This window comes from Geotrypetes seraphini, chromosome 2, assembly GCF_902459505.1.
Source record: "Geotrypetes seraphini chromosome 2, aGeoSer1.1, whole genome shotgun sequence".
In the NCBI taxonomy this organism is placed as follows: domain Eukaryota; kingdom Metazoa; phylum Chordata; class Amphibia; order Gymnophiona; family Dermophiidae; genus Geotrypetes; species Geotrypetes seraphini.
In genome coordinates this window covers 477,361,782-477,505,960 of record NC_047085.1, presented here as the reverse complement: position 1 = coordinate 477,505,960, position 144,179 = coordinate 477,361,782, and the positions used below count along the sequence as shown (strand labels likewise).

Here is a 144,179-nt window from a genome sequence, read left to right as displayed (position 1 = left end):
CCTCCCATACCCATCCCCCATAACAAATATAAGTGAATGACAGCACACATAAAGACCAGGAAATCGAAAGAAATCCCCAACCAGCAAACTATCAATTCATACTATAATAAAATCTTAAAATAATGAATTAAATTAAAATCATTACTTAAAATTACCATAAAATGAAATCTTGAAAATAATAAATTATATTATTTAACTAATATCATTTTTCATTATAGACATTAAAACTTATTATATAAAATTTCCAACTTATCCAAACAAAACAAAAATCACAAAAATTAATAAATACCAAATATAAAAAACTAAATGAATAAATAAATTAATGTTTATGTTTAATAGATACCCAATAAAATATTAAAATAATAAATATTGAAATATGAAATGTTAAAATTAATATATTAAATTATATAATTTATATTATCTAAAATTAGAGACAGTAGAAATTATTATATAAAATTATCATCCTATTCAACCAAAACATGTAACAAATTTAGAAAAATTAATAAATATTAAAAATGAAGACTAAATGATTAAATAAAATAATTATTACTAGATATCCAGAATATAAATGAACATTAAAATAATAAAAATTCCAAATCTTCCCAACCTTTAAAATTCATATCCATTCATTCCCTCATTATAAATTTTATAATAAAATAAAAACCTAAAATCAGCAAACAAAGAACATATAAGAATAAATATATATAAATACTAAATACTTGTCACACTAGAAGAAAATCATATCTAAAGATAAAAGTAATCCATTTCTCAACTTATAAAAGATTCAAATCATCTTTACTAAACACTAATGTTACAGCTAGAGGATAAAAAAAATAAAATAAAAATAAAACTCATATTTCTATATTATTTATGTTATTATGGAAGTATCTGCCATAATATTAAAAAAGATATATAAATTATAATTAATAAATCAAATAAACATCTATCATCTGTTAATCCATAACATCAGAAAAAATAGAATTAGATTTCAAAAAATTGATGACCAGAACAAAATTTCCAGGACAAGCTTGTCAAATCAATATTAGGTTTCATAAGAAGTTGCAAAACCACAGAACCAGTCGACCTCAAAGACTTGTTATATCCCCAGGAAAGTCAGTCTTGTTAAAACCACAGGAAAGACAACAGAAAAAATGCTCAAAAAATTAATAGAACTTTGTAAAAAGTCTTTCTTCAGGACTCTTCCTTTGAATGTTAAAATGCCTTGTTATATCCCCAGGAAAGTCAGTCTTGTTAAAACCACAGGAAAGACAACAGAAAAAATGCTCAAAAAATTAATAGAACTTTGTAAAAAGTCTTTCTTCAGGACTCTTCCTTTGAATGTTAAAATGCCTTGTTATACCTCCACAGTGATACGAGATAGGGATGGAGTAGTAGCCTAAAGGTTAATGCAGTGGCCTGAGAACCAGGGGAACTTGAGTTCAACTCCCCACTGCAACTACATTTGACTCTGTACAAGTCACTTAACCCTATATCGCCCCAACTACAAAACAAGTATCTATATATAAATTGCTTTGATTGTAGCCGTATTTTTAAAAATGCAATTATTGATTTATATTTATTCACATGTCTTTATGGATAGTGTACTATACCCCTGGTGCAGGCAGCAGCCAAAACATAGCCATGCCACATCACACTGTGCTACATTTGTAATAAATTTAAACATTTTCTTTTGCTGTACTGAGCCTTTGTTATCCACACATCCATGATGACAAGATTTCATTGTATTTGCTGGAAAATAATGGCTAATCACTTCCCAGTATAGAGCCCAAACACATCCTCTTACTAAAGCTGCTTTTCACTGCTCCTTAACTGGAGACCCAAACTGCCAGTGGGTGACAATCCCTGCATTCTTATTTGGACAATGAAACCCCTTATGTCAGTTACTTGTGAACATAAAATCTTTTATAATCCTTGCATATTTTCTTCAGTTTGACTTGGTTTGTGAACGAAAAGAGCAGCAAGCCATCTCGCAGTCTGTTTTTATGGTGGGACTTCTCATCGGAGGACTGGTACTTGGCCCATTAAGCGACAGGTAAGAATTACGTGGAAATAACTTGAGAAAGGTATTGTAATTTGAATAGTTTGTTCTGCACAGTGCATTTCTGTACTCACAAATGAGAATATTGTTGATCTAAAAAAACCCAAAAAAACCCACAAGCCTGCCAATACATCCAGCCTAAATAGTTTTTACAGGGCCTAGCTTGGTTTTCAAATGTATACCATTCTCCTATGTGTTGAACTTGAGGCCTTGCTCTGTGGGAGACTTGCTGCTCTTTTATCTAAATCACAAGTGTCAAAATTGTTCCTCAAGGGCCGCAATCCAGTCGGGTTTTCAGGATTTCCCCAATGAATATGCATGAGATCTATTTGCATGCACTGCTTTCATTGTATGCTAATAGATGTCATGCATATTCATTGGGGAAATCCTGATAACCCGACTGGATTGCGGCCCTTGAGGAACAACTTTGACATCTATTAGCATACAATGAAAGCAGTGCATGCAAATAGATCTCATGTATATTCATTGGGGAAATCCTGATAACCCGACTGGATTGCAGCCCTTGAGGACCGACTTTGACACCCCTGATCTATATGGAAGATTCACTTCCAAAAGCAAGAATCCATCCTCACAGAACATAAGCAATGCCTCCACTGGGTCAGACCTGAGGTCCATCGTGCCCAGCAGTCCGCTCAAGCAGCGGCCCAACAGGTCCAGGACCTGTGCAGTAATCCTCTAGCTATACCCCTCTTTCCCCTTTTCCAACAGGAAATTGCCCAATCCTTTCATGAACCCCAGTACCGTACTCTGCCCTATTATGCCTTCTGGAAGCGCATTCCAGGTGTCCACCACATGTTGGGTAAAGAAAAACTTCCTAGCATTAGTTTTGAATCTGTCCCCTTTCAACTTTTCTGAATGCCCTCTTGTTCTTTTATTTTTTGAAAATTTGAAGAATCTGTCCCTCTCTACTCTCTCTATGCCCTTCATGATCTTGTAAGTCTCTATCATATCCCCTCTAAGTCTCCTCTTCTCCAGGGAAAAGAGTCCCAGTTTCTCCAATCTCTCAGTGTATGAAAAGTTTTCCATACCTTTTATCAGACATGTTGCTCTCCTCTGAACCCTCTCGAGTATTGCCATATCCTTCTTAAGGTACGGCGACCAATATTGGACGCAGTACTCCAGATGCAGACGCACCATCGCCCGATACAACAGCAGGATAACTTCTTTCAATCTGGTAGTAATACCCTTCTTGATTATACCTAGCATTCTATTTGCTCTCTTAGCGGCTACTGCGCACTGTGCCGTCTGCTTCATTGTCATGTCCACCATTACCCCCAAGTCCCTTTCTTGGGTACTCTCCTTCAATAACATCCCTCCCATCGTATACCTCGGGTTTCTGCTTCCCACATGTAGTACTTTACATTTCTCAACTTTGAACTTCATATGCCATCTCGTCGCCCATTCCCCTAGTTTGTTCAAGTCCCTTTGTAATTCTTCGCAGTCCTCTTTAGTCCAAGCTCCACTAAATAGTTTGGTGTCGTCCAAATTTAATATCTCGCACTTCGTCCCTGTTTCCAGATCATTTATAAATATATTAAATAGCAGCGATCCGAGCACCGAGCCCTGTGAAACACCACTCGTGACCCTTCTCCAGTCCGAGTAGTGGCCCTTCACTTCTACCCTCTGTTTCCTACCCGCCAACCAATTTCTGATCCAACTATGTATGTCTCCTTCCACCCCATGGTTCTTCAGTGTCCGAAGTAGGCGTTCATGGGGTACCTTGTCAAAGGCTTTTTGGAAGTCTAGGTATATAATGTCTATGGGGTCTCCTCTGTCCATCCTTTTGTTAATTCCTTCGAAGAAGTGCAATAAGTTCATTAGGTGTTTTTGTTTGATTTTTTTTGTTAAGAATCAGTGGCGTACCTAGCATATTTGACACCCGGTGCCCATGAGCAGTACAACATCAATACACCCATTGTAAAACTAAACAAGACGGACTAGTACAGATCAATCCTAACAAGAAAACGTGTCTTTCGAACACACAAAACACCTTCGCCTAGTTTGGCATATGTAATCACAAACTAACCCCTCCCTCTTTTGCAAAATTTCAACTACGCTACCCTTGTACATGTTTGATCTATTTAGATCGAAATTCTTATGTATTCTATAAGCCCTCCCAATTACAATTCTTCCTGGAAGGAAAGGGGATAGTAACTCAGGTTGCCAAGTGAATCCTATTATGCTAGTCCATATTATAAATGGGGATGTGCTACTACTTTATTTTTTTAGAATTGTTTCGTAAAAGTATCATTCCTTCTGATTATGGAATTGTCTCTCCATAGTGAGGACTATGTAAGTCTTGATAAATGTTGGAAAGTGTTGTTGTTTATCATTTCTTTTATTTTTTATGAATGTGATAAAGACTCTTGTTTTTGTTCAATATATACTTTGTTGAAATATGAATAAATGATAAAGAAAAGAAAAACAAACTCTACAAATTCATCAAAACATCAGCAACAAAAAAGTCATCTAATATTCAATTCACATGGGATTGCTCTGTCAACTACTAGTTTAAAACAATCAAGTAATGAAAGGTCTCACAAATAGGCAAGTCCTTTTATTTCTATATATTACTTTGTAGATAAACAAATTCTTATGGGAGCTTCGGACCTGGTGTGATGACTTGGTTTTGATAAAGCAGAGACTCAAACTGTGTTTTGCCTTTGCAACATGGGCTCCCCTCTATAAAAGAGAGCCCATCAGAAGTCCCTGAGAGCTACCTGGCCTCCAATGACAGAAATGATGAGCAGTGGCCTAGTGGTTAGAGCAGCTGCCTCAGCACCCTGAGGTTGTGTGTTTGATTCCCACCACAGCTCTGTGTGACTCTGGGCAAGTCACTTAACACTTCTTTGCCCCGGGTGCAAAATAAGTACCTGCCTAAAATATGTAAACCGCGATTCAAATTGGTTCACCGATTCACTTCAGGTGAATCGATTCGAATCGATTTAAAACAACAACAAAAAAAAATCGGCCTCCCAATTCGGTAACTAACCTTCCACCCTCCCCCCCTAAAGCAGGAGCGGCAGCACTGCCTCTTGCTGGACGGCTGCTGCCGCACCTGCTTTAGAGGGCGAGGGGGGAGGGTCAGTTGGGAAGTGCTTCCCCCTGGCCTCTCGCACACCATTTACCTAATATCAGTAGCCTGCAGAGAAGATTGCGGTGCTAGCGATCTTGCAAACTGCCATAAGTCTTTGGAGCTGTTTCCTTTGCCATGGTCTCGCCTCTCCTCTGATGTCAGAGGCAGGATCGCGGTAGAGGAAACAGCTCCAAAGACCTATGGCTGCTTGCAAGATCGCTAGCACTGTGATCTCTGCAAATCTGCAGGCTACTGATATTAGGTAAATGGTGCACGGGAGGCCAGGGGGCACACGCAGGCCTTGGGGGGAGGGTGGTGGTACAGGCCTTCAGGGTTGGAATGCAGGCCTTCAGGGGGGACAGGCTTTTGGGGTGTATGCAGGCCTTCATAGGGGGAGAGGACAGGCCTTCAGGGGTGGGATGCAGGCCTTCAAGGGGAAGAGCAGGCATTTGGGAGGGACAGACCTTCAGAGGAGGGGGGCCCTGGTGTAGAAGTACAGGGAGGGAGGGAAGGGGGGTTCATACAGACGTGCATATGCTGGACTGGGAGGGGAAGAAATAATGGGTCTAAAAACAGGAGAGGGAGAGAGCTGGTGGACAATGGGATTTAGGGAGGGAAGGAACAGAAAGGAAGAGAAGTTGGACACAAGGGATGGTGTGGAGGGGGGGATAGAGATACTGAATAGCAGGGCAGGATTAACCAATAGGCCAAGTAGACATGTGCCTAGGGCCCGAAATGGTCAGGGGGGCCCTATGAAGGAAGGCATCAACATTGTTTTTTCAAATGGCGATGGGCCCCTCCAGCATCGATCAGCAATGCGGACCCCACCCCGATTGGCAACCCCCCCATCGACGGAAAGTAAGACAAGCAAGCAACATGGGTAAGAAAAGCAACGGGAACTGTAATTGTGTAAGCAGTGCTGCTTGCCCAAAGCTTCCCTCTGACGCATCTTCCTGTTTCTACCTGGGCGCATGGTGGGGTGGGGTGGGGCAGGGGGCCCAGTGTACTTGTGTGCCTAGGGGCCCTCAACAAATTAATCCTGCCCTGCTGGATAGGAGGGTAGTTGGGAAAAGAAAGGGAGATATGCTGGACCCTGGGGTGGTGGGGAAGGAGGGAGAGATGCTGGATGAAAGGGTAGTTGAGAAAAGGTGGATCTGTGGATGGAGACAAAAAAAAGGAAAGATGCCAGACCTCCGGGAGAGGGAAGGGAAACGGAAGGGGAGGACAGAGATAGAAGATGGATGGTTAACACGAAGAAAGAAGGAGACCCTGGCAAACAAGTTATCAGAAGACAACCAGAGCCAGGGACCAACAAGATTTGAATAATGACCAGACAACAAAAAGTAGAAAAAATAATTGTATTTTTTGTTTTATGATTGCAGTGTCAGATTTGAAATGTGTATCCTGCCAGAGCTGGTGTTAGACCGCAAATGTGAGCTAAGATTTAACAGAGAGAGGAAAAGTCGTTTTTGTTTGTTTATTTTGTTTACACCATAGCGCCAGTGTGGTTAGGAGAAGGCAAAGGGGGTGAAGAGGCTATAAAATAAACCCACCAGTATGTTTTAAAAAAACAAAAAACACCCAATTGGGCAGGAAAATCAAATTGAATAAAACATTGATTCAATAGGCTGAATCGAATTGAAATTTTTTTTTTTTTCTGAATTGGGACAGTACTACCGCTTCAATTGCAACCACACAAAGTAAAAGCAGTATATCAAGTCCCATTCCCTTTACATCTAGGTTGAAATGACATAACTCTTATCTTCAGTATATAATGTCCTTGTTCCATAGGGTCGGGCGCCGTCCCATCATCCTGTTGTCCCTGTTGCTGCAGTTTGCCTTTGGTGTTGGTGCAGCGTTTGTTCAAGATTTCTACATCTATACAACCTTACGATGCATTATGGGCATTGGCATAGCAGGACTTTTAATGAATAATCTTGTTTTAGGTATGAATGATTATTTTTATATATTTATGTAAGCTAGTTTAAACGTCATCATACGCAAGTCCTTTGAACAATCTAGAAACAAAGGGGTCAACATTCATCCAGTGGCATTATTCCTTGATATTCAATGCAGGGCCGTGTCTGGGCTTCGACGTTCAATTTCCAGGTTTGCAGAGTCGGCTAACGCAGAGCCAGTTAAGTCACAACATAAATGGCTGTGAATTACCACATAAAGATAGGACTGTGTTTTATGCAGTCCCATCTATGTGGTTATCCTGACCAGTTAAAGAGGAATTTGAATCAAACAAAATAAACATTCTGCATAATATAGATAACAGCGTGGAATCCTTATGGATAGAAATTCCTTGTGAAGGGAAGGAGTATACAGGTGGGGCTATACTACTGTGCCTCAGGACATAATGAGCAGACAGACGATTAAATGTTTACAGAGAAGAGAAAAGCTGGCAAATTGCGGGTAGACTGGATGGACCATTCAGGTCTTTATCTGCTGTCATTTACTATGTTACTGTGCTAGTATAATAATGGGATAAACAAGTTACTACTCGTATATCAATCTCTACTTCTTATTTGGCCTTCAGATAATCATTGAAAACATACTTGTTTGGCAAATACCTTGATTAATCTATGATTGGCTAGTATTTCTTAGTTTGTTAACCGCACAGAACTGTGAGGTAGTTACGGTATTTAAGAATCTGTGATAGGTGACACCTGCAGGCATAAGGGCTATTGATATGGTGTAGTTGGGTCTAGTGGGTTTTGGAGGGCTCACCTCAAAATATAAGCTGGTTATAGTGAGATGTACACCTAGGATCTTTTATGTGAAATTTACTGCAGTGCCCCCTGAGGAGCCCTGCTGCTCTGCTGGGATGTCTCCTACAAATGCTGGCCCTGCCTACATCCCAATGGCTTGTTTTGTACATTTTTCTTTTGGACCTGGTTTGGTGGGTTTTTATTTTTTAAAAGGATCATAAAGATAGACGTGCATCTGCAAAATGGCCATTTAAAAAAAACAAACAAGCAAGATAAGGCATTTTGCAGTTTTGAAAACGGGCATGTTTGATACTGGATTTTTGTGCAAAACGTCTTAACTCTGTTCTAGATGTCATATCGAAAATGGCCATCCACGTCTACCAGCATAGGATCCAGGTACCATTACTTCCAGATGAATGCTAAGATTTTTTTTTTTTTTTTACACAGCAGTACTGCTACGGAAAGTTACATATGTGCTTGACTCTTTCATATTAAATATGCCTTCTGTTTTCTTGCTGTCACTTGTTTTCACGCTACCATTGGCTCGGCTGTTTGCTGGAGCACTGGTAAAAGTTTTAAAGAAAAGATGCTTTTTATTTTTCATTTGTGAGACCACTTCTTTTTTTGTAACAGCCATACAATATTTTGAATGGATTTCTTTCACACTCCGCCACTCCCCCCTTTTTTTTTTTTTTACAAAACCGTAGCAAAAGCCCTGAAGCCCTTTAAATTCCTATGGGCTTCAGAGTGGTTAGCGCAGCGACAGCCACTAGTGTGGCTTTGTAAAAAAAAAAAGGGTGGGGGTTTAGAGTTAACAGGAACTCTAAGCTCACTTAAAACTCTCTATCTCAAGCAAAGGTCAAGCATGCAGTAGGATGATGTGTAACGTAAATAAGTATCTTAACCATTAATATAGTCATTGCAATTTGGTGTTTTTATGTTTTAGTTACTGAATGGGTAGGAGTTGCCCAGCGGGCCCGTGCCTCAATAGTATCCCATCTCTTCTTTGCCTTTGGACTGATGGCGTTAGCTGGACTAGCTTATGTCATTCGCAACTGGAGATTCTTGCTGCTAGCGGGATCTCTCCCTTTGGCGCTTGTCTTCAGTTACATATGGTAAGTGCTATTCTATGACGCTACATCTAGTATACGAGGCTGTGCTGAAAAGTTCTCAGCCCAACTGAGAAGAGAATGGCCTGGATATGTTTCTGCACATTGGCACTTAACGAAGTAAGATAACTCTCTTCAGCTACAAGTGGCAAAATAACGCTCAGAATTTAGGAAGTTGAATGGTGGGCTGGGAACTTTTCAGCACCCCTTCATATGAAATAAGTGATCCAAGTATAGGATAATCAAGCCATTGTGACATCACTGATGAGGTTGGCTTTTATTGGTTGGATGAGGCATTATGACATCACAGTATCGGCTCTGGTTACCAAAGACTGAAAGTCTTCACACTGTGAGGGAGTGCTGAAAAGTTCTCAGTCCAACCAAGATGATCTTTGGTCTGTCCCAGTAAGGCAATTCTTATGTACTTATGGACTAAATTCAGTAAATAGTGCTCAAATTTGGGTGCCAGAAAATATGATCACTCTTCCATAAATGGTGCTTGGAGCCGGGCGCCATGTAGAAAATTGTGTGTTCTGCCAGTATTCATGTCCACCTTTTAGGTGTAGAATTTACACTAGCTGAATGCTGCCTAAATTAATTAATCAAAATAATTTCTTACCCACCTAGGCAGGTTGCAATAAAAATACACATAATTAACCCCTCCCCCCCCTTTTTTTTTTTCTAAGCTGCAGTTGGGGTATCTACCGTGGCCTGGAATGTTAAATGCTCTGACACTCATGGAAATTCCTCTACCGCGGCTTAGTAAAAGAGGGCCTAAGTCTCAAAAAAACAGACTTACAAACATATAATAAGAGGCAGTTTCATATTTAACTCCACATTCCATCCCTCTTTCTTATTGTCGATATTCAACCATAATACTATGTACAGTGGTGCCTCGCATAACGAACGCCTCGCACAGCGAACGCTGCACACAACGAACTTCATGTCTTGATTCATATAACGAACTTCGTTTCACACAACGAAGTCGCCCGAGCTGCGTTACTCACTGCGCTTAACTGCCCTCTCTCACAGCCCTTCGCCTGGCTCCCTGTGCAGTGGCGGACCGTCGGCTCGCCTCCTTTTATGGAGGGGCCCGGCGCCTACTGCTGATGCGTTGGGGGGGGGCGGAGCTACTCTCGCCGCTTCCCCGATGCTAGAAAAAAAAAAAAAAAGAAAAGTTAAGTCCCAGTTTTTGCCGCTGAGACTCTGCCCTCTCTCACTGTATACAGTCGTCCTTTTAAGATAAACTCAATATTTTTTATATATCATGGCTTCTAAAAAAAGCAGGAAAGTGATTTCTGTTGAAATGAAACGGGAAATAATTAGAAGGAGTGAATGTGGGGTAAAACAGTGTGACCTCGTCAAAGAGTTTGGCCTCAGCAAGACCACCATTTTCACCATTTTGACAAAGTTATCTTTTTTTATGTCATCTTAGCATATTTTATGCTGCAGAACGAATAATTTTTTTTTAACATGTATTGTTATGGGAAAACGCGTTTCACATAACGAACTTTTCGCATAACAAACTTGCTCCTGGAACGAATTAAGTTCGTTGTGTGAGGCACCACTGTAGTTGCCTAAAATGTACAGCATCTCTACATAATCTTAAACTGACTTACCCACCAAAATTCACATTTGTGACCAACAGACTGCCCTGTTCCCAATCGGGTCAGTGGACCCACTATTTACAAAGACAAACTGTAGACCTCACAACATACCCCACAGCAGGGGTAGGCAATTCCGGTCCTCGAGAGCCGGAGCCAGGTCAGGTTTTCAGGATATCCACAATGAATATGTATGAGATGGATTTGCATGCACTGCCTCCTTGAGATGCAAATCATCTCATGCATATTTATTGTGGATATCCTGAAAACCTGATCTGGCTCCGGCTCTTGAGGACCGGAATTGCCTAACCCTGCTTTAGTCGATTCTTATTCTTTTAGGAAGATACTAAAAACTAAATTATTTGATAAAAGCAAAATTTGATGAACTTTTTAACTATTTATATGCTTTGCTGAATGTGTGAAGGGGTATAATCGAAAGTAACATTTAAGTCAATTGTCGTCCAAAGTAAAAAAAAACAGCTTAGGACACATTTTCAAAAAATACGTCATATTTTTTTCGTTTTGAAAATCATCTAAGTATACGTCCTGTCGATCTGATCGTCCAAGTCGCTAAATCGTCCATCTTCATACCACATTTTCGTCCAATTTTTTGTCCAAGTCAAAAATGCCTAGATCAAGCCCTATTGGACGTGGGAGGGGTTTGCAAAGTGATGGACTGAACAACCAGACATGACACCTAAATAGTGGGGTACTTTACAGGGCACTGCTGTGAACTTCACAAAAAGGGAGCCATGTCATCATCTCACTACAGCTCCCTTATAGGTCACGGTGAGCCCCCCAAACCACCTCCAGAATCCCCTAGACCCACTTATCTACCACCCTAATAGCCCTTATGGCTGCAGGAGCCACTTATATGCCAGTACAAAAGGGTTTTGGGGGTGTATAGGGGAGTGCACATGTTTCAGTATCAATGCAGTGATTACAGGGGCTTATGGGTGTAAGGTTTAGAGGGGTTATATAGCATTAACCTGTCCATGTGATGCACATTTTGACTTTAAATACTTTAATTCTGCCTTAGCCTTATTTACAGCTAAAAAGGAATTTGTAGCTTGAACAATTTGGGTTCTTAGCAAGGATATATTAATTTGTGCCTCATCTAAGTCTTTGGACAACTGATGGCACTGAGTGTTCAAGTCAGTATTTTCTTGTCTGATACTAATAATACCCCTACATAGGCCTTGAATGAAAAGACACTTTCGTTTATTTGTTTTCTTTCTAAACTCCTGAGAATGATTAACCATTTGTTTCTGAATATCGTACCATGTGTGTTTTGGAAAATCATCATCATATGGGCCGCCCTTCTTGTCAAAATATTTCTGTACAATATTTGTGAGTTCTTGAAAATCAAAAGGGTCCATATTTGAGGCTGCAGAAGTCTGCCTTGGTTCGTGGGCCTTTCTCATATATTTATATGGCCTTCTAAATGTCCCTGTCTGTGTGTAGCCTTTGCAATTGAAATGCTTCCACTTATGAAGGAGAGAGACTTTAGTTAATAGGTAGAAAAATGAGGTAAAGCGTGTTAGGCAAGAGTCACCGGCATAAAGAATACACTTATGCCCGCACTTGCCCACACTTTACTGAAATTACAGGCAGAAGTTTAGCAGGAAAAAATATAAGAAGTTTGTTAGAAAAGCAGCTGCCAGTTCCAGTCCAGTGTGCACTGGGCCTTTCACCAGGGCAGAGACTGACAAGAAATAGAATTAAAAGCACAAAGGAAAAAAAAAAAAGTAAAAGTTATTAGTACAGATGTGGCGTGTCTTAATTGAGTGACTGTTTTAACTTCGGACCATGCTTTTCTTCAGAGCAGCTCAAATATTTTTACATGCAACACACTCTAGCAAGCCTATAATATAGCAAATCATAAAATGCAAACTGGCACAGGTAAAACTGCAAAGACTTTTGATAGTAAAATCTCACCAAATATAAAACCCAAAATATTACTGGAACTTTTCACAAATGTGTCATCCAGTCTCAAACAATTTAAGGGTTATAGAAGGTCTTTCGATTTCTATCTCACTCTGTCTATAAAACCAAAAATACAAAGTCTGTTGATAAAGTAAAATCTCACCAAGTATTAAACCCCACAATACTACTGGAACTTTTCGCCAGTGTGCCATCCAGTCTAAAGCACAATCTAAGGGTTTCCCAAGGTCATTCAATTTCTATCTCACTCTGTCTATACTGCACAAGGCCTTTTGAGTGGAAAATACCATCTCTCACCTTGTCTTATGCAGCCTATTGCACAGTGCATACAAGAAAAAAATCCTGCTTATTCCATACAAGAAAAAAAAATTTAATTCTACTTACCCAGATGAAATCGTCAGGAAGGACTGAGACAAACCCTCAAAATGTAAGGATGGAGGAGCCCCCAAAATATAAGGTTGGAGGGGATATGGTTGATGCGCCCTTACAAATGCCAGGTCCCGAGTTCAATGCCTTCACAGAGATTTCATTAGGAATTAGAATCAAATGACAAGCACAGCCAGAAGTGATTGCATAAAGAATATAATATAGAAATACAGAAAGGCAATCTTTAGAAAGATACATAAGTTTTACAAATACAGAGTGAATTCAGAGACTGCTTCTATGATCCTGTGAAGGAGAGAGGACAACAGCTTCCTGAATAGGTGTTGTGAGGACAAAGAAAGAGAGAGGTAGAGAGGGAAAGGGGGGTAGGGAGGGTGATGTTCTAAGCTTCGGGTTCCAGAAAGAGAGAAAGAAAGGTGTGGTGCAGAGAGGAGGCTTTTATAGCTTGGAATCTTATTCTGAATATAGAAATTATTGTATTTCCCAGTATTTGTAAACGGTTTGAAACAATGGTTAGTTTAATTGATAAGGAAGGTGTGACACTTGCAGGCATGGTAGATGGGATTAGTCTCTGTCTTCTTTGTCCCATTCAAGTAGCCTATCTTCTTGATAAACAATCCAATTTGGCTGGATGTATGTGAATTCTGTGCAGGAGCACTTAGGGTCTATGTGCATCAACATTCCAGAGTCAGATTGATATAATGTCCCATAGGCCTTTGCTGATGTTGGTTAAGCCAACTGAAAATGCTGGCTGCTAGCCATGCTAGGCTGACAATGGGCATGGGGCCTTCTCTCCATGGGTCTCTAACTCACCCCCAAGATGGCTTAAGACGCCTCTGTGCAGATCGACTAGGCTTTCCTATGCCGGGCTGCCAGGTGATGATGGTCTGGAGGCTGAATTTTAAAGGTATGATTATGATTTTTATGGGGTTGGGGGGGTCGGTGATCATTGGGGTAGTGTGTGGGGGTCTGTATTATGTGTTGTCCCTGCTTATCTGGTGACTTAAGGTGGGTTTTTGTGACTTAGACCATGTTTTAAATGGTCTAAGTCACAACGTCCAAGTTCCGTCGATCCTGTGCTGTTTAACTTTCGGTTATACATGCAGTATGACTAAGTCTAAGCCGGCCCACGTCCCGCCCAACTCCCACCCTCTACACTCCTCCTGAAAAGCTCCTTTTAGCTATGGTCGTTCAGCGACACTATGAAGGCCTAGGTCATTTAGAAATACGTCCAAAACCAGTTTTTATTATTGGCACTTGGACGTATTTTGACAATGTTCATCCAAGGGCCGACTTAGGCCGGTTTTTGGACGTTTTTCTCTTTCAATTATGAACCCCATAGTGTTCATTCTCATGTACTTTGATGGGTTTTTAAATTATTTGTATGTATCACTGAATGTCCAGTGTTCTTTTATGTTAACCGCTCAGAACTTATGGAAGGGCGGTATATAAAAATAAAGTTGTTTATTATTATTATTACTATACTGTCTGATGGGTATCAAAATATTTCATCATTTTGATTTCAAAGGTCTTAATTTAATAAATTGTTATCGTTGGACAACTTTTGACATGTTATCCAAAATCTAGTTATGTCTCATTTGAACTATTGCAATGCTCTTTACTGCGGATTACCACAATCACCACGAAGAGCGTTGAAACTGATTCTAAATACTGTTGCATATATTATTAATAGAATGTATAAAGAAGAAAATATTACTCCACAGTTGTTAATACTCCATTGGTTACAACTTATATGGTGAATACGCTTTGAAATATTATTTTTTAAGGCATTACATAATGATGCACCTTTTAGAATATTTCTACAAGTCTCGAAGTTTATTGTCCTCAGAGTACTTAGGTCCAAGGAGAAGTTAGTTAGATGTTCCATCATTCTGCCAGGTCTATCTAGAGAAGGATTATCCCCACATTTTATATTGCTGGTTCTATGGTGTGGAACGATCTCTTTCTAGAATTAAGAAAAAAATAGCATCTTTGATTTTAGGAATCAACTCAAGGCCCATATTTTCCTAGCATTTAATTTTGAGAGTGGCTGTGGTTAATATGTTTGTACACTGATTAAACTGGTTATTTGCTGTACTATGATGAAAGATTTTCATGATGAAGCTGATTTTATTTTGTGGGGTTTTTTTGTTTTTTTTTAGATGGGTTGTTTTTGAGTTATTTGATACCATTTTAATATTGTGGATTTATTATAACCTATTTAGATTTTTAGATAATGCAGGGTAAAAATGTGATTGATAAGATGAAACAATAACTTCTCCCTCCGTATTCGCTATGATAGGGGATTAACAGAACCGCAAATACTGAAAAACCGCAAATAACTTTTTTATATGTTTGCTGTTTTCTATTAAAAACCATCGTGAATATGGTGAAACCGCGAATAACATGGTGGGAGACCTGGCCTTTTCCTGAAGGAGAGGCAAAACACGGTGAAGAAAGTGCTGCGAATCGGCAATTTTCTCTGTAAACGCTTGGAATCAGCGATTTCTCTATGCAAGCTGATGTAATTTGGGGGAGGAGCCAGCAAGCTAAAAACCGTGAATACGGAGGGAAAAGTGTAGTTCAATATGTCCCCTGAGACCTGGAGTCATCTGGCAATGCAACTCAAAACCAGAAAAGAGGCCAAGTTAACTCACTCTTTAGTAATTTCTCACTTAGACTACTGCAACTCGCTCCTCAATGGTCTTCCACAAAAAGAATTACGACGCCTTCAACTCATACAAAATACCGCAATAAAACTTATCTACAAAAAAACCAAATATGATCATGTCACTCCTCTCTTAAAGGAAGCCCACTGGCTTCCAATTTCTTATCGTATCACTTACAAAATTATTCTACTCACTTTCAAAATCAAACTCTTACATCAACCTACATTCCTCGATAAACTTCTTATTCCTCAAAGTTCCACTCGTACATTAAGATCATCTGACCAAAAACTTCTTTATATTCCATCTCTTAAAGATTTTTATTATACACGCAAAACAAACTTCGCTATAACAGCCCCTACCTTATGGAACTCACTTCCACAATACCTCCGCGACGAACAACAACTAGTCAAATTCAAGATCAATCTAAAGACTTTCTTATTTCGAGATGCTTTTAATTAAACCTAAAAGCATCTTCTCTCTCTTCCTTCGGTCAGCGAACTTCCATTATCTTAAGGTTCCCCTTCCTTTTGTTCAATCCTCCCCCCCACTCTTTCCTTTTCATCTATACAATGTAACTTTTTCCCCTTCCGCTGTTACTACCCTCACACTCCAGTTCGTCAAGTCTTTGTCATTTATGTTTAACTTAAGACATCTTTTTGCACATACTGCTACTTTTAATACTTTTTTTTTTTTTATAATTTTATTGTAAACCGGCCAGACAATTGTTTGATGGTCGGGATATTAAAAACCAATAAACTTGGAAACTTGGAAACAGATTTCATGTAATTTATACAAACAGTTTTGATTGCCCATTTCCAGGATTATTCCTGAATCTGCTCGATGGCTTTTGACACAAGGGGAAAATGAGAAAGCAAAGAAAATCCTCCAGAAAGCTGCATCAATCAATAAACGAACCATAGCAGAAGAAATGCTTCTACAGGTAATGGAGCACTAAAAATCAGATTCAACTGCTAACGTTTAGTTTAGTTTGGTTTATGTATAATCCACTGTGACGGACTGGAGTTCCACCTCCCTGGTTTTGGGAGGTAAAGTTTGTGTGCACACATACACACCAGGGACACTTTTTTAACTGCCATAAAACCTTTATTTACAGCCCAGGGAGAAAATTATTCTCAGTTCATATAAACAGTCTCGGCCAGACTCAGGAATATATTTCACAGTTTTCAGAATAAGAAATTCAGCTTACCTTAGCTAAGCTATCAACAACTGTTTCACCTGGTACAATCCATCTTTCTCTCTTAAGTGCCGTCAGCTCCCTCAGGCCTGCTACCTCAGCCATGTCTAGGGGAAAGCTTGAGAGTCTCTTTCTCCTCCAAGGCCCTCTCCCAGTGATTCTCCTCTGTGGCATATAAACACCTCCCTGCTGAGTGTCACCTCCTGACTCAGCAGGGTTCCCTTGTGAAGGTGGCTCAGCAATGAGCTGTAAAGCCCAGTGCAGTCTGGGATATGTAGTCTGCTCAATCTTGGGTTAGCAGCCCTTGTTGTATGGAGGAGGAATGGTAACATTAGGGAAGATAACCCTTTACTCTTTCACATCCACCTATACCTAAAATGGAATAGCTTAAACATACATACAGTACATAATCTGAAAAACCAAGCAAGCATGCAAACATTGCAATACCAGTCCATAACTTCCTTCTGTCTGCTTCTTTCTCGCCACAGCCTTAAACCGACCCCACACCTGCCTGCCGCTTTAAATTTAGCCCCTGAATTCTATTTGCGCGTGCAAATTTTGGTGTGTGCCCAATTTGTGTGTGTAATTTAATTGAACAATGATCATGGGATCTTACCAAGCCATTATTGGTGCTAATTGGGTTTAATTGTAGTTTATGTGCAGGCCCAAAAAGGGGGTGCAGAAATGGGAGGATCATTGGCATATTGGGGTGTTCTTGCAAGTTATGCAGATATAGAATAGGGGTATCTATACCTAATTTAACCCCTCCCCCCCTTTAACTAAGCTGCGGTAGAGGTTTCTACTGTGGCCCAGGGCGCTAAATGCTTCAACGCTGCTCCAACGCTCATAGAATTCTTATGAGTATTGGAACAGCGTCGGAGCATTTAGCGACCCGGGCCACAGTCGAAACCTCTACCGCGGCTTAGTCAAAGAGGGCCTTAGGCACAAGAATTTGCTTATCTGGTCTGTTTTCAAAGGCAAATGAGCAGATATTTTTTCCCTTTTGAGAAATGGTGCAAAATCCATAGGTTAAAGTGCACACAGACTTTCCAGGTGCCTTTACAGTTTTGAAAATTGTCTTCAGGATAAGGAGCTGAGTAAAGTTTCGGTATGACAAGTTTTCTTTCAAGCAACATAAAACCTGCTTTGCACTGGTGATTAACAATATTTTTTTTGTGTTTTGGTAGCTAATGGAAGAAAAGAAATCCCCATCGGAAAACATGCTGGATCTCTTCAGGAGTAAACGCCTTAGAAAAATAACTTTAATTTCATGTTATCTATGGTAAGATTTTTAGAAAGGCAGTGGAAAATAAAAGCGATATTTTTCTCTCCACTGGAGAAATATTACACATTACTGATATCAGCTTCTTTACAAAATCACAAGAGGATTGTGAAAAATTGCAAGAGGTCCTTGTGAGGCTGGGGAAGACTGTGTGTCAAAATGGCGGATGATGTGTAATGTGAGCAAATGCAAAGTGATGCATGTGGGAAAGAGGAATCCGAACTATAGCTACGTGATGCTGGATTCTGTGTTAGGAGTCACTGCCCAGGAAAAGGATCTAGGTATCATTGTTGAGGATACGTTGAAACCCTCAGCTCAATGTGCGGCGGCTGCTAAGAAAGCAAATAGAATGTTAGGAATTATCAGGAAAGGAATGGAAAACAAAGATGAAAATGTTATAATCGCTCTATGGTATGGCCACAACTTAAATACTGTGTGCAGTTCTGGTCAATGTATCTCAAAAAAGATATAGCGGAATTAGAAAAGGTACAGAGAAGAGTGACAAAAATTATAAAAGGGATGGGATGACTTCCTTATGAGGAGAGGCTAAAGTAGCTAGGGCTCTTCATCTTAGAGAAGAGATGGCTCAGGCGTGATATGATAGAGGTCTATAAAATACCGAGTGGAGTGGAAATCACTTGCTTACTCTTTTCAAAAATACTAGGATTAGGGGGCATGCAATAAGCTACTACCTCTTCTTACCTCCTTGTGTTTGTGTGACCTGGATGTATGCTTCCATTCTCAATGTCTCACTCTTAAAGCTATGGGGCCATAGTCCTTTCCAGAAGTCTGGATATATCATATAATTATATCTTCAATTATATCTTCACTGAGTGATTCAAAAACAAGGCATAAAATTAATTTGTTAATGTCACAGACAGTATGCAAAACAAAAAGAAGTGAAATAAAACGCAAAAGATGTTCTTCGGTCACTCTCCACTTTTGTCTTATCCTTTTCTCCAGCCTCTCTTTTCCTCTATTAGGGCTTCGCTGAACCTAGAGGGCTTCTGGTCTGTGAGTCACAAATTCCAGGCTCTTTAATATACTATCACATTCCCGATCTTCCTTTCCTTCAAGGGTAGTTCAGTCCACCTCAACCAGATTAGGAGAACCCATGCACCATTCACACATCCTCCAACCAAAAACGTCAAAAGAAAAAAACTGTACGACAACCTCCTAGCCACAACTCTACAACCTACTGACCATGACCACAGACTACAAAACCTTCAAGAAAGAAATAAAAACCCTTCTATTCAAAAAACACATAAAACCGAACTAACACAATCAGAAATGTCCCGAGCATCGCCTGCACCTACTACATTTGAACTTCTGATATCATGACAACTCAGATGTAATCCTTAGCAACTCAAAAAAATGTACAAACTACTCCCTAAATACTGCTAATCTCCGGACAATCCATTTATAATCCGCCTTGAACCGCAAGGTAATGGCGGAATAGAAATCCCTAATGTAATGTACTTATTTAATACTCGGGCACATCTCTTGCCTGCAACTTCTAGCCTTGGCTATCTGATGTTTGCAGACTTCCACTCCACTTCATTTTTCAGGTTGTTAGACCTCTCATTGGACTAAGAATTGTCTACAGGTGGTACAAGAGCTTTAAAGACCACTTAGGTCACTGTTTGGCTTCTGAGAGTAGTCTACTACATTAAAATAAAACATATTGCATAGAGTTCTGCACAATACCGTAACATACATGTACTGGGTTCTTTGGCCATGCTAATTGTGCTTAGCTGCAAATTTCCTTTGGTTTCAGGTTTGCAAACAGTCTGGTGTACTACGGGCTGAGTCTCAACGTGGGGAGCTTTGGTCTCGATATCTATCTTACGCAACTTGTGTTTGGTGTGGTGGAAGTGCTGGCTCGTGTGGAGGCAATATTCATATTGGGGAGATACAGCCGAAAGAAGTGTCAAGCAGCTTGCCTTTTGCTGAGTGGAATAGCATGTTTGGCAATAACTGTGATTCCAAAAGGTACTTTCTTATTGACTTGCGTGTCATTGACTTGTTGTCCTTAAATGTCATTGATATCTCTGGCTGAAGGCTGGATAAATCTCCTCTCCAAACAGGAGCTCATGCCAATAACAAAATAGTGCTCCTTTATTTAAGATATTTGTAGGTATTTCCAAACTTTTCCAAGGCCCATACAGAGGATACTAATTAAATAACACAAGTATATTATAGTAACAGAATGTATGAAGCTGGAAATGGACAAATTGATCTACCCAGTCCCATAGAATTCATGGATACAATAGGAGCTGAAATTCTAGGAGCTGGATTGTCAAGAGCAGACCTGAGTAAGAGATTAAGGACTGTTCTAGGCGCATCAGTTCCAGGAATAGGAGGATAAATCAACTTGAAAGCAAGTATTTCCAAGCAGTGGTGTACCTAGTGTATTTGACCCCCAAGGCCGATCATTTTTTTAACACCCCCCCTTCCTCTAAAAAAATTATTTTTTTAGTAATAATCCACGAGCCACACAACAAGAGTGCACCTAGGAAAAGGCAGCATCTTAAACACCGCAGTGAACACTTAGAACATCAATATACCCATTGTAAAACTAAACAAGCCAGATTGATCCTGCACTGCAGAAAACCATTTCCTTTTCATACATACAACACAGATCCTTGTCCAGTATGGAATAAGTAGTCACAAACTAAAAATAGAAATATATAGACAAATGTTCATCTGAACCACCAAAAAGCCAGATCCTGCATACAATGCAACACCACAAAAACAGTGACATATGTCCACTAATACTGTGCAAAATATAAAGATAGCAGATGTAAATTTAAAAAATCTGACAAATAACAATCACCACTTTACAAATTAACAAATAGAAATCAAACAAAAAATGGAAAAAAAGAGAAAATACAATTTTATTGGACTAATCCATTTTTCAATTAGCTTTCAGAGGGCAAAACCTACTTTTTCAGGTCAGTACAATATACTGCTGTTACGGTGTCCTGACCTGAGGAAGGGAGTTTTGGTCTCCAAAAGTTAGTAAAATATATTAAAATTAGTCCAATAAAAAGATAACCTTATTTCCATTTTTTATTTATAGATGTTTGTCAATACAGCTACAATACTATTATATTCTAAAGTAGATAAAAATCTTTATTATCTTTTGTCGTTTCTGCTTTAATCATCTTTCCATCCAGCATGTGTTCTCTCTCTCCCTTTCATGCAGCATCTTCCCTCTCTCTGCCCCTTCCATCCAGTCTCTTTTTTTTCTCTGTCCCTTCATCCACTATTCACTCCCTCTCTCTCCCTTCCATCCATTGTCCGCTCCCTTTCTCTACCATCCACTCTCCCCCTTCCATATGTCATCTTTGCTCTTTCTATGTCCCTTCCATCATATGTGTCTGAAAGAGGGAGGGCACAGGGGCCATGGCCTCTTTAGAAATTGGCGGTCAGAAGAGTCAGTTATGGCTCTACTCCCCCACCCACCTCCTTTCGGCTGCTTTAATTTTAAATCTGTGGGCAGTCGCCATACAGTATTGCTGTAGAATGAAGACTTCCATGGCAGGCCTGCTTGTTGATGCTGTGTGGCGGCTGCCCGAAGATTTAAAATTACAGCGACCGGGGAATGTAGATGAAGTTGTCATGCCTCAGGATCCTGCTGGGACTAGGGTGGAGCTTTATGGCCCCTCAAACAAAAAAGTGTTCCGCTGCCTATGCCTTCCGTAAACTGTCTATCCTGTGTACTTTCTTTCCTTTGTACATGATTCATTTCAACTTCACCCCCTCTCCATTTTTCTCTGTCTCCACCCCGTTCCCTATGCTCTGGCATCTCTCTTCTCATTTCCTTCCTACCCCACTCCACGGTCTGGCATCTGTCTTCTTCCCTTCCCTCCCCCCGTGCCTTTGCCATCTCTCTCCTCTCCTTCCATCTCCCCTCCTCCTCCATACTCTGGTATTTCCTCCCCTTCCTTCTCTCCTGCCAGGTACTTGTGGCTTGGATTGACCTCCGTGAAGACTGGATAGATGGAACATTGGTCTGACCCAGTAAAGCTATTCTTATGAAACCTCCTTTCCCCCTGGTCTGGCATATATCTCCTTCACTCCTTCTCCCCAAGCCCTGGCATCTCTCTCCTCTCCTTTCCTTCCATGCTCTGACATCTTCTCTCCTTCCTTACCCTCCCTCCCTCCTTTTCCCATGGTCTGGCATCTGTCTCCTTCCCTTCCCCTATTCCCCCCATGGTCTACTATCTCCCTTCCTTCCTTTCCTTCCCTCTCTCCAGCAGGCAAAAGGGGTGGTAAACAATTGGGTACAGTAGGCTTTGGGTGAGCTTTGTGAGATGTGTTCCTGGGACCTTTTATGTGAAGTTCACTGCAGTGCCCTACTGCTCTATTGGGATGGCTGTGTGGCCAGGCTACTAATGCTAGCCTCTCCTATGCCCAAATGGCTGGCTTTTGTATGTTTTTCATCTGAACTTTTTTTTTTTTAATGGCTCAAAAAGATAGACACATTGAGGACATATCTAGGAAGTGGCCATTTTTCAAAACAAAATGACATTTTTCTGTTTTGAAATTGGTCATGCTCACTACTAAATTTTTGGACATTTCCCACAAAACGTCTGAACTTGAATTTAGATGTCATATTGAAAATGCCCCTTTAGATCAACTCACCCTTATCCCTCTGTTTAGTCTCACCTTCAAAAGTTTTAGCAGACAGATGAGGCAAGATTTCCCTTGACCAAATCTATATTGGGTTTGCTCCCATTATCTATACATTCATTAATTTTGTTCTCTAATAGTTCCTACCATTTTGCCCAACACTGTCATGCTCACTAATCTGTAATATCCCAGATCTCCCCTGGAGCCCTTTAAGAAAAGTTATGTTAGCCATGCTCCAGTCATGGGGAGGTAGAGTGATGGCAGTCAGGCCAGTGGAGATTTGTTTTCAAGATCAAGATACAGGATGGGTGTGAATTTGAAGATCAGAATGCCATATGGTATATGTAGTAATCACTAGGTTGGGAGGAGGGTTGACTTGGCACTGGACCAATAGAAGGTTGATTTGAATACCAGGGTGCTCCAGGAGGTAGGTAGACGATTTATGACGGATACAAGGGTGCTTAGGATTAGCTAGCTAAACTGAACTGATGGTCAGCAGAAGACTCAACCGACTGAGTGCACTATTAGTACTGATAGCGCACTCGTAGTCAGCTGAGTCTTCTTCTGACCATTGGAACACCTCTGAGACTTCCCACATTTTACTTGCTTAGAATACCAAGAGATGCAAGCACTTGGTATTTTTGCAACAATATTGAACACTTCTTGAATATATCAAAATAGACTGAAGTTTCCTGATGCAGAGTTGGATTATTTGGAACATGAAATTCATGTTAGGATGATGCTGAGAACTTCATTTGCAGCGACCAAGCAGATAAGTGTATTTTGAAAAAAAAAAAAAACCCACTTTGAATTCTATTTAAAGTAATGACTGACTTTTTTGATACATTGGGAAAATATTCTATTAAGCTCCTTTTGAGATGTTCTTTTTTGAAAGCACTGGCTGGTTATGATTTTGGGACTGATAATTCGACTTTGCAAGTGATTGATGCTGGTTTCTACTATTCTGTCATTCAAGGTCCTCATAAAATTATGTAAAAAATTGTGAAGTTGATGGCTGCTATTTCGATAATGCTTACTGAGCCTTTAAGATGATTGTAGAACATTACACTGGAGCTCTCTATATCTGTAGAGACATCTTCTTTAATAGCTATGTTGATGTGTACTCTGTAAAGTGAAATACAGTCGATTGGGTCACTGTTCATTTGCTTTTGTGCTGTTTCTGTTCCAGATTTGCCAGTGGTGACTACGGTGCTTGCTGTCATTGGGAAGCTTTCCATTGCCTGCTCGTTTTCCATTTCCTATGTGTATACAGCAGAATTATTTCCCACTGTTGTTAGGTACCAGTGTTTGCATTCGAACTATGTTTTATGTAGACATTGTGGAGTAAATTTCATGAACAGCTTAAGCTTGTAGAACTGCATTTTATGCACCCAGGTAGGCGCTTATGAAATAGCTCACTGTATGTCTGTGAAAAAGCAGGTACAGAAAAATCATAAGAACATAAGTATAGCCTCACTGGGTCAGACCAATGGTCTGTCAAGCCCAGTAGCCCATTCTCACAGTGGCCAATCCAGGTCACTAGTACCTGGCCAAAACCCAAGGAGTAGCAACATTCCATGCTACCGCTGTTGTATGGCGAGTGCCAATTATTTTCAATGAGAGTATAGAAAAAGATGTTGGTTTGAGGATCTTACCCCCTCTTTTACAAAGCTGCGCAGCAACAGCCCCGAAGCCCTTTAAATTTCTATGGGCTTCAGGGCTGTTACCACGCGGCTTTGTTAAAGAGGGGGTTAGTGTTCTAGATCAGTGGTTCCCAACCCTGTCCTGGAGGACCGCCAGGCCAGTCAGATTTTCAGGATAGCCCTAATGAATATGCATGGAGCAGATTTGCATGCCTGGCACCTCAATTATATGCAGATCTCTCTCATGCATATTCATTAGGGCTAGCCTGAAAACCCGATTGGCCTGGGGTCCTCCAGGATAGGGTTGGGAACCACTGTTCTAGATCAGTCATTCTCAACCCTGACCTGGAGGACCACCAGCCAGTCAGGTTTTCAGGATAGCCCTAATGAATATACATGGAGCAGATTTGCATGTCTCTCACTTCCATTCTATGTAAAACTTTCTCATGCATATTCATTAGGGCTAGTCTGAAAACCTGATTGGCTTGGTGGTCCTCCAGGACAGGGTTGGGAACCACTGTTCTAGATGGTTCATGTGGGATAATTAATTTATCTATAAATGCTGGTTCATTGGTTTTTATGTGTTTTAAATGTTATCAAAGTGAATTTATATGTTAATCTATGGGGGATAGGGAGCCAATGTGCTTTTATCAACAACGGAGTGATGTGGTCGTAGTTCTTAGATCCTGTGATAACCTTAATAGCGGTATTTTGAATGAGTTGACGCCACCAAATCTCTTTCTGTAATATACCCATATATAAAGAATTGCAGTAGTCAATTATCGCCATTACAAGTGAATGAATCAGTATATTTAACGACAGTGGTTCCAGGATACTTGATAGTGATCTAATCATTTGTAAAAGCAGTTTCTAACAGAACCTAACTAACCAGCAGCAGTCTACCTGCTTCCCAGCTGACAGCTTTAAAACTTGCCCCTGGCCATTTTTACTGTCCGAAAGACTAAAAGAAAAATGTAGCCACAACTCCAATTGAACTGTGACTGCATTCCAGCTCTGCTTCCTCGTACTCAGAACTGCAGGAGGCACGAGAGCTGCTTGACTTCTGTGGTCTGTCCTGCTATTTTTTGTCTGCTGGTTTGAACAATGTACGGTGAAGGGATTTTTGCCTATGATAGATGGTATGAAGCAGAGCTAGAGGATCTCAGCTCACTTCATTAGGCACATTAAAAATGACTGTGTGGCTTCTGAGGCTTTTTTCCTTCACCTAGGTCAGGGGTAGGCAATTCCAGTCCTCGAGGGTCGGAGCCAGGTCAGGTTTTCAGGATATCCACAATGAATATGTATGAGATGGATTTGCATGCACTGCCTCCTTGAGATGCAGATCTATCTCATGCATATTTATTGTGGATATCCTGAAAACCTGACCTGGCTCCGGCTCTTGACCTGACCTAGGTTGTGTCTGTGATTATTAGTACATATATACCAGTTTACTGGAATGTGGTTTATTGTGTCTTATATCTTTATAAAATTGCCCTTGACAAGGTGCAGAAATCACAACTAAAATGAACCTGTTGATATTTATATCTTCTCAGGAGATGTACCGGGTGAGACAACAAAAAAGTAACCCCTAGAGGGTTTGTTTGGGTTTTTCTTGCTGTTTTCTCAGCAACCGCTTGGAATTTCAATGTGAAATTTGACAGCCTTATCTGTTTTTACTATCTACATTTATGTGCTGAGTAGAATGAAATTACCTGTAAATATGGCAAATTTACAGACTTTTTAGTGTGATGACCCAGCAATTTTCATACATTCAAAAATGTTGTAAAACTACCTTTATTTGGAAAAATGGAGTACCAGCTTACTGTTATTGATATCACAGTGGCATAAGACTTTTGTCTGGGGAGCAATGTTGGAGGATATCGCAAGCTCCATTCCATACCGCAAACAATTCCCAAACTCAAGGAAATGCTGCAGATGGCCTGCCACAGGGACAAGACTTTTAAGAACTCCCCAAAGTGATTAAAGGCTTGTGTTAAAACCGGGGGTGGACACTTTGAGCATTCACAGTGATGGTGACGTTCTGACATTGCCGGAGAATATGGGAAAATCAGTTAGCATAGCAAGGTTTAAAAAAGGTTTGGATAATTTCCTAACAGAGAAGTCCATAAGCCATTATAGAAATGGCTTGGGGGAAAATCCACTTATTCCTAGGATATGCAGCATAAAATCTGCTTACTACTCGGGGATCTAGCTAGGTACTTGGGACATGGGTTGGAAACAGAATACCGGGCTTGATGGACCTTTGGTCTGTCCCAGTAAGGCAATTCTTTTGTTTTTATGTTCAATATAGAAAAAACATATAAAAAAAGAAAATGTTAGGAAAAATGTGCAGCTTTGTTATACAGTACTACAGTAGTGTCCTCATATAATTTATACTAGCGTCTTTAATATAGAAAGCTAAAATCTGAGCTGTGGTTCTCTAAATATTTATACCCAATGTGTTGGTTTCTCCCCAGGCAGAATGGAGTGGGGCTGAGTTCAGTGTCTGCTCGATTCAGTGGCATCATTGCTCCTCTGGTCAGCCTCTTGCGAGTTTATCACTCTGCTATTCCTATGGCGATATATGGAAGTTCTCCGGTTGTTGCTGCCGCCCTTTGCTTTCTGCTCCCAGAAACATACAACAAGGAACTTCAAGACCGCACTGATGAGGCTGGCGTAATACAAAGGTGAACCAAATGATGACATGCCAATCAGTTTAATTCTGCTGTCAAGCTTCCTAATCTACGTTTAGTGTAAAGATGGCATGCTTATGTGACAGAAGAACCAGACTGGGCCATTTATAAAGCACTCGCCTGTGGGGATTCCCAAACTCAATGCTAAGGGAGTGCTATGCTTGAGTGTTGTATAGGTTGTATTTTACTCAAGTACAGCTTCATAAGATCGGGGGGTATTGAGTTCCCATTATGCCTTAAATGTGGCAGTGCCCCTAATACCTTTTTGCACTCCTTTTGGGACTGCTGGCACACTCAAGCTTTTTTGGCGGCGGTGGTCTGATACTTACAGAGGCTTCTGGGGTGCGCGCTAGAGGGTACAGTAGAACAATTGGTGCTTGATCTTCCTGACACTTATGGAGGACTGTCCAGAGGTGTTTTAAGATGTCTCATAGCTCATAAGTGCATATTACACGTGTGGACTTCCTCACACCCATCATCTTTCTGGAAATGGAGGTCCCAGCTTCAAACCCTGGCTATGTGGGAGGTAGAGGGCCATGCCAAGCGTAGATGCTAGTTTTTGCTCACTTGGGATTCTTACCTGGCTTCCTTGAACCCACGAGGCCATAATCGTCTTGTGAAGATGCTGGGTTAATGTTATGCTGTAAACCAGGGGTGTCCAGCCTGTGGCCCTGTGAAGTATTTTGTGCGGCCCCGGTCGAGGGCGATGCAGTGTTTTCCTTGGCTGCCCCCAGGTGTTTACTGTCTTGCCGGCTCCCTCCTCTGCCTTGCTGCAGCGTTTGCGCGGCCCCAGAAACATTTTTTTCGGCCAATGCGGCCCAGGGAAGTGAAAAGGCTGGACACCCCTGCTGTAAACCATTACTACATACTGTGGAAATTATTTTGGGAAACAATAACCTGGTGGGGAGGACGGGATTACTTGATAGTTCCCTTCCGGGGACTATAAGAACCAAGGTCCCTGGAGGGTTTCAGTTTTGAAGTTATGGGGTTGGTTTATATGGAGGGGAGGAATTTGTCTATTTACCATGTCTGTTTTTATAGTTTTTTTATTTTTTAAACTGTTTTTCCCTTTACCTTTGGCTTTATCATTGTAAACCGCTTTGGTTTAACATTTTCTGTTCATTGCGATATATCAAATAAAAATAACTGCAACTGTAACTGATATCATAATATTCAAAATACCGATGACTCGAGACTTCTTATTTCTGATTCTGTTTTTTGCTGTATTACAAGCTTTACTCCTTCAATATCATCAATAAAAATTGTTTGCAAATAAAGAACTCGCCCACGTTACATAGCAACATCAAAGCAGAAAAACAAAGAGCTGAGGCAAAAATTATAATTAATCACTTAACACTCGAACATAATGAACTTTTACAAATAAGGTCCTTTCCTCTTAAAATACAGTACAGTTCTTTGTAAGAGTAAACTGTATCTTAAGGGGAAAGGGCATATATGATTTTTAATGGATCAGATCATAGGATCTCTTATAACATGCAGCCATATTGTATTGCTGTGGTGTGTTTTGGCAACAATTGCATCAATCCCCTGAGACTGGTCATTTGGATCGAAACGCTCCACGAACAATTGGTTGAGCGTTGGGAGTGAGGAAAGTTTTTGCAACGCTGGAACAAAGATGTGCCTATAAGCTTACCCCCTCTTTTAGGAAACTGTGACAGCAGTTTCTAGCGTGGGGAGCCGCGTTGAATGGCCCGCGCTGCTCCCGGCGCTCATAGAAACTCAGTAAGCGGCGTCAGGAGCAGCGTGGGCCATTCAGCGCAGCTCCCCGCACTAGAAACTGCTATCGCAGTTTCATAAAAGGAGGCCTTAAGGGTTGGCATTGCAAAAAAAAATATTTTAAAAACGTTTTGGTACAGTCCACATATGTCAAGAAGTTGAAAATATTGATAACATTATAGATTTTTGTCTAAGTTGTTTAGCTTTGTTGCATGGAAGTGGGGTGGACAGATGATTGATTGATATGTCACAATATAAGATGGGGATCTGGAATAAACTGTGATACAAGAGATCCTACGATACAACATTAAAATTCATATGATGTTCTTCCCCCCTTAAGATACAGTTTACTAGTACAGATAATTTTGAGTGTTAATAATAATAATAATTATTATTATCATAAAATGTATTTATAACCCACAATACATTACAGTTCAGTGCGGTTTACATAAAGAGAAACTGCCAACACAGTAGAATACATACATAAGCATATATAATACATAACTGAAATTTCATTGGACAAATTTATCAAATTAAGTGATCAATTAAAATTTTTGCCTCAACCCTTCGTTTTCTGCTTTGATGATGCTTAAGTGGCAGAACACCACAATATACCTTCCCTTGCAGTGTCATGCACAACTAACAAAAGGAATGTAGCCCAATAGTGGTAGATCCTCAGGAACAGAAGGGAAGTATAAAAACATGAATCTAGGAATGAGCCTTCATCTTTCTCCGTTAAAGGGGGCCAGCAGAGAGTAAGGAAGGGGACTTTCTTTCATCCTCCCCAAGAGGAGTCAAGTGAGGAGGAGAAAGATAGTCCTGAGAGTTGGTTTCTCACCCTACAGCCCATCGGGACCCAAGAGGCTAAGGAGTGTAGGCAGAGCTGGGATTTATCTACTTGGTGACAATTTTCAGTCTGCTGGGTAAGCGTCAGGATTACTTCCAGTGACCAGGAAAAGTCAGGATATTCAATGCCAGTGCTTGTATTAAGTCCAGCATTGAATATCTGAGTTAGATTCAGTTTGCAGTGGTCAGTGCCTTTGGGCTGGTGTTGGGTTCTACCAAGGATCCTCAGCATACCTTTCTTCAATTGCATGATCTCTGCTCTTTTTTTCTTCTCCCATTGAACTATTCATTCAAAGCATTGGATGGCTAGCACTATTTGTTCTTTCCAATCTATGAGCATCCAGATATTGGTGTATCAGCTGGGCTAGCTGATCTCCTTTTTCTTCTCCCAAAATTGTTTGATCACTACCTAAGGCCTTAGTACCACCTAGCAAATTGAACAGGATTTTCTTCCCTTGAGCATGAAACTGAGTGAGATATTGACTCCCTCAGCAGGGAGAAATTCATCCCTCCAGCTATTAACACAAGAACTGCTGGCTAGTAAAAAGCAACAGCCACCAACCCAGAGGCAATCTGTGTTCTATGCAAAACCTAGAGTATGGTGGCTGACTTCTCCTCTCCAAGTTCTTCTCTGACTATAATTTTACCCGGAATCTTCATAGGTCACTGTAGTAAACACAGGATTGTACCACTGAGGCCATTCCTGTGGGGAAGCCACCTAGGAGCCAACTTTTCAAAATTATTGAGGATGCTATACCCAGTGGAAATGACCTCTCCCCAAACACAGTGAAGGAGTTTGTTCAATATTGGGGGTGCTATACCAAGAATACCAAAAAAATAAAATTAATTAAATGTTTAATTTATTAAGTTCTTTAATTCAATTCATATGCTAAAAACTAACAAAATTTATTTCATCTACATTTAAAATATATAATAACCAGTAATACAAAGTGCAAAGTGCTACTAATGGCAAAATCATAGGCTGGGAACTCTCAGCTGGAGATCTGTATCGAAAGTAATTTCAGTACTTATATCTTCAACCTCTCTGATGATGGACTCAGCTGAAACTCAGCTGGAGTTGGAGGCTGATGTTGATTGAGCAATATAACTAACTAAAACTAGAAAACAATAAGGATTAAGAAGAGAGAACCTCAGAACTGATTAGACATTTCTTATTGGATCATGAATATAAGGAACAACTGGCTTGGTCAAGTCTATGGATTACAACTCAAGGAGATATTGGGACTTTAATTGACTCATCATCAAGTTAAGTGAGCTTTATTGGATCTGAATGGCTTCAATACTTAACATCATTAAGAGCCTTGAAGATTGATTGATGAACTCTACTTAAAAGCTTTAGAAGATAGTACCTGTAGCTTTTCCCAGCCTATGATTTTGCTATTAATAGCACTTTGCACTTTCTATTACTTGTTATTGTAGATTTTAAATCTTTATCTTTATTTAAATATTTGATTAAATGCTTATCCAGCAGTACAAAGCGTTGAACAAAATTTAAAATTACAGAAAGACAGACGTCTGCAATATTAAGCATATATGTATTAAACTAGTCTTATAGCCCGTTACATTAACGGGTGCTAGAATATATGTGTGTGTGTCTGTCTTTATTTCTTTCTCTCTCTCTCCTTAGCCGCTTTCTGTATTTCTGTCTTTCTTTCTGTCTTTCTTTTTCCTTGGCTGTCCACAACCATCCCGCACCCCTCCTGACCCGACTCCCGCTGTCTTTCTTTCTGTCTGTCTCTGTCCCTGGCCCCCTTTGTCTGTTTGTCTTTCTGTATATGTCCCTGGCCCTGTGTCTTTCTTCTTTTCTTTCTGTCTCCCTTCCTCCCTCTGTCTGTCTGTCAAAAGCAGCATTCCCTCCCCCTCTATTTCCCTCCCCCCACAACAGTTCCCTGTGCACCTGCCCCTGTGTCTTTCTTCTTGTCTTTCTGTCTCCCTTCCTCCCTCTGTCTGTGCAAAGCAGCATTCCCTCCCCCTTCCATTTCCCTCCCCCCACACCAGTTCCCTGTACAGCAGCATTAGCGTTTCCTCTACCCTCTTTCCCTTCCCACAGTGGCGACTACAAACGCGGGTCCGAGTCATTTGCCGCCGCCCCCCCCCTTCCGTTCCCGCGGGCTCGACTGGCGATTTAAGCAGCGTGTGCATCAGTGTTCACACGCTGCTTCGGGTCCTTCTACTGCCCTGATTTACTCAGGCACGTCCGGAGCAAATCAGGGCAGTAGGAGGGCCCGAAGCAGCGTGTGAAGACTGATGCATACGCTGCTTAAATCGCCAGTCATGCCCGCGGGAATGAAAGGGGGGGGCGGCGGCAAATGAGTCGGGTCCCGGGCAGCGGAAAGTTGCTGGGCTCCGCAGGCCTCCCCACCCCACCATCCTAACGTCAAACTGATACCTGAGGCCGGCCACCACGGCCACCACCATCACCACTTCCGCAGCTCGCTTGCGCTTCGGCCGGTAGTTGGAGAGCAGGGAAGCTTTTGTGATGCAGCAGGACGGACCAGAAGCCGCGTATGCGCACTTCCTATGTGTCGCTACAGCTCACGGAAAAGCGGCACACACTTAGGAACTGCGCATGCGCGGCCTAGCATTTTATTATATTAGATTATTAGACAAGCCAGGACTAAACAAACAAACTCTTTTGTTAGTTTTTAGGATATGAATTGAATTAAAGAAATTAATAAATTAAACATTTAATTAATTTTATGTTTTGGTATTCTTGGTATAGCATTTTAATGAATTGAATATCAGTAATTGATTATATTTACCCTACTCTGTATAGTTCAATATTGGGGGTGCTCAATTACCCATTTGCTATGGCCATAGCAAATACTTAAATCCATACGTTATACTTTCCAACTGCATAAGAGGAGCTTAGTAATAAGGGATCCACAGGGCCTGTTAAATAAAATGATTTTTTTTTCCAGTTTAGTTTAAAACATTTTATTGAAGGAATCAAATAAATATACAATAATACAATATAATAAAATATTCATTACAATTAAATAAAATTATTTTAATGATAATTTCTACATGTATTTTCCCATTTGCATACATGTTGTTTGCCAAAAATAATTAACTTAGTTAAATGTAAAGCACTGTATATTTTAAAGACCAATTGGTTTCTATGTGGAAAACATGTTTCAATCAAGTGAAATCTTTCTGTTACTAGTTTCAGTTTCTTTTCTCTCATATGCTTTCCTGTTTTTCATTTTACTTTTTCTGTAGGTCTGATGGTTATCTAATGGGAAGAAATACAGAACGGAAAGAAGACCTAGCCGCAGAACACATAAAGAGCACTTTCTTTTAAGAACTGACGGAGATAGAACAAAATCTAACATGCAGCTAATAAAAAAAAACTATAATGCAAGTGATCATTTCAGACACAAATCAGGACTGTTAGGGTTCAATGTTTGAACATTCCCTTCTTCCCCAACTAGGATATCATCTATGGCAGGGGTGGGCGGAATCCAGTTGGGTTTTCAGGATTTCCCCACTGAATATGCATTGAAAGCAGTGCAAGCAAATAGATCTCATGCATATTCATTGGGGAAATCCTGAAAACCCGACTGGATTCCAGCCCTCAAGGACTGGAGTTGCCCACCCCCGATCTATGGTATATCCGAGCTCTGAATAGAATGGGCAGTTATGATCTCTCTCCTACTCGCCCCTTTCTGAAAGTTGACAAATTACTCATTGGTGACAACAAAAGGCTGCAGTTTAATTTAGAAATTAAAGTGAAACAACTCTTGGGCCGTAGCAAGGATTTGCCTGTATTGGGTTGTGGTGGGGGTGCTGTAACATCAGGATCAGGGCAGTTGGCATCAATGCCATCCTACTGTGTGTCTTTGGAGCTGTTCCATTTTTGGGTGCTGGGTATGACTAGGCTTTCCTTCAGATGGGGTGTACTCTGGCAGCATCTGGGCATATGACTGGGTCTACTGCCCCCTAATACATTGAGGGTCTAGAGGTCATCGTCAAGTCGTGTTTGCAGTAGAGAGTGGGGAAGATAGAACTAGAGCAGACAAGATAGAGAGACAGAGTGCGACTATAGGGGGATTTGGGGGGTTTTTTTTGCTTTTTTTTTGTGGTAGCTCAAAGTCAGTTAAAAGCATAGTGCATATTTTTTTGTCCCTGAAGGGCTTATAACACAATTTTGTACCTGGAACGCCTCAGTGAGATTTAAACCCGATTCTGATCGTTTAATTTTATTTGAGGTTTGGGAGGTTCGTACATTTCCTAGATGAACTCGTCTCTTTTTGAAAATTTGGGACCTCTATATTCAAAATCTTTCCTCTAGAGCACGAAGTATGATTCTTAATGTTTTACATTGAAGCTTTGGAAACATTCATTGCATTCCAACACCTGGTAATTTGTGTCACCTTCCATTCCGGGGGAGGGGAGGGAATAGGGGGGATTATAGTAATGTGTATGGAAATACTTGAATTGTATATTTGCTTAATTCCTTCATTACAATGTTATAATTGGAAATAAAAAGAATGGGGGAGGGGCAGGGGGGAAGGGAACAGGGGGTGTGTATAGAGGAATGAAATAGGTCATATGGAAATATGTTTTGGAGGAATGATAGAAATATGTATGGAAAAATTGTGATTGTGAATCTAATTGTAATGAATATCTTTTTGTATTATATTATTGTATATTTATTTGATTCCTTCAATAAAATGTTATAAATTAACCCTGATTCTCCCAGTTTTCAACACACTACTCTAGCCAATAGGCTATACCTCCATTCCATAAGAGCTGTCATACTGGGTTACACCAAAGGTTCATCAAGCCTAGAATCTTGTTTCCAACAATGGTCAATCCAGGTCACAAATACCTAGCAGGATTCCAAAAAGCAGATAGCTCCTAAGCTGCTTATCCCTAGTGATAGCTACACAGTCCCCAAATCTACTTTGTAGGCATTTTTTTTCTAGGAAGGAACTTATCCAAACCTTTTTGGAACCCAACTGTGTTAACTGCGTTTGTCACAACCTCTAGCAGCAAATTTCAGTTTCATTTTGCATTCAGTTAGATGTCTTTTTGATACCCTTTGTACCGTGTTTCCCTGAAAATAAGACCTACCCCGAAAATAAGCCCTAGCATAATTTTTGGGGTAGGTCTTAATATAAGCCCTACCCCAAGAATAAGCCCTAGTCCTGGGATTCGCCAGCAACTGTTCAATCTAGCCCTCCCCCCCGCGCAGCTGAACCCCTGATGACCCTCCATCTTTCCCTCCCTGCCGACCGCGAGCGAACCCTACCTTCAACCGAAGCAGCGTCGGGCCGGCAGCACTCTAAACAGGTTGCTTGGCCTTGTCCATTGGGGATTTCACTCTGCCGTAGCTGGCAGTGATTATCCCATAAAAGTACTATATAATTTGAAGTTTAAGTGTCCTGCAAAGTGACTTGATTGAAACTGCCCAGAACATGCATTCTGAGCCCACACATTAAGCATTCTTTTACCTTTCAATAGTAAGGATTCTGACTGGAGGAAGTTGAAAGGTTTGTTCACTACAGTTGAATAATGAATTACTGCTGATAAATTGAAGATAAATACAGAAAAAAACCAAATTCCTTTGGTTGGGTCTGGCAGGTTTGGCTAGATCAGATCTCGTCGTCTTTTTGTTAGAATGGTTATAAGTTCGAAATGCAATCTAGAGTATTGGGAGTTCAACTAGATAATATGTTAACTATGGAATATTAGGTTAATTTAGTGAGTATAAAAGTTTTTGGGCATCCTGGGAAGGGGCCTGAGGCTCTGATTGGCCCAGACACATAAGGTCCCAACCATAGGAGGGGCCTTAAACAACTGGGGCCAATCAGAGCCTCAGGAACCTCTCCAGATGCATCTGGGGAGGGACCTAAGGTACATAAATTTCCTTTCTAAAACTTAGGCCCCTCTCCAGATGCAACCAGGACTCTGGCCCAGATGCATAAGGCCTCACTCATAAGAGAGGCCTTAAACAACCTGGGCCAATCAGAAGCTCAGGTCCCTCCCTGGTGTAACCCAGGATGCACCAGGAATGGGAAGGCCCACCATTTTGAAGAGGCGGGCCTGCTGGCCGGAGGGAGTAGGCATCCCTCCGGCCAGCCATCTGAAAATAAGGTAAGGGGGAGAGGACAGGGGTCGTCAGAGGCACGGGGAGTGTTGTGTAGCTGCAGGAGAGCATTGGCAAATCTGCTGCTGAGCGGGAATGGGGGGGTGTTGGTTGGGCGGGAGAGACTGGGCATCTCTCCCACTGTCGATGGTGTGTGTTGGTTGGTGTCAGGAGAGCGGGGGCAACTCTCCCGCTGCTGAGGGGGTGTGGGTGTTGGTTGGTGGCGGAAGACACTGGGCATCTTTTCCGCTGTTGTGGGGGGGGGAGGTTGGTTTTTTTTCATTTATTTTGCGCATGTGCCCATCACTATAACTAGCGATGGGCACATGCTAATTTAGGTACACCGCCAAAAGCGCACTGACAATCCTGTGGCATATGTATGACGCCGCTTCCTCTGCTTTCAAGCCTTTCCGTTAGCGCTGTGAAGGGGGGGAACCCTCCACTACATTTACAAGTCCTTGCACTCCCGTTGGGGGGGGGGGTTGGGGGAAACACCCAAGTACACTGAAAATGCCCATTCTTCTTGCCGTTTTTGCTGTTCGGGGGAGTTTTTAGTGATTCCTCCCCCCACACCCCCAACAGGAGCACGAGGACTTATAAATGTAGTGGGGGGTTCCCCCTACATACCCTCACAGCGCTAATGGAAAGGCTTGAAAGCGGAGGAAGCGGCGGCATGCATATGTTCTGCACAAAAATGTCGCCACTGAATTGTCAGCGTGCCACGTCTGGCATGCTTTTGCCAGGTCACCACTAATTTAGTGAGTCTTCGCTACTCTCCGCCAACCTCATTTGCATGAGTGTTTTTTGGAGAATGACTCGCTCTTTTAAATTTGTTACTGTAACGTCTGCAAGAGCAGACCATCATTTTTTATGTCTTTTTGAAAATCTAGGCCTCTGTTTGTAGTAAACCACAGGGAGCTAATTCTCAAAAGGTCATCTAAAGTTAGGCACTTAGACTAGATTCCATACAGTGGTGAAGCGAGGGAGGTTGGCGCTCGGGGCGGTGTCACCCGGCATTGCCATGCCATGCTCCCCTACTCTTCCCCCACTGCTTGAGCGCCTCCTGCCCCTGCATACCTCTTAAAATGCTCACTGGTGTGAGCAGCATCTTTCACCTACTGCTTGTGCCAGCCTCGACCCCCTTCTGATGTCATGTCTTGGTCCCGTGACCAGGAAGTGATTTCAGAAGGGAACTATTGCTGGTGCGAGCAGCAAGTGGAAAATGCTTGTGCCAGTGAACATTTAAAGAGGTACACAGGAGGGGGAAAGGGGCTAGAACCCACCCACCCCCTACGAACACAGCACCTGGGGCAGTCTGCACCCCTTTTTGAACTTGTGTGTAAAACTTAGGTGTGAATCCTGCACCTAAATTTATTCATGTACATGTTAATTAAATCCAGTTAGTGGCAATAATTAAGATCCCAATTATTGGCCCACATTGGCTCATTAATCAATTACATTGTGAGCACAAATTGGGTTCATGCCCTAATTTGTATATACAATTTTTAGAGCTTTTTATAGAATTTGGGGTTAGTGCATGGAGTTGGATATGGGTTGAAGGTTTGAGGACTGTAGAAATTTTGCTTCTGAACCCAGTACTCCCCCGAGATTTGCGGGTGTTTCGTTCCAGGAACCCCCCGCGAATCTTGAAAAACCCAAATACGTTTTTTACAGGGGGAGACAGGAGAGGGCAGCTGGAGTGCCGGCGAGTGAAGGAAATCACTCGTGGTATACTCCGACCGCCTCTTCCTGCACTAAAGTCAGGCCTCACCAATCAGGAGCTGTTTGTCATTTCCAAAGTCCCCTTAGGCTGTTGGGCGCATCCCTGAACTCATTTTTCATTCCCTCTAACAATGCTGAATTTTGAGTGTCAATAGTTTGGTGCATTGGGCATTAAAACTGGAAGGTAAGTCATAGTACTGTGCTAGGTAGACCTCTAAAAGGAGTATTAGTACATAAACTGAAACAGATAGTCAGCAGTAGATTTATTTGCTAAACAGATAGTCATGCTCTAGACTGCTGCTCAGTATTTTAGCAGATATATACGGAAAATAGATTTTTATTGAGTTAATTGAGTGATTCAGTTAACAGGTACTTGATTAAATAGTTTGTATATATAAAATCCGTCGGTATCATTACATTTTTTTTGTTAAAATATATAGGTGTTCCTGTAGCGTTCGGGTATATAATATAAAATCACATTTGTATACCTAACAAGTCAATTCTCTAGGAATTTAGCAAATAAACTTGATTTTAACAATTTTCTAAAATGTATATAAGCTCAGGCATTGTACAATTCATTTCAAAAGCTGGCACAAAACAAAGGAATGCATTCAAAATAATTTTAGGTATAGTTAAATATAAAATTAGATATATTCAGCAAGATAGAAATGGATAAAATGGCAAGTCATGATTGCAATACCCATCTGCTGCAAACCACAGACCATACCTAATCTCTGATTTTTATCCCAATTTGCATAGTAAATGATGATAGAGAAAGACCAACTATAACCCACTGAGTTTTCCTGGAAGATTGCTAGGGGGGCCGCACCTTCTACAACAGGGGTGTCCAATGTCGGTCCTCGAGGGCCGCAATCCAGTCGGGTTTTCAGGATTTCCCCAATGAATATGCATGAGATCTATTTGCATGCACTGCTTTCAATGCATATTCATTGGGGAAATCCTGAAAACCCGACTGGATTGCGGCCCTCGAGGACCGACATTGGACACCCCTGTTCTACAAAGTTCAGGCTACTTTCCATGCTAGTATTGCTGGGCTTATACCTGCTGCAAGATGAATGTTAATCTCCCAATGATTTCTTAAAAGTTCTAAGAGTCATTGCTTTGCTGAAGTGCTCTCTACTTGGTTTACCATCTCTTGCCTCATCATTTGTCCATTTTCTATTATAACTCATTCATCAATTATATCAAAACTTTATTTGCCCATTTCTTCCAGTTACATCCGAGAAATAAACTTCTCTTGAAAAGCAGGAGACCAGCTGCCGACATGAGTCTTGTTAGAACAGAAAATGAGCCAATGGCGAGGAATATTCAAATCACTGTTCCCTCTCAGCTAAACTGCTGTCCTCCAACTGCATTGCTATCAGTAGGGGGTAGTGTGTTTTCAATCACTAGGGGACAGGTAGGCTCCCTGGAGTCCTGTAGAGCTTGTCTGTCCTTCATTACTAAAAATATGCTAGTAAAACAGTGCCCCCCACTGGTAGCACTGTAGGTGGAGGCAATGGTTCAAATAGTATCTTACATTCAGTACTTTGTGGTAAGGTCATCTCTAATGGTCCCCCCAAATTTGATATTAAAGATTATTAATTATTTTTCTCGCAGACAATTGTTTGTGGAATCTTATTGCACTGGGAGTTTTTCAGTATTTATATTTAAGAACAGGCACCAGAAAAGGAGTGTAACCTTTTCCCTCTCAGCTACAGCTTCTGTGCCGCATTCTGCATGCAGGCGAGGGAGAGCTGTTTCGCACCTTTTCCCAAAGACTCCTCTCCACTAGTGCTGTGCCACTGATTAAGGAGCTGACTCAGGAGCCCAAAGCTGACTGCCACAGCTGCTACACTTCTTTCCTGTTCCAGCCTGAGGCCCTGAGCCCTACCACTGCTCCTGACTTGGATCTTCCGGTGATGGCTATTTCTTGTGAGTAACTCAACAGGGTTATCACTCTCGGAATGTCCTTGCGTGCATTTTGGCTACTTCCATCATCTTGACTAGCCTCGGTTTTGAGTGATGTCACTTCTCTGAAACCGAACTTGGGCTTACCATTTCCCTGTCACAACTGTGATCCTTCACTGTTAATTTTCTTCTGTAAATATCTATTTCACAAAAATATGAAGTAACTATATACTCATGGTTTATGCGTGAATGCTGTTTTTATTGTATTTTAGGGGGTTTTTTTTCCTGTGGATTTATGGATGATATAGTGTAAGCCACTGTGAACCAGTGATTAGTTGGTGTTGGGCCGTTGGCACTATATAAAATTTAGCGGTTTAACGCACGCTAAACTGCTACTGTCTCCTCTTGAGCAGATAGTAGTTTTCCAGCTAGCGCGGGGGTTAGCGCGTGATAAAAAGTCACGCGCGTTAAGCCCGCTAACGCGCCTTCGTAAAAGGAGCCCAAACTCTCACTCCCCATAAGATTCCTATGCCCATCTTATCATTCTCCCTGTGAGAAACTCCCTAACCACTATAATGTACTATTTTTCTGTTTAAATTAGATTGTAAGCTTTTCTGAGCAGGGACTGTCTGTTACATGCTAAATGCACATGTACAACACTGCATATGCCTTTCAGCACTTTAGAAATGATAAATATTGCATGTGCAATGTCAATAAAACGTGTACTAAATTGTTATATCTGTTTGACATGAGATATCTGATTGTATTGTATTGCCTTGTTTACGTTAATTTCTTCATATACTCTGCTTGGCTTGTACAGCTGGAATGTATCATGTCCTAATCAATATTGTTCTTTCTCTATATGTTATTATAAATTTAATTTTTTATTTTTTTTTAAAGAAATGATAAATAGTAGTAGTAGTGATACAGTGTATATCTGCTTTATTATATACCATCTCAAATGCATTTCAGTCTTATTTCAGGTGACTAAAAATTTACTACAGGGAATTGTTGATGATGCAGTATAGATGGGTTTAAAATCATTAACTCAGTGAATTGTGCTAATCTTATTAGAGTAGGAAAGTGATGTCTGGGTCAATAAATTAATAAATTTAGACTTTGAGGGGCTGATTCTATAAATGGGCATCCTACTGCCATCTGGCAGCCAATCGGAATGCACGTTCTTTTTTTTTTTTTTTTTAACCCAAAGCATGCGTTTTGTCACGAGTCTAGGAGATGCATAGCAACACTTAAGCTCGCCCAAGGCTGGGCATGGGTGTGGTTTCACTTGGAAGTGGATTTCAAATGTTAAAAATAGACATGGCCAGCTGAGCTGATCGTGGCAAGGGAACCCCCGATCAGCTGAGCTGGCAGGCTTCCCCAAAGCTGTGGCTTCGGGGAGACCAGCAGGCTCAACTGATCGGGAATTCCCTTGCCACGATCAGCTGATGGCAAGGGATCTCTCAATCAGACATGGGTGCCGGTTAGAGAATTGGGGGTGGGGTGGGTAAGGCATCTGTGTTTTGTGTTTTTTTAAAGACATGCAATTCTCAGCCACTTCTTAGGCGGCTGCTGAGACCGGCATCCTATACAGAATCGGCTCCTTACTGTATTACTTCATCAACAAAATGAAGGTCTTCAAGCACTGTTGTCCTATTTTCTACGAGCATTAAAGGTGGCTGAAGGAGGGCTGTGTCAGGGACCTCAGCAACTGAACTCAGTGTATCAAAAATCACATCAATGGAGTTTTCAGGAGTGCATTGAACTAATGTGGGATCAGCTGCTGGTTGGGTATTTGTGTCTGGATAATACAGACAATCAATAGCTGGATGTAAAGCAACGTGGCCTAAACCAAAGGGATCATTATCATCTATTTGGATCTTGGGTAACATATCAAGCTGATTAATCGATTCATAGTTGTCATTGGTTGCTTTAATATTTATATTGCTTTCTACAAGTAGACGAGGGCTGGCTGGTTTCTTTAGTAACATATTATGGGATTCTTGTGGTAGCTGAAGGTCTGAACAAAAGTGATTGTTGGGCTGTGAATTTGAAATACCTGAGCTGGGTTGACATAGGATATCTAGGTTGCTTATGCTATGACTATTATTATCAGTAGTCTGTAGATCTGTATTTTCAGAGTAAAACATAAGCTTTTGATGGTTGTCTCTTAACTGACTAAGTTTGGGACAGTTGTTGCTTGTGGATTTTGAATCTTGGTGATCAGGATGACTTAGTTCAGGCAGCGGTGTTTCTTGGTTTTCTTTTCTGGTGGTCTGTATAGCGATGAGTGCGGGATGGGCCAGATTGGCGTCGGTCTGTGAGAGGCTTCTCTCGTCGGAATGCACAAGATATTGATGGTATTTTGACTGAATTAAATCCAAATGAAGTTGCTCAATTTGTTGTAATCTTTGAAATGTACCATCGGGCTGTTTTTGAACGTGAAAGTCAGCTGTTCCAAACGCCTTATCGGAACCGATTGAACGGTCATGCATGGAAACCCACGAAAGCACATTGGAGTCTAAAGCAGAAATGTTTTGCAACGGTGACAAACTCTCTGTCTGTGTGCTTCTTCCTTCATCTTTGTCCAACAGCAAAATGTCTAGTTCTGAATTTGGCTCAATCTTTTCATCCTCTTTTAGGCTCTGCAAACTGCTTGGGCCTGTAGGACTTGTATTATGTATCTGTTCCAGCTCTGTGCTGCTTTTGGTCTCTTGAGACTTTTGGGTAGATTTTGTAACCTCTTTATTTTCTTTTTTGGCTTGAGTAATACTGTCTGAGTAACCAAGTAGTCTTCCCCATGCAGACGGTTTTTTCAGTTTCAGTAAGGAAGACTTTTTATTTTCCTTTCTTGCATAGCTTCTCTCTTTATTCTCTGAAATAAAGAGCTCGGGAAGAGAGATTTTTCCTGAACTGGACATGTCTGAAACCTGTTTGTCCTCCAGAGAACATCTGTCATCGTCTTTGCTTTGGGAAAAAGTGCTGGTTGTGTTAGAGTCTCCTTCTTTGGTTTGCCTGTCAGTAGGAAACACATTCCTTGACTCGTTAAAGACTTCAGATTTGCCTGTTGCTTCAATAGCACAAGAGTTAGAAGGATGAAAGTTGTCATAATGTAAGATGTCATCTGAACCTTTCATCTTGAGATGAATATTTTCTAGACCATTGCCCTTCCCTAGTGGTACCTCTTGGATGCTAATTTCCATGCGTGTGTTAGCTGATGTTGGGATTTCATGTTCATCTAATAATTTGTTGCTATCTAATTTTACATTGTGTTCTGCCAAAATTCCACATTCCGATCTATCTTTATGGTTCCATGAGTTCAATGAATTCAGAACATCTGGCTTTTGGAACTGGGGCATGGGAGGGTTCGTTAGGCATGTCTGTGAAGGTACATTGTTTTTTACTTTTTCTGACTCGCCATCATGTGAAATTGGCTGAGAAATGTTCTTTTGAGGTTCTGCAGCATCTGGATTTGTGCCCGGCAGTATTTTTTCCCACATCTCATTATTTCCATCACCGTTTTCTGAACTGAGCAGAAGCATTTCTCTTCCTAACATGTTTGAGTTGGATTTCCTTAGCACCTTGTTACCTGTGAACATTTTAATGATCTTCCAGTTGGCGTTATCCATGACCGGTATCTCATTTTCTAGATCAGATATCTCTCTTGCATTCTGATCTTCAAGAATGTTTAGGTTAGTATTCATAATACATTGCCTTGCTTTATCTGTTGTGTGCATTGTCTCCTTTGCTGTCACAGTTCCCATCTGTGCTGCCCTGGGTGGATTTAAGTCCCTCCCTGTTAAACTGTTGCTGTCAGTTTCACAGTTGGGTGCAGCATCCTGATCCGCGCATGCTCTGGATTCTTTTTCGTCCAACAGCACACCCTTGGAGGTATCTGATTCCCTGGTCTGAGGCTTTATGGGTTCAGAGGTGAAAAGACAATCGGCCGCACTCTGAGTTGGTTTTGGAGTAGGATCACTTCTCTTTCTGATGATATTCTTGACCTCCTTATTCTGTGTGTCTTTGCTGCCCAGAACCTGACTTGTTTTGAGTCCATCCTTGGTGCATTTGCCAGTAAAAGAAACAATTAAACTGGGCTTGACAGATGTCATAAGCACCTGATTAGTATCCTGAGTGGCTTTAAATGTTCTGGAATGGGTGGGTAATACGCCTGAGGTTTTAGATGCAACATAATTTCCAGACATCTGTTTTAAAGGGAAGGTTGAGAAACCATTATTTTTAAGCTTTGCTTTATTTTGCTCTAACATTATAAGTTTTTCTGGCATTCTATTCTCTTGGGACAGTTTTCTTATACCTGGTATAGTTCGGTCAGCGAAGCGCCACCTTTGATTTACATCTTTCAGGATTCCTTTCCCCCCCTCAGTTTTATTCAAAGAGGGGAAGAGTCTTTCCCTTTTTGGAAAACTCACGCTTGATTTTGTTTCTTCACAGACGAGATCTTTTATTGCACCACCTTTCTCCACCTTATTGACGACCATCTCTACTTTGTTAAAAACTGCTGTATTTGAGCCTACGACTAGGCTGCAGTTTTGTGGAGGCCATTTAACTTTACAAGCTTTGCTGGCATTTTTTTGTGCATCTTCAATGGAATTTGCTGCGGGAGGCAGTTTGTTTCTCAGCTGCAATTTGCTGTTGCAATTACCAGGCAAATGCATTTCACCTCGTGGCTTGGTGTCATATTGCAGGTCTAAATCCACAGCATTTGCTTGCCATCTCATTGCGTGTTCCTTCACAGTTTTCTCAGCCCTCTTGTGTTGATTCCTGGACTCCATTCTCAGGCCTGAGGTTTCGGCCATTTTCATCTGCTGATCTTTGGAAGGTTTGAAAACTAGACTTTGATCTTCTTTACCCCTGCCTTTGAAGAGCTGAATGTGATGAACTTTGCAGAAAAGTTCACCAAGGTGCATAGTATAATCGTGTACACTATAAAAAAAACAAAAAAAAAAACCCCAACAAAAACAAATTAATTACTGGTACACTCCTCATAATGCTCGGAAGAAAAATATTAGTGAGGGATTAATTGAAACATGTACTTTACAGAACCTATCTTAGCATAATAAGATACTACTTCCAGTCAATAGTACAGAAGATGCTATTAAATTTATTATCCAATTTGTCATTCGGAACTGGATATCAAAAGCTCATATCGTTTATGAGTAAGCCTCAGCCCCACCACTCCACCGCTATGTTACCTCATACCTGCGGGAAGAATTACGTGGCACTTCATCATTGGCTGCTCATATACGTTCTACTATTTAGCAATAAATTATTAGCTAGAGTCGGATGACGTGCGCGACCTCGGGAGAACCTTGATACAGCACTCTTTGGTGCGAAACATGTCATGTCGCTAAGTATCCATATATATAAAAAAAAATTTTTACATGCATACAATGAAAAATAAATAATTTATTGCTAAATAATAGAACGTATATGAGCAGCCAATGATGAAGTGCCACGTAATTCTTCCCGCAGGTATGAGGTAACATAGCGGTGGAGTGGTGGGGGCTGAGGCTTACTCATAAACGATATGAGCTTTTGATATTCAATTCCGAATGACAAATTGGATCTATGAATGATAGGACTGGAAATAGATTGATACCAAGTACATTGCCATGGATTTGTAGGGATTAAATTTATTATAGCTTCAATAACTACTTCTATTAAAAGCATCCAAATTGAAATAACCATCAACAAAAGTTTGGCAAAATCAAATAAAAGGGTTAGATGTTGATCAACTGGTATTGATAGTATATACCCTGGATTCTATAAAGGTTGCCCAAATTTGGATGCGGATTCCAGATTGGTGCCCAAAATAATTAGTTAATGGGCTCCAGTGATTTAATTATTTGAGATAATAAGCATTTAATCGGCACTAATTATGATATGGGTGCCGGGCTACAGTGGGCACCTACATTGGAGTGTGCGTAACTCAAGAGAAAGCATGGCTATGGGAGGGGTGTGGACAAGTCCAGGGCATTCACAAAAGATTTTCACAGTGTTACCGAATAGGAGGGATCTGTGCCCAGTATGTGTGCCAGGATTTGCACCCGTTTTCAGTTGGCATTAATTCTTAAATCCAAAATTGAGTGCTTAATTTGGTGTGTGTGGCACTGTGGTTAGAGCTATAGCCTCAGCACCCTGAGATTGTGGGTTCAAACCCTGAACTTCTCCTTGTGACCCTGGCCAAGTCACTTAATCCTCCACTGCCCCAGGTACATTAGATCGATTGTGAGCCCACAGATAGGGAAAATGCTTGAAGTATTGTACCTGTATGTAAACCACTTTGAGTGTGGTTATATAACTACAAAAAGGCAGTGTAGAAATCGCTGTCCCCTTTATAGAACAGCGTTGAATGCCAAATTTTATTGGTGCTAAATTTTTGGCAATATATTAAAAAAAAGTGAGGCAAGTCACCAGATGATGAAGAACCAATTCACTAAAAATGTCTTTCATAAAATAAATCTACATCCATCAACAAGTATCTGTGGCATGGAGATGAATCGAATAGACTAGACACGGCCATGTTTTGGCAACAGTGCCTGCATCAAGAGTCACAATTTTCTAAATGCTATGTCACTGCTAGAGGTAAGAGTACCAAGATACTTCATATAGTCTTGGAGAAACCCTCCCCAAACAATGCAATCATTGCATCATCATAGCGCTTTTGTTTCATAGCATTATGATGATATGGCAATTGCAAGAAACCAAAGCAAAAAACAAGAAGGGAAGGACAATTAATGAGACCAAAAGTAGGGGTGGATCAATGACGTTCTAAACTAAACTAAAGCTTAACTTTATATACAGGGTCAACAAACCTAAGGAAGCTTGACTCGGTTTACAAGAAATTAGATAAAAGCTAAAGAAAGTAATAGCAAAGGTTTCAAAGAAATTCGTTTTTAAAATGTGTGGCAAAAAGAAAAGTTTTTAGAAATTTGCGGAAAGATTGGAAAAAACTGGGGCTCCTCAGAATTAAGGGGAGTTCATTCCATAGTTGAAAAAGTTTAAAAGCTTGAAGATTGAAGTTTAAAAGTTTAAAAGATTGAAGATCTTAACTCCTTTTTTAGAAGGAAGGGAGAGTTTGAATTGTTGGATGCTTCTTGCAAATGAAAATCTGTAAGCATTCCATAATAAAGGAAAGAGGGAAATAAACATCCATTTTTGAAAAAATAAGAGAGACATTTTACAGTTTTGAAAATGGGCATGTTTGGTACTGGATTTTTGTGTGTGTTCTGCAAAACATCTCAATTCGGATTCAGACATCTTATCCAAAATGGCCCTCCGCGTGCACTAAGCTGTGCTCAATAAGGCAGCACCCAAATGCCGTAGCACTTAACTGCAAAAGGGGTAGGCACATGGTGGAGCATGTGCAGGCCGTCTCCCAGGTACCTGCATAATTTTTTAAAATATTAGAAAGCTGGACACTACAGAAACGAGACAGAAAGAAGATCAACTCATTTGAACTTTGGTGCTGGAGAAGGACTTTAAGCATGCCGTGGACCGCCAGAAGAACTAACAGATCGATTCTGGAAGAGATCAAACTGGCTATGTCGCTCAAAGCCCCAGTGATGATGTTACGACTGCCTTATTTTGGCATCGGAAGAGAGAGATCATTAGAGAAGGACATCATGTTTGGGAAGACTGAAGGAACCGGGCGAAGAGGGAGACCTGCTATCAGATGGCTGGACACATTGAAAACAACCATGGAGATGACACTAGAGGACCCTACTGGACTAGCAGAAAACCGATTTATTTTTAGATCTGCAATTCATCAAGTCGCTAGGACTCGGAGCACGAGTCGATCACACCTAACAACAACATGTTTGTATGCCGCTTGGCACAGGCAGGCATGCAAACATACATCGACCAGGGTACACGTACACTTGGGCACACCAGTGCTGACCTTATTCTTGTATTCTAGAACAGAATCTTGGCACCAAAATTGCAATTATAAAATTGTTGCTAAGCACACGGCATTGGACTAAGGATATGTTGCTAAGCACATGGCATTAGACTGAGGTATTGGCCCTCATTGCACATCTACGCATCTCATTTTCATAATACTCACCTTAGTTTCTTTCTGCAGTGTTTACAGCAGAAGCATGAATGGTGGAGAATGACCTTATCGATGACGGCACGTTCCACAGGATACACTGGTTTGAAGCATGCAGAACACAGCTCCTTGTTCATAGGCTGAAAGGAAAGAATATTCTGTGATCGTTATCTACGTGTGGCAGAGTTAGGGCATGGTTAGGGTTACCATATGGCTCCGGAAAAAGGAGGACGGATTGAGACATCCAGGTTTTACTTTCATTGAAAGCAATAGAAATAAGGAGGACAGACTGAGACCTAGACCCATTATAGTCTCCCCAACCCTGAAATGTCCTGTCTAAATTAGATTGTAAGCTCTTCTGAGCAGGGACTGTCTATTGTGTGTCAGAATGTACAGTGCTGCGTACACCTTTCAGCGCTATAGAAATAATAAATAGTCGTAGTAGTACATCTGGGTTTTACTTCCATTGAAAGCATTGGAAGTAAAACCCGGATGTCTCAATCTGTTTTCCTTTTTCTGGAGCTATATGGTAACCCAAGCCATGGTGCTCAAGAGAGGGTTGCACAGACACGCAGACCACACTCTGGAATATTCTGGAAAATAACTTTTTTAATTAGACAGCGGTGTGGAGCCTGTTTCTTCACAGGCTCCTATACGGTTTGCTTCCTCAAAAGAAACATCTAGGCTTTTCCCCCAGTCTTTTCACTACACCCAGGTCATATTCTCAGTAGGGCTTGCCACGCCCAAATCACAATCTTGATCCCAGGTTCAGGAAACAGTTATGGGCAGCATTCGGTCACTTCTCTTAGCAGGCACTAGAATAAAGGCAGGGTTTTTCATGTAGTAGGGTCTTACCTCCAACAAACTCTATCGGCAAACAGGTCAGCCCTTCCATTCTGCTTCCCCAGCCACTGCTTGCCCTGGATCGGTAGCATAGAATGTTGCTACTGTGTGGGGTTAGCGTGCGCTAGCTGGAAATCTGCCGCCTGCTCAAAAAGGAGGCGGTAGCGGCTAGCGCGTGTGGCAGTTTAGCGCGCGCTATTCCACGCGTTAAAGCCCTAGCGCGGCTTTGTGAACGGAGCCCTTAGTGCGTACTAAATCAGTTAGTGCGCCTTAATAAAAGGGACCCCAAAGTGTACAAGGCATTGTTGTAAATCAGTGGTCTCAAACTCAAACCCTTTGCAGGGCCACATTTTGGATTTGTAGGTACTTGGAAGGCCGCAGAAAAAATAGTTAATGTCTTATTAAAGAAATGACAATTTTGCATGCGGTAGAACTCTTTATAGTTTATAAATCTTTCCTTTTGGCCAAGTCTTAATAATAATATTGTCATTTATAGCTAAAGAGACATATGATCAAGAAACTGTTTTATTTTACTTTTGAGATAATGATAAACATACCGAGGGCCTCAAAATAGTACCTGGCGGGCCACATGTGGCCCCCGGGCCGCAAGTTTGAGACCACTGTTGTAAGTGACAATGAGAAATTGAGAAAAGAGAGTTTTTTCTGCCAATGAGATATTTACCTTTAATTTCCCCTGCTGATTTGTAAGTAAGCTGGGGATAAGGTTCTGAGGCTTATTTTTCTTTCTCTTTGATTTCATTGGACCTCTTAATTTTTAAGCTTCAAATATGAAAATTGTTTGATTACTTGCTTTTGTAATACAGAAGAGTACATTTGGTTGAGATTTACGCCCTCTTTTATGAACGCATAGTGCGGGTTTTAGCGCCGGCAGCGGCGATAACTACTCCGATGCTCATAGAATTCCTATGAGTGTGGGAGCAGTTATCGCTGCCGACGGTGCTAAAATCCGTGCTATGTGTTGGTAAAAAAAAAAGGGGGGGGGGGTTAGTGATTTCTTTTCTTTCTCTTATTGAATTTTTGTGTAGTTTAAAGATCTATTCCTTTCCAGGTTAATATAGTTTTTCTGCTGAAGTTCTATTCCAAAAGGATTCAGAACAAATAATCCATAATTAACATGTGAGCGCAAGTTAAATCATTGAATAGTTTGATACAGCTGAAAGAAATATGACCAGTTTAACATGACAAACATCCAACATGATCTATCAGTTAATATTTGAATTTGGCACAATACTTAGAGGATTCTACTAAGACATACACTCAAAAAGTCACATTATGCTTGAATGTGACCGTATAATTGAGAACGATGGGTCTTATATCAGGCTGGCGGGTTGTAAAAAAAAATTTAATGTGATATGTTGGCTCATAATTGCTATCTTCACTACCATCCATCAAATGAACTATCTCAAATGAATGACTAGTATCTATCTTTAAAAGAAAGAAAGAAAAAAAAACCCTTATTATTTTCTACATTTTTTCTAGTGAATTTAATGCTGCTGGGTAAGACTATTCATTCAGCCCATATCAGCCAAATGTGCTGAGTCTGACCTCTGTAAAGGTTTTACCCATGATATTCCCTTTTATTTTCCTAACAAAATCAGAGTGAAAATGTATGCATACGGAGGTGGGGGAGGGGGACCAGGACCGAATCAGCCTGCTTTTGACCTGGGATGGTTGGTTTGATAGCGTTGGAAGATGAAACTAAACTAAACCTTAAGTTTATATACCGCATCCTCTCCATAATTATAGAGCTCAGCACGGTTTACAAGAGCTTACTATAGGAAGGAATAACACATTGGATTTGGAGGTTGAGTATAGGGTGGAGGAGAGCATTACATTTTTGTGAAAAACCTAGTTTTCAGGTGCTTACAGAATAGTTGGAAGGAGCCCTGATTCCGTAATGGGGAAGTAAGATTATTCCAAAGCCCTGTGATTCTGAAGAAGAGAGATTTTCCCAATTTTCCCGCATAGAGGATACCTTTTAGCGAGGGGAAGGATAGTTTGTTTTTGGGTGTGCCTGGTGGTGTCAGGACTCAAGGAGTTCCAAGACAGTGGGAAGTCTTTCATGTATCTATACAACAGATATAACACAAGCAGTGTTAGTGCAAATGTTCCCATGATGCTCTGCAAGTATGCCTCGGCCCTACTCCAGAAAGTCTGTTTTTTAAGGGCTGAAGGGTAATTCATAAAAGCATATGAATAGCCTTACTGGGTCAGACTAATGGTCCAATAAACCCAGAAGCCCATTCTCACGGTGGCCATTCCAGGTCACTAGTACCTGGCCAAAACCCAAGGAGTAGCAATTTTCTGTTACTAGGCTTTACAATCTTTGGGTGCTCAACTAAAACTGCCAAACAAAGGGGAGGTGGAGGGCAGTTAGGGATGGCCAACTGTGAGAGCGCTTTTACCAGTGAAGGGACATGTTAGTGTGCATATTATAAATTAGTACGATAAATGATCCAAACAGAAGGCTTTGGATTTTTTTTTTTTTTAGTGCTGTCAATGGAGTATATTTTATGATCAATAAATTCACTAAAATATTCCAATATATAAATTTAAAAATCCATGAAATATTCATGATGCCTTGCTGAAAGAATATAAATTGCAAACTCTTTTACTGCTATTATTAGTTTCATCATAGGGCAGAATTGTGCAAGATAAACACAAAAAAGTCCAATGTAGTTATACAGTGAATGTTTAATGGGGGAGAGTGTGGCACAGTGGTTAAAATACAGCCTCAGCACCCAGAGGTTGTGGGTTCAAACCCACGCTGCTTCTTGTGACCTTGGGCAAGTCACTTAATCCCCCTATTGGCCCAGGTACATTAGATAGATTGTGAGCCCACTGGGACAGACAGGGAAAATGCTTTGAGTACCTGAATAAATTCATGTAAAACCGTTCTGAGCTCCTTTGGGAGAACGATATAGAAAATTTGAATATACAGTATAAATAATGCAAGCCAGACAGATGAAACAAGGAAGAAAGTTTTATATCTCAAATATTTTTGTGTTAGAAGAAGGAGCAGAAAGACCAGGTAATAGATGTGGCATGGCACATGGCAATTTATCTCTGCATCTACCCAAATTAAGGGTCCCTTTTACAAAGCCATGGTAGCAATTGCCGAATAGCAATTGTGATGCAGCCTATTCATTTTCTATGGGCTACGTTACATTTGCCATGTTTGGACTGACTTACTGCATCTTACTTACTTACTGCAACTGTCCCTAAATGAGGCAGACCGAATGGACCATTTTGGTCCTTTTCTGCCATCATTTATTATATGTTCAATATCTAGAGAAATTTAAATGGCCTAGAAAGGCTCCTGTCCATTAAAATTGCTTGTCTGTGGCTTACCATGAATATTCAGTGGAATTCATTGCCAGAGAATGTGGTGAAATCAGTTGGCTTAGCAGGGTTTAAAAAAAGGTTTGGATAATTTTCTAATAGAAGTCCATGTACCTTTATTAAGATGGCTTGGGGAAAATCCACTGCTTATTCCTAAGATAAGCATCGATCTGGAATGCTTTGTCCAGAACGTTACATTTTTGTGGAAATCTTATGCAATTCAGGAAGTTGCCCTCAGTCAGAAGCCTCAGAACATCTTTTGTTTTGGGGAAGTTGTGTAAAACCCATCTGTTTGTCCAAGCTTTTTTAAGTGAATATATAACTTTTTTGAGTCATGCTTATATTGGAAAGCTGTGTGCTAAATTAAAGAATGATGTTACTTGAGAATTGCTCAGACATAGTCCTGCTGAATTTGTGATATACTATTGTGACTCTGTATCTTCCTCTACTTAGAAACATGACGGCAGATAAAGGCCAAATGGCCCATCTGGTCTGCCCATCCGCAGTAACCATTATCTCTTTCTCTCTCTCTCAGAGATCCCACGTGCCTATTCCAGGCCCTCTTGAATTAAACAGTCTCTGTTTCCACCACCTCTTCCGGGAGACATACTTGAAATCACCCATTGTGTTACTGAGTTTGTTAGCCTCCTTAATTTCAGCATCTGTCTGTTCATCCTGGTCAGGCGGACGGTCATACACTCCTATCACTTATCCTTTTCCCCCCTTATACACAGAATTTCTACCTATAGGTATCCAAAGGTGTGTTTCTGCTCCTGTAGAATTTTTAGTCTATTCGACTCAAGGCTCTCCTTAACATATAACACTATGCTTCTAACGATTCGATTCACCTTATCACTACGATAATAACTTGTATGACACTATGATAATAACTGGTATGACAGTGTCCCATTGGTTATCTTCCTTCCACCAGATTTCAGTACATTATGTGTCAACAAGACAAGTTGCATTCTTGGTGGGAGATTCAGACTGTGGAACTGATTGCCGGATAGATTACGACTATGTAAAAATATTGAGCAATTCAGGCAATTGCTTAAAACTCTTTTGTTTGTGCATGAGTTCTACTGCTGAATTATTGATAACAGAAGAGGGGGATGAGGAGTGATACTGTTTTTGTTTGTTGATGAATTTTGTATGTTCAGCTGTAACCCACTTAGATGTTAGGTGGGAAAGAATTTTTTTTTATAATAAACTGCATGTAACCCCCTGTGGGTTACAATGGCAATGGCAGTTAGTAGAGCTGCCTAAGGTGGGTGGAGTTAGGAAAGTGATCCAGTTGTGGATGTTAAATATGATTGACAGTGTTCTTATGCATGGGGGTGGAGTTTGGATGGGATAAAATTATCTGCATTACTGAGAGCATGGTCTTTTGTTGCTCACATCCCCTGCCAAGACCCAAGAAATTAAGGGGATGTCCTATCCTGGCATAAGAAGTAGGGGCTACAAAAAAATCATGAGACTCTGGGGGCAAAGGGTTTGGAGACCCCCCAAGAGCAAAGCAGGTGGACAACCTGCTGGAGACTGAGGTGGGTGACCTTGAAAAGACAATCGGATAAGGAAAGTCCAGGCTGCAGAATGAGTCTGCCGCCTGGGTAAGAACCCAATGGGACATAACTGAGAGACGGTGAATGCAGCCCTGAGTTGTTCTGTTTGACAGGACGGGTTTGAAATGTTAAATATTGGGAGGCGAGTGTATCACTTTCAACATTTTTGGATGTGATGTTTGTCTACCAACTGCTAGAACGGTTAGCCATTGTTCCTGTTAATATAAGTTAATTTTGTGGTTTTCATAAAACCTGGTGTGGAAGTGGAATTTGTGGAGCAGGACTGACAAAGTAATTGTGTGGTGGAGGCAATAACCCTCTCCTCCACCCCCCCTTACTAGGATTTAGCCCGGCCCCGATCTGCGTCCAGTTCATCAAATTTAACACTTTTTGTAAATCCTAATCTGGGTGCCTAACTGAAAGAGCTTAAGTAGGATATGGTCTCTAAAGGATGGTGTTGAGACTTAGGGGTATGGATGGAATCACATTAACAGATGAAAAATCAGATGTCTAGGTTGGTGCAGGGGACTTTTTAGACAGACAAATTCGCCGGTTGACGTCATTTATATCAGAATCAGATTTGACATTGGCAATTAGGAGCTTTGATTTTTCTCACAACTCAATTATTGTGAAGTGCTGCTGTTCGGGTGACCACAGAAGGATATTCAGCATTTACAATCTGGTGAAGAATACTGCAGCAGAGCTTATCGAAGACATCTGGAAGTTTAGTCATGTAATTTCCTTGTTAATACACGTACACTGGCTCCCGATTAAATTTCAGGACTACATTAAGGCGTTATTTTTGGTGTTCAAAATTATGCATGGAGTTGGCACCACACACATGACCTTGTATCTAAATCAGTGATTCCCAACCCTGTCCTGGAGGAACACCAGGCCAATCGGGTTTTCAGGCTAGCCCTAATGAATATGCATGAGAGAGATTTGCCTATGATGGAAGTGATAGGCATGCAAATTTGCTTCATGCATATTCATTAGGGCTAGCCTGAAAACCCAATTGGCCTGGTGTTCCTCCAGGACAGGGTTGGGAACCACTGATCTAAATTATATCCAAGGTAGAGCTTTGCACATCCATGGAGAGGGGTTTCTGTCTGTAGCAAAAGTTTGAATTAGGAGGAAACTGTGCCTTTGGGACAGGGTTTAGGGAATGCTTTTCCTATCGCCTTAAGAGAGAAAGGGATATGGCCTTATGAAGGGGTTCTGTGAGTTGCTGAGGTGGTATGACGGAACTGTTTATGCAATGTATTTTTTTGGTGCTGTATACTGCATAGAACTGATTGGAGATGTAGTTTATAAAAATAAGTATATAAAATAAATAGGTTCATAGCATCACAAGTGGAGTAGAATAATTAAGAACATAAGAATAGCCATACTGAGTCTGACAAATGGTCCATCTAGTCCAGTATCTTGCTTCCAACAGTTGCCAATTGAAGTCACAAATACCTGGGAGAAATCCAAATAATAGCAGCATTCCACGCTACTGATCCCAGGACAAGCAGTGTCTATCTCAATAGCAGGCTATGAACTTTCCCTCCAGGAATTTGTCCAAACCTTTTTAAACCCAGCTACGCTAACTGCTGTTACTACATCATCCCAAAATGTATTTTTTTTTGTTTTTTTTTACTGTATAACAATTTTTATTGAAAGAATCAAATAATCAATACAATAAGATAATACAGAAATACAATCAATACAATAAGAATCATAGTAACAGTGTGCGCAGAATTCCCCCCCCCCCCCAATTTTTTTTTTTAAATTGCTTACAGGGAAAAACCTGTTTTTCCCTATAATAAATTTTTTTTTTTTTTTTGTTTCTTTGAAGTACAATTATGCTTGAATTGGGGTTTTTGTGGGTTTGTTACCAAATCCTCCGGCAACGAGTTACAGAGCTTAACCACTCATTGAGTGAAAATAAAATTCCTCCTATTTGTTTTAAAAGTATTTCTATGTAACTTCATTGACTGTCCCCTAGTTTTCACACTTTTTGAAAGAGTAAAAAATCAATTCACTTTTACCTGTTCTACACTATTTCGGATTTTGTAGACCTCGATCATATCTCCCCTCAGCCATCTCTTTTCCAAGCTGAAGAGTCCTAACCTCTTAGCCTTTCCTGATATGAGAGGATTTCCAACCCCTTTATCATTCTGGTTGCTCTTTTTTGAATCTTTCCTAATTCCGCTACATCTTTTTTTTGAGGTACAGCAACCAGAATTGAACATACTATTCAAATTGAGGTCACAACATGTAACGATATAGAGGCATTATAATATTCTTGGTCTTATTTATCATCCCTTTCATTATCATTCTTAGCATTCTGTTTGTTTTTTTTGGCTGCTGCAGAGCATAATTAAGCTGTGGACTCTATTACCAGAGGACGTGGTCTAAATCAGTGTTCTTCAACCACCGGTCCATGGACCAGTGCCGGTCCATAGAAATTTCCAACCGGACCCCAGGGCCAGCATGTGCTACAGGCCCAAAATAGTGTTCTTCAACTGCCGGTCCACAGTGCGATCGATGCGGTGTTATCTTCGAGCCAGCTCCCTTTTCCTAACTGATTCAGTGCACAAAGCCACGGGCAATGGCTCCTACAGGCATCCTGCACCTGAACCGGAAGCCTTCTCTCTGACGTTGCAACGTCAGAGGGAAGGCTTCCAGATGAGGCACGGGACGTGCAAGGTGCAATTAGTACTATTATGGGGCGGGGTCTAAGGTGGAGATAGGGTAGAGATGGGCGGGGTCTGGCCCACGACTTAGCCCAGTGTTCTTCAACCGCCTTTCCACGGACCAATGCTGGTCCACAGAATAATTCTTTTATTTTTGCCGGTCCATAGGTGTAAAAAGGTTGAAAAACACTGGTCTAAATGACATATAACAGGGTTCAACAGAAGTATGGAATAGTTCCTGGAGAAAAAGTCCATAAAAATTTGTTAGGTAGAATTGGGAGAGTCATTACTCATTCCTGGAAATGAAGAACCATAAGAGATAGATCTACTCTGGGGGATCTGCTGGGTACTTGTGACTCAAATTGTCCACTGTTGGCGACAGGGTGCTGTGCTTGACAGATCTTGGTCTGACTTAGCATGGATTTTCTTATGTTATGTTCCTGGTGCCATTCAGTATCAAGGCCCTTATTTGGGGTTTTTTTTGTGTTTGTTTTTTTTTAATTTATTCTGTATTTACCAACAAGGGACATAAATCATGTGAATAAATTCATGTGTGGAAACAATTTACATCATGCACTTTGGCACTTTCATTGATGTGCCCAAATTCAGGGTTTGAGTATTTCTGATAGAAAATGTTTTTATGGACCAAGGGGCTCATTTTCAAAAAAGATAAAAGTGGCATAATAATAATAATAAATGATAATAATTTTATTTTTGTATACCACCACACCACATAGTTCTAGACGGTTCACATATGGAGAAAAATTATACAATCAATAAGTACAAATATAATAGACTTTCTCACCAAACCCTTCCAATTCGCTATTTTTTAAAACCTATATTCTAGATGGCTATCTATCCCGCTCTTTTACAAAGCCACACTAGTGGTGGCTGCAGCTGCGGTAACTGCCTCAAAGCCCATAGGGATTTAAAGAGCTTCAGCGCTTGTGCCACGCGGCAACTACTATTCATCTGCAGGGCGTGTTAGAGGCATGGGGCTCTTTTTACAAAGGCGCGCTAAGTGTTTTAGTGCACGCTACAATACCGCACGCGCTAAATGCTAAAACCTTCATAGAGCTGGAGTTAGTATTTTTTATTTAGCGCGCACTAAAAAACGCTAGCGCACCTTAGTAAAAGGAGCCCATGGTGTGGATGGGACTAGGGTGGGCTTATGACCAGGATGTTTTTCTGCCACAATCAAACATTTAAGAATATGTCCAGGGCACATATTAGGGCACAGTTAGATGTCTGGGGCTAGAACTGTTTTAATAATGAATAAGTACCAAAAAGGTGCCCAAACTGATCAGATGACCATTGGAGGGATGTAAGCATGACACCATCATACTCTCCCAGTAGTCACCGACCCCCCTCCCACCCCCCAAATTTGTGAATGAAACAGCAAAATCCTCCTTGTATGATAGCTTCAAGTGTTATGGCTAGTCCTAGTAGAGCAGCAAGAAGGTTCCTAGAGTGGCCTGGTGGGTGGAGTAGTCAACAAGAGAGATGGAGACTCAGGCCCACACTTTACTCTAACTCAGACATGGCAACTCTGGTCCTCGAGGGCCGGAATCCAATTGGATTTTCAGGGTTTCCCCACTGAATATGCATTGAAAGCAGTGCATGCAAATAGATCTCATGTATATTCATTGGGGGAAATCCTGAAAATGTCCATTTGTAATTTTTAACATCACAACTTATGACTTGCTCTCGACTTACAGAGGTAACTTCATGAAAATTACCCATACTATCTTTAATTGCATATAATGGTGTTGTTTCAAACAAGAGTTGGTTAGCTTTAACATGTCCAGCTGCAATCTCTTCCTTTTTTGTTTTTGAATTACTGTCCATGAATTTGATGCTCTCCAAAGGGAGAGATTCAAATAGATCTTTGTAAGACTTTACATCTCCCCTCATAACCTCCTGCATGTTGTTGATTACTTGGCCTTCAGACGACCTTTTAGAAATACTATCCAGTGAGCACGTTTCAAAAACATGCCTTTGTTGCTTCACATCACCTTTCTCCTCTTCCAGGAGTTCAACTTTCTTAAATTGTCCAACCTCAAAATCATCTTTTAGAGTTTCCATTGGCTTGGTTTCAAACAGCCAAAGGGTAGATTTTACATCACCTCCCACTACTGCTTCTCTGGCTGATATGCTGTCTGGTGCATCACCTTTGAGAGAGTCCAGAGACTGAGTCTCAAACAGCAGACGGTGTTTACTTACATCCACTCCTTGAACAGCGTTGGTGGATGCCTGAAAATCTGCTTCATCGATGCGCTCATTTATGGTATCCAGAGGCTGGGTTTCAAATATCCATCTTGTATCATTGACGCCAGCTTTCTTTACTTTTTCTAGTGAAATACCACAAATAATTTGTACTTTTGATCTATCCTTGTTGATTTTATCTAACGGTTGAGTTTCGAATAACCAGCGAGCAACTTTGAAAGCATTGCTCTGTATTTCTTCTCTGCAGATGGATTTAATTCCATGAACGCGATTGGATTCCGGCCCTTGAGGACCGGAGTTGCCCATGTCTGCTCTAACTACTACAGTTATGGTGGAATCTGTGAGCCTTCCAAAATCCACCGAAATCCCACATAAGGGCTGCTGGGGAGGTGTACAGTTGGGTCCAATAAGTTTTGGGTGAATTTTGGAGGGCTCACCATAAGGGGGTTATGGTGAGATGTATACCTGGGACCTTTTATATCAGTGGTTCCCAACCCTGTCCTGGAGGACCACCAGGCCAATCGGGTTTTCAGACTAACCCTAATGAATATGCATGGAGCAGATTTGCATGCCTATAACTTCTATTATATGCAAATCTCTCTCATGCATATTCATTAGGGCTAGCCTGAAAACCTGATTGGCCTGGTGGTCCTCCAGGACAGGGTTGGGAACCACTGTTTTATTTGATGTTCACTACAATGACCCTGAGGTACCCCACTGCTCTGCTGGGATGTCTGTGTGGCCAATATAGTATAAATGCCGGCTCATCCTATATCCCAGTGGCTTATTTTGTGTGTTTTTCATTTGGAGGTGTTTTGGATTTGTTTTTTTAATGGATAAAAAAGATAGATGCACAGAGGATAGATGCAGAACACATTTTTGCAAAAACAAGATAGACTATTTTGCTCTTTCAAAATGGTGATATTCACAACTGGATTTCCGCAAACTGTCTAAACTCGGATTTAGCCATCATAGTGAAAATGCTCCTCCACACGTGTGATTATTTTTTTTATTCTCCAGTACTAAAAAGAAACGCGGTTCAGATTCCTTGCTTATCTTGGGTAGAAAGATAAACAGCCTATCCCAAATACTCTTTGGACTTGCTCCTACTCAGAATGATGAAACAGATTCAACACAATATTCTTCCTCTTAAGTAACCCCCAAGTTACTCCCTTAATACCAGGTTTCCCACCATGATGTGATCCTACTTCTTGATACCAGTAGGAAAATATGAAACATTACAGTGAATTAGATTGATATGGTTTTAGGCAGCAAAAATCATAAAGACAGTTAAAAACATCTTGTACTGTATATGAGGAGGGAACGATGTATACAAAATAAAAGGGAGATGAACAAATATTTCTATATATTCCTACTCTTTACCTTGTCTTTTTTACATCACTGCACAATTAAAGAATTCCTCAACAAACACCACCTACATTTTTCTACTTATAAGTTTCAATCTCCTCTTCATCTATACTAAGATATAATGACCTGAAAGCTCTTTATTGGACATTGTTCTAATTTGACATTATTATGGCCGTTGAATTCTTTTGTTATAATTTGCTTTTTAAACCATCCAGAGCCATTGGTGGTGATGGTATATAAAACAGTAATATTATGTTACTAGTTTTTTAGCCTGTTACATTAACGGGTACTAGAATAGATGTGTAGACTTAGACATTTCTTTCTTTCTCCCTGCACCCTATCTGTCTTTTTTTCTTTCTGTCTCTCTCCCCCTGTCTGTTTTCCCTTCTCCCTTACTTTTACCTCCCCCCTGTCCAGCAGCACCCCTTCCCTGCTCCCCTGTCCAGTAGTACCCCTTCTCCCTTACCTGCTCACTGTTCAGCATCTGCTAGGCCGGGCAGCCTCGGGACTTTTGCTAGGCCGGCCCACCTCGCATTATCGAAGTGGGCTGGCCTAGCAAATGCCCTGCGGCTGCTGCCGCTGCTGGTCCAGGGGTGAAGAATCGTCAAAAGTCAGCCGGCGTTGGAGTTCAGGGCAGGAACGTTGCTGGGGAAACCACCGAATGCATCACAAACCGCTGAAGGCTCCTATTGCGCATGCAGTGACATGGAGCCACAGATCATGGCTGCACAGAGTTTCAACTGCGCATGTGTGCTAAGGGTTTTATTAAAGCGGATGTGAATAAGGAGAAGGGTGGCATTAAAGAAGGCTTATCCAAGTTCAGCTCTGGAAGGTTGCAAACTGGCCAGATTTTTAGGATTTACCTAATGAATCTACAGTTATTTACATGAGAGAGACATGCATGCCTGCCGCCTCCACAATATACAAACCTTTCTCATGCATATTCATTAGGGAAATCCTAAAAATCTGGCCAATTAAAAGCCTTCAAAAGCTGAACAAATATTCAGACCATGGACAGATCAAAACAATGCATTTCCGCAAGTACTGTTTTAATACACTCAAAATTAAAAAAAAAACAACCAAATACAGTCATAAGTATCAAAACCATTTTAGTCCACAATATAAAAAAGCAGGTTTATAATAAAAAGTCACTTTTACAAAGTTCTCTGAACAGGTATTGAGCATGTATGATTAGGGCCGTCGGCAAAAAAATGTGTGTTGTAAATTGCAGAAGTAAAAAAGAAGCACTGCGGCCTTGAAATCTCAGTTGACCAGATCCACCCTAGTGTTTCCTCTCTTCTCTGACCTCCTTCAGATTCATAGCTCTCTACTCAGATAGTTGTGTTTCCTGGACGCCCACACTGAATATGTCTGCATACAGGGGAGGCAGTGCTGATAGATTTGTCGCCTCCATATTGACTGCGAATACCCTGAAAACCCAACTGGTTGGGGAGGAGGTGGATGCCCTGACAGAGCTGAGAACCACTGCTTTAGAAGAAAGGGGAAGAGACGGAGCAACGCATGTCATGGTCACTGAGTTTTATAAGCTATAATCCAGATCTATTGAATTTTATTCCCGTAGACACGGTTCTTACTTCTGGGACTGCTACATATCATTTCTATAGCTCCACCAGATGTATATAGTTCTGGAAATTAAACATGTACGAGGCGATCGCTGTTCAATATAATTAAAAAAGATGAACAAGACAAATAGGGGTTAGAGAATTTCTCACAGAGGGGATAATAAAACAAGACACGGGTACTTTACAAGTGAGTAAAGAGTTAGGAGTTAAAAGCAGTCTCGTAAAAGTGGGCTTATTGCCTAGATTGGAATACTGCCAGAGACAGCCTTCCGACCTCTTTTGTTAAGAGATTCTATTTACCCTTGAACAATATTCCAGACAATGTTTTTTTAAAGCATGTGTTTAAAAATCCAATCTGTGGACTGCATGGCCACGATCGTGACGTTAAGATCAGGTGCAACGGGGTTCTCTGTAGAGTTGTGCATGTAAGAAAATATAGGGCTCCTTTTACAAAACCGCGCTAAGGCCTTAACACGTGGAATAGCGCGCGCTAGCCGCTACCACCTCCTTTTGAGCAGGTGGTAGATTTTCGGCTAGCGCAGCATTGTAAAAAGAGCCCACAGTGGCAGCTTTGTGCCAGTGCGTGTGTATTTCCAGCTTGCTGTGGATCAAGCAGTCTATGGGGTGTCTCTCTTCAATGTAAGGTTATTAAGAAACATGAAATACAATTTCTGTGATTCTCACGTCTGTCCTGAGGGAACACTGGCTGCCCAGGTTTTCAGCATTATCACAAATAATATGCATAACATATTTGCATGATGAAGGAGGATATGCAAATCTCTCTCATGCACATTAACTTGTGCATAAGATACGCTGGTATGTCCCCTCTGCTGTCCTAATAAAATATAGCATAATCTGAGAGGATATCTTAGACTGCAGGAAATACATGTACAATACTTGTTTAAAAATAATATAATATGTTTGAGAGAGAAATCTATCCCAATTTTACGTACATAATAAATTTACAGTAAAAAAAAAAATAAAAATAAAGACTATAGCATGAAACAAATTATGTTTGTCCTAACTTTGAACTGCCAAAAGTAACAAATACAACACCAGTCTCGCCGGCACCTCCAAGACATTCGTAATCATCTGGGAGATTGTTTAGGTGCCTTCTAATAAGAGGGCTTGCGATGACTTCGTATCTGGGAGAGGTGGAGAGTACTTCATAAGTTGATGAAGATTTGCTTTCAGATTGTTCAGTAACAGTTGTAGATGTTTTTGAGGTTACGATTTTATTTCCGAACTGATCAGATTTCTCATATTCTTCGGTCACTGTTGTCGTTCCAATTCGCTTGGCCCCGTCTGGACACGTTTTCAGTTCCAACACACTTTTTTGTCTCCTTGGGTTGGAACAGTCACTCGTGGGCGTTTTGGGAGTGAAATCTAAGCTACTTGCCTTTGTAGCACTAACAGAACTGCATTTTGATGCATCGGAAGTCCAGTTGTCATAATAACTAGCGCACTGTGGAGACTGTCCAGCGTTATCCAGGTTATATCTAACAGAACTTAATCCTTTGTGAATCTGGTTGGATCCATGCACATTATCTTCAGGAATGAACTGATTTGTGTTGGATTCCGGTGAATTGTGAAGAAAAGAATTAGGGCTGTCTGGGGTAAATTGTTCACTGTTTGCCACATTCTGTGAGTTAGTTGATGGGAAAAAAGAGCAAGGAGCTACGTTGGATAGCTCTCCAGGTTTTCTGGCAGCTGACTCAATTGATATAAAAGAAGGAGAAACTGGAGAACTTATACGGTGCTGAGCACTGGGTATTTCTAACTCAGACCTCTTCATCTCGGACTTTTCTGTTACCTTTGTACCCTCTGCTATTCTTCCATCAATTACAGGGTTTCCTCTTTCAGGTTTTGCCTTGCTGGATACTATGCTAATCTTTTGGATATTTGCACTGGCTGCAGAATTTGTAGCACTTCCAAGAGACTCTTTGAATAATCCCGAGAGCCCTGCAATATCAGATTCAGATTTTAAATTAGAAACAGAATACAATGCTTTTTGGATTGCTTCTTCAACATCCAAGAGTCTAGCTAGAGTCTGTTCTTTCAACTGAATAATTTCTGCACTGGCACGTTCAAGATCCTCAAAGACAAGCTCCACAGAGGATATACTTTCTGAGTCTTCCTTTGTCATGTCCCAACTTTCAGCTCTGGGCTGCTCACCTGATTTCGGTTGGCAATTGTTCTCTTTATGACGCACCACCCAATCAGGGACCTTCTCGAACAATCCCTTCAGTGCCTTTACATTCACACCACTAGTTTCCTCTTCTAGTTCCTTCACCTGTGTAAGGATTTGGTGTAACTCTTCCTGTCTTCGTAGGTTCTCAAAGATATCCATCGCTGCCTTTACATTACCCTTCATGATCTCATCCTTGTGAAAGGATAATCTTTTGCGACGCTCTTCGTCTGTTTCCCTGAATTGCTTTTCTCTCCTGACCACAACCTGCTCTACAGGCCTCTCTTCCTGTGTTTGCAGAGCCTTCTCTGACTTAATTTCTCTCCTACATGGTGCTATCTTTTGCTGGCTAACATTTGGCCATTCAATGGAGCTTTCTTGCCTTCTCTGACTCGTGTTTTGTACAGTATGCTCTCCACCCCCTGACCTGCAATCCTCAGATAATTTAACAACAGAATTGTGGGGGATGGTTGCTACATTTTGTGTTATTGTGATTCCTTTATTCATGTTGGAGAATTGACTACATTTTTGCGAGCAAGACTGGATATTCTTACCATCAAAATGAAGTGTTTGATAGTCATAAAGCTTTTCTTGTTTTGTTCCATTGCTTTTAGAATTTGATGGCAAACTTTCCTGGACTCTGCCTTCAACAAAGGGCTTCTTTGGAGTGAGTGTGCTTTCTTCACTAACAATGTTCATTGTTTTTGGATGTGTATTTAATATCTGCCATTCATGGCCTTGAGCTCTTATTGGCTTATTCTGCTCCTCTTTGCTTTTCTTATAACATTCCTCTGCAATTTGGAGAGGTGTTTTTTGGGCTTTTTCTGAATTTGCTTTGGAATTTTGATTTCCAGGCAGAAGGTTGTTAGCAGGCCCTCCAGATATCCATTGTTCTGAGGTTTCAGGGCCGACACCTGTTTTTTCTTGGCTTGTGGGCGTCTTTGGCTTTTGCATATCATTCAAACCTTGAGATTTTGAGGGTAAAGGTGGTGGAACAGGCTTTGCTAGTTTAACTTTATCAGACAGAGCTGAAAGATGCTTTGGTTTTGGAGGTGGAATGGGTTTTTTCCTTTCTGCCACTGAGGTTTGGGGGCCCAGAAATTTATCTGGGTTTCCTAAGGGCATCTTCTCACTTGCCTTTGGGGAAATGGGAACGGAGGTCTTCGGAATATCACTGTGCATCATTGCTGAAAATTCTTGAGATCTGCCAGCGTTGCTTGGCAGGGGCAGCGGAGCGTCTCTTGCAGGTGTCGAAGGTAAGCAATGTTCTTTTTTCATCACAGCAACTGAAGAAGAAGGAAAGTCATAGTCAGATTCTAGCACAGCATGTACAGCAGTTTGAGTTCTAATTTCTTGATCCTCCTTGCTTCTCTTATAAACTGAATATGGCTTCCCTGCATTCCTGTAAATCATAGCAGCTTTAAAATCCCCCTTAGAGACATTTACATTAGATCTTTCCAGAGACTGGAGAGTTGCCTTTAAGTTACCTTGGATAACATCCTCTTTTTCTACACCTTTCTGCTCTGATGACGCACTCTGCAGTGCCGTGATAGCTGACTTTACATTCCCTTTGCCAACTGCGTCTTGCTCCCTTTCTTCTTGCACTGATTGTGTTTGATAGTCAGCATCAAGAAAAGGATTTAAGAAAGTTTTCACGGGTTTAGCCATATAAACGCCATCTTTAATGCTAATGTCTGCACTAGGCACATTTTCACTCTCCTGGCAAGTGTTCAACACTCGTTGCCCCTGTTCTTTCTCGGAAGCACTGACCTTTTTGGTTGACACTGTCGCTCTCTTCTGCTCATTCATGGATGGCTCAAGTGCTACTGTCACTCTCCCTTGGTTGCCAGTGGCCTCCTTGGTTTTTAGGCATATTTTTTCAGTACTCTTATGGACTTTGGTTTGGGCTTGATTTTGAATACTTTTAGCTTCAGCAGTCACTTGTCTAATACCCTGCATCGCTGTTTGTAGATTACTTTTGGAGGCGTCTTCAGTTTTCTGTGCTCCATGACTTGCTCCCTCTCCTGAGCACAGACTTTTCTTGGTGGCGGCGTCTTTATGATTTAGAACTTTATATAATGTCGACTGTTGTTGTTCGGGTTTTGTTTCCTTTTTGCTTTCTTTTTTTTCTCCTTTCTGCGAATGTAGTGTCGATTTAACGTTGCCAGTCGTCATAACTTGTTTTGCTGCTATTCCAGAGTGGTTAACAGACTGTGAAGTAGCATTGGCTATCTTGTCATCCTGTACAGTTTTCTTTCCTAATGTTCCTATTACGAGGTTTTCCGACACGAGCATTCTTTTAGCCCCTGGTAATACAGCCATGTTTGTTCTCTCACTTTGTTCTTGGTCTTGGAAGAGGGGTTTCTTTGACTTACCCTCTTCAGCGCAATAAGTCTGTGTTTGCTCTTTCTGAGAAAAATTAAGTGCATCGATTTCAAAATCCCGCTGGCGATTCTTTAAATAGTCCAAGTCTCCTTTCTCAATGCAGCTTGTGTAGAGCTGAACCTCTCCTTTTTCGTTGTCTTCACGCTTGACTGATGCTGTGGATTTTTGGTTTTGGGTAGAAGCTAGAAGACTTCCTATAGTTGATTTTACATCCCCCTTGACAACTTCCTCTTGAATACCTGTAGACTCATGGTGGTGTATAAGAGAATAAATAGTAAGTCTCACTGATCCTGTTGCAGTCTCTTGCATAACAATTCCATTTTTGATTAAGGCATCTTGATTAAGAAAGCACTGTAGAGCCTGGGATAAATCATCACTTGCATATCCACTTGGATTTAGTAGCTGTAGAGTACTAACTCGAATGTCTCCATCCTCACCCTCTTTAGCTAATATTCCCTGGGGCTCCATATCAGCTCTGTAAAGTAGTTGCAATATAATCCTTTGCAAATTGCCTCCTACAATTTCTTCCTTTAGGATGTCTGGAGCTCCTTGACTTGTGAGTTGGTATTTAGCCATTTTTACTTTCTCTGCCTCATATGTTTCAATAATAATTCCACTATGTTGAATTGCCTTACAAGTCTGAAGGGTTTCTAAAGTCTCTGTTGCATTTTTTTCTCTCAAACCTTTGTCTTTGGAACTGAAATTGTCAAGTGGTGTGCTTTCAAATAACCAAGTTGTGCTTTTTACATCCACTTGTGGACCAACTGCTTGTTCATCAGGGGTTAAGGAAGCCTCGGTATCTTTCAAGTTGTCCAGGGGCTGTGACTCAAATAACCAGGTGCACCGTTTCACATCCCCTTTCTGGACATCTTCCCGTTGAACAGTTGTCAGGCTAGAATTTTCTTCAGAATCACCTTTCAGAGAATCCATAGGCTGGTTCTCAAAAAGCCAGGTAGATGTTCTAACATTTCCTTGTTGAACATCACTGACACTGACCATTCTAACATATTTCTTTTGTCCCAGTGGTTGTGATTCAAAGAGATGCTTACTGGACTGAACATCGCCTTTCTGAACATCATCTACAGTCCTCCTCACAGATCCCTCATTTCTATCTGATATAGAATCAAGTGGTTCAGTCTCAAATCTCCATCGAGCAGCGCTAACATTTCCTTTCTTGATGTCTTCCTGTGTGACGGCTCTGATCACAAAAACTTCCTCATCCTTCTTTATTTTATCAAGAGGTTTTGTCTCAAATAACCATTTTGCACCTCTTACATCTCCTTTCATAATTTCTTCTTTCTTTACCGATGTAACCTCATGATATTCACCCTCCTTGTCTTGAATGGCATAGAGAGGCTGGGTTTCAAACCGCATGGTACATGACTTCACATCTCCCTTGCTCACTATCTCTTGAATTTTTTTGATTTCTGTTTCGTTAGCATCATCATGGATCTGATCTAAGGAATATGTCTCAAAAATGAATTTTTTACCACCTACATCTCCTCCTCTCACATCTTTTTCAGGAGGTATTTCTTGAATGCCTTCCCTGTTGTTTGCCATAGAATCCATGGGGCAGTTTTCAAACAGCCAGGTAAATTTGTGTACAGAACCTGGCTGGATGTTTTCATCTTCAGTAACCTCAGCTTTTGTTGTGTCTAAGTTTGTTTTGTTGATTTGGTCAATTGGATTCAATTCAAAAATTTCTTTAACTCTGGAGACCTCTCCTGACTGTATATCTACCGTACTTGAAAATCTGATAATTTGTTTGCATTTTTCTCCACTATCGATATTAAGGGGTTCAGTCTCAAAGAGATGCTTGGTGGTTTTCACATCAACTGCTTTAAAGTCATCTTGGTATGATGTGCTAATTTTCAAGTATTGCTCTCCAATTTCATTCAGGGAGTCCAATGGTTGGGTCTCAAACATCCAAGTGTATGATTTAACATCACCCTGTGGCACTGACTCGCTATTCTGCTTTTTTTCACCTTTATCATAGAGCATATCCACTGGCTGTGTCTCAAACAACCATCGGCATTTCTTTACATCACCCTTGTGAGAAATATCTTCTTTAGCTTGTGAATTATGTTCACTTTCATTCATTTGGTGGTGGATAACATCAATAGGTTGTGTTTCAAAAAGCCATTTAACTGTTCGGACATTGCCAGCCATTACTTCCTGTTTAGTGATACCCTTAATTACATCAACTTTTTTGATACTGTCATCAAACTGATCTAATGGCTGTGTTTCAAACATCCATTTGTAATTTTTAACATCACCACTTATGACTTGCTCTCGACTTACAGAGGTAACTTCATGAAAATTACCCATACTATCTTTAATTGCATATAATGGTGTTGTTTCAAACAAGAGTTGGTTAGCTTTAACATGTCCAGCTGCAATCTCTTCCTTTTTTGTTTTTGAATTACTGTCCATGAATTTGATGCTCTCCAAAGGGAGAGATTCAAATAGATCTTTGTAAGACTTTACATCTCCCCTCATAACCTCCTGCATGTTGTTGATTGCTTGGCCTTCAGACGACCTTTTAGAAATACTATCCAGTGAGCACGTTTCAAAAACATGCCTTTGTTGCTTCACATCACCTTTCTCCTCTTCCAGGAGTTCAACTTTCTTTAATTGTCCAACCTCAAAATCATCTTTTAGAGTTTCCATTGGCTTGGTTTCAAACAGCCAAAGGGTAGATTTTACATCACCTCCCTCTACTGCTTCTCTGGCTGATATGCTGTCTGGTGCATCACCTTTGAGAGAGTCCAGAGACTGAGTCTCAAACAGCAGACGGTGTTTACTTACATCCACTCCTTGAACAGCGTCGGTGGATGCCTGAAAATCTGCTTCATCGATACGCTCATTTATGGTATCCAAAGGCTGGGTTTCAAATATCCATCTTGTATCATTGACGCCAGCTTTCTTTACTTCTTCTAGTGAAATACCACGAATAATTTGTACTTTTGATCTATCCTTGTTGATTTTATCTAACGGTTGAGTTTCGAATAACCAGCGAGCAACTTTGAAAGCATTGCTCTGTATTTCTTCTCTGCAGATGGATTTAATTCCATGAACATTTCCAGTACTGTCTCTAATAGCACACAGTGGTTCTGTTTGAAACAGCTTGATTGTTTTCTTGACATCGCCTTTTGATTCTTCTATTTCAGACTGCAGTTGAAGGAGACTATGTTCTTCTATCGAATTGCAGCGGCCCACTTCATCCAACGAAAGTGTCTCAAATAAATGTCTGGTACCTTTTACATCACCAATAGGCTCTATTAGAATTGCCTCTTGTACATCTGTTTCATTTGTGTAAAATTTATTTAAAGAATCCAGTGGCTGCGTTTCAAATAGCCATCGTGCTGTATGAACGTCTCCTTTTGCTTGGTCTTTCACAGTGACAGTTGTGTTTAGCTTGTCTTCATCGAATGGAAGCTTTTGAAACCTCAAAGATGTATCTTTTACATTCCCACTAGGAATGGTTTCCTCTTCTGTCAGTTTTTTGGTACCTTGGTGCTCCCCGATAGAGTCAAGGGCCCAGTTTTCAAAGATCCATCTCATGGACTGAACCTCTACGGGTGGCACTTTGTCTGAAGTCACCGATGGCTGTTGACTTTGCTCTTCATTATTTAGTATTTCAGCCAGATCATGAGATGCAGCATCTTCTAAATTCTTTTGCACCTCAGGATGCATATGTCGATAAAGTCTCTTCAGTTCATTTATTTGTCGCTGTTCGTAGAACTTTGAAAATGATTCTTTGGGAGGTGGTAAAGGCACAGTACATGAATCTTGATTTCCGGTGTTCTGGAATGAGTCTGGTGGTGGTGGGAGAGGTAAATCCTCATCAACTTTCTTCATAGTCACTTTAGATGACACTGGCTTTTGAGTTTCTTCCATCCTTGGGAAAATAGTTGAAAAGTACATAATCTTTCATTTCCATTATTATTGAACTATATTTTCTAACAAAAGTAAATTATAATATTAGTAAAGGTAAATTATTAAAAGATGCATGCACGTGTTGTTCATTCTTGAAAGCCAAAATAATGCAAGTGTTACCCAAACGCAAACAGTCATTTGAAGTGATAATAAAAGATTAAACGTAAGTGTTAAGGAAGATCTTTACTCCTAAATTGCTTCCATATAGAAGGTCAGCTCTGATGTTTGGGTGTGCAAATGATGTATTTCTATATAGATGCTAGGTTACATAGGGAGAGGTATGGCCAGTAGGAAAAAGGAGGTATTGATGCCTCTGTATAAGACTCTGGTGAGAACTCATTTAGAATATTGTGTACAATTCAGGAGGCCGCACCTGCAAAAAGAAATAAAAAGGATGGAGTCGGTCCAGAGGAAGGCTACTAAAATGGTGTGCTGTCTTATTGATAAGGCGTATGGGGACAGACTTAAAGATCTCAATCTGTATACTTTGGAGAAAAGGCGGGAGAGGGGAGATATGATAGAGACGTTTAAATACCTATGTAATATAAATGTGCATGAGTCAAGTCTCTCATTTGAAAGGAAACTGCAATGAGAGGGCATAGGATGAAGTTGAGAAGTGATAGGCTCTGGAGTAATCTGAGGAAATACTTTTTTACGGAAAGGGTGGCAGATGCGTGGAACAGTCTCCTGGAAGAGGTGGTGGAAACAGAGACTGTGTCCGAATTCAAGAGGGCCTGGGAAAGGCACGTGGGATCTCTCGGAGAGAGAAAGAGATCATGGTTACACTTCTCCCTCCATATTTGCAGTTTCAGCAATTGCGGTTTCGATTATTCGCAATTTTTAGCTTGCTGGCTCCTCCCCCCAAATTACATCAGCTTGCATAGAGAAAATCGCCGATTCCCAGCACTTTCTTCACCGTGTTTTGCCTCTCCTTCAGGAACAGGCCAGGCCTCCCCACCGTGTTATTCGCGGTTTCATCATATTCACAATGGTTTTTAATAGAAAACAGCGAATAACATTTGAAAAAGTTATTTGTGTTTTTTCTGTATTTGCAGGTCTGTTAATCCCCTATCACAGCGAATATGGAAGGAGAAGTGTACTGCGGGTGGGAAGACTAGATGGGCCATTTGGCCTTTATCTGTAGTCATGTTTCTATGTTTCTAGAGATTGAGATTATCATTACATTAGTGATTTGTATTCCGCCATTACCTTGCGGTTCAAGGTGGATTACATAAGAGTTATTTGGACATTTACCGTGGTATTATGGAGTGGAGCGGGTTGCTATTGGGGATTGAGATGACTTTTTGCCTCCATTCCCTCTGACTACGCCCCCCTCCCAAGCCACTATGGCCTCTCTTTCTCAAGCTCTGTTTTATCTAATTGCCCTGCCTTTTCATAGCCTCATATTTAACATCACTGTAAATGTACCACCGCTTTAACATGGAACATCGCTGTATACGTACAGTCTCTTCTTTAGTATATGCCTTTTTATTACTGCTATTTATGTAACATCTTTGTAAATGTAATAACACTGTAATATGTATCATCGCTGTAAATGTACAGTCTCTTCTATTGTTAACCGCATTGAACTTCCATGGTATTGCGGGATACAAGAATAAAGTTATTATTATTATTATTATTTTTGCAGTGTTAGTTAGTCTTTAAGGATTTCTTGAATAGCAAGGTTTTTATTTATTTTCTGAAGGTTTTGTAGTCTGAGGTTGAGATCAGTAAATTGGAGAGTTGGCGGTCTAGTTTTGCTGCTTGAGTGGCCAGGAGGCCATTGTACATTTTTTTTTTGTTTGACATTTCTGATTGGAGGGTGCATGGATGGAGTGTGGGTTCTCCTATGTCTGGTTGTGGTTGTTTGGATTAGTCTACTGAATAAGTATCTGACAATGTGAGGAAAACAGGATAGAAGCTGCCACACTAGTAGGCTAATTTTAATAATTTAGGGCGAATTATATCGTGGAAAGTATACAGAAGTAAACTTCAACTACTTAAGGAAATGGGTGCACGGGTCTGACTCAGGCAATCAGATTAACACATTTTGGCTATGAAGAATCTTTAAGAATTTTTGACAGCCAGATCTTTCTTGCTGAATAAGGTCCTATAATTTCAACACATAAAGTTTACCCCACCCCCCACCCCTTTACTAAGCCGCGGTAGAGGTTACTACCACAGCCCAGAGTGCTAAATGCGGCTTAGCAAAATAGGGCCTTAGAAGGATATGCAACATAACCCATGGGATCAATACTCAAAAGGATTTACCTGGGCAGGGGAGGCTGATGTCTGTTAAACCCCACTGAGCTGGCTCTCTGGCAATACTCAGCAGTACTTAAACGGGACACACTGCAGAATATTGCCTGTGACCATCCGGGTACTGTCTGTTTAATGCCAGAGGAGTCTGGGGGAGGAGCTTGGTTAGAGCGCATCTAATATTTTGTGATGACTGCTTGAGGAGACTAGTTTTATCATTGAAAATCAAGAAGCATAAAAGCCTGTTATTCAGCTCACAGTGGACAGTGATTTTTTAAATTGCTAACAATCAGGGGCTGAATTGAGACCAGCTAATGCCAGGCCAAGTCCTGCCTCCATGTGCTGTCACCTGGACGTTAACCGGCCGGTTGGTTAGTGGCGATATTCAATCTACCTACCAGTTACGTAAATGGACAAAATTAGGACAGCAAAAAGGCTGGGCACTGGTCTGAATATTGGTGAATAAGTGACCGTACGTACCTGAGTATTCAGTGCTGGAGGCTGGATATGGCTGACTGTCGTGGCCTGTGTTTCGTGATTTATAATGATACGTCTAGATTGCTCAGGCAGCCACCACAAAATGCTGCCAGTACAAAGTAGCCCCACTTGGTGCTGGAACAAACTGGAATCTACGCATTTATGATGCTTTTTATTGGACTATAGTAATACAAAGGGGTTGGTCTTCATCGGATTCTGAGATGAGATATTAATATATTGTTAAACATTAAGGGGGTCGATTCAACAACTGCCTGCCTCGGTTTAGGAACCCCAAGGGTTTGCAGTAAGAGTCTATTTTATAAAGGCATCAGGGTGCTGCCCAGGTGCCATTATAGTATACTAGTATAATCTAATATTGACACTCCTAACATTTATGCCCACGCAGTTACACCATGGCATATCTGTGGGCACCTAAATGGGGATGACACGCACAACTTAGGGTATTCTGCATAACAGAGCCATGACTGTGTACTGCCCATGCCAATGTGTATTCCCCCCCCCATGTATTAATCTGTTATGTGAATTAGGCACGCCATCACAGAATAGCTCTGCTGGTAACTTTGCGGTAGAGAATGACACGGGGACAAATTTGTCCCCATCCTGACAGCAACTGAATTTCCCCCTCTCGTTCCTGCGGATTTTGTTGCTGTCCCTCTCCCATTCCTGTAAGCTTTACCTTAACCGCACAAGCCTTGAACACTTATGATTTTAAAGTGTTTGAGGCTTGGGCAGAGCTTAGGCATTGGTGGAATGAGGCATTATGACATCACAATCTGAGCTCTAGAATGTTGCTGCTTATGATTTTAAAGTGTTTGAGGATTGTGCAGATGAGGACGGAGCTTAGGCATTGGTGGAATGAGGCATTATGACATCACAATCTGAGCTCTAGAATGTTGCTTCTTATGATTTTAAAGTGTTTGAGGCTCGTGCAGATGAGGACGGAGCTTAGGCATTGGTGGAATGAGGCATTATGACATCACAATCTGAGCTCTAGAATGTTGCTGCTTATGATTTTAAAGTGTTTGAGGATTGTGCAGATGAGGACGGAGCTTAGGCATTGGTGGAATGAGGCATTATGACATCACAATCTGAGCTCTAGAATGTTGCTACTTATGATTTTAAAGTGTTTGAGGCTTGTGCAGATGAGGACGGAGCTTAGGCATTGGTGGAATGAGGCATTATGACATCACCATCTGAGCTCTAGAATGTTGCTACTTATGATTTTAAAGTGTTTGAGGATTGTGCAGATGAGGACGGAGCTTAGGCATTGGTGGAATGAGGCATTATGACATCACAATCTGAGCTCTAGAATGTTGCTGCTTATGATTTTAAAGTGTTTGAGGCTTTCGCAGATGAGGACGAAGCTTGCAGGAATGGAGCAGGGACAGGAAAAGAACTCACCGGGACGGGAAAATGAGTTCCCACGGGGACAGGAAAAAATTTGTCCCCATGTCATTCTCTGCTTTGCGGGTAAGTGTACACTTAAATGCATATGTGCTTCTATTGTAGATATTTACATGTATGCTGCCTTTTTGTAGTTTTACAGCCATACTCAATGCAGTTTACATACAGGTACTTCAAACCTTTCCCCTGTCTGTCTCAGTGGGCTCAGCTCCTGGGGCACTGGAGGATAAAGTGACTTGCTCTGGATCACAAGGAGCAGTGCAGGATTTGAACCCACAACCTCAGGGTGATGAGGCTCTAGCTCTAACCACTATGCCACATAAATGCAAACACCTAGCTTACAGAACTGCCCTTTAAGATGATAATTTCATAAGCCATTTTTTTTTGCCTGTAAGGCATGTTTTGCACGCAGAGAATGCCTCTTACAAAACTGTACAGCTGCATATATCTGCAGAAGCATATGTGCTGATATATGCAGTGTGTGAATAGGTTACAGCAGGGGTAGGGAACTCCGGTCCTCGAGAGCCGTATTCCAGTCCGGTTTTCAGGATTTCCCCAATGAATATGCATGAAATCTATTTGCATGCACTGTTTTCAATGCATATTCATTGGGGAAATCCTGAAAACCCGACTGGAATACGGCTCTCGAGGACCGGAGTTCCCTACCCCTGGGTTACAGCTTGGACAGAACTAGGGTGGATTTGTCTGGTATGCTGTTAAGTGAGAATTGAGCGAGTAACCTTTTCCCATCCTATTGTTTCTTTACCCACGCCCTTTTTATTTTTATGTATAAATTGTATTTAATCTTTTTTCTTTTTTCCGTGTTGTATCTGGTTAGTCAAAAGTCATATTATTGTCTGGTTCAATCAATGTGTTTTTCTTTTTACCCTGATTTTATTGTTATTTGTAAATCGCACTGGATTAAGATTTTGCGATTAAATCAAATTTTTAAATAAACTTGAAACATGCTTAGGTACATGCATATAGCGTATGCATAAATTTACACTTTCTTCAGAACAGACGTGAGTTTGTACAGGCATCTGTTGTGCATAGGTGTGCTGTTTATGAAATTACCCCTTTAGAGAATAATTTTGAAATCCCTTGGGCCTGCAAAAAAATTCTAGCGATCTGTACAATCAGATCCATGATGTATCTGTGTGCTTTCTATCTGCTTCTGTGAAGATGGGTCTGTTTGGAAGAGGACATGTTTCAGGCATGGATTTGGTAGACTCTTATTTATTTATTTAGATTTTCATCCCGTCCTCCCAGTAGCTCAGAACGGTCTACAAGTAAACATTCACAATGGAGTGAATTGGACATACAAGATTATACAGTAGATTTAAATACTTGGACATATGAGACTGTGCAGCAGTGTAAATATAGGGACTATACAGCAAATTAAGAACAGTAGTTTAAATATAAGTAGTTTAGGGTTCATAGACAACCCCACGAAAGACAAAGGTGCACGCCGACAACTGAGCGCAAGACGGAGGCGTGCGCCGAAGAAAATTAGAGTTTTTAGGGGCTCCGACGGGGTTTTTTGTTGGGGAGCCCCCCCAGTTTACTTAATAGAGATCGCGCCGGCGTTGTGGGGGGTTGTAACCCTCCACATTTTACTGTAAACTTAACTTTTTCCCTAAAAACAGGGAAAAAGTGAAGTTTTCAGTAAAATGTGGGGGGTTACAACCCCCCAAATCCCCCACAACGTCCCCACAACGCGGCACGATCCCCCCATGCCCCCCCCCCGTCGGAGCCCTAAAAACAGTAATTTTCTGCAGCGCGCGCTTCCGCGCTGCGCTCAATTGTCTGCGTGCGCCTTTGTCCCAGTGCGCTTTTGACCTGACACCGTAGTTTAGTTTAGATACAAGTTATTTGAGTATAGGCTGAGAGTGGACTATACAGAAATTTAGGCAGAAGATTAGATGGAGAAAGAAGGGTAGAGGTGGGGCTTAAGGGGTTTCTCATTGTGCAGTAGAAATAAATGTATACTTTTAAAACTTACTTGTTTGTACCTTGGAGTAATATTGGGGGGGGGGGGAGTGAAGACCACCTCAAAAATCTAAACATTTAGGCCTCCTTTTACTAAGGTGCGGTAGCGTTTTTAGCGCACGCAGAAGATTAACGCATGTTTTTAGCGCACGCAGCAGATTAACTCCACGCTATGTGGCTAGAACTAACGCCAGCTCAATGCGGCATTGTAGGACGCGCTATTTGGCGCGTTAATGCCCTAACGCGGCTTAGTAAAAGGAGCCCTTAATTGTAGGTTGCAAAGTTTGCCACTTAGCTTACCCTTGTAGTGCCCTGAATGGTGGTGTTTTGATTTTGAATGTCTTTCTTTGTAAAATGGCTGCTCTGGCCAAATATATGTCTTTTTTTTTTTTTTCCACGGCCTTGTATATATTTTACAAAAGACTCCACGTTCAGTGAGCCTTCTGTAAAATAAACTGCCAATTGGTGATGCCATGATTTGAGCAATCCTTTTTTTCTACTTGGATGACCTATGAAAAATGTGGTGTGATGTCAGCTCAGATGCAACACGTAATGTTAATCGGCCTGTGTTAAAACATTAACATATAGAAAATATAAATAGACTTGTTAGTAATGCAATAACAACAGTGAAATAAAATTCATAAAAATATGGAAAACTTGAGTGGTCCCGTACAATTAGACATTGATTTCAATTCCGCAGGGTACCTGGTGAAAGGCAGGTAGGTTTTTTTTTTAAAAAAAAACTTTGTAAATACACGAAAGATGAATTTGCTTTGAGTATTCACGTCCAGATTTTGCGTATATTTTAAAGAATTCTTTTCAGACAGCAGCAGGGGAAAAGTTGGTGCAAGAAGGACAAAAGCTTTTAAAAGGTTTTTAAAGGCAGAAAACCTTCACAGAATCACACAAGCAGGGCCGCTGCAAAGAATTTTCAGGTTATAGAAAATGGAGGCAATTTTTTTTTTTCTTTTTTCTTTTGTGTAATCAAAACAAGAGCCTGGATCAGTGTTTCTTAATCCAGTCCTGGAGGCACACCTAACCGGTCTGGTTTCCTGGACAGCTGCAATGAATATACGTGAGATTAAAAATGTATACTCTGGGCCTCCATAGCATGCAGATATCATCGGTGAATATTCATGATGGCAGTGAAGAAAACCAGACTGGTTCCATGTGCCTCAGGGGCAATTGTGCTTGTAAGTGACAGAATAATGTGTGTTGTAATTAACACCAATAATTGGAAATTAACGTGCATAAGTTCTAGGAGATATTCTATAACATACAAGCCAAAATTGCTTAGCATGTAAGTGGAAGGGGGTGTAAACAGGGGTAGTATGTGAGCGGGTCTTGTTCTTTACATATGTGTATAACATAGAGAATATTATAAATTATATGCACTTCAGGGCACAATTAGGTGCCAACAGTTGCAACTGCCATTGACTAATTGTTGGCACCTAACCTTAGGTATGCCAGTGCCCACTTAGGCTAGTATTCTATGATGGAATCTTGGCTCCACGATGTCATAATAGAATTGACGCATGCCACTGGGGGCGCTTAAATCTTGCACCAATTTATCGAATTGCCACTATGCTGTACTTCCGAGTGTCCCACTCATCGTTTTATAAAATTCTATCAAACAGCAAGCAAGCACTACTGTTGAAAACTATTTGTTAGACACGTCAGCCATGATTATAAAATATCCTACCTTGTCGAACTTGGGGCAGTTGGCGGAAAGAACAGTTTCTTCTGCAGAGTACTGAAAAATATATAATATACCTTCTTAGCATAAGCCTACATGGTTTATTATTTGTATTCCGCCTTTAACAAGGTGGATGCCAACAAAAACCTACATAATAAAATACACAGTCCGAAACAGAAAACATACAAAATACATCAAAGCCATCATCGTGTCCCACTTGGATAATTAATGTCCGTATTTCGTCTTACAGAACACGTGACGTTTCAACATTTTATTAAAGCTGCACAAGTTCTTCTGTAGCTACTATTTAGGTTTTTGCCAGGTACTTCTGACTTGGACTGGCCTCAGTGAAAAGGGGAAACTGGGCTAGATGGACCCAGTAAGGCTATCCTTGTGTTCTTTAACTGGGAGCCTGCACATAAAACTACACTTGTTCTTTCAGCTTCCAAATGCAATTTCTTATGGGTAGGAAAGTGAAGAGAGTGTGGTGCAGTGGTTAAAGCTGCAGCCTCATCACCCTGAGGTTATGGGTTCGAACCCATACTGCTCCTTGTGACCCTGGGCAAGTCACTTAATCCCCCCCATTGCCCCAGGTACATTAGAAAGATTGTGAGCCCACTGGGATAGACAGGGAAAATGCTTGAGAAGCTGAATAAATTCATGTAAATCATTCTGAGCTCCCTTGGGAGAACAGTATAGAAAACTGAATAAATAAATAGTGTGAAAAGTTTGTCTCTGGCAACTAGAGCTGGTATTGTGATGTCATAATGCCTCATTCCACCAATGCCTGAGAACTAACCTCATCAGGGATTTCACAATGGCTCACGTTTACTACATTATGATTTCTAAAGTGGCATAACGCTACAGCCTCAGCACCCTGAGGTTATGGGTTCAAACCCACGCTGCACCTTGTGACCCTGGGCAAGTCACTTAATCTCCCCATAGGTATATTAGATAGATTGTGAGCCCACCGGGATAGACAGGGAAAATGCTGTGGGGAGTTCCCGTCGTAGTCTCGAGGGACTATGGGAACTCCCCACAGCCATTTCCTATTGGCGATCTGCACGGGGCAGGAGCGTAGGAAGATCGCTCCTGCCCCGAAAGCCCACTAGACCACCAGGTAAGGCCGGGATTCCGGGGGAAGGTGGGAGGGAGGTGAGGCTGGGTCAGAGCCGGATATTCGCGGTATTTCCCTATTCGCGGTCTGGTTCTGCCCCTATCCTCTGCGAATAACGAGGGAGATGTGTAGGCGTACTTCACCCTTGGAGCGTAGCGCTCACCTTGGAGTGTAGAGAGGAAGTTTGAATGAGAAGTATCTGGGTACCACGTTGTGGAGGGATTTGTAAACCAGTACTAGGCTTTTGAAGATACAGCGTTTGGCTATGGGGTAACCAGGGGGCTGCGGTCAGGTCTGCGGAGACGGTTCAAAAGGGAGGAAGTGGGGCGCTGAAGCTTTTTTTCTCTCCTCACTTTTTATATGAGTACTGACACATTTGGGGATGTTTTTCAATTTTTGTATGAGCTGGCTGGGTCACTTTGGAATTCTATTGCACACCTACAGGGTTCCAAGGTGATAAGTGCACTATGGGCTCCTTTTACTAAGATGCGCTAGCGTTTTTAGCGCACGCACAAGATTAGCGTGTGGTATAGTGCGCGCTAGCTGAAAAATTACCGCCTGTTTAAAAGGAGGCGGTAGCGTTTTAGCGCGGTATTCCGCGCGTTAAGGCCCTAACGCACCTTTGTAAAAGGAGCCCTAAATCTTGAGTAGAAATGTTTGGTTGATGGCTTATATTTATATGTTTTTCTACTTGCTCGTGTTTGTTTTACTAATATACAGAAGTAAATCAAACCAAAACCTTAAAAGAAATAAAGTGATACCTTTTTTTATTGGACTAACTTAATGTGATGCATTTTTTTCTTAGCTTTTGAAGGTAATCCCTCTTCTTTAGGTCAGAAATAAGCAACTTTTGACAAATACCCCTCCCTGCCACCATCTTATCCATCAGTATCTCTCGGCTTCTCACCTTCCCTCCCCCTCCCTCCTCTCTTCCTGTGAGACTCATTGCAATGCTTTTATGCTTCACTTATATATACTGATATCTGTCAACATTTGCTTGTGATCTGAAGAACGGTTACCTTCGAAAGCGAATCAAAAAATGCATCATTAGTCCAATGAAAAAGGTATCGCCTTATTCCTTTTATGGTTTGTTTCATTTCTATGTATTACCTTTTAAGAGTTTAGTGAAATTCTTCTTCTTAATTGAAATCAATTTGGGACCAAATTAATAATTTATTAGATAGCCCAGTGGCATTATCCTATGATACTGTGATATTTGGTATGGAAATGAGAGCAAGAAGTCAGATTTCTGCGAATAACAATAAATTATTACTAATAATGACTGGTGTTGCCATTCAGCAAATTACATATAATTGGAAGGATTGGAGGAGATTAAATTATAACTTTTGGTGGAATTCTTTATGCCATATCTATAACATGGAAAGGTTTATTGCTTTACAAAGGGGATATTTTAAGAAATTTCAGGATGTGTGGAAACCATTAACAAAATATTGTCAGAATGAAATAAAATTATTTCCCTTATATTTATCAGTTTATGAGGTAGGGAGGGGGTATTTTATTATTACATATATTATATAATAATGGAGTATATGGTTGGGAGGGATGGGGAAGGGAAAGGGATAAGAATTTATGTAATGTACCAATGATTGTTTATAAGTGATGTATTTATTGTTACTGTGAATGAATATATTTAACACTTAATGTAATTTTGAAAATGAATAAAGAATTATAAAAAAAAGAAAAAAAAAGTTTAGTGAAATTGAGTAAGAATTAAGCACCCAGCCCTTGTATATTTTTCAAGAGGCCAATTTAAGAGCTTGATTCTCAACGTCAGCGGTCTAAATCCTTTGACTATTGGATCTAAGTTCATGTATTCTCCCTGTAGAAAGAGACTTGAGGAAAAACACCATGGTAAATCAGGCTCACAATGTGAAAACGTTTGCACAGAGGATGACACGTACCTTGGGACGTGTAATTTTTTTCTGCTCCTCAGAACCATTTTTCACAGTTAGATAAGTCCACATGGCATACAGTCTGCTGCTCAATGGCAGATAGCTGAAGGCAGCTGAGCTCGCTCTATTAATATTAACAGGCTGTCATCATCTTTCAGGTGGCAGCCATTTAAATTCCCTTGAAAAGCACAGCTAGCTATGAAAGATGATGTGCTCAGCGCTGGATATTATGGACTCCTATACCTGCTGGGTTTCCAGCTAACAGAACAGTTATTTGTGCCTTGGTCGTATCGGATGTAGGTGTAGTATAGGGAGTGAACTAAGGTCAGGGGTCCTGTATAATGTGTTGTTATGCTTAAAGACCCCACACCATGCTGAGAACAGCTTTAAAGTGCAGCTGTCTTGCCCCCCCCCCTCCTAGGCAGATGCCTAGTCCTCTTAGTGGCAGGTGTATTGAATTGGTGTCGGTTTTGAAAATATTTGTTTTATGTTCACTGGTCACTTGTGATTTATCAGGCCACTTGATTTTAATGCTTGAAATCAAGGTGTACGTTTAAGTGACGAGAGGGCACTTCAATAAAATAGGCTCAAACGGTTGTCGCCCAGTAGATGTGTAAATGTTTTAATACTCACAGGTAGACAGTCTAACAAAAGGCAATGTTGTCCCAACAAGGATCCTACTTTCGGCGTATTGAAGACGCCTTCCTCAAACACTCTGGAAGGGGAAGAACGTGACGTTCAGAGTGTTTGACTTCAGCATATTTTGAGTGCTTCATACAAGTGTCCCCTGAGGAAGGAGTCTTCAATACACCGAAACGAGGATCCTCGTTGGGACAACAGTTTTTAAAATAAAGGCTTTAAGGGATCCAAGATGGCGTCAGGCTGGACGCGCTGAGATGCCGCTCTGAGGATTTTTCTTCAAACAATTTTCAAGCGGTTTAAATACTTACCCGATGCCTAAACGGAGGGGCCGTAGTGCCGCTGGTGCCTCGCGGCCCACGGCCACCCCCGCGGCTGGTGACATCGGGGAACTCATCAGACGGATGCAGGGTATTTTTTCGGCGTCGGAGGGAGGCCCGCAGAGGAGTAGCGGCGTCAGTGAGGCCGTGGAGATTCCTCCGGGATTGGAGACATCTTTGAGCCCCGACGTTAGGGCGCCGCCCCCGCAACCTCAGCTAAGCAGCTCTCCAAGGGGTAAGGTAACCCCGGAGGTCGGGGTCTTGTCTTCCCCTGAGGCAAGTAGTCCATCACAGAGCCTGTTGACAGGAGCTCCTATGGATATGAGCTCCTTTGAAGAAGCTGAGGGGGAATCATCTGAGAGGCGAGTTAACCTTCAGGGACAGCGACAAGTCATTCAACTGGACGGTGAGCACTATGACATTTCTTTACCTGTAATTTCTCTGGAAAAACCCTCAGAAGTAACTCTGGACTCACTATGGGATCTTATGGCCGGACTAGTGAAGACCATAAGTCCCAAACTTCAGTTAATTGAGGGGAAATTATCTCAACATTCTACTGAACTTAAAGAACTGAAAAAGGATATGACTGCCTCTAATTCCTCTGTTCAAAAGCTTGAACAGGACATTAAATCATCCAAACAATTACAGGAAACTTTAATGAAAGACAATATCAATCTTAGAAGAAAGATGGAGAACTTAGAAAATAACTCCAGATACAATAACTTAAGAATCATTAATTTTCCTAGGCTTCCACTGACACCTCCTAGAGAAATGTTTAAAAGATATTTTCTTGAAGTTTTGGGGGCCTCAGAAGATTCATTACCTCCTTTATCAAGAGTCTATTATTTACCTAATAAGATTAAATTACCAAAAAAGCCGTCGGATCAAGGACTATTGGATGTATCAGAGTTATTGGAAAAATCAGATAAAGAGGTTGTAGAATCGAGCACTTTGATTATAACAGTAGCTCTCTCTATTGATAAAGTATGGTTGTTAAAACTGTTCTTTAAAAATAGACAGAAAGAATTTATGGGTTGTAAAGTGCAGGTATTTCCTGATTTATCACGAGAGACGCAAAAGCGTCGTCGTGAATTTCTTTTGTTGAAGCCAGGTGTTATATCTTTGGGTGCTACTTTTTATTTGCGACACCCTTGTAAATGTATAGTGCATCACCGATCAGTTAAATATGTTTTCTTTGAGCCTAATCAGTTGACTTCTTTTTTAGCGCTCTCCCGATTGGAGGTAGAAAAATCATAAGCTCTATGACTATTGGTTAATCCCAGCAATCAGCCTTCCAGCTAACTTTATGAAAGAGTGTACATTAAGTTCAATTCTTCTATCTTTGTTTTATTTTATAAGAAATCTTGGATCCAAATTTGAGGACTTGAGCATTTTAGTTAATATATGATTTAATGTTATTGGAATGTTTCTTGCTTTATGTAGAATTGCTAATTTGCTTTCTGTACAAGGTATTCTTGATTATATGATTTGAAAATCAATAAATATATTTAAACATAAAATAAAGGCTTTATCACTGGTCAAAAAGACGTCTCCCTTGCCTTTTGTTAGACCGTCTACATCCCAAGGTGAGGTGTTCTTCTTTTGCCTGAATACTCACATGTATACACCTATCCGTGCAAATACCCACATACATAGCAAATCTCCACCTCGCTGCTATTCTGTCAATATGCGCAAATTTGCAAGTGGGTGTACACACGGGCGGGGCCTGGGTGAGACTCAATTATATGCATACCTTGTAGAATACTATGAGGAATGCATGTATCCTTAACATTTAGGCACCTAGGGCAAGATTCACTTACCTACTTTGCGTGCCCGATCCATGGCCGATCCTTGCAGGCCCAACGAATTCCCAAAACAAAAACATTTAAATGAGGGTGATCGGAGGAACGCCCCCTCCGACTGCATGGATTGCTAGTGTGTGATCCCGACGCATGCGCAGACTATCTGTAGACTGTCGGAGCCGCAATTTTTTTAAAAAAAACTTTTCTAGCCCAGCGAGCCCTTGGTTTTAACCCACTTTAAACCATGGGCTCACAGTGTGGGTAAGGGCAGGAGAGATTTAGGGTGGTGGGCAGGAGAGATTTGTGGGAGAGCAGGGCAGCGGTTCAGAGCAGAGCAGGGCGATGATTTGGGGCGGCAAGCAGGAGAGATTCGGGGCAGAGAGATTGTCGGGGCAGCAGAGAGCAGGGCAGCAATGGAGCTGGAGAGTCAGAAAGGACGTTTGCGACTGGTCCCCAGCAGTCGCTTCTTGGGTTGATTGGCCAGCCCAGTCAGTTTGCAAGATTTCATTAGTAAATCGGGTCACTGCCTACTTTGCATGTCGTTCCCCCTCATTTGCATGCGCGGATCGGAATCAGATCGGCAGAAAGGCAAGTAAATTGGGCCGGAGTAAAATCGGGTCGCAAACCGATCAGTACACGATCGGTTTGCTTAGTGAATCTAGCCCTTAAAGTTTCCCTAACTCTATGGCTGGAATGAATGCTCTCACTTAAATACTGCATAGATTATCTACCATGTCACAATAGATATTTCTGGGCCAGCAACCTAGAGCTCTGCTTTGCTAGTAAGATCAATTCTGCATTTGTCCTCATCCCCACAGGAACTCAATTTCCCCCTCCCATCCCTGCGGGTTTTGTCGCTGTCCCTTTCCTGTAAAGTCTACCTTAACCGCACAAGCCTCGAACACTTATGATTTTAAAGTATTTGAGGCTCGTGCAGATGAGGACGGAGCTTAGGCACTGGTGGAATGAGGCATTATGACATCACCATCTGAGCTCTAGAATGGTGCTACTTATGATTTTAAAGTGTTTGAGGCTTGTCTAGAGAGGCCAAACCACTATTGCTTTGCTAAAGAAAGTTAAAGATTAGAAAAAATTGTTAATACAGCGTTTCGCATTTCCGTACTGTGGCTGGATAGTACCACGGGCGAACTCTCACATTGCTCATGCTCATCTACTACTGACAGCAATAACTGTTCGCTGAGTTCCTAACCAGGCTCCCAAACGAGGAAAAAAGCTGGTTCCCTTTGAAAATGCTATGCTGCACTAAAGTACAGTTCTACCACTCTTATTTTAAAAAATTAGAATCGTATTTAAAACCAGACACAGCCTTCTGAGGAAGACACGTGTTTTTAAAGAGAGGACCATGTGTTTCATAGAAGATCAGAAACCTAATTACCTACATTGTGAATTCCTGTGCATTTCATGTCGCGCACAAACGCAAGCTTTTATGTAAATCAATCAGTCAGTAACTATCTCCGTCCTTCTCTTTCTCTCTATGCCTATGTTTATTGATCTATTCTTAACTTTGAAGATCCACCAGAAGTCATTGTGTGAATGCCCTGAGAGACTTGAGTGGAAATGACCAGGATGGGAATGCAAAGAATGAGACTCTTACAGGCTTTGTGTAGTCGGTTCTGTACGAGGCAGCAGCCGTCTTAGACAGATAGAGAGCAGAGCGCTCCTTTACCGAAGGGCAGCTTTTCAACTGGCCTTGAGGCGTCGTGCGCCCAATGTTGTCCAACTGGTCTGAATAGGATGGTGTCTTCGGATCTGAAAAATAAAAATGGAGAACGACATGTTTCAGCCATTGATGTAGGGTCTCAATCAAGTACAGAGACGGAGAGAAGTTTTATTATTGTGGAGGATACACAACATAAAAAAGCCCATCAATCTTTGACAGCTTATCTGCTTTTGCGGTCACCACCTTTGAGTTCGCAGACTGCCTGATGCGTTTTGGTTCCAGTTGAACGAGACTGCGCAGGATAGAACCAATAATCAGACATGTACAGGGAAATTCCATACATTGGTGTGTTATGCATACAACTTGGCCTATCTTATAACTCCTCGAGTCCTGACTCTACCAGACCCACCCAAAGGTATAAACTATCCTTCCCCTCTCTACACGGTATTCGCTATGCAGGCAAACTGGGAAAATCCCTTCTCTTCAGAATCACAGGTCTTTGGAATGACCTTACTACCCCGCTGCGGAACCTGGGCTCCCTCCAATTATTCCGCAAGCAACTGAAAACCTAGCTTTTCACTAAAATGTAATTCTATCCCCCCTTACTCTTCTCTTCTATATATAAGTTCATGTAAACCTTTTTTTTCCCTTCTCTTCCTTTGTTTTAAGTTCTTGTAAACCGTGCCGAGTTCCACAACATCCGTGGAGATGATGCGGTATATAAACTTAAGGTTTAGTTTAGTGGTTAGAGCAACTGACTCGACACCCTGAGGTTGTGAGCTTGACTCCCACTGCAGCTCCTTGTGACTCTGGGCAAGTCACTTAACACTTCACTGTCCCAGGTACAAAATAAGCACCTGTCTAAAATATGTAAAACCACTTTGAGTGTTATTGCATCAAGTCCCCTCCCCTTTACCAAGCTCTTATGCCATAATTAGCATCAACACCCTACAGTTATGTGTGTTGGTGCTTGAAGCTATTCTATAACGAGTACCCCCCTTGCCAGTCAGTTACCAGGATACTCATAATGAATATGCATGAAATTGATTTGCATAGACTGTCTCCATATGTGCAAATATCTATTATGCATATTCATTGAGGCTAATCCAGGACTGACTTGGGAAACACTGTTCTATAACATAACAAGTCACTTAGCATGTAAGTGCAAAGAGGGCCCACATGTGAGTGGAGCATGAGTGTGTCTCAAAATTACACTGTGAGTTATGTGCATGAGGGTCACACATGAGTGCACTGACCTATACCTTTCCTCGAGGGCCACAATCCAGTCAGGTTTTCAGGATTTCCCCAATGAATATGCATGAGATCTATTAGCATACAAAGAAAGCAGTGCATGCAAATAGATCTCATGCATAATCATTGGGGAAATCCTGAAAACCCGACTGGATTGCGGCCCTCGAGGAGGGACTTTGACACCCCTGGTCTAATACAAAAGGTATCATCTTATCTTCTTTTATTTCTATTTATTACATTTTTCAAATTTTATTAATGAATTGTTTTATTTATGAATTTCATTTAAACTGTATAATGTTGAAATACTGTGCACTCTGTCTTCTAGAAGGTCCTTCTTTGTGTATTTTACACTTTGGGGATATACGAGGGTGAATCAAAAATTAAAGGCAATTGTTAAATTAGGCCAGGGGTAGGGAACTCCGGTCCTCGAGAGCCGTATTCCACTCAGGTTTTCAGGATTTCTCGCAATAAATATGCATGAGATCTATTTGCATGCACTGCTTTCAATACATATTCATTGGGGAAATCCTGAAAACCAGACTGGAATATGGCTCTCAAGGACCGGAGTTCCCTACCCCTGAATTAGGCAATAACCAAAACAGGGCTAGCGAAATGCAACATATGTACTCGTGCATTGCATGTTGCAGTGGTTCCCAAACCTGTCCTGGGGGACCCCCAGCCAGTCAGGTTTTCAAGATATCCCTAATGAATATGCATGAGAGAGATTTGCATACCTGTCACTTCCATTATATGCAAATCTCTCTCATGCATATTCATTAGGGATATCTTGATAACCTGACTGGCTGGGGGTCCCCCAGAACAGGTTTGGGAACCACTGGCATGTTGGATAGTTTGTCCATGCACAGTGCAGCGCTCGGCCTATAGTCATGTGGCAGCCACAAGGTCAGAAACATGGACGCTCCACTGCAAGATTGCATCTTCGAAGAACAACATGCAGTAGTGCGCTTTCTTTGGGCCGAGGGAGTGAAGTAGTAGAAATTCACCGTTGGCTAAAATAATTTCAGACCGTACATAACATGGCCCTCAGACTGATCTATTCACTAAGCAAATATGATCATATCACTACAGCATACCTAGACACACACTGGTTCCCAATGCAAGCACAAATAATAATCAAATTCTACTGTCTACTATTCTAAGCCCTGAACGGTGCTACTCCTACCTACCTGAATGATCGCCTTATCGGGCACAACTCAACCAGGCCAAGGAGAACACAGACTCCATTTATACCAGGGGTGTCCAATGTCGGTCCTCGAGGGCCGCAGTCCAGTCGGGTTTTCAGGATTTCCCCAATGAATATGCATGAGATCTATTAGCATACAATGAAAGCAGTGCATGCAAATAGACCTCATGTATATTCATTGGGGAAATCCTGAAAATCCGACTGGACTGCGGCCCTCGAGGACCGACATTGGACACCCCTGATTTATACACACCCCAATCAAAGGCACACAACGCAAGATGTATGATGGACTACTAGCAATTCAGGCAGCGAAACTAGACCACCATCTCATCCACATACTCTTAACAATGCGTGATGACAAAACCTTCCGAAGAGAAATAAAGACCCTGCTGTTCAGGGCTAAGTATCCCTTAGTTCAGTCTACGACACCGTCTTGTAATTAGTACCTGATCCTGTAACTCTCCTGGAAATGTCCAGCTTACCTCTTTTGTAATCTGCCTAGAACTGCGAGGTTAAGGTGGAATAAAAGTCACCAATGTAATGTAATATCGATCCCGTATGGACATAGCACCATGAATCAACGAAAGGTTTATGAGTGGGTAAAAACGTTTACAGCGGAAAGAACAGGTGTAACTGACGAAGGTTGTTCTGGCTGCCCATCAACATCACACGCACGTTGAAGAGCAGATGCCTTGATTAGAGAAGACTGATGGATAATGGTGTCTCAATTGGCTCCAAATTTGGATATCGGCTATGGATCTGCATTTGCCATAATGCATGATGACTTGGGATACAGGAAAGTGTTCCCAAACACTTCACAAGTAACAGCATGTGGAGGTTGCGACACAGTTCCTGAGAAGGTATGAAGAAGATTTGAGCATTCTGGAGAGAATTGTCACCGGCAACGAGACATGGGTGCATCATTCCAACTCGGAAAGCAAAAGACAAAGCCTGGTGAAGTAAAGGAAGCGGTGCTCACCTGGCTTTGGGAGCAGCTGTACAAACTCTCTGCAGGAATACAGAAGTTAGTTGAACGATACAACAAATGCGTCGTCTTGCATGGGGACTATGTGGAAAATTGATATGTTCAATCGCTCACAGTTAATTAAAGCCGTTACATGTATGTTGCCTTTACATTACATTACATTACATTGGTGACTTCTATTCCGCCTGTACCTTGCAGTTCTAAGCGGGTTACAGAGTAAGATAGCTGGACATTTCCAGGAAGTTACAATTTACAGCATAAGGTAGCTGGACATTGCCAAGAAGTTGCCTTTTTGGGGAAGATTACATAGTAGATGCAGGGGACGCATATATAGTGGATGCAAGGGAATTACAGAGTAAGGGTGTTGAATAGAAGGGAGGAAGAGGTTTAGGGTTGGTTTCGTGATAGGGTCAGAGGGGGGATACAAGTAGAAGGGGGAGGTTAGCTGGTATGTTCTTTGGGCTAGATTCACCCCCGATTCCATGTCCGATCCATTCCCGATTGCATGCAGGCCGACGAATTCACAAAAGGCCTGCATGCAAATGGGGATGATCATTGACACGCCCCCCCCCACCGCACGGATCACTAGAGAGCGATCCTAATGCATGCCCAGACCATTTGTAGATGGTCTGTGCATGCGTCTAAGAGTAGCAAAATTTTTTTAACTTTTATTTTTTTTAAATAGCCCAGCGAGCCCGTGATTCTAACCCGCTTTAAACCCGCAGGTTAAAACCACGGGCTCGCAGTGCGGGGAAGGGCAGGAGATCAGGGCTGAATCGGGGCAGCAGGAGAGATTCGAGGCAGGCAGGAGATCATGGCAGAGACGGGGCAGAGAAGCAGGGCGGCAGAAGGCAGGGCAGTTGGAAAGGACCTCAGCGACTGGTCCTCAGCAGTCGCTTACTTTGGATTGGCCAGCCTAGTCGCTGTTGCTTTTTTTTTTTTTTTTAGTGAATCACTTCCTTCCTTCTTTGCATGCCGATTCCCCTCATTTGCATGCATGGATCGGGATGGGATCGCTACACAGGTTAGTGAATTGGGTAAGAGGGAAATCGGGTCGCAAAGGGCTCGCGAACCGATCGGTACACGATCGGTTTGCTTTGTGAATCTAGCCCTTTGTTCACATCACAAAACCCCTGTCATCCAAAATGTTCTCTTGCTTCATTTATTACATTTTTTGTTTCTTTTTGAGTCTCATCGGTATGTTTGCACCTTGGCTGCCTGACAGATTATAATTATCACACTTTTTAAATTTCTCAGATCTGTTAGAAATATAGTGTGGATGTTGTAACAGCTTTTCATGCAACCCTCTTGAATTATCCTGTTACATCCCAGTGCTTTCTTATCAGCTTTCGGGAAAATGACATACCTTAGATAGAAGAGGCTAAAAACGGCAGCAGATGTGACTTCTTTGTACTTAAACTATGGCAGGTATGCGGTGATCCCTCACTCTATCTGACAGCGTTCGACAGCTATTTGTACTAATTATAGCTAGAGCAAATACAATCTGCATGCAATGTTTCACTCAAATTATCTGTAACCCTTAATGATAAGCGAGTCTTGCAGTGTTAATGAAATTAAGTAGTGTTGTGTATCTATTCCTGTGCACTGTGATGTTTCTAAAGCAGCGCGTCTCAAACTTTTATAGTTCCAGCACACTAAACATAGAAAGATGATGGCAGATAAAGGCCAAATGGCCCATCCAGTCTGCCCATCTGCAGTAACCATTATCTCTTCCTCTTTCTAAGAGATCCCACGTGCCTATCTCATGTACCTATCCCATGGCCCACTAAACGGAAGAAATGTTTATCGTGCCATAACCAACAAAAAATTAAACCAACGAAACCAACGAAAAATTAAAATTCAGAGTTATGTATTTAAAGTCCTTTAAGCTATGTATGGATAATTGTAACAACAGTGATACTAAAGCAGATAGAATAGAATTGCTAGTCAATGCGATGGATGTGCTTGTTTTTGAGTGCAAATTATGTCAAAATGCAGCTCGATAGTCATTTCATCATCCACTATCTGTTGTAATCCTCTTTTTTCAATTTCATTTCTGTCAGAGCTGAAAATCCAAGTTTGCAAAGATAAAAAGTTCTAAACGCTAACAAAGCCTTGAATGCTTTGATGCGCAAGTTAGGATAACCACTGCATAAATAATAAAACTAAAATTACTTGGCGTTAGTTTTCAAGGATCCGTCATGTCAAAGAATGATGCTTGTATGGGTGGTTGTATTCTTACGCCCACAGATGCTCATAACATTGACAGACTCTTGCGTGCCCAACATACATGCCATCTATTCTAGTGTACTGTAAACTTATGAAGGGAATTTTTTAAAATAAAATAAAATTCTGGAATCTCTCAAGGCACATCTGGAATCTCTTCAGGGCACACCACTGTGGCACACTGTTTGAGAGACATTGGGCCAGATTCACAAAACAGCCTACCGATCCGGGTCCAGGGGGCTGATTCACTATGCATCTGGCAGAGCTGGAAAAAACTTTTTTTTAAACTTTACTTTTTGCGAGCCCATGATTTTAACCCGCTTTAAACCCACGGGTTAAAACCATGGGCTTGCACTGCGAGAAGGGGCAGAGAACAGAAGGAGATCGGGGCAGAGAGCAGAGAAGCAGGAGATCGGGGCTGAGAGCAATGGGGCTGAGAGCAGGGCGGCCAGAGCAGGAGAATCGGGGCAGAGAGCAGGGTTGTTACACAAGCGACTTGTCCTCAACAGTCGCTTGTTTTTGGATCGGCCAGCCCAGTCAGTGTGCCTGCATTTGTTTAGTGAATTGCGTCCTTCCTACTTTGCACGCCGTTTCCCCTCATTTGCATGTGCGGATTGGATCTGATCAGAGGATGATCGGCCATGAGGTTAGTGAATCAGGTCAGAGGAAAATCGGGTTGCAAAGGAGTCGCTATGTGGTTGGGACTTGATCAGTGGGCTTAGTGAATCTAACCTAGACATGGGCAAACTACGGCTCAGGGGCCATTTCTGGCCTGTTAGATGTTTAAACCAGTCCGCCAACTATCCAGCCCTTCTCCACGACTGGTGTGTGGAAGGAGCGTGAGCGTTGCTTCCGTCGACCTCCATCCACTTGTGGCAGGCGTGAGCTGCAGCACTTTAGGGGAGCTGCTCCCTGACTCTTCTGTAATCGGCCCCGCACAGGGGGTGGGGTGTCTGGTGTGTGGAAGGAGTCTGAGTGTCACCGCCAACCGTTCAGCGTAGTTTAGCGGGTGATATGGTCGTGTGTCGCAAATGCGCTTGTGGCAGGCACATGCTGCAGCACTTTAGGGGGGCTACTCACTGGTTCTTCTCCTGCGCATTGGGGCCACCATGCAAAGCAATAGCACTGCTAGTCCAGGCAAGTACTGAGAGGGAAGGGGAGGCATGGGGGCTGGGAAGCTGCTGGACTATGAAAAATAAAGGGAGAGCTGCTACTGCACTGGGAGGGGAGGCATGGAGGCTGGGAAGCTGCTGGACTAAGGAAAATAAAGGGAGAGCTGTTACTGGACCTGGAGGGAGGGAGGGAGAAGGAGAGATACTGCTGGGAGGGGAGGAGGGAAAGGGAAGGGAAGGGAAGAGAGTTACTGTTGGATAGGGGGAGGAGGGAAGGGAGAAGGGGTACTGCTGGACAGGGGAGGAGGAAAAAAGGAAGGAAACAGCTGGAAGGGAGATTAGAGGAGGGGAAAGGGTCAGGGTGTAATGGAGAGAGACGGAAGAATGAGAAAGTAGAGAGAGATTGATGCTGGGAAGGGGGTCACAGAGAAATAAGGAGAGAGAGACAAAGATGCTAGATCTTATGTAGGAGAGATAAAAATGAAGAGAGCAGTGAAGCTGGAATGAATCATGTAAAAAGGAGAAAGGGGGCACAGGCTGGATGGAAAGGGGAGAGGGGCATAGAAAGAAGGCAGATACCATATGGAAGGGGGAGAGGGAAGACAGTGGATGGAAGGGGCAGATGCTGGATTGAAGAGACAGAGAGGGCAGACGCTGGAAGGAAGAGAGTGAAAAGTAGATGAAACCAGAGACAACAGTCTGCCCTTTTGGGGGGAGTGTTCTTTCTGCCCTAGCCCTTTGTCTTACCATCATCATTCTGTGGCGCATCAGAACCCTCCCAGTCGCCTGGCGCTGCTCCCTTCTGGCAAATTTAAGAACCTATTGTGGCCCATGAGTCAAAATGTTTGCCCATCCCTGATCTAGCCCATTGTTCTAAAGTCTATTTCTACTTTGAATCACACGTCCTTATCCCTTAATTCTAAAAGCTTGTGTACACAAGTTATAATTAGTTGCTAATTGACATTAATGAGCAATTATTGGCTATAATTGGTGTTAATTGGAACTAATTAGCAGTTATATTCTGCAAATTCTGGGGTCCTTTTTCTAAGGTGCGGTAAGCTCTATCCACTACCAAGGGGCATGCTCAGACATTCTGCAGTAGTTTTGTGTTGAAGCGCATGCTATCCGTGCGCAAAAAGATAAAAAATATTTTTTAGAGCCAGGGCGTGTTTTGGGGGGGCAGAGAGAAGTTGGGCCCCAGCACTAATTGATTAGCGCAGCTGTACTGCCGTATGCTGACCGATTACAAGGTGGCTAGTGTGGAAGCCCTTGCGGCTTTAATGGCCACACGCTAATTGGGAAATTAGTGCTTGGCCATTACTCGGGGAAATGAGAAACGCAGCCATTTCAGTGCCACACTCAAAGTGGTCTCTGTGTGCTGGAAAGCCCTGGGCCACTGATACTGCAGGCCTTTTAGTGCGGCTTAGTGAAAGGGCCCCAATGCATGCAAAATCCAGCGGTTGTGGAGCCAGGAGCAGCATGGATGGTTCAGGGTCATGCCCAACGGCTGTGTGCCCAGTTTATGGAATACTAACAGTCAGGTGTGAGCATTTACTGTCGACTTGAACTAGTATTCTATAACAGCATTAACATATAACATAAAATAACATTGGCTTCCTTTAGACAGGAGGCTGCAGTGTAAATGTGTCATGTATTCTTTGCATAATATAGGCCCAGGATATCTGACCCAAGAATTAGCAAAGTATATTATTGTTTGTACTCTGTGTTCAGCCAAGGGCTGTTGCTGGAAGATCCTTCACTGTGCCACATTAGGGGTTCATGTCTGAAAGCCCCAAGCTTTTTTGGTAGCAGGTTCCCTTCAATGGAACAGGCTTTCTCCAGATTTACTAAGATTGACCAGTGCTAAATTTCAGAAAGCTGTAAAAACTCAGTTGTTTCCCTTGGAGTAAGAGTTAGGGCTAGGCCGATTACATTTTCTGATGTTTTTTCTTTGGGGTGGTAGGTGTTTTTAGGATTGTTGTACTAAGAGAAGTTTGTTAGGCAGTTGGTTGGGATTGGAGGAATTGGAGGGAGGGAGTACTATAGTATATACGGTACTTAGCTTGAAACATGACTTGAAATATCTCACTGAGTCATAGCATATAAGCAGAACTCCAGCTAGAAATTCAACAATAAGTTTTTATATACCAGGATCCTCAGATTGCCACTGGAGTAGCATAACACCCTGCGACTGCAATCTTCATTAGTCCAGTATATTATATCTTCTTTTTTTGTTTTATACTTAACCGTTTATTCATATAAAAACAACATTCTTTAATATTCCTTTTATAATTGATTTAAACTTATCTTATATTAAAGGTTCCGTCACTGACTCCCCCCCCCCCACTCACTGACGCATTTCGTGTACTTCCTCAGGGTCGGGGCGGACTGTCTATGTTAGGAACTCTGAGCATTGTTGCTATCCTTAATGCAGAAGTGCTGAAAGCCAAAAACCTTATTGTTGATTTTCTAGCTGAACTTCTGCGTATGCTATGACTCAGTGAATTTATAATCAATATTGAATTAAGAACATAAGAATAGCCTTACTGGGTCAGACCAACGGTTCATCAAGCCCAGTAGCCCGTTCTCACGGTGGCCAATCCAGGTCCCTAGTACCTGGCCAAAACCCAAGGAGTAGCAACATTCCATGTTACCGATCCAGGTAGACTATGGACTTTTCCTCCAGGAATTTGTCCAAACCTTTCTTAAAAACAGCTACGCTATCCGCTCATACCACAACCTCTGGCAACGCGTTCCAGAGCTTTAACTATTCTCTGAGTGAAAAAAAATTTCCTCCTATTGGTTTTAAAAGTATTTCCCTGTAATTTCATCGAGTGTCCCCTAGTCTTTGTAATTTTTGACGAAGTGAAAAATCAATCCACTTGTACCTGTTCTACTCCACTCAGGATTTTTTAGACTTCAATCATATCTCCCCTCAGCCATCTCTTTTCCAAGCTGAAGAGCCCTAACCTTTTTAGTCTTTCCTCATACGAGAGGAGTTCCATCCCCTTTATCATCTTGGTTGCTCTTCTTTGAACCTTTTCTAGTGCCGCTATATCTTTCTTGAGAAAAGGAGACCAGAATTGAACACAATACTCTAGGTGAAGTCGCACCAAGGAGCGATACAGAGGCATTATAACATTCTTAGTCTTGTTAACCATCCAGTTGTTGAAATACCTCATGATAAAGGACCATTTTCAAGTCCTGTACATAACATAACATTATACTTATAGACCGCATTACCAAAAAGTTCTACGCAGTTTACAAAAGATTATAAACATTAAACATAATCATATATTTGAATGAGTCAGCTAGTCAGGTATTTGGAGAAAAGATAGGTTTTAGCTGTTTTCTAAAATATCTGTAAGAAACAGCTGTGAGCAACAATGATCAAAATTCTTTTTCATGAGAAGCTGCTTGAGATGCTAAAGAGTGATTCAGAAATTTCTTGCTTTTACAACCTTTTACAGAAGGGAAATTGAACAGAGCATGAGTTTTTCTACTGCATTTGTGCTTAGCTATGGAAAAACTATTAGCCAGATAAGTAGGGGCTGCCAGTAGCCCTCCAAATGCATTTGTCTTCCATGATGGAGATTCAATTAAAAAGAGAGAGTCATTAGCTATGATGACCTTGTGCCCAGAAGCAGAAGAAACCCTTGATGTTGGCTTGTGTTTCTGTTTGCTGAAGGAAAATCATGGCCTGACATATTTGTTCCTGCTTGCTGGATAAAAGTCAGTCATATCCAAAACCATCTCCAGTCAGGAAAGTACTTGCATTGGAGTGAAGGAGTAGCCCACTGGTTAAATCAGTGCACCGAGAACCAGGGAAGCCAGTGTTCAAATCCCACCATGCCCACTGATAGTCCTGTGACTTTAAACAAGTCACCCTTTCTCAGGAATAAAGCTCAGAGAGCAGCACTTTTTTTTTTTTCCTCCACTGTGTCAGACCAGAAGTCCATCGCGCCCAGCGGTCCGCTCCCGCGGCGGCCCATCTGGTCCATGACCTGTGAAGTGGTTTCTGTCTAATCCTATAACCTACCTCTACTTCTATCTGTACCCCTCAATCCCCTTTTCCTTCAGGAACCTATCCAGACCCTCCTTGAACCCCTGTCACAGCCTCCGGGAGCGCGTTCCATGTGTCCACCACCCTCTGAGTGAAAAAGAACTTCCTTGCATTTGTTCTAAACCTGTCCTTTTTCAATTTCTCCGAGTGCCCCCTTGTACTTGTGGCTTCCCACAGCCTGAAGAATTTGTCCCTGTCTACCTGTCTTCAGTTCAAATGTGCACTTCTCACCGGAGCAGGTGTTCTCACCCCAGTCCTAAGACACACCTACCTAACCAGTCAAATTTCAAGATACCCACAATGAATATGCATGAAATAAATCTGCATACACAACCTTGAGTGGAGGAGTAGCCTAATGGTTAACACAGTTGATTGGGGAACTGGGTTCAGTTCACACTCACAAACACAAAGGGACTGTAATAATAAAAAAAAAAAATCAAATACCCTTAGTGCAAATCCTGTTCTCCAAAAAAAAAAAAATAGATTTCACTTTTTACTCTTTTACGGTAGCATAATTTAAAACCTCTTCCTAAGGCTCAATAACGCACTGTGGACTTAAAACTCAAAAAGCCACTACTATGTTTCAGGAATCTTGTAAAGGGGGAGATAAAGCCTCTGATTCGTGTCTGCTGCTAATTTTATAAGAATTCAGGCTGCTATTAGAGTTATGTCATCGGCATAAAAAACCCCTCCTCCAAGTATTCCTACCTTCAGTAATAAATATATTGTCATTAATAAATACTTTTCAAATATTTCAATAAATTTCCATCCACATGCGCTGGGAGCCCTACTCTAAACTCCTAAAGAACAGCTGTGTCGGGAGCGACCATAAAATCGCTTCCCGCTAATGGAATTGGACTGCGTTCGGATTGCGTGCCATGCTGTTATGATAAACACTTATCTTTACCAGCGCTGGGCTGGATCAGGCCCACGTGTCATTCGTACGCACTGCTGTTCTTGTGGCAAGTCTGCTCAGCCAAAGCTGACGATGGCCAGCCAGCGTTTCGCTAACCTGCCTCAGGGCTTCCTGGGCTGCAATCGGCACAGTAACCTACCTAGACTACAGTAGCAACTGTAACCTACAAAACAGTCTGGATGGAAAAGAATTGGAAAGAAGAAGTGCATTAGATGTAGTGTATTTAGATTTTAGCATAGCCATTGACAGTGTTCCATGCAAGCATCTAATAAACAGAGTGCCCTCGGGTTGGGGCCCAAAGTGATGGATTGGGTTAGGAACTTGTTGAGTGGAAGGCGAGAGAGGGTAGTAGTCCCTCTGAAGAAAGGGATGTAACTAGTGGTGTGCCTCAAGGTTCGGCTCTTGGGCCTATTCTTTTTAACATTTTTTGTATGCGATATTGCTGAAGGGCTGGCAGGTAAGATTTGCCTCTTTGCAAATGATAACCAAAATCTGCCGGATGGAGTTAGTCTAGAGGAAGGATACTAAAATAGTCAGTGGTCTAAGTGATTAGTCATTTGGGGACAGACTTAAAGATCTCAATTTGTATACTTTGGAGGAAAGGCGGAAGAGGGGAGATATGATAGAGACCGACAGATTTAGTTTTTATCTCGATAATATGGGTTCTACTAGGATACACAGGAACCCATACTTTAGCTGTTGATTCCCACTCCAGACAAAACTGCAGATGAGTATCACTTTAAGAACGTGAACGCTTCCCTTTCTGCAGTGGAAAACAGCTCCATCCTCAGTTGGTACCAAAGCAATTGAACTCAACTGAAAAAAAAAGGAGAAGGAGAAGCACGGGGAACTTTCTCAGCAACAAACATATTCTGCTCTGCTCTGAAACTTAGGAAATAGAACAATAATTAATAAAAAATTAACAAGCAAACAGTGAACAATAAATTAGACACATGAGTAACTAAGAGCCAGTCTGCTAAATGCAACAAGCAGGGGCTAGGGAACCTCCCAAGGGGAAAGAGAAAAAAAACGCCTGTTCCTGTAAAAACCTCACTGAGGAAGGAACGCAAGGCAGTCTGGCTCCACTGGTACTCAATGAGATTGGCTTGGGAGCTGCAGTATTCCCACATGGGACTGCATCTTTTCCCCTCTGAGCACTGAAGTCATGAATAATCACAAATATCTGATAGAAAAATACCCAAAAATAACAAAAAGAAGCAGTGCAAATCAGAACACATCTTCTGAGTTCACTTGCAGAAGAAAAAACCTATGATGGAGCTGTTCTCTACTGCAGAAGGGGATGAGTTCAAGTTCTTGATGTGATACCCTTCTGCAGTTTCACAGGAAGTGGGAATGAACAGCTAAAGTATGGACTCCTGTGTATCTGCAACAGAAATTTAAATATCTACATGGCTTAAATGTGCATGAGGCGAGTTTCTTTCATTTGAAAGGAAGCTCTGGAATGAGAGGGCATAGGATGAAGTTAAGAGGTGATAGGCTCAGGAGTAATATAAGGAAATGCTTTTTTTTACAGAAAGGGTGGTAGATGCGTAGAATAGTCTCCTGGTAGAGACAAAGACTGTGTCCGAATTCAAGAAAGCATGGGACAGGCACATGAGATCTCTTAGGGAGAGGAGGAGATAGTGGATGCTGCGGATAAGCAGATTGGATGGGCCATTTGGCCTTTATCTGCCATCTTGTTATGTTTCTATTAGAAAACTGGAATATTACTTTTGGAAAGTAACCTAAGAGTGGTTACTCACACTTTAAAAAATAATATACCAGGGCGTTTTGAAAAGTTTGGTAAAGAACCAACCCCCTCTTCTATGAAACTGCGCTAGCAGTTTTTAGTGCAGAGAGCCGCGCTGAATGGCCCGCGCTGCTCCCGACGCTCATAGGAACTCTATGAGCATCGGGAGTAGCGCGGGCCATTCAGCGCGGCTCACTGTGCTAAAAACTGCTATTGCAGTTTCGTAGAAGAGGGGGTAAGTTAAATATTTTGTAAAAATTTGACAAAACCTATTTTTTTCTGATGAGATAGAAAAACTGGACACGATGGAGACTACATTGAGACATATAACTGTGTGTGTGTGTGTGTGTGTGTGTGTGTGTGGTTTTTTTTTTTTTTTGGTTTTTAAAAAATGTGTTTAACATGTTTTTGTACCAAACTTTTCAAATCATCCTTATATTACTAGTGATATGTTGCTGGTAATATATTATTACTACTACTGCTTATCACTTATATAGTGCCGAAAGGCGTATGCAGCACTGTACATTTTGACATTTATAGATGGTCCCTGCTCGAAGAGCTTACAATCTAACTTGGGTTGGGAATGCAGAACCCAAGGTGAGAGGAGTTAAGAGTCAAAAGCACTATTATTATTTTTCTTACCCTTTCCTTCAATTTATTTCCTTTCATTTGACAATTGACATTCTTTCCTCCAGATTTAGGCCCAGATTCTAGAAATGATGCCTAAAATTAGGTGCTTAGATCGGCACACCTAACCACTTAACTCAGGGATCCTTTTGCAAAGCCACGGTAAAGACTAAAATTCTGGGTGCTCTTCTTCAATACATGCATGTTTGTCACATTGGGGTGCAGACGGTCTTGGAGTTGGCTGCTTTCAATCAGGGAAATAACCTGGCGCAGTCTGCATTTTCAAATCCATGCATAATATTCTTCACGAAGAAAAGGATGGGCAGGAAAAGCCGATGCAAATAAACCAGGAAGCTGAGGCCAATTTCAAATCTTAAAATAGGCGTGCGTTTCTACTTTCCAGGCTGGTGCAAAATTTTCTGGGTTAAAAATATTCGTAGACTCTCCCGAGGTGAACAGCTTGAAAATTGCCCTCTCGTACCACATTCCTGAGAAGACGGATGGCACAGCAAGGCCCGCCACTTGGAAACCGTGATCTCCTGGCTCTGAACATGTCTAAAGATTCAGTTCACAATAAGGGCTACTCGATACCTTTAAGAAACAAACCTTAGCTGGAAGGACTTTTCCCAGGCGCTGCAAACCTCTCAACTGCAATGCCAAAAAGGCTACTACAGACACTCTGGAGAACCCTCCATTTTATTTTGTTCTTTGTTAAATTCAGAAGTGGAGGAATTCGCCCTATCTATTCCTGGTGACAAATATGTGAAGAGTTTTTACTAAGTGACAGCTGTCGCATAGACCAAAGACCTCCTACTGCTATGTCACCCAGACAGCTGTTGAGAACTCCGTTTAACGGGGGGGGAATGACCCCCTTCCGTGAAATCCAGCAGGCAGTCACTACAGCAAACCCACAGCAGGCTTGAATAGCTGCTTGGAAAGGTTATTGTATGGATGACTTTATTATATGTATCACGTTATATGTTTCCATTTTATACAATCCTTTTACGACAGCGCGTTAGCGGTTTGACGCGTGCTAAACTGACGGCCGCACTAGCTGCTACCACCTCCTCTCGAGCAGGCGGTAGTTTTTCGGCTAGCGCGTGATTAAAAGTCACGTGCGCTAAAGCCGCTAATGCGGCTTCGTAAAAGGAGCCCTTAGTAATGTGGTTTAGGGATCAGTATGTGAATCGATAGTTTGGTTTGTTTCCACTATGACTACTACTACTTATTTGTATAGACCAGGCATACACGGCACGTTCATCAAACACGGAAGAGACGGTCCCTGCTCAAAAGAGCTTACAATCTAGTTATGACAGGCAAACTGGACAAAAAGACGCATCTATACACAGTGCTCAGGTGACAAGGCAGATACGGGTGATTAGCAGATGGGTTGGAGTTAGGAATTACTGAAAGCAGCTACAAAGAGGTGGGCTTTAAACTAAACTAAACTAAACCTTAGGTTTGTATACCGCGCCATCTCCACAAGCGTAGAGCTCGGCACGGTTTACAGAGTTAGATTGAAAAGGAGCTACAATGAAGGGTTATAGGAAAGGAGCTAGGAAGATAGAGGGACAGGGAACCAAAAAGCGGGAAGTGTTAGATTTTTGTAAAGAGCCAAGTTTTCAGGTGTTTGCGGAAGGATTGGAGGGAGCTTGAAATTCTGAGCGGGGGGTGTGAGGTTGTTCCAGAGTTCTGTGGTTCTAAAGGGGATGGATGTTCCTAGTTTTCCTACGCGGGATATACCTTTTGCAGAGGGGAATGATAGTTCCAGTTTTTGGGAGGATCTAGTGGAATTAGGGTTAGAGGAATTCCAGAAGAGTGGGATAACGGGAGGGAGGATGCCTTGTTGGATCTTGAAGGCTAAACAGGCACATTTAAAGAGGACTCTGGAGTGCACTGGGAGCCAGTGAAGTTTGGGCAGGAGTGGGGAGACTTGGTCGAACTTGCCTTTTGCGAAAATAAGCTTGGCCGCGGCGTTCTGGATTAGCTGAAGTCTATGGAGTTTTTTTTTTAGTTAGGCTTAAATAGATGGATTTGCAATAATCCAGTCTAGAGAGGATGGTGGATTGAACAAGGACGACGAAGTGAGAATGATGAAAGTACGATCTCACTTTCCTCAGCATATGAAGACTAAAGAAGCAATTTTTTACCAAGAAGTTGAGGTGGTCATTGAAGGAGAGAGAGGAGTCTATGATGATGCCAAGGACTTTGCTTGAAAACTCAAGCTGAAGAGTGGAGCCGGAAGATAATGGGATGGAGGTGGGTAAATGATCTAATATTGGGCTGAGCCAAAGTAATTTTGTTTTGGACTCTTTCAATTTCATTTGTACAGAATGTGCCCAGGAATGGAGGTTCATTATACATGCGGATATGTTCTCGGTGAGATTAGTGAGGTTCAAGTCAGTCTCGAGGAGGATGAGGATATCGTCGGCATAGGTGTAGAGAGTTTCCAGGGGGGATAGGTGAAGAAGCTTTAAGCATGGATTTGAATACTGCTTGACATGCCGCGTCAGGCAGCTTCTTCCAGGCATACAGTGCAGCAAAGTAGAAGGAACGGAGTCTGGAGTTGGACAGAGAGGAGAAGGGCGTGGATAAGAGAGACTTTACCCGATGAGTGGAGTTCCTGGGGAGGAATATAATGAGAGAGGAGAGATACTGGGGAGCTGCGGTGTGAATACGCTTGTAGGTCGGTAAGAGGAGTTTGAACTGTATGCATAGACAGAGAGGGAACCAATGGCGTGACCTGAGGAGAGGGGTAGTATGGGCTTAGCGACATTGACGGACTATGAGGTGTGCAGCAGAATTCTCAGCAGACTGGAGGGGAGCGAGATGGTTTAGTCGCAGGGGTCTCAAAGTCCCTTCTTGAGGGCCGCAATCCAGTCGGGTTTTCAGGATTTCCCCAAAGAATATGCATGAGATCTATGTGCATGCACTGCTTTCAATGCATATTCATTGGGGAAATCCTGAAAACCCGACTGGATTGCGGCCCTCAAGGAGGGACTTTGAGATCCCTGGTTTAGTGGAAAGCCAGTAAAAAGCAGGTTGCAGTAGTCTAGGAGAGAGGTGATGAGAGTATGGATGAGGGTCTTAGCAGTGTGCTCAGAAAGGAAGGGTTGGATTTTAGTGATGCAGAGAAAGAAACAACAGATTTTGGCAGTCTGTTGGATTTGTGAAGAGGAGAGAGATGAGTCAAAGATTACCTTGAGCTTGCAAGCTGACATGACAGGGGGATAAGGGTGTTAAATAGAGAATGGGGAAAGAGGAGAGGTAGGTTTAGACTAGAGGTCTGCACAGGAATGGGGTTCGCGGGAATCCCGCGGGTCCCTCGGGGGTCCCACGGGAATCCCCCCTAACCCACGGGACTCCCTTCTAGCCCACAGGGACCCCCCTCTAGCCCACGGGACTCCCACGGGGACCCCCCTCTAGCCAACGGGACTCCCACGGGACTGGAAAGCTTTGGAAGCAGGGTTCATCCATATAATATAATGGACATATCAGCCTTAGTAAAAGAGGGGGGTTTATAAGTTAATTACCTAAACAGAAAACAAAAAAAAGGGTTCCACCAAAGAGATTCCTCAAGGAAAACAGCAGCGCAAACACAAAAGAAACTGTGGAATTGATGATCCTGTCAGAAGTAATTGCTGTTTTTTATGGGGACGGGCGGGGATGGAGGTAATTCCTTGCGGGGATGGATGGGGACGGAGAGGATCCTGGCGGGGACGGGCGGGGATGGGTGGGATTTCTGTCCCCATGCAACTCTCTAGTTTAGGCAGAAAAATAAGGAGCTTAATCTTGGCTTTGTTTAGTTTTAGATGGCAGTGAGGCATCTAGACGGCGATATCAAACAGGTAGGCTGAGATTCGGGCCTGAATGTCTTTAGAAATTGTCTGTGAGATGTAGAGAGATAGATCTGCAAGTTGTTGGCAAAGTGGTGATACTGAAAGCCATGGGCGGAGATTAGAGCACCAAAGGAAGAAGGAAAAAAAGAAGTGGTCCCAGGTTAGAGCCCTGAGGTAACCGACCGATAGCAGGATGGCGGTGGCGGAGAATCCACCTGAGCATACGCAAAGAGTTTGATGGGAAAGATAGGAAGGTAAACCACGACATAAAAGAGCCCTGAAACCCAAGGGAGGACAGCATATCGACGAGTAGAAGGTGATCTATCGTGTCAAGAGCTGCATTCCGGAGCTTCCTTTCACATGAAAGAGACTCACGTCGTGTACATTTATGCCACAAACGCTTCCTAAGAAGTGACACCTGCCCCTTTCCTTCCTCCCTTCCCTTTTTTTTGGGTGAGGTTGTTATTTGCCACATGTTATATGAAGAAGATGAGACTGTTTGATATACCTTTGTCTCAACAGACCAGCACCAATAATGTTTGTGTCGGGTTTTCTGAGGCAGCTGGATGCAAAACGCGTCAAGACCCGCCTACGCCTTTGCTCTGCTCCAGCGCAGATAAGTTGGTTTTTTTTTTTTAAAATAACTAATGCAAGATTTAACTAGCAAGATGTTGGAAACTTATCAAATGCAAAGCCATGTTATGTGCTGTGATTGAAAAGAGTTTTTCCTGCTGCTGGAGCTCTGCTCTAAGTCTGGTCTCTCACAAACTTTTTTCTTAGCACTCAAAAAAAAAAAAGTTAACTTGTGTTCGACTTAATAACCGTTTAAGACTCTGGCTGTTATAGTGTATCACATTGTCCTTGGTGACACATTCGGTTATTAAGTATCCCTGGTGTGATGCGTAGCCTAAAAAATCAGCGCCAGAATCATGCCTCCGTAGGTGCTTTTAGGCCTCTAATGCCGCTGTGGGCGTGGCTATCACCAGAAGTAGTGTTATACAACCTAAAGTGCATATGGAGGCACGATTCACATCATAGGTAGGCCAGGAAAACCCTGCTCTACATTTACGAGGCCTACCTTTGCTGGAGTCGAGATTCTTCACCCGGCGCTGTCACATGCTTTTAAAGGCGGCTGCCAACAACGTGCCCGGTTACAGAATGGGTGGCAGTATGAGCTCACGTAGTAATATTTTTAGTGGCGGCGTGCGAATTGTGCAATTACCATGTGGCCATTAATTCCGGAAATAGGAAAATCGGCCAATTTCTGGACCTTAGAACAGTGTTTCTCAACTTGGTCCTGGAGGACCCCCTTGCCAGTCAGGCATTCAGGATATCCACATTGAATTTGTATAAACTTGATTTGCTTACACTGCCTCCATTATATGCAAAAGTCTTTCATGCATGTTCATTGTGGATATCTTGAAAACCTGACTGGTAAGGGGGGTCCTCCAGGATCGAGTTGAGAAACACTGCCTTAATACACGGGAAAAATCCTCATAAGGAGCACGTTAAGGCTTCTTTTGCTGCGGCTTTAGTGAAGGATCACCTGTGTTAACTCTTGTTGCATATTAATTACTGTGTTAACCATTAATGCAGTATGGAAATGTCAAAATATAATATTGTTTTCGGAAGAAAAATTTCCAGATACCTTACTGGGTTCTCATGACCACTCTAGGTTTGCATTTATTTATTTATTAAAATTAATTTGATGCTGCTATATGGCTCAGAGGAGAAAGCGTACATCAATTATTTAAATGAAGGTTGGTGTGAAACCATTAGGAGGTATTGGTTGTTTGGGTTTTTAAAAAAAATATGTGTCACTGCCTGGAGCTGACATGTTCTTTTAAGAGGATGGAAGAACCCATGGAAGCTGATATAGTTAAGAAATTTGCTCAATATTGGGGGTGCCCAAGCACCCACAGAGCTGGCTCCTATGGAAGGACCCTCATATGAGAAAAGGCTTAAGAGATTAAGGCTCTTCTGCTTGGACAAGAGATGGCTGAGGGAGAGATATTATAGCGTTCTATAAAATCCTGAATACAGTGGAACAGGTAAATGTGAATCGATTTGTTTATTCTTTCAAAATGTACAAAAACTAGGGACACTCAAAGAAGTGACATAGTAGCACTTTTAAAGCAAACAGGAGAAAATAATAATTTTTCATTCACTCCCAAATTCTATATGTAGCACCATAAGTTGTGCTTACAAATCAGTGCGTACAACCGATTTACGCCCACAACGTAGGGCTAGATTCACAAAGCAAACTGATCGTGCACTGATCGGATTGCGACCCCTTTACTATCAGATTTCCCTCCGGCATGATTCACTTACCTCTCCTGCGATCCGCTTCAAATCCATGCATGCAAATGAGGTGAAACGCATGCAAAGTAGGCTGGGACGCGATTCACAACACCAAATTTCAGATCCAACTGGGCTGGTCAATCACACGAAGAAGCGCCTGCTGGGGACCAGTTGAAAACGTCTTTCCGACTGGAAGCCCTGCTCTCTGCCCTGCCATCTCTTCTGCCTGCTCGCCCCGAATGCCGCCCTGCTCTGCCCTGCTTCTTATCTCCAGATGCTCACCCCCGCATGCCGCCCTGCTCTGCCTCGATCTTCCCCGAATCTCTCTTGCCGCATCGCCGTTCTCCTGCCCTTCCCCAAAGCTCTCCTGCCCTTCCCCGCCCTGCGATCCTGTGGTTTTAACCCGCGGGTTGAAATCACGGGCTCGCAGGGCTAAAAACTAACAAAAAAAGTTTTAAGTTAAAAAAAAAAAAAGGTCGCGTCTCAGACGGGGATGCGCAGACCATCTAGAGTTGGTCTGCGCATGCATGCGGATCGCACAACAGCAATCCATGCAGGCAGATGGGGGGCGTTCCTCCGATTGCCCCATCTACATATTTTTCATTCCTGAATTTGTCGGACCTGCCCAGATCGGGCTCGATCAGTGAATCTGGGCCTTAATTGTTTAGCAAGGTCAATTTGCACTGATTGGTAATGAACACCTCATAATTGATGCTAACTGGCACAATTTAGAAGTTACACGCACAACTTACACATCAGCTCTAGTGTACAAATCTCAAAAGGGGGCTCGGCCAGGGGAGGAGCATCGGTGGACTGTGGGCGTTCCTAAAAGTTATGCGCAATGATATAGAATATGGCCAGTCTGCGCACAATATAGATGCAGCTATTTAGACCTTGTTTTCCTTGGCCTAAACGGGTGTGCCTAACAATTATGTCATACGCAGGGCAGGATTAATCAATAGGCCAAGTAGGCACGTGCCTAGGGCCCAAAATAGTCAAGGGGGCCCGATGAAGGAGGGCATCAACATTGTTTTTTCCAAATGGCGATGGGCCCCTCCAGCATCGATCACCAACACGGGGCCCCCCCCCCATCAGCAATGCGGCCCCCCTCATCGACGAAAAGTAAGACAAGCAAGCAACGCAGATAAGAAAGGCAACGGGAGCTGTAATTGTGCAAGCGGTGCTGCTTGCCCAAAGCTTCCCTTTGACACAGCTTCCTGTTTCTGCCTGGGCGCATGGTGGGGCGGGGCGGGGCAGGGGACCCAGTGTACTTGGGTGCCTAGGGGCCCTTGATGAATTAATCCTGCCCTGGTCATGCGGTGTTGCTAAGCGTGATGCTACATATGGCGCATGCCTTTTATAGAATCACATTAAATGCCATTCTTGTTGGTGCCAATTCTTTTATGCCAAATTCTATATGTGGCCCTCAGTGTATAGTTAAGGTCTGGAACTCTTCGCTGGGGCAAGTGGTAAAAGCAGCTAATGTAGCTGGGTTAAAAAAAAAAAAAAAGTTTGGACAAATTATTTGAAGCAAAATCCAAAAACCATCACTAAGGTGGAGCTGGGGAAAGCCACAGCTTTTCCATGGAGTTAGGTAGCTAGGAACTTTGCTACTTTATGGGACTCTGCCAGATTCCTGTGACTTGAACTGGTCACCAGTGGAGAAAGGGATACTGGGCTCGACGGATCCTTGGTCTGACCCATTACGGTGACTCTTATGTCATCGTGCATTTCCTTTGTAGAAGAAATGCCACACTGAGAAAAATACGGAGCTAACTGTAGTTATTAGCGTTAGTCTATCCAGGTGCTATTCAGTATCTTGCAGGTTTATGAGGGCAAAATAGTTTGTGAGAAATTATGTTTTCTTATGTATTACGGTTGGTATATTATTGCTATTTAATCTGCTGTTGCGGAGTGTACTGCTCTGTTCACTGCCGCTTCTGTTTGCTCCTGATCTTATTGTCTCTCGTTTGTTCTTTTGTTCCTCTGTTTGACCTTCAAAATTCCAATAAAAATGATATGGGGGGGAAAAAAAAGGCACTCCTATCTGAGTTCAGCCATTTGCTGTGGTATATTCAGGTTTCAAGTTTATTTAAGCTTGATATACCGCTTAACCATTCTAAGCGGTTTACTTAATAATTTAAAAACAGGGGGATCTGACAAATGCAATTCAAATATGATACAGACAAAGGGGAAACTTTACATGATACAAAGGGATGCGGGTGGGATTACAATGTTTCTATGAACCCTCCCCCCCCCTACAAAACAGTGGGAGAGGGAAAAACACAAGGGCATGTAGAATAGCTGAAATCGAATTCCAAGTCTATACCTCATAGACGTCTTTAAAAAGAGAGGTTTTAAGGTTAGATTTGAATTTAGCAGTGTTGGTTTCTTGTCTCATAATTAATGGGAGTGAGTTCCACAACGTGGGAGCTACCACCGAGAAGATTGTTTAACGGGCCATATCGTACACTAACTGCCAAACGGAGGGAATTGCAAGAGCACGGCTGTGAAGGAAACCAGAGGAGAGGCACTAATTAAGGTTTTACAAAACCCTTTTTTTAAAAAAATGAGCATTTTTGCATAGCTACAACGGGGGCCTGAAAAGCAGTGTTTCTGGCCAAAGCTCCTTAAGCGTTGGAGTGAGCCTTGTACTCGCTCTATGGAGCTTGTCACCTCACACCGAGTGCCCCTTTTTCACTATTAATATTTTATTAACACTGTGATATTTAAGAACATAGGAACATAAGAATTGCTGCTGCTGGGTCAGGCCAGTGGTCCATCATGCCCAGCAGTCCGCTCACGCGGAGGCCCTCTGGTCAAAGACCAGCGCCATGAGACTAGCCCTACCTGCGTATGTTCCGGTTCAGCAGGAACTTGTCTAACTTTGTCTTGAATCCCTTGAGGGTGTTTTCCCCTATAACAGCCTCCGGAAGGGCGTTCCAGTTTTCCACCACTCTGGGTGAAGAAGAACTTCCTTACGTTTGTACAGAATCTATCCCCTTTCAATTTTAGAGAGTGCCCTCTCATTCTCCCTACCTTGGAGAGGGTAAACAACCTGTCCTTTTCCACCAAGTCTATTCCCTTTAGAACCTTAAATGTTTCAATCATGTCCCCTCTCAATCTCCTCTGTTCGAGGGAGAAGAGGCCGAGTTTCTCTAATCTTTCGCTGTACGGCAACTCCTCCAGCCCCTTAACCATCTTAGTCACTCTTCTCTGGACCCTTTTGAGTAGTACCGTGTCCTTCTTCATGTACAGCGACCAGTGCTGGACGCAGAACCTCAGGTGAGGGCGCACCATGGCCCGGTACAGCGGCATGACAACCTTCTCCGATCCGTTCGTGATCCCTTTCTTTATCATTCCTAGCATTCTGTTCGCCCTTTTCGCCGCTGCCGCACATTGCGCGGACGGCTTCATCGACATGTCCCTATCCTGCTCTTTTCCCTTAAGCATATTTTTGATATTTATATCATGCACATATGTAATCCTATCAATTTCAAACTCATCCATTTTTATCTAGCCAAGACAGAAAACACAGGATGGGTAAATAACATTCTGCTGCTCGAAAGAGAAGAAAACTCGGCGGTGTACAGGAAAACCTTCTAAATTAAAATAAGTGTTCCCATTGTTCTGCTTGCCAAAGATTTGGTTCAGAACATATCTGTCAGTTCCCACAATCTTGACCTGACTTCATTATCCACAGCTTATCTTTAGCTAATATATACTGCAAAGAAATTTACTTACAGAAGGTATTCCAATTAGTTTTGTGCTGGATCAAATATAAGAGGAAGTTTGTTGCGTTTGAAGTTGCTTTATCCTCCTATGAAGAAACCCTGCTGTACTCTCGCTGTCCGGTTTTCTGTTCTCTGTCTGACCTCTGACAGCTGATTTTATCAAGGGGTGCTGGGCTATGTTGGGAGTGTGAAACCAGGAGTCTATTTTTAGGGAATATGGAAGCAGCTATTTTATCAGTCTGAGTCAGCCACGGCGTTTTAGAGACCAGGGGAAGATCTCATGCCCTGACTCTACTGAATGAGAGAGAATGCCGAGGGGGAACCTACTGAAGTCAACAGGAGAACTTGTCCTTCCCACAAATCAAGCTAGGCCCCGGCTTCTCAGCAGAAATTCAGAGGATGGGGAAATGGATCTCTTTCCTGAGTCACTGTCACTTAGTCTTAGAAGGTCGTGTCACAGACTCATACCGTGGTCACAACACATTTACCACATGAGATACACAAATTGGCAAGAATCTTTAATAACTATAAGATGAATCTTCATAAGAACTAATTATATTTTGCATTCATACATATTGATTTCTTACGGCTCTCATTTTGCCTTCTGGCATTTTCTGTAGTTATTCAAATCTTAACTATATTACAATATTATACAAATACTGTAAGTAGCAATTAAACCATATGGAGTGACTATTGGTTGAAAGAAATTAGTTAAATGGCTCATTTATAATTCTGAAAGTTTGATTGTCACACAGGTCGATTCAGCCCTGATTCTTTAAGCTTTTGTAGGCCAAAGGTCACCACATTTTCAGGTTTTCTCTAATGACAGCTTGTAATAAATGAACCTATGCAAGAGATATCCAGGTGTGAAATTAAAACAAGTCCATATTTAACATAGCTCCATAAAGAAACTTGGGTCACAAAGAAGATGGAGCCAACCTACAAGGGGGTGCTGAAAAGTTCTCAGCTCAAGCAACCAACCTCCTGAATTCTGAGTGTTATTTTGCCATTGTAGGTGAAAAGAGTGTTATCTTATTTTGTTAAGTGCCAATTTGCAGAAATGAAATTCTCTGTTTTGACATTGTTTCAGATCATTGATTGAACCATATCCACCTCATTCTCTTCTTGGTTGGGCTGAGAACTTTTCAGCACTCCCTTGTAGTATGAAGACTTTCAGTCTCTGGTAACCAGAGCCGATACTGTGATGTCATAATGCCTCATTCAACCAATAAGACCTAACCTCATCAGTGATGTCACAATGATTGTCCTATACTTGGCTCACTTTGATTACATGTGAAGGGATGTTGAAAAGTTCTCAGTCCACCAACCAACTTCTTTAATTCTGAGCGTTATTTTGCCACTTGTAGCTGAAACGAGTGTTTCTTATTTCGTTAAGTACGAAGTTGCAGAAATGAGGTTCTCTGTTTTGACATTGTTTCAGATCATTGATTGAACCATATCCACGTCATTCTCTTCATGCTTCAGCTGAGAACTTTTCAACACTCCTCTTGTAAGTGTCAGCACCTATGTACTGTATGTAGGTTCTGAAATATTCTTTTACATGTGTAAATATTGGCATTTACAAGTAGCAATGTTCCTCCATTGTTGTTTAGCAGGTTCACAAGTGTATAATGAATGATCCTGCTACAAGTGTAGTTTTGAAGAAGCTCTATGTCGGCAGATCCTTTTCTAAAATACTGGTGGAATTGGCCGTATCCCTATTTCTATCCCTATTACTATGTTCTTTCTAAAATGGGCCTTCATGTGTTTTGATTTCAATGTAACTCAGCGTATCATCTGTCTACTGAGTAACAAATTTACCCCTCCCCCCTTTTAAGAAGCTACGTTAGGGTTTTTTAAAAGCACCGCTCCGACACTCATAGGAATTCTATGAACGTCAGAGCTTTTACCGCCGTGGCCGGTAATAAAAAAAACCCTAAGGCGGCTTCATAAAAAAAGGGGGGGGGGAGTGGGTAAAAGTAGGGCCCATTTTTATCAAGCTGCGGTAGAAGTTTTTAGCGCGAGCTGGCACGTAAATACTCTAACGCTCATAGAATTCCTATGCATATTGAAACACTCACCTCATCAGCTTGTGCTAAAAATTTCTAGCGCAGCTTGATAAAAGGTGTGTGTGTGTGCATGCGTGTGGTTATTTCTAGAGTTTATATTCTGCACTATCAGTCAATTCCAGGTGGATCATCTGTCTTTCCATCTCCCCAGTGGCGTACCTAGGGTATGTGGCACCTGGGGCCCATCATTTTTTGACACACACCCCCCATGTAAAAAATATTTTTTGTAATAACCATGAAACGGTATGCATGGTCAGAATAGAAACAGGGAGTGAAAATATTATTTTATTGAACCTCAAATATTCCATTGGAATATTCCTTTATTCCAAACATAACATAACATAAATTATGTCTGAATTGTCATGACATCAGAAGTACGTATGGACTAGTTGTAGGTGATGCTTGGGACAGTTCTGATTGTGTTAGTTCGGTTTTATGGGTTTTTTGAATAGAAGGGTTTTTATTTCTTTTTTGAAGGTTTTGCAGTCTGTGGTCGAGGTCAATAGGTTGTAGAGTTGGGGGTCGAGTGTTGCAGCTCGAATGGCTAGGAGGTTGTCGAACAGTTTTTTCTTTTGACGTTTTTGGTTGGAGGGTGTGTGAATGGTGCGTGAGTTCTCCTATGTCTGTTTGAAGTGGATTGAATTATTTAGCTGAAGAAATTAGTTACCCCCCATTCCACACATATTAATTTTCTTCCATTTTTGTTCCCATTATAAAAAACACTGATAAGTTCCCAGAAAAAAAAATACATTGAAATAAGAAGTGAAAACAAAGGCCCCTACAGATGAGAATATAAAATTAGAATAGCCTAACTGGGTCAGACCAATGGTCCATCATGCCCAGTAGCCCATTCTCATGGTAGCCAATCCAGGTCACTAATACCTGGTCAAAACCCAAAGAGTAGCAACATTCCATGCTACCGATCCAGGGCAAGCAGACACTTCCCCCATGTCTTAATAACAGATTATGGACTTTTCCTCCAGGAATTTGTCCAAATCTTTCTTAAAACCAGCTACACTATCTGCTTTTACCATAACTTCTGGCCACTTCATTTTTAAGTTTAGATCTTTCCTTTCAAACAGAGACCTTGCTAGATGTCAAATACAGCACAAGGTAACTTCACATGGACTTAGCTGTGCAGGAAATGTGAATCTCCTCATACACCCACCTATAGTGCAAAAATGTGCAAAGGTCTGGTTTTTTCTTTTGATCACTACATAGCCTAATGCCACACAAGCAGCGCTGTTACAATAGGTCAATGCTAAGGTTAACAAAGATTCCTTCCTTGGACCACAAGGAGATACTGACAAACCACTGGAAGAGATCCCAAAACAACTACCTAGGCACAATACCCAAAGACCCACTCAGTGTGTGAACCGGTTGAGTGGAGTGGACTAACTGGGGGGTGGAAATGGGCCCGGAGTTTGCTCAGGAGAATTTCCCAGACCACCTCTTCCTCTCAACACATTGACACACTGCCACCATCAACACCACCACTAGGAACACCAGCAATGCTTATAAACTTTATAAAACATATTATTACATTTTTTTACAAAGCACATATTTTAACTGAACTCTCTGACATCCTCAGCCTTTCCATTCACAAAAATAGAAGGAAGAAAAGTTCCCATTTTCTGCTGTCTCATGTCCACGGCCTATACAATATTTTTCTTCTGCAGACCCTTCAAAAGTCTGACCAAATCCTCATTTCACTTGAATTATAAAGTACTGAGGATGCCATCTCTCCCCAGTCCCAGGTCCTAAAGTCTGAGACAGTAGCGCAAACTGCCCGATTCAGGAAGAAAAATTTCGATTCAGCCTATTTAATTGGTTTTTCGATTCGATTTTCCTGCCCAGTTGGGTGATTTTTTTTCAAAAATCCTGGTGGGTTTTATAGCTTTTTCACCCCCTTTGGCTTCTCCTAACCACACTGTGGTGTAAATAAAATAAAGAAACAAAAAGGACTTTTCCTCTCTCTGTTAAATCCTAGCTCACGTTTGCGGTCTAACACTAGCTCTGGCAGGATACACATTTCAAATCTGACATATTGTAATCACAAAACAGAAAATAAAATTAATTTTTCTACCTTTTGTTGTCTGGTTATTTTTCAAATCTTGTTGGTCCCAGGCTCTGGTTGCTTTCTGATAACTTGCTTGCCAGGGTCTCCTTCTTTCTTCATGCTAACCATCCATCTGCCATCTCTGTCCTCCCTTTCCATTTCCCTTCCCACCCCAGGAAGTCTGGTATCTTTCCTTTTTTTCATCTCCCTCCACAGATCCACCTTTTCTTAACTACCCTTTCATCCGGCATCTCTCCCTCCTTCCCCACCACCCACCATCTCTCCCTTTCTTTTCCCAATTACCCTCCTATCCAGTATCTTTATCCCTCCTCCACACCATCCCTTGTGTCCAATTTCTCTCCCTTTCTGTTCCTTCCCTCCCTAAATCCCATGGTCCATCATCTCTCTCCCTCTCCTCTATTTTCAGACCCATTATTTCTTCCCCCCCAAAGTCTGGCATATGCATGTCTCTTTGAACACCCGTTCCCTCTGTGTACTTCTACACCAGGGTCCCCCCCCAAAGACCTGTCCCCCCCCTTAAAGGTCTGCATCTCACCCATGAAGGCCTGTCCCCCCCTTGAAGGCCTGTCCCACCCCCTTGTAGGCCTGTCCCCCCTTAAAGGCCTGTCCCACCCCTTGTAGGCCTGTCCCCCCCCCTTAAAGGCCTGCCTGCCTGTCCCCCCCTTGAAGGCCTACTTACCTGTCCCCCCCCCGAAAGCCTGTCTCCTCCCATGAAGGCTTGTCCCCCCACCTTTAAGGCCTGCATCTCCCCCTGAAGGCCTGTTCTCCCCCTTTAAGGCCTGCATCTCCTCCTGAAGGCCTGTCCCCCCCCTTGAAGGCCTGCACTCCCCGAAGGCTTGCACCCTCCCGAAGGCTTGCACCCCCTTGAAGTCCTGCACCCCCCGAAGGCCTGCACCCCCTTGAAGGCCTGTCCCACCCTTTGAAGGCCTGTCCCACCCCTTGAAGGCCTGTCCCCCCCTTGAAGGCTTGTCCAACCCCTTATAGGCCTATCCCCCCCCCTTAAAGGCCTGCCTGCCTGTCCCCCTCTTGAAGGCCTGCCTGCCTGTCCCCCCCCCAAAAAAAAGCCTGTCTCCCCCCATGAAGGCTTGTCCCTCCCCCCTTTAAGGCCTGCATCTCCCCCTGAAGGCCTGCCTGCCTGCCCCACCCTGAAGGACCGCTCGCCCCCCCACCCCACCCCGATGTCCGGTTCTACCCCTCTGGCCTCCCCACACCATTTAGAATAGGGAAGCAGCCTGCAGCAAGATCGCGATGTCAGCGATCTTAAGCTGCTTGTGCTGTCCTCCGCCGCGGACCCGCCCCCCTCCTCTAACGTCAGTGGAGGAGTTGCCGTACAATGAGAGATTGGAGAAATTGGGCCTCTTCTCCCTTGAAAAGAGGAGACTGAGAGAGGACATGATCGAAACGTTCAAAATATTGAAGGGAATAGACTTAGTAGATAAAGACAGACTGTTCACCCTTTCCAAGGTAGGGAGAATGAGAGGGCATTTTCTAAAGTTGAAAGGGGATAGATTCCGTACAAACGTAAGGAAACTCTTCTTCACCCAGAGAGTGGTGGAAAACTGGAACGCTCTTCCGGAGTCTGTTATAGGGAAAACACCCTCCAGGGTTTCAGGACAAAGTTGGACAAGTTCCTGCTAAACTGGAATGTACGCAGGTGAGGCTGGACTCATTTAGAGCACTGGTCTTTGACCTGAGGGCCACCGCGTGAGCAGACTGCTGGGCATGATGGACCACTGGTATGACCCAGCAGCGGCAATTCTTATGTTCTTTTCTTTTATCTATTTCTTTTAACTGTTTTCTTTGCTATTTTCTTTGTTTTCTTTAACTGTTTTCTTTGATTTTATCTATTTCTTTTAATTGTTTTATCTATTTATTTTAACTGTTTTCTTTGCAATCTTTTTATATTGTACACCCTTTAGACACTTGTTTTGATAGACGGTATATCAAAAATAAAGAAACTTGAAACTTGGACTAGCGTTGCTGAGGTCTTACGACATCACAGTGCTGAGTTGTATGACATCATCTGACTCAGTGACTTCATCTGACTCAGATCTACATGATCTGACCTGGAACGGTGTTACGGAAACTATTAGTGCTGTAACTATCTTTAATGCAGCTTCTGACAAGCTCTCAGGCTTCACAGTCCGAGTCATCTTACACATGGGGCAATGCATGCAAACTAAAGATGGACCTGTCGCCTGATAAGTTACCCTGGGATATTTATGGACATCACAGTGACGTGCTGTCATTGATAAAATGGGAATCGTTGAGACGTCTTTTTTTTTTTTTTTCTCTCTCTCTCTTGCAGTTTTCTCCACGTCTTTAACATTCTGAGATATATTTGTTACTGAAATTCTAATCGAATCCTTTCTGTGCTTCACCGTTTGCTCAGGATTATTTGAGTAGTTCATTTTCTTGAGAAAATCATTATAGTTGAGGTCAAAGTACTTGGGATTCTGGGCTACTATAACCACTTAAGGAGTCCAAGGCAACATTTCTTGAATGGGCCCCTGTTATTTTATTATTTTTTTTTTGTAATCATTTTTTATTAGAAAGGGTGGGCCCCTGTTATTTTTAAATAGGCCCAAATACGGAGAAGTATAATAGCAAACCCTCTGTGCAAAAAAATATATACAGTACTTCAATAACAATTTATCACAGTGTATGCATTACAAAACATAGGGCTCCTTTTACAAAGGTGCGCTAACCCCACGCAACGCGGCTAGAACTAACGCCAGCTCAATGCTGGCGTTGGCTTCTAGCGCACGCGGCATTGCAGCATGCGCTCTTCTGCGCGTCAATGCCCTAACGCAGCTTAGTAAAAGGAGCCCATAATCGTTAAATATACGAATAAAAATAAAAAAATTTTAAGTGACGTGCTCAGACCAATCACCCGAGGGCTCATTGGGTTCAAGCGACAGTGGCTCATGGGACCATCCCAGCACTCCAAAAGTCCCATACCGCCCCAAACCTTCAAATAAAGCCAAGATACGTATCGTTGCCTTACCGGCGCTGTTATTCCATTTCTGCCACTGCCTCCGCAGCCTTTGATGTCGTTCACCACAACATCCTAATCTTCCAACTCTCTGAAATAGGCATAAGCTCCACTGTCCTAGATTGGTTCTCGAAATTCCTATGCTTCCGCTCCTACACCGTTAACACAAACGGTACCTCATCCCCCCCCTGGAAGCCGAAATGTGGAGTCCCACAAGGCTCACCCCTCTCCCCTATCCTTTTCAACATCTACATGTCCTCTCTGAAACTCTTTCATCTATCCCCCCTAGAAACTCTCTACTCCTACGCTGACGACATCCTCATCCTCTTAGAGACCGACTCGAACCTCTCTAACCTCGCTGACAACATATCCTCTTGTATTACGAACCTCCATTCCTGGGCCCAATCTGTACAAATGAAACTAAATGAGTCCAAAACAAAACTACTTTGGCTTGGCCCTATTTCAGATCATTTACCCACCTCCATCCCACTACCTTCCGGCCCCACTCTTCAGCTTGAGTTTACAAGCAAAGTCCTAGGCATCATCTTAGACTCCTCTCTCTCCTTCAATGATCACCTCAACTCCCTGGTAAAAAAATGCTTCTTTAGCCTCCATATGTTGAGGAAAGTAAGATCCTGCTTTCATCATTCTCACTTCGCCATCCTCGTTCAATCCACCATCCTCTCTAGACTGGACTACTGCAACTCCATCTATATAAGCCTAACTAAGAAAAACCTCCACAGACTTCAGCTAATTCAGAACGCCACGGCCAAGCTTATTTTCGCAAAAGGCAAGTTTGATCATGTCTCCCCACTCCTCTCCAAGCTTCACTGGCTCCCAGTATACTCCAGAGTCCTCTATAAATGTGCCTGCTTAGCCTTCAAGATTCTACATGGTATCCTTCCCCCCGTTATCCCACTCCTTTGGAATTCCTCTAACCCACTCTCCTCTAGATCCTCCCAAAAACTGAAACTATCTTTCCCATCTACAAAAGGTATATCCCGCGCAGGAAAACTTGGAACATCCCTCCCCTTTAGAACCACAGAATTCTGGAACAACCTCTCATCCCCGCTCAGAAATTCTAGCTCCTTCCAATCCTTCCGTAAACACTTGAAAACTTGGCTCTTTTCAAAAATCTAATCACCCCCGCTCTCTAGTACCCTGCCCCTCTCTTATCTTCTCAGTCCCTCTCCTATATCCATCTTTGTAGTTCCTTTCCTCTCAACCTCTGTAAACCGTGCCGAGCTCTGCACTTGCGGAGATGGTGCGGTATACAAACCTAAGGTTTAGTTTAGTTTAGTTTAGTTTACCTCATCCAGCCCATTGTTTTCTTGTCAAACCCTTAACCTTATGAAGAGTCTAAAAACTTTCACCACCCCCTATCTATAAGAATAAGTTTGTAGATTAGAGCCTGTCTTTCTGACCTGTTTTCTCTTTAGCTCTATCTTAATTTGTTTGTGATGTAACCACTTTGAATGAACTTGTTCATGAAGGTGGTATAAAAATCCAAAGATGATAACTTTTCAGGTTTTCAAGTTTTTCATAAACACTTGCTTCTGTGAACAGTGTGACATCTACTCCATTCCCAGTTGACCATGGTCCTTTTCCAGGATTTTCTTCTGTGAACTCTGAACAGAAGTACAGTCATACCTTGGTTTGCGAGTAACGCGGTTTGCGAGTGTTTTGCAAGACAAGCAAAACATTCTCGCAAATCGTGACTCGCAAACCGAGCATTGACTCAATTTGTGAGCACCCCCAGCTCGAACTGGCATTGGTCCCCTTGCCCATGAACACCCGTCCCCCGAGAACTGGCATCACCCGCCCATCCAAACAAGCCCCTTACCCCATCTGGCACCGGCACACAGCACCAACCCACAGGATGTGCCGATGCCAGTGAACGAAGATCCCGCCTCTTGCCTGGGCTGGGCTTTGAGCATCTATGCATGCTCAAGGCCTTCTGGCTCTCGTTCTCTCCATCACCACCAAAAAACATTAATTAATGCAATTACTTCTCTGAACAAATGGGTGGTGTTGCATTAAAAGTCCAAAACCTTTTTCTCAATTCTCCCAAGTCCTTTGCTCTCACGTTTAACGCTCAAAATCTCATTACTGTCTTAACTTTCGGCCCGTCTTTATGCCGGCTCTCCCCGACTCAGATCTGGGTTTCACCAGTCGGCTTCCTCAGGAGGAGAAGCCATCTACCCTACATGAAATATCTCATTAATGCCTCATACCACTTCATTAATTTGCATGAAGTCAAATGTTTTAAGACTGTAATGAGATTTTGAGCATTGAACCTTTAGGCCTGATTTCAGGATCGACCATTCCTACTTTTTGACCTTTTTTATCCATTCATCAACATATGATTATTCTATTTCTTAATGGCAATATTTCATTTATTAAACCTTTTGCCTATTTTATATCGGGTGCAACTTTTTATTAGTCTAGTTTATATTTAGATTTTAATAAATGTATTTTTATATTTGATGTATATTTTTTATTTTTATTTCTATTTTTATTACTTATTTCCTAAGGGATTTTCAGTAGTTTGGTTTATATCCACATTTGTTTTTACCATCGAATTCTCATATTTTAGGCATGTATTCCCATTCATCCTCATTTTCTTTTCTCGCAGTTCATACCGTAGCTGGCCTTCACTCCATTCACTCACAGTTGGGTATCCTCATTTCGATTGCCTTAGCATGAGTCACACTGAGATATGGCATTTTATCTTTGTTTTGACCGAATCATGTCTATAATGGTTCATAGACAACGGCGTGAAAGACAAAGGCGCGCCCGGACAATTGAGCGCAGCGCGGAGGTGAACGCCGCTCTAAATTACTGTTTTTAGGGCTCCGACGGGGGTGTGTGGGGGGAAACCCCCCACTTTACTTAATAGACATTGCGCCGGCGTTATGGGGGTTTGGGGGGTTGTAACCCTCCACATTTTATTGTAAACTTAACTTCTTCCCTAAAAACAGGGAAAAAGTGAAGTTTTCAGTAAAATGTGGGGGGTTACAACCCCCCAAACCCCCCACAACGCCCCCACAACGCGGCGCAATCTCTATTAAGTAAAGTGGGGAGTTCCCCCCCACGCCCCCCCGTCGGAGTCCTAAAAACAGTAATTTAGAGCGGCGCGCGCCTCCGTGCTGCGCTCAATTGTCTGGGCGCGCCTTTGTCCTGGCGCGCTTTTGACCTGACACCGTCTATAATAGGCCACACACACCTACGTATATTCCTCATTTTCACTTGGCTCACCAACTATTGGTATTATCACAATTTTGTCACTATTTGTCACCGTTTCACATATCTATTCTACACCATTTGTCAACATTACCACATCACTAACGTTCTCACACAATTGACACATAGTCTTTTCCATATAACAGTTTTATTCAAGTAACTTTTAGGACCCCTGAAGAAGACGGTTTAGTTGAAACACGGACCGTGTTTGGTCCCTATCCTTTATCACATATGTGTATTTCATTGATGTGTCACATTCTGCTGTGTGAATATAATCCTGCATCTTGAACATTATTTCCGCAGACCTTCTTTGCTTTTGGCTGCTATCCTCCTCCTACTGCGGAAGTGTTAGGCTTTGTTTTTGCTTTCTAGAAACATTTTGTCTGAATTTCTCACTAAAGATCCTCTTTGCTACCACAGAAAGAAATAACCATCAATATAGTAATCTTTTATTTATTTTTTTTTCTTATACTGCCCCAATCTGTTGAAATTCTCTGTATTATTAGTTTTTCCTCCATCTCCCATAAGCAGTGCTTCAGAAAAAGCTTCAATATATATCAAAGACCTTAGCCCCTCCCCCAGCTTCTGGAAAGCTCTCTTCACAACACGTGTACTATTTGTGGCCAGACTATTTATCACCAGGTGGATTAAAAAATCAGCTTTAGAATCTTTCCTCACTTCTCTGATGGCACTCCAGCGTGTATTCCTTCTAGTCAAGAATCCCGGAAGACATTTCACTTGGTTGGGTGGACTGTGTTCCCAAGTTAATGCTTCTGGAACGGGGTCCCCTAGCAACAAGTACTTTGCTTTCATCTGTTTTGTCAATGCTTTGAATTACTCATTATGCCTCTAGATCCATCTCAGTTTATTATCTGGGGCATTATAATTATCCAATGCAACAAAAGAATTTTGTAAGGGCAACAATTTTGAGGATGGAATCGGATACCTCTTTGCCACATTTCACAATCTACCTGAACCTACTTGTAGTCCATCTATTCTTATGTTGATTGTTCTCTGTGGCAGTGGGCCTAAATTGTCTGTATGCCGTGCAATCCTGTAAAAGTGAGAGAGGACAAGTGCTGCCTGAATTATGTATTTATCCCCTACTAGCAGGGATTTTCAACAGTTTACTTGCCAGTAAATTAGCAGCTCACCAACAGATATTTGTGTAGAAGGCAAAAAGATAGTCAGAAGGTCTGTCCTCTCAGAAAGAGAGAGAGAAAGAATCCCCCCATTGCCCCAGATACATTAGGTAGATTGTGAGCCCACCAGGACAGACAGGGAAAAATGCCTGAGTACCTGAATAAATTCATGTAAACCATTCTGAGCTCCCTTGGGAGAACAGCATAGAAAATTGAATAAATAAATAGAGTGAAAAGTTTCAGCCTTTGATAACTAGAGCTGGTATTGTGATGTCACAATGCCTCATTCCACCAATGCCTAAGAGCCAACCTCATCAGTGATGTCACAATGGCTTGATTGTCCTACACTTCACTCACTTGTACTACATTATGATTTCTAGAGTGGCGCAGTGGTTAAAGCTAAAGCCTCAGCACCCCGAGGTTGTGGGTTCAAACCCACACTACTCCTTGTGACCCTGGGCAAGTCACTTAATCCCCCCCTCCCCTCATTGTCCCAGGGACTCTAGATAGATTGTGAGCCCACCAGGACAGAGAAAAATGCCTGAGTACCTGAATAAATTCATGTAAACCATTCTGAGCTCCCTTGGGAGAACAGCATAGAAAATTGAATAAATAAATAGAGTGAAAAGTTTCAGCCTTTGATAACTAGAGCTGGTATTGTGATGTCACAATGCCTCATTCCACCAATGCCTAAGAGCCAACCTCATCAGTGATGTCACAATGGCTTGATTGTCCTACACTTCACTCACTTGTACTACATTATGATTTCTAGAGTGGCGCAGTGGTTAAAGCTAAAGCCTCAGCACCCTGAGGTTGTGGGTTCAAACCCACACTACTCCTTGTGACCCTGGGCAAGTCACTTAATCCCCCCCTCCCCTCATTGTCCCAGGGACTCTAGATAGATTGTGAGCCCACCAGGACAGGGAAAAATGCCTGAGTACCTGAATAAATTCATGTAAACCATTCTGAGCTCCCTTGGGAGAACAGTATAGAAAATTGAATAAATAAATATATATACCTTCTTTCTTTATTCTTATTTTTGAAGTCCAGCAAATTCCAAAATAACTAATCACTACAGGAAAACAAAGTCAGTAGAGATCTGGAAAGCAAAAACCAGAGCCAAATAGTAAAATAAGGAACAAAAGAACCCAGAAATCGCTTATCAGCTTGGAACTCAGTTGTCTATAGCAGAGCGTCTCAAAAGTGATGAGACCTCTGTGCCAGGAGCCCCTGCACTAGCACGGTAGCAGAACGAGACTTGGGGGTAATCGTCAGTGAGGACATGAAGTCTGCCAATCAAGTGGAGCAGGCTTTGTCCAAGGCAAGACAAATCATGGGCTGCATACGAAGGGGTTTCGTCAGTCGTAAGGCGGAAGTCATTAGGCCATTGTATAGATCCATGGTGAGGCCCCACCTGGAATACTGTGTGCAATTCTGGAGGCCGCATTATCGCAAGGATGTGCTGAGACTGGAGTCGGTGCAAAGAACGGCCACCCGGATGGTCTCGGGACTGAAGGATCTACCGTACGAAAAACGGCTTGACAAATTGCAGCTGTACTCGCTCGAGGAGCGCAGAGAGAGGGGGGACATGATCGAGACGTTCAAGTATCTTACGGGCCGCATCGAGGCGGAGGAAGATATCTTCTTTTTCAAGGGTCCCACGACAACAAGAGGGCATCCGTTGAAAATCAGGGGCAGGAAACTACGAGGTGACACCAGGAAATTCTTTTTCACTGAAAGAGTGGTTGATCGCTGGAATAGTCTTCCACTACAGGTGATTGAGGCCAGCAGCATGCCTGATTTTAAGGCCAAATGGGATCGGCACATGGGATCTATTCACAGGGCAAAGATAGGGGAGGGACATTAAGGTGGGCAGACTAGATGGGCCGTGGGCCCTTATCTGCCGTCTATTTCTATGTTTCTATGTTTCTATGTTTCTATGATCCCTGTGTAGAAAGGGGGAGTTACCCAGATTGCCTAGTGAGGTTGATCTCACCATTTTAATCTATTTTCTATTAAACTGGTTTTGGATCACCCAGAAACTACAATTCCACTTCGTTTGTTTGGTCTCTGATTTTTGTGTGGAACACTGAAGTCTTCTTTTTTTTTCTTTTTATAAGGAGACCTCGGTGCCAGAAACCCCTGCAGCAGATAGTAGATTACTAGATCCCTGTGTATTACTGTCAAGACACCCAGTGGCAGAGTGCTGTGTACATTAGGGATGCCATGTTGGAAGGGCAAGAGTAAGCCATAGACAAATAAGCACGTACCTAGGACCTGAGTGTTTAGCAAGGGACCTCTCGGATATACTAATTCAATGGCTTCCCAAGAGAGATTTTTTGCATTGCTAAATTAGCAAGTGTGGTGGTAGTGCTGGTGATGGGGGAGATGATTGATTTATTTATTCAACTTTCTATATCATTCTCCCAGGGAAGCTCAGAACGGTTTACATGAATTTATTCAGCTACTCAAGCATTTCCCCCTGTGTGTCCTGGTAAGCTCACAATCTATCCAATGTACCTGGGGCAATGGGTGTGTGTGTAGGGGGGGGAGGGGATTAAGTGAATTGCCCAAGGTCACAAGGAACAGTATGGCTTTAAACCCACAACCTCAGGGTGCTGAGGCTGTAGCTTTAGGCACTGTGGCACTCTAGAAATTATAATGTTGTAAAAATGAGCCATGTATAGGACAATCAAGCCATTGTGACATCACTGATGAGGTTAGTTCTCAGGCATTGGTGGAATGAGGCATTATGACTTCATAATACCAGCTCTGGTTACCAGAGACAAACTTTTCACACTATTTATTTATTCGCTTTCTATATCGTTCTCCCAAGGGAGCTCAGCACAGTTTACATGAATTTATTCAGGTATTCAAGTATTTTTCCCTGTCTACCCTGGTGGGCTCGCAATCTATCTAATGTACCTGGGGCAATGGGGGGATTAAGTGACTTGCCCAGGGTCATAAGGAGCAGTGTGGGTTTGAACCTACAACCTCAGGGTGCTGAGGTTGTAGCCTTTACCACTGCGCCACAAGGTGAGATGTATGCCTGTCTGTCTGTCCTCCTTAGGCTATGTGAATTATCCTCCTGTCAGCAGAAGTTGTTGAACAGCACTTATCTACGGCTTCTTCCTCTGCCGGTTTTCCTTTGCAGTTGGAACCCGTTTGCGGGACTTTAAAAAAATATATATTCATATTATGATGAGGGAGGGCACACCAAAGGGTTAATCCTGCCTTATATGAAAGCAAGCAGGAGTAATGGAGGAGCAGATGCAGGACACATTCCTTGTGTAGCTCAGGAAGAGAACTGATCCAGAGAGAAAGGAAGCAGATGAGCTGTGAAAGATGGAGCGTTTGCTAGAGCAAGAAGCCGGCATAGACCATGGAAACATCTGGCTTCCATGTTGGTCAACTGATGCTCTTGTGAAGTTTGTATTGACCATGCCGGGATTCTACTTCTTTAAAAGATGTAAACCCCGGCACTCAGACGTGTGGCTACAACAGACTTACCCTTCTAGCAGAGTAATGGAATGCAGTATTGCAGCTGAGTCGATTAAACGGGGAGCAGTGAAGAAGAAGATAGTACAGCTGAAAGTAGAAGCCACTCTAGCTCTGCGTGAGGATAGTGATCCAAAACACACATATAGGTCAAATTCTCTACACAGAAGATGAGAACTTATATAATCCATTGTTTCCACCGGAAAAGCAACCTATGTAATTACAGTACCCTATAACTAAAATCACACCGGTTCAGAACATAGTAAATGACGGCAGATAAAAAGAGCTGAACAGTCCATCCAGTCTGCCCATTAATACATGGTTAAATTAACTTTTCTTTTCTTTGAAATTTCCGGGCCATAGACTGTAAAGTCCACCTGGCATTGTCCTAGGTTCCAAAATGCTGAAGCTGCCGTCCAAGCTCACTCCAGCCTATCCAACCATCTTGTACACCAGTGTCGGAGACTAGTGGGAGCATATGCAGCCAGTAAGAGGGCGGAGTATCTTCACCACGAGTCCACTATACCACATAATATAAGAACCCTAAAACCAATCAAAATATTTCCCCTCTCTCCCTGTTGTACCCCTTGCAAGGTAAAATATATGAATTTAGACATATGAAAAACTTACTCTTCTCTTTGATGCAGTATACTCCAAGCGCTGTGGAACTTGTCTTCCAACTTTCAGGATTCTTTTTTATGTGAGGGCTCATCCTCTGCAGAAAAAGGAATACAAGAGCACAAACTTTTAACCAGTCACTAAACAGAATGAACAACATATAGTCACAATAATTTCCTTTATGAAACAATGCATTATTCTATTAAAGTCAGAATAAGAACATGACAGCAGGCATACTGGGTCAGATCAATGATCCATCTAACCCAGTTTCCTGTCTCCAACAGTGGTCACTCTGTCACAAGTACCTGACAGAAACCCAAATACAGCAACATTCAATACTACCGATCCAGGGCAAGCAGTGGCTTCCCCCACATCTGTTGCAATAGCACAATATAGACTTTTCCTCCTGGAACTTGTCCAAATCTTTCTTAAACCCAGTTACTCTAACCGCTGTAACCACATACTCTGGCAATGAGTTCCAGAGCTTAATTATTCTTTGAATGAAAAAAAATATTTCCTCCTATTTGTTTTAAAAGTATTCCCATGTAATTTTGTTGAGTGTCTCCTGATTTTTGTACTTGAGAAAGATACGGGTTGCTTGCCCTGGATGAGTAGCATGGAATGTTGCTAATCCTTGGGTTTGGGCCAGGTATTAGGGACCTGGATTAGCCACCGTGAGAATGGGCTACTGGCCCAGTAAGGCCATTCTTATGTTCTTATTTTTTGAAAGGGTGAAAAATCAATTCACTCTTACCCGTTCTGACATAAACCTTAAAAACAGAGAAAATTTGTGGATATAACATCACACAAAAGACTAAGACATAAAAATGGATAAAAGTCACAAATCATAAAGATAAAATCAAGCAATATGGCACTTAATGTATAGCATAGCTGAAACATAAATTAAATATAATAATATTACATTATATAATAAATACAATAAATATAAGAATAACCACAATTCTAGCAGATAAATACTAAAATGGCATGTATTAACAAAGACAATAATTATTCTGCATAGTCCAATACTTTAATCCCATAACCCAACCCTCTAAACCTTTTTTGCTAATATATCAAAATCCCCTTTGTTTGAAGATTATATTCATCCCCTTAACCAGTACTTCTGTTCCTGACCCCGCCCACCCGGCACTTAAATCCTACCACCCCCCTACCAACTAACCTGCACTTCAGTGCTACCACCTCCCCACCTGATGACCGGCACATCTGTCCCCCCCCCCACCAGCCAAATAGCACTGTTCTTTTCCTGTCTGAAGCTGAGGCTAATGCTGTGTGTTGGGCCGGCAGGGCCTTGTGCATCTGCACATGCTCAAAGGCCTTTGCTGGTTCCTTTCCTTTCCGAGATTCTTGGAGAGGGCAGGAACTGGCAGATGTTGATCTGCAAGGCCCTTCACTGGCCCAACAGGAAAAGAACCGTGCCAGCAAGAACATAAGAATTGCTGCTGCTGGTCAGACCAGTGGTCCATCGTGCCCAGCAGTCCGCTCCCGCGGCGGCCCTTAGGTCAAAGACCAGTGCCCTAACTGAGACTAGCCTTACCTGCGTACGTTCTGGTTCATCAGGAACTTGTCTAACTTCAAGCTTAAGTTTATTTAAAAATTTTAAGTTTATTTTATTTTAAAAAATTTATTTAAAATTTCTTATACCGCCCATCAGCCTTTGTCTTGAATCCCTGGAGGGTGTTTTCCCCTATAACAGCCTCCGGAAGAGAATTCCAGTTTTCTACCACTCTCTGGGTGAAGAAGAACTTTCTTACGTTTGTACGGAATCGATCCCCTTTTAACTTTAGAGAGTGCCCTCTCGTTCTCTGTACCTTGGAGAGGGTGAACAACCTGTCTTTACCTACTAAGTCTATTCCCTTCATTATCTTGAATGTTTCGATCAGTGCCGGTCAGCCGTGGGAAGAGACAAATATGCAGGCCATCAGGTGGGGAGGTGGTAGCACTGAAGTGGCCATTGGGAAGGGGTGAAAACAAGTGCAGGTTCGTGAGTAGGGAGGTGATAGGACTAAAGTGCCAGTCGGGCAGAGCAAGGAACAAATGCAGGTTAGCGGGCAGGGGGATGCTTAGCATATGTCCTATAGTATGATACAAGGACAGCATAGGTTATTAAATAACTCAAAATGAAGGAAAAGGCCTCAGAAAAGGGCCCTCCCGCCTCTACCGAAGTGGTTTGTTAAAGGTGGTTGAACAGTAATCTCATTGGCAAAAAAATCTTCAATATAGTTATAGCCTTATACTCTACTTTGCTTAATGAAAAACAAAACAAAAGATAGAAGAAAAATTTTTTCAACTTATCTTCAGCTGATCGGTACACCAACGGTGCCAGCGTTTCAGAAAATTGCTGCCTCAGGGTGTATCCTGACCGATCAGTCTTCTAGAACAACAATAGAGAAACATATGGTTAAAAATCTCTTACTTTCTTACCCGTGGTTCTAGACAAAAATCCAATAGCACAGATGAAATCAAAAGGACATATCTTTCAAACGGGACACCGATAGTCGTCTCATGCATCTGAAATGGCTTCTACAGGATGACCCTGAATACGAACTCTCCCGGTGGAGAAACGTCAGCACCAGAAGTGAAAATGCGTCACAAGGACGCTGTTGCTGAGAAAACAAGTTATCGTTGTCAACGTGTCTTCAAAAGACAGTTTTGTCACATGGTTTATTTAACGTTTGTCCCAGTCCAACCTTTACAAACATTTAAACTCAGGATTGACATTGAGCGGTTCTTTAGAAAACTCCATCTTCAGGAATATTTTGCTCAACACCCTTTTGGAGATTCCAATGGGTCTGTTATCCGCAGAAAATCTACGTGGGTTCCTCCCACTCCTCCTAGTCCACATTTAACTTTATACAAGAATTTGGTCATGAGAGATGCCAGGAGTTTCATCAACAAAAATAAATCTTTTTATCAACCATATAACTTATCCAGGGATGAGTTTAGGGCTTTACAAAATTTAAGATCTAATTGAACGATATGCATCTGTAAAGCTGACAAAGGAGGGGCAGTGGTTGCTTTAGACATGAACAAATATAAGGCAGAGGTATTTAGGTTACCGAGTGTGCCTACTGATTATTGTGAATTAAATGAAGATCCCACTTCTCAGTTGGCAATAGAGATTAGGGACCTGACTTCTTCTGCTTTTGAAAATGGTGTCCTCACTAAAAAAGAATTTGAATATCTTAACAATCCTGACCCCAGAATCTTGCCAAAGATTCACAAAGATTTGGCAAACCCTCCTGGATGTCCGATCGTGTCCAGTAAGGGGTCTATACTGGAGGCTCTGTCAACTTTTGTGGATGTATTTCAGGCGCCCTCTGGTATCGATGGGCTTTTCCTATTTACGTGACTCTTCACATTTTTTATTGAAACTCTCTGAAATTACAACCATTAATGATATAATTTTTTTTGTCACGTTTGATGTCAAATCCTTGTATACCATCATCCCACAGGCAGAAGCTACTGTTATCATTAGAGAATTCCTTCAAAACAATATGGTTAACTCCAGGATCCCCATTGATTTCCTGATTGCACTGATGTCCCTTGCAATGAAAAGGAATTATTTTAGATTTCTGGACAAATTTTTCCAACAAATTTCGGGGGTGGCCATGGGGCGACCATGGCCCCCTCAGTGGCGAATCTCTTTATGCAAAAATTTGAAAATGAGTGGATCGTCAATAACACGTTTTCGGATTGGGTTCTAACATGGCTGCGCTTCATAGATGACATATTTGTAATTTGGGCAGGTACAAGAGAAGACCTTGATTCCTTCCATATGTGGTTGAATTCTAGACACCCGAATGTTGAATTCAGTATGATCTGCCATTCTCGCCAGAATTCTTTTTTGGATGTTCTAGTTACCAAAAAGGAGGGGGTGATTGGGACTACTGTATTCAGAAAGATCACCGATAGGAACACGTTCCTTGACTTTTCTAGCAATCACCCTGTTCCTTTGAAAAGTAGCCTTCCCACTTCTCAATTTTTCAGATATCGCCGTTTGTGTTCAGATATTACTGATTACAAATCTAAGAGTAAACATCTATATACAAGATTATAGAAGAGGGGTTATCCAAGCCCGGTACTCAAGAAGGCTTCCAGGAGGGCGAAGTTTCTTAACAGGGACCTTCTATTCATTCCAAGAGATAAAATCATCAGTGATGATACAGTCACCTGCATTTTACAGTATTCACCAAGAATGAATGCAATAACAAGGATTTTACGGAGACACTGGGAGATCATGGAGCTGCACCCTTTGTTTGCTGAAACACATTTTAGGGTTGCGTTCACGCGACAAAAGAATTTCAAAGAATTATTAAGTCCCTCTGATGTCAGCTATACACAAGCAAGCCAGCCTCAGTCTACCAACCAATCCACTGGACATTTTAAGTGTGGAGCATGTATGACCCGTGAAGTAACCATGGAGTTAACTAACAATTTTATATATCCTGGTACGGGTCAAATCTTTGGTCTGAAACATTTGACTTCATGCACCACAACTTTTGTTGTTTACATCGTCATCTGCCCCTGTTTAAAGATCTATGTGGGACAGACCACGCGTTCTTTTAGGACACGCATTACTGAACACAAAAGTTGTTTACACAATAATAAAGTTCAGGCTCCACTTGTTGTCCATTGTCTGGAACAGGATCACAATTTTAATCAACTACAGTGTTATTGACCATATTGGTGAAGATGTCAACAACAGATCTCACCGACTATTACAAGCTGAACAATTTTGGATTCACCTTTTGAACAGTGTGGGGTTGAATCAGAGACTTGATTGGAGTGCTTTTTATTAAAATTTTGTCCTTTTTATTAGAATTATCTGGTCCACTCAAATTAGGTTTTTTACAATCAAGATTTTTTACAATCAGGTTTTTTAAGGTTATGAATCTAATGTAGCCCTTCATTGCTTATTAAAACACACACAATAACTTTTTCGGGTCAGTTGCACTGATTCACATTATTTATATTTATATGATTTTTACACATGTGTTACTCACTTCATCCATGCAGCTGAAGCATTTTTTGCACTTGACACTTCATTCTATATGCAGCTTTACCTGGATCATTTTAATTTAATTTTGTCCCGTTTCTTTTGAAGACAGGTTGACAATGATAACTTGTTTTCTCAGCAACAGCGTCCTTGTGACGCATTTTCACTTCCGGTGCTGACGTTTCTCCACCGGGAGAGTTCATATTCAGGGTCACCGTATAGAAGCCATTTCAGATACATGAGACGACTATCGGTGTCCCATTTGAAAGGTATGTCCTTTTGATTTCATCTGTGCTATTGAATTTTTGTCTAGAACCACGAGTAAGAAAGTAAGAGATTTTTAACCATATGTTTTTCTATTGTTGTTCTAGAAGACTGATCGGTCAGGATACACCATCAGACAGCAATTTTTTGAAACGCTGGCCACCGTTGTTGTTCCGATCAGCTGAAAATAAGTTGAAAAAATTTTTCTTCTCTTTTGTTTTGTTATTCATTAAGCAAAGTACAGTATAAGGCTATAACTATATTGAAGGTTTTTTGCCAATGAGGTTACTGCTCAACCATCTTTAACAAACCACTTTGGTGGAGGTAGGAGGGCCCTTTTCTGAGGCTTTTTCCTTCATTTTGAGTTATTCAATAACCTATGCTGTCCTTGTATCATACTATAGGACATTACAGCATCAACCATTACTGAAAGTGTTTACTATTTTACACATTGTGTTTTCATGATATCTGGGTCATTTGTACCTAGCATATGTGACACCCGGGGCCCATCATTTTTTGACTCCCCCTCCATCTATATGAAAAATATGATTTTTAGTAACAATCCACATATCGCACAACAAGAATGTACCTAGGAAAAGGTAGCATCTTAAACACTGTAGTGAGCACTAGAACACCAACACATACATTGTAAAACTAAACAAGCCAAATGCTGCACAGTCAATTGATCCTGCAGTCAATGCCAACTGAAAACTATGTTCTTTTCATACACACAGAACAGAGATACATCCTCACCCAATATGGAATAATCACAAACTAAAAACAGAAATATGTAGACAAAAGTTAAACTGAACCGCCAAGAAACCAGACTCTGCATACAATGCAACACCACAACACCACAAAAACAGTAACACATGTCCTCTAATACTATGCAAAATATAGACAGTAGATGTAAATTTGAAAAAACTGATACATAACAATCACCACTTTACAAATTAACAAATAAAATTAAAACAAATAATGAGAATTAAGAAAATACCATTTTATTGGACTAATTCATTTTTCAATTAGCTTTCAGAGGCCAAATCTTTCTTCAGAACAGTACTGTTATGGTATCCTGTCCTGACCTGAGGAAAAAAGGGTTTAGTCCAAAAAATTGCCTTATTTCCATTTCCTATTTATAAAATTTTATCAATACAGTTACAATACTACTTGATTCTAAGTAAAGCAACAAAAAAATCTTTCTACCTTTTGTCATTTCTGCTTTAATCATCTCTTTGCTCTCTTCTTTCTATACAGCATTTGTCCTCTCTCCCTTCCATGCAACATCTGCCCTCTCTTTGCCCCTTCCACCCAGCTTGTGCCCTCTCTCTCTCTCTAACCCTTCCATCTACTGTCCACCCTCTCTCTGCCCCTTGCATCCACTGTCCACCCTCTCTCTGCCCCTTGCATCCACTGTTCACCCTCTCTCTGTTCCATATGGCATCTTCCCTCTTTCTATGTCCCTTCAATAAACTATATATCCTGTGCCCTTTCTCTCTTTTGTACATGATTCATTTTGGCTTCACCTCCTCCCCTATGCTCTGGCATCTCTCTCCTCTCCTTCCGTCTCCCCCTCCCACTCCATTTTCTAGCATCTCATTTCCTTCCTTTCTCTCCTTCCTTCCACTTGGTCTGGTATCTGCCTACTCTCCCTCCCCCGACATCTCTCCCCCCCATGGTCTGATAGCTCCTTTCCTTTCCTTTACTCCCATGGTCTTGGCATCTCTTTTCTCTTCCTTCCCTGGTCTTCCTTCTCCCCACTCTCTCTTCCCCATTTCCCTTCAGCGTCCTCAGCCCACTCTCTCTCCACTTTCCTTCAGCGCACGCACATAAAAACAAGCAAGTAATTTTATATCATTTTCATTCTATTCATGCATAGAAATTAAAGTCTAAATAATGCCAGTCACATAATAAAACATGATTTTACAAAAATAATTCCCAGCACAGTCAAGCCTGTAAGGATTACTAGATGTCTTTCAGCAGCATCCCTTCCTCCCTCCCCCTTACCTTTGTAGCCAAGTCAAAATGATCTACCAACAATAAAATTTAAAAAACACAAAGCACACTGTACGCAGAGAAAATGTTAATTATCATTTATATTCCGTGGGTTTTCAAAGAGGTCAAGGCAGATGACTTTATGCAATGTCACCTCAGTAACAACTATACAAAAATAGACAAATATACCCCTTCCCTTTTTACTAAACCGCGATAGCGGTTTTTAGCGCAGGGAGCTGCACTGAATGCCCCACGCTGCTCTCGACGCTCATAGGCTCCCTGCGCTAAAAACCGCTATTACGATTTAGTAAAAGGGGGCCATAGTGCAAAATATAGACAGCATATATAAATTCTCAAAATGGACACATTTTGATCACTAAATTGAAAATAAAATCATTTTTCCTACCTTTGTTTGGTAATTTCATCAGTCTCTGGTTGTACTTTATTCTTCTGACTGTGAATCCAATATTTCTTCCCTTCTTTCAGCCTCCTGTATGCTTCCTCTCCTCCAGACCTCATTCACTCCCCCAACCTTTTCTTTCTTTCTTTCTTTTTTTCTTTCTTTCTTTCTTCCCTCCCCTCCCCCATGCCACCACCATTGGGAAAATGTTGCCACCGCCACCGGGGAATAGGCTGCCACTGCTGCCATCAGGAAAAGGCCAATGCCAAATTCTCCCTGCTTCTCTTCCCTGCGGGGCCAACCAACTCTCGCCGCCTGACGTCAATTCTAACGGAGAGGACGTTCCGGGCCAGCCAAGTAGCAATTGGCTAGCTCAGAACGTCCTCTCCGACGTCAGAATTGATGTCGGGCAGCGAGAGTTGGTCGGTTACGTGGGAAAGAGAAGCAGGGAGAACTTGGCGCCGGCCTGTTCCTGATGGTTGCGGTGGCACTCAAGTGGCTAAAGAGCCGCATGCGGCTCGCGAGCCGCAGTTTGCTGGCCTAGGGAGAACACTGAAGGATGGCCAGCTGTGCACCCCTTTGGGGTGTGCACCCGGGGCAGACCGCCCCCCCCGCCCCCCCCCCTTGGTACGCCACTGGGGGGATGTAATCTTCAGAGAAAGGGAGGGACTTCAAGTTTCCAAGTATGTCACTTAATTAAGACTCGAATGTAAATCGAGACCCTCTAAAGATTAGCTCATGTTATTTTTATTTATTTATTTTTTAAATTTCTACACCATTTTATTCCAAAATAGTTTACAAATAGTTACATATATGAAATCTTATAAAATTCAGAACAAGGTAAGAACAAAACAGCAGATTCAATCCTTACATAAAATCAATTTCTGAAAAAAATGCACCTCCAAATAGTTGTGTTTTCAGCATTTTCCTAAATGAGCTCTTATCTCTACATTATCTCAGTGGCGTAGCTATAGGTGGGCCCAGGCCCGCTCACTTTGACCTCAGGCCCTCCAAGTAACATCACATCTATATGATCCTGAAATCTCTCCTGCTGCTTACCTTTTAGAGAGGCAATCTTCACTGGCAGCGAGTAGCGTGACTGATACACACTGCTCACTCTAACCCACAACCTTCCTTCTGATGCAAATTCCTTTTCCGCATAGGTAGAATACATCAGAGAGAAGGTTGTGGGGTCAGCGCAAGCAGTGTGTATCAGCCATGCCTGGGTGAGATAGGGGTGGCTTGAGACACCAGAGTGCTGGATTGCCCAGATTAGAGAGGGAGCGATCTGCCCACCTGACTTGGGTCCAGGCCCACCCAAAATTCAGTGTCTGTTTATCTGAAGCAGAGCTCATAGGAATAGAATAGGTCCTGTAGCAGATAACATGCACTGACCTTTAGTAAAAGACCCCCAAAGCATAATCCTTTCAATATCGGGCCCTTAGTCTGCACCTTCATCATCAGAGGCATAGCTAGGAGGGAGGGCAAACAGGGAGTGACCGCTCCCCCCCACAAATTTTAAACAAAATGGTGTCTCTGCGGATCGGCTCTTCAGGGTCACACCAACACCATATTACAAAAAGTCTACTCCCCCGCTTCTGCATTATTGGTTGAATGTCAGCATTGGTAATCAACTATAGACCAGTAGCATCCATTCCATTTATCGTAAAAATCATGGAAGAATTGGTACATACCCAACTAATGGAATGCCTTGATCAGTTCTCTCTCTTGCATGAAACTCAATCTGGCTTTAGACCTTTGTTCAGTACTGAGACAGTAATTGTGGTTATCTTAGATAATCTGCGCCTCTTCTTCAGTAAGGGCCTTAATGCCCTGATCATGCAATTTGATATGAGCTCTGCCTTTGACCTAGATGACCATGGGAAAATGCTACAATGTCTAGATGCAATTGGTATTAGAGAAGAGTTGTTGGACTGGTTTCGAGGTTTCCTTATCTCCTGTACCTATCAAGTACGTTTCAACCACGATCTCTCTGATTCCTGGAACAATCCATCTGGCGTACCGCAAGGATCACCACTATCCCCATTGCTTTTCAATGTCTACATGTCCTCACTAGGAGCGCAACTGACCCAGCTGGGGTTAAAATTATTCAGTTACGCAGATGACTTTACGATCATCATTCCATTTAATAACTCTCTCTCTGAAACTACTCCCAAGGCATCAGAAGCACTAAATTTGATGGAGCAATGGATGACTGAATTCAAACTGAAACAATTCAGAAAAAACAAAATTTTTTGTAGCTTCGCCACACCCGATTGACATCAAAACACCGCTATGCATCAATAACCTTAGTTAACCTATTCAGTCTACTATGAAGGTATTGGGTGTAACACTAGAACAGTGCTTAACCATGAAGGACCAGGTAGACTCCTTAATCAGAAAGGGTTTTTTCACTCTCTGGAAACTTCGATCCATTAGAGCATACTTTGAAATGCCAGCATTTAGAATCCTGGTACAATCCTTCATACTGAGTCAACTTGATTACTGTAGCATCGGCTATTTAGCAATTTCCCAAAAGAATATGCGACGATTACAACTGATGCAAAATGCGGCGGTCAAACTGATTTTCGGGCTGAAGAAGTTTGATCATGTGACACTTTACTATCGACAGCCGCATTGGCTACCGATGGAGGCCTGCGTAAAGTTTAAGTTCGCCTGTTTCTGCTTTATCTTAGGGGTAATTTTTGATAATAAACTTAATTACCATGATCATATCAGTAACATTGTGAAAATCACCTTTTATAGGTTACGTAAAATTTGTTCAATCTCTAAATTTCTTTGTCCTAAATCACTCACTATATTGATTCACTCCTTGGTGATGTCTAAAATTGATTACTGCAATTCTTTATTCAAAGGAATTGCATTATATGAAATAAAACGATTACAAATTATACAAAATACAGCAATAAAATTAATAACTAATTCTAAAAAATTTGATCATGTAACACCACTTCTCAAAGAGGCTCACTGGCTTCCTGTTAATTACAGAATCACTTATAAGTTATGCTTAATTACCTTTAAAACCTTGATTAATAAGACTCCTGCTTTTTTATATAGGGCACTTATTCCATATTCTGCAAAGAGAATTTTACGATCTAGTGAACAAAATCTGCTATCGATTCCATCATTAAAAACTATCAATACGAGGAGACAATTTATTTTTTCTTGTACGGCACCGCAAACATGGAACACCCTCCCTATATCTTTACGGGAGGAGAAAGAACTTGGAAAATTTAAATCTGAACTAAAAACCTTTCTTTTTAAAGATGCCTTTTTAACATAATTTTACTCTACATGAATTATTTTACTTGGTTATACCTGTTCTAACTATATCCCTTTTGTATTTTCCCTCAATGTTTCTTCTTTACTATAAAAATTGTATTTCATCCCTCCTTTCCTTATGTTTATTAATGTTTAAGAAGATTTAATCCTTTATTTAAGATTGTATGTATAGTAATGTATTATATTGTTGTTGTTTTTTTTTGTTATTTTAATTGTAAATTTTAAATGTATATCGCTTAGAATATTTGAATAAGCGATCGATCAAGTCACCTAATAAACTTGAAACTTGAAACTTTAAAGTACTATATGTTCTAGCCCCTAAATACATAACTGACCTTTTCTCCTTCTCAGCCAACAGACATAAGAGAAGTTCATTTTTGATCTTCGTTTCCCTTCCAGTTAGAGGATGTAAACTCAAAAGACATCATCAACACCTTTTCTCACATCAGGCAGCATTATGGGGTAAGGACTTAGAACAATTGCTTACGCCTACTACTTATGGAGAATTCAGGAAACGCCTAAAAACATATCTGTTCCTGAAATATCTAGGCAGCTGATCCATACAATTCTTTCTCCACAATAGCTGATCCCTAGAGCCGTTAATCACTAGCTTTTACCTCTGTTAAGTTCAATCAATTTGTACCATCTTTTAATCTTTGTAAACTGCATAGAACTTCACGGTCCTGCAGTATATAAACTGTTGTTATTATTATTTATTATTTTTGTAGAGAAGTTGAAGAAAGAGGAACAGAAATGTAATTTCATGCAAAATACAGACAGATCAGAGATGCTGCATATTCACATTCACAAAGCTGATATATTTGAATTTCGAAACCAAAAATAAAATGTTGTTTGTTTTTTTTCTTACCCTAGTTTGAAATCTGCTGTTGGTTGTGGTGGCACTGATTGGAGAGGGGGGAAGATTCTGTGCGCCATCACTTCTGGTTTGATTTTGAGATGTGCTTGTTTTCGACACAAAATCCCTTTTCATTTCTTTAACATGTCTATCCAGAGCCTAGCAAATTGATTGAGATACACCGTGCTTAGTTTCTACCAGTCACATGAATTCCACATGGCAATGAGATACAAATGATTATGATATTGGGAAGGGCATCACTCAGAATTGGGATATTGTTAACGCAGAAGTCATTTTTGGATTTATAGAAAGCTCAGTGCAGTGGCATGGCGAGAGTGCGTAGTGCCAGGGGGGGGTTGGTGCTCTTCCTCATCCTCTTCTCTGCCCCACTCCTTCCTGACCCCGTCTGCTGCACAAATGCCCCATCTTCCCTTCCCCCGTACCTTTTTAATTTTCCAGGCGTGGACAACCTCACGAACCTTGTTCCTTGCATCATGTCGGCCATTCCTCCGACGCCACTTTTTAGGCACAGGGCCTGGAAGTGGCGTCGGAGAGAGGCGACATCGACGCGGGCAGCAAATTCGTAATGCTCCTCGTGCAGGGAAAATTAAAGAGGTACGAGGGGAGGGGTGCACGTGCACGGTGGGGGGGGGGGGGGGGTCGGAAAAGAGTGGAGGGTGAAAAGGACGGCACTCTTACCAACACCGTGCCTGGGACAGACCACACCTCCCCGCACCCTCTTACTGCGCCACTGGCTCAAGGACCTTAAGAAATGTAAACCGCCTAGGGTTAAAAATAAAATAATAGTCCATTTCACAGTTCCTGCACGTCTAACCTGCTTTTGAAAGCTGCAGCTTTTCAAAAGTGCAGTTTTCAAAAGCCTCATTTCCATTCATGGAACCCTTTTACCCACAAACTTTGCTGTAGTTTTCAAACAGAAGTATTTCCCTTTGAAAGATGACTTGGGAAAGACCGAAGGTCCATTAAGCCCAACACCCTGTTTCCAAGTACCTGGCAGAACCCCAAACATTATCAACATTCCAGAGCTCATCTTGTGATGTCATAATGGCTCCTATTCTTGACTCACATAAGAACATAAGAGTTCCCATACTGGGACAGACCGAAGGTCCATCAAGCCCAGTATCCTGTTTCCAATAGTGGTCAACCCAGGTCCCATGTACCTAGCTAGATTCTAAGTAGTAAAACAGATTTTATGCTGCTTATCCTAGGAATCAGCAGTGGATTTTCCCAAGTGCATCTTAATAATGGCTTATGGACTTCTGTTTTAGGAAATGATCCAAACCTTTTAAAAACAATACTAAGCTAATTGTTTTCACCCTATTCTTTGGCAACAAATTCCAGAGCTTAATTACACATTGAGTGATGAAATATTTTCTCCGGTTTGCTACTTAGTAGCTTTATTGTATGTTCCTTAGTCTTAGTATTTTTGGAAAGAAAGCTGGCGAAACTTGAAGAATGGTCTGAAATTTGGCAGCTAAAATTTAATGCTAAGAAATGCAAGGTCATGCATTTGGGCTGCAAAAACCCGAGGGAAGGGTACAGTTCAGGGGGGTGAAGAACTTATGGGCGGGACTTGGGTCTGATTGTATGTGATGATCTTAAGGTGGCTGGACAGTTTGAAAAGGTGACGGCGAAAGCTAGAAGGATGCTAGGTTGCACCTTCAGAAAAATATAAAAAGGATGGAGTCGGTCCAGAGGAAGGCTACTAAAATGGTGCGTGGTCTTCGTCATAAGGTGTATGGGGACAAGCTTAAAGATCTCAATCTGTACACTTTGGAGGAAAGGCGGGAGAGGGGAGATATGATAGAGACGTTTAAATACCTACATGGCATAAATGCGCATGAGTTGAGTCTCTTTCAGTTGAAAGAAAACTCTGCAATGAGAGGACATACATAGGTTGACGTTAAGAGGTGAGAGGCTCCGGAGCAATCTTAGGAAATACTTTTTTCAGAAAGGGTGGTAGATGCGTGCAAAGGTCTCCCGGAAGAGGTGGTGGAGACAGAGAGCGTGTCTGATTTCAAAGAAGCCTGGGATAGTCGTGTGGGATCTCTTAGAGAGAGGAAGATATAATGGTTACTGCGGATGGGCAGACTGGATGGGCCATTCGGCCTTTATCTGCCATCATGTTTCTAAGCAACAAATGTACCTATGTAAGAGTTATGAACTAGACATATGTGCTCTGCTTAACATATTGCGTTATGTATAGGTAACTTTATAGGTCAAATAAGGTGAAAGGGAGGTGTTATTGAATGAGAGTACCCAGGAAAGGGACTTGGGGATAATGGTGGACATGACAATGAAGCCGACAGCACAGTGCGCAGCGGCTGCTAAGAAGGCAAATAGAATACTAGGCATAATCAAGAAGGGTATTACAACCAGAACGAAAGAAGTTATCCTGCCGTTGTATCGGGCGATGGTGCGTCCGCATCTGGAGTATTGCATCCAATATTGGTCGCCATACCTTAAGAAGGATATGGCTGGCGATACTCGAGAGAGTTCAGAGGAGAGCGACACGTCTGATAAAAGGCTTGGAAAACCTTTCATATGCTGAGAGATTGGAGAAACTGGGACTCTTTTCCCTTGAGAAGAGGAGACTTAGAGGGGATATGATAGAGACTTACAAGATCATGAAGGGCATAGAGAGAGTAAAGAGGGACAGATTCTTCAAACTTTCGAAAAATAAAAGAACAAGAGGGCATTCGGAAAAGATGAAAGGGGACAGATTCAAACGAATGCTAGGAAGTTCTTCTTTATCCAATGTGTGGTGGACACCTGGAATGCACTTCCAAACAGCGTAATAAGGCAGAGTACGGTACTGGGGTTCAAGAAAGGATTGGACAATTTCCTGCTGGAAAAGGGGATAGAGGGGTATAGATAGAGGATTACTGCACAGGTCCTGAACCTGTTGGGCTGCCGCGTGAGCGGACTGCTGGGCACGATGGACCTCAGGTTTGACCCAGCAGAGGCATTGCTTATGTTCTTATGACTATATATGGCAAAACACTACTGTGCATTCAGTGTCACTCCCTGCTTTTCTATCTTAAATATAGAAATATAACCTCACCCTCACCCTCGCTCATATACCTTTTGTTCCACTTTGCTTGTTATTTCTCTTTTATGGTCCATTCCGTTCTGGTACCTGCAGATATACAAACAAACATGGGGGTCCCAGGGTAATTGCCCTGTTCGCTCTCGGCGTATATTAACCGCCTGTTGTATTTCAGGACAGAAATGAGAAGCAAGACGCAGCTGGCATTTAAAAAGTACACAAACTTCAAAGCAAACAGTGGTAAGTGCACAGCAAGTAACATTTAGTGTGTCATGGATGGGGGTTTGGCTTAGATAGCAAGAGCTGATGAGTAACGTATTGGATTTTTCTGCCTTTCTGTGGCGCAACCGAAGCGGTTTACATGTGTAAATGCAGGTACATTAACTGGAACACTCCTGGTTTCAAACTTTAACAGACCAAGACTTGGTGCACTATAACTCGGATCCCCTGAGCCTGCCAACCAGTTCTCCTATCCACTGCAGCCATGTAGCTATTCCATTACGAGACTCTATTGCTTGTATTCTCTTAGCTTCTGCAAAACATGTGTTTCTTAGTTTCCCTATAGTAAAATCCGGACCTCCTAGACCCATCCCCCAGGCCCGCCCAGTTCTACCCATCCCTGCCACGTAACACCCCAGTCCCGCCCCCCCCCCCTCCGCTGTCTGCTGTCGTCAGGCATGCGTGGATTTCCCCCTGCCTGACGCAATTAGAAGAGGCTTTTCCAAAACCCGGAGAAAGTGCCTGGTTTTGAAAAGCTGGCCAGACCCCCAGACATGTCCTCAAAAGGAGGACATGCCCGTGGAAATCCGGACGTCTGGTAACCCTACCCATAGTATACATATAGCTCCCCATAGCATATATGTTCTCGAAACAGTCTCAGTTCTCTGTAAGTTGTATGTTATTGATCCTGTAGCGTATGTATCACTGATCCTGAAGACTCTGTGGGGCTCATAATCGAAAGAGAAAAACGTCCAAAAAACGTCCTAAGTCGGCACTTGGACGAACATTTCTCAAAAACGTCCAAGCGCCGAAAATAAAAACGGGTTTTGGACGTATTTCTAAACGACCTAGGCCTTCATAGTGCCGCTCAATGTCAAAAGCTATATGGGGCGTTTCGGGAGGCGTGTCGAGGGCGGGAGTTGGGCGGAACGTGGGCTGGCTTAGACTTAGTCATACAGCATGTATAACCGAAAGTTATACAGCCCAGGATCGACGGAACTTAGACGTTGTGACTTAGACCATGTAAAACATGGTCTAAGTCACAAAAACCCACCTAAACTCAGCAGATAAGCACTGCAAACACATAACACAGACCCCCACACACTACCCCAGTGATCACCAACCCCCCCACCCCCATAAAAATTTTATTCACAACTTTAAATTTCAGCCTCCAGACCATCATCACCTGGCAGCCGGCATAGGAAAGCCTAGTCATCCAGCACAGAGGCAGCTTAAGTCGTCTTGGGGATGGGTTAGGGTGGGTTAGGGACCCATAGAGAGGAGGACCCATGCCCATAAGCCCCTGTAAGCACTGCATTGATACTTAAACATGTGCACTGCCCAATACACCCCCCAAACCCATTTTTACTGGCATATAAGTGGCTCCTGTAGCCATAAGGGCTATTGGGGTGGTAGATAAGTGGGTCTAGGGGATTCTGAAGATGGTTTGGGGGGCTCACCGTCACCTATAAGGGAGCTGTAGTGAGGAGATGCCATGGCACCCTTTTTGTGAAGTTCACAGCAGTGCCCTGTAAGGTACACCACTATTTAGGTGGCATGTCTGGGTGTGCAGTCCATCACTTTGCAGACCCCTCCCACGTCCAACAGGGCTTGTTCTAGGCGTTTTGGACTTGGACGGAAAGTTGGACGGAAATATGGTATAAAGATGGATGATTTAGCGGCTTGGATGATCAGATCGGCAGGACGTATAATTAGATGATTTTTGAAAGTAAAAAAAAGTTGGACGTCTCTTTCGAAAATGTGTCTTAGGCTCTTTTTAACTTTGGACGACTTGCGAGATGGACGTAAACGAACTTAGATGTCCCTTTCGATTATGCCCCTCTGTGTATGTATTCTTGTAATGCGTTCTGGGCTCCAGGGGAGAATAGACTATAAAACTAACTAACTAAATACTTTCTTTGTCCCTAAAGGGCTCACAATCTAAGGGACCTTTTTACTAAAACTTAGTGTGCTAAGAGACATTAGTGCATGCTTAATACTAAGAGTGAGTGCTGGTGCGACAAATGCGATGCAGCTCTTAGGAATTGAATAGGCTGCATTATATTTGCCACGTGGGACTCACTAGCATAGCTAAGGGCCAGATTCTGTAACTGGTGCCCAATGAATGTCAATCACACTTAGGCGTCAATCACACATGCACAGCGGTGCCTAGAGATTCAGGCAGTTTGTTCCAGGCGTACAGCGCAGCAAGACAGAATAGACCAATGGTCTCAAACTCGCGGCCCACCAGGTACTATTTTGAGGCTCTCGGTATGTTGATCATAATCACAAAAGTAAAATAAAACAGTTTCTTGATCATATGTCTCTTTAGCTATAAATTACAATATTATTATTAAGACTTAGCCACAAGGAAAAATTTATAAACTAGAAAGAGTTTTACCTCATGCAAAATTGTCATTTCTTTAATGAGACATTAACTATTTTTTTTCTGAGGCCCTCCAAGTACCTACAAACCCAAAATGTGGCCCTGCAAAGGGTTTGAGTTGGAGACCACTGGAACAGACGGAGAGGAAAAGAAGGGTACAGATAGGAGGGACTTACCAGGGGGGGACATAGGGGGAGAGAAGTGAGGAGGCCTAATGAGGGGCAGCTGAGTGAGTGCATTTGTAAGACAGTAAGAGAAGCAACAGTGAGACCAAAAGAAAAGTGCACTTACTTTGCCACTAATTCAGAGACGGAGTGACTTCTGGACACTCCTGAAGAAAATGGTCTGTCCATCGAGTACGAGTATGATGAATCAAAGGTAGCATGTATCAGGGACTGAGCCCTCCTCAGAGCATTTCCTTGGTCCATTTCTCAATGGCTATACATAAAATCTTAACAGGATTAGCATCTGTAAGCAATAAAGACAGTTTACAATTAATATCATGTAAATTTAGATTGTTTCAGCCTTCCCTGCCAGTTTTCTGCTGAGTACAATGCAACCTAAGAGAGAGAGACAGAAAGGCAGAGAAATAGACAGAGACAATCACAGAGAGTTCAATGATGTTAAGTTCTATGATGGCCTAGGTCGGAATCTCCCGATGTTTCCTATCCAGCTCCATAACTGGGTGACTGAATTTTTCCATTCCTGTTTAGCATAAGTTTGCTAGGTTTGTACATAGGTATCTGGGTATTGGCACCAATTGCACTAGGGTTTTCACAACTTGGGAAAGAGAAACATTTCTAGCTACAGTAGACCTCTCTTTTTAGCTACCATGTTGACGTCAACGAAAACCTTTGTTTTAGCGCCCTTCCAGAAAATAGTACAGTAGTTTAAAATGCATATTACAATAAAGCAAAGAGAAGACTGAAGAAGAACAGAGAGAAGGGTATAACAAGAAAGTAACAAAATTAAAAGGATAAACAGAGCAAAGAACTACCCCCTCCCCCCCTCCGAGAAAGAAGACTACATCGGCTTTTACTGGAACATTCCCAAAGGCATCCCCTTACTATTACCTAAAGCTAATGTGAAAAGTTTTTGTTTTGAGTCCTGACTTAATCTTTTTAAAATGCAATCTAGACTCTGAGGTGCTGAGGCTCCATAATGAAGGAGCTAAGAAAAAGAATGTGGGTTGATAAGTAGTCTAGGTTTATTGGTTCACGTTTCCAATGCCAAAATCATGTCGCTTTAAGAGATTCTTAGGAAAAACTTTTGCATTTCAGGCTAGTATAATGAATATCTGGTGGAGTACTCTTATTCCCCAAGCCCAGTCTTACTATTCTTTTAGAAAACTGTTGAAAACTTACTTAATCTAATCTAATCTTCATTTTGTATACCGAATCTACTCCTTAAGGAGCTCGACTCAGTTTACAGTTCGTTAAAAAATGAAACATAACAAGTAAAAACTGTGAGATAAAAACAGAAATTGGTTAGATTAGATGGATGGAAAAAGTTAGAAAAATGTATGTTGAGTTGCTTAAAATTACTATACGACAGCTAAAATCTGTCCTCAGCCCACTCTCTCTCCACTTTCCTTCAGTGCATGCACATAAAAACAAGCAAGTAATTTTATATCATTTTCATTCTATTCATTCATAGAAATTAAAGTCTAAATAATGCCAGTCACATAACAAAACATGATTTTACAAAAATAATTCCCTGCACAGTCAAGCCTGCAAGGATTACTAGATGTCTTTCAGCAGCTCCCCTCCCTCCCTCCCCCTTACCTTCGTGGCCAAGTCAAAATGATCTACCAACAATAACATTTTAAAAACACAAAGCACACTGTACGCAGAGAAAATGTTAATTATCATTTATATTCTGCGGGTTTTCAAAGAGGTCAAGGCAGATGACTTTATGCAATGTTACCTCAGTAACAACTATACAAAAATAGACAATATACCCCCTCCATTTTTACTAAACCGCGATAGTGGTTTTTAGCACAGGGAGCTGCGCTGAATGCCCCATGCTGCTCTCGACGCTCATAGGCTCCCTGCGCTAAAAACCACTATTGCGGTTTAGTAAAAGGGGGCCATAGTCCAAAATATAGACATCATATATAAATTCTCA

General features: G+C 42.0%; 2 protein-coding genes across 2 annotated transcripts in view; one reads left to right on the top strand and one right to left on the bottom strand.

Annotated features, from left to right (window-relative positions):
• LOC117354349 (solute carrier family 22 member 13-like) overlaps positions 1 to 33,798 on the top strand; it is a 39,052-nt gene extending 5,254 nt beyond the window's left edge. The window contains exons 2-10 of the mRNA XM_033931725.1: positions 1,950 to 2,053; positions 6,948 to 7,102; positions 8,817 to 8,985; positions 16,400 to 16,520; positions 17,963 to 18,057; positions 19,835 to 20,049; positions 23,885 to 23,993; positions 26,816 to 27,025; positions 32,858 to 33,798. Coding sequence (XP_033787616.1) covers positions 1,950 to 2,053; positions 6,948 to 7,102; positions 8,817 to 8,985; positions 16,400 to 16,520; positions 17,963 to 18,057; positions 19,835 to 20,049; positions 23,885 to 23,993; positions 26,816 to 27,025; positions 32,858 to 32,939 — 1,260 coding nt within the window. The 3' untranslated portion in view covers positions 32,940 to 33,798. The remainder of the gene's footprint in view (positions 1 to 1,949; positions 2,054 to 6,947; positions 7,103 to 8,816; positions 8,986 to 16,399; positions 16,521 to 17,962; positions 18,058 to 19,834; positions 20,050 to 23,884; positions 23,994 to 26,815; positions 27,026 to 32,857) is intronic.
• A 26,760-nt stretch (positions 33,799 to 60,558) lies between these two features.
• On the bottom strand, positions 60,559 to 109,032 carry XIRP1 (xin actin binding repeat containing 1). The gene is made up of 4 exons (XM_033931726.1): positions 108,908 to 109,032; positions 84,824 to 84,978; positions 77,424 to 77,474; positions 60,559 to 69,533 (listed from the first exon to the last, which is right to left on the bottom strand). The coding sequence occupies exon 4, from the start codon at positions 69,530 to 69,532 to the stop codon at positions 62,069 to 62,071; it is 7,464 nt and encodes a 2,487-aa protein (XP_033787617.1). The 5' UTR covers position 69,533; positions 77,424 to 77,474; positions 84,824 to 84,978; positions 108,908 to 109,032; the 3' UTR covers positions 60,559 to 62,068.
• Positions 109,033 to 144,179: the final 35,147 nt, after the last annotated feature.

What these genes read in the sequence shown, in the direction of transcription:
- XIRP1 (XM_033931726.1), bottom strand. Translation starts at nt 69,532, where the DNA reads ATGGAAGAAACTCAAAAGCCAGTGTCATCTAAAGTGACTATGAAGAAA.